The 144179-nt window shown below is 39.5% G+C and overlaps 1 protein-coding gene across 1 annotated transcript; it reads right to left on the bottom strand.

Moving 5' to 3' along the window:
• Nucleotides 1–55454: 55454 nt before the first annotated feature.
• Nucleotides 55455–119465, bottom strand: Schip1 (Schwannomin interacting protein 1). The gene is made up of 11 exons (XM_071597799.1): nucleotides 119385–119465; nucleotides 99670–99932; nucleotides 95118–95753; nucleotides 92184–92402; nucleotides 89612–89703; nucleotides 77136–77244; nucleotides 75553–75752; nucleotides 71763–72050; nucleotides 70253–70364; nucleotides 68994–69093; nucleotides 55455–66215 (listed from the first exon to the last, which is right to left on the bottom strand). Exons 1-11 carry the CDS (start codon nucleotides 119450–119452, stop codon nucleotides 66029–66031), a joined length of 2274 nt encoding a protein of 757 aa, XP_071453900.1. The 5' UTR covers nucleotides 119453–119465; the 3' UTR covers nucleotides 55455–66028.
• Nucleotides 119466–144179: the final 24714 nt, after the last annotated feature.

Here is a 144179-nt window from a genome sequence, read left to right on the forward strand (position 1 = left end):
CACTTTTCCTGTTTTCTATGGATTTCTTCAAACGACCCACTCAACTCCCCCATCATAACTAGCACTTCATTGGTATTTCTTTCCATTTACTCTACCTTATCCATCCTTCTCGTCACTTACACCTTAAAAGTCTCCAATTTACGCCTATCCTCTTGTTTTAACGATCTAGTTCCTCACCAAACCACGATCCTTTTCTAATGAGCCTTTTTTCTAACATCTTTACTCAACATCCCTGCCATCAATTCCCTCCTTGTGAAATATTCTTTGTCTGACGTAATTCTTCTTCTATTTATCTACTACTTCAACCAATTTGGTCTAAAACTCTTCCGAGACCGGTAAACTGTTCTATCTGCCCTAGATAACGCTCATCATTTTAAACATTTAACTTAGCCTTCCTCCTTGTCGAAAATCTCACAATCTTTGTCTTGTTTGTACTGATTTACAACCCATAAATGTCACGTTGATGTTATAGTTCGCTCAGTAATGAATGATCCTTTGGCTGATTGACTAAGTAAATCTCAATATTCTGAAAACCTGATTTTATGAATTCCCCGCTGACCTTCCAGTAATTCCCGAGCGTCATTTATCATTTCCTCCACATTAGGCAAAGAGGCTTTCACAAAGAGGAGGGAGTTGATGACGGGGACGTTGAGTAAGGATGTTAAGATAAGACTCGTAAAAACTTTGATATGGAGCGTAGCTATGTACGGCGCGGAAACGTGGTCATTGAAGCAGGAGGATAGACGTAGACTGGAGGCTTTTGAAATGTAGATGTGGAGAAGAATGGAGAAGGTGAAATGGACAGAGAAGAAAACAAGTGAGGAAGTTATTGGTAGGGTGGGCGAAGAGAGGGGTTTGTTGGGAGAAATCCTATAGGGACAGGAAAAGTGGATGAAGGGGTATTGACCGGCAGTAGGATGTTGAAGACTGTAATAGAGGGGAGAATGTTAGGCAAACGAGGAAAGGGAAGGAACAGGATAGGGATGTTGGACGGGATGAAGGGAGGAAGAAAGTACTCAGAGCTGAAGAGGGACCTGATGTAGAGTAGGATGTTGTGTTTTGCTAGGGGTCACAAATTATTTAATTAGTAATTATGTCCATCCAAAAACCTACCTTAACCGGTAGATTACTTAATAATAATAATAATAATAATACGTCGAAAATCAGTGTTTTTGTGGAAACCCGAGTATCTTAAGAATAGAACTATAAAATTCTGTTCTGCAAGATGGGGACATTTTTTTCAGATCACCGAAATATTTCATCATAAGGTAAATGCTCCTATTACGTACATACATACATTCACGTGATGCCTTCTTTCAACACAGCAGTGCCCAACCCTTGGGCTCCACCGGTTTTTAATGTGACCCTAGGCTGGTGATTTTTCAAAAGTTAAACGGCATTGGAAATATCACGTCGTGCTTGATTTCTTTCCCTGAAATAATAATTGGATCAATTTTTTTTATAAACTTCAATTAAATGCGTATCTTTTATTTACCTTATACATACACCTAGGTTCTGATGTAGAAGATAAAATTACTCATATGTTGGAGGTAATTTCTCTATTTGCTAAAATTATTTTAATTGATATCCGCAATAACAGGTAATTTGAATTGGGCGATTGATACGCAAAGGTTTTGCTTCATTGGTTAAGTCAATTATGAACACTAGAAGGTCGCAGCGATCAATCCGAAGGTTGGTTTTAATCGTTGGGGGGTAGACCTCACCTAGTGCATGCATAAGCACTATGGGGGGTTAGGTGGTATGAGAGACCCCATAGTCTTAATCACGCCCCAAAATAAAGACGACTATCAATCTATAGGGCGGGAAAAATTCAAATATCATGACACATATGGGGCTCCAGTTCCTTTCCCTGTGTTTCCTGTAGTCCAAAAAATCATATGGATCGGGTGGAAACTTTATTATACCTAATTTAAATAAAGTTATATATCGTATTTTCTCTCTTCACTAATTACGTAAAGGATTTTTATTACATATATATATATATATATATATATATATATATATATATATATATATATATATAAATATATATATATGCTTTCGTAGACGTAACACAGAAGTGCCGAATAGTACAATACACAGTAACACACAATATAGAAACACAAAAAAAGAAGAACACTCACACGTTATTTCTTGATATTTCGACGGAAACAATCCGTCTTCCTCTGAAGATATAGAAGTAATGACTGCTGGAGTTGTTGAGGTGAGGGGTGCGAGAGAAAGGGAAGGGGGCCAGGAGAAGGGGAGAACGGGAGGCGAAGGAGGGGTGAGGGTGGGCTTCCACAAAGTAACAATTTTAGGCCACTCCCATCAGTGAACGACATTGAGGCCCGGATGCTGATAGGCCATACAGATGTAAATGAATGCCATTTCAAGTGTTTTTAATTGTATAGGGTTATCGGATGTGGGAAGGGAGGCCAGGATGGAAACATTGTAGCACAGGTTGAAAGGGGTATTATGATGGGAAGCATGTTTAGGGATGGGGAGACCCGCGGACGGGGAGGAGGGATTGCACGAGGCGCGGTGGTTATTAATCCTAATGTTAAGTGGTGTGGAACATTGGCCTATGTAAAATGACGGGCAGAGTTTACAGGTAAGAAGATAAACTACATTCTTGGAAGTGCAAGAGGAATAGGGGAAGGGCGGGAGAGAGTTAAATGGTGGGATGGAGTGGGGTGGAGTGGTGAAAATAGGGCAAGTTTTGCATCTTGCTCGATGACATGGAGTGGGTATGGCTCTGGGGGTGTGAGGGGATTTTGAGAGCGGCCTGGTGGATTTGAGGATATTTGCTAGGTTGGCGGGACGTTTGAAAGTGACAGAGGGGCATTTGGGAAGAAGGTTGGAGGAAGTGTTGTGATTTTTGAGGATGGGGAATAGGTCTTTGAGGATGAATTTGAGAGACTGAATGCCTGGGAAGTAGGTAGTACAGATTGAGAGAGGTTGGGAGTCTGTGGTTGAGGCAGGCTTGGGGGTGTAGGAATGTTAAAGTATTTTTTTATGGAGGAGGGAATCAGGGTATCCTCGTTGGAGGAGGGAGTGGTGAAGGTTGTTGAGGTATTTCTTAAGGGATTCGGGATGGTTGCAAATGCGGTGACCGCGGATAGAGAGGGAGTAAGGGAGGGAGCGCTTGGTATGGGAGGGGTGACAACTGCTGTAATGAAGGTATTGCTGCTTATTAGTGGGTTTGGTGTGAACAGAGGTAAGGAATTTGTTATTGCTGAGGGTAATATTAACATCGAGGAAGGTAATCTGAGAGGATGAAATGGTCGAGGTGAAAGACAGGGATGAGGAATCGTTGAGTTGGGAGATGAAGGAATTGAGGGAATCTATGCTGTGTGGCCATAGTAGAAAGATGTCGTCAATGTATCGGAGCCACAGAAGGGGTTGCAGAGGATAGTTTGAAAGGAAATTCTCTTCTAGGACACCAAGGTGGAGGTTTGCATATGAAGGGCTGAATCTGCTACCCATGGCACAGCCCTTTATCTGGAGGTAATGGTTATTGTTAAAAGAAAAGGAGTTGCGGGTGAGAATGAAATCGGAAAGGTCAATGAGAAAATCGGTACTGGGGATTTGAGGGGTAGGGCGTTTGGAGAGGAAGTAACGTAGGGAAGAAAGGCCTTCTTGGTGAGGAATGGAAGTGTATAGGGAGGTGACATCGATAGTAGTCATCCATGTCATCGAGCAAGATGCAAAACCTGCCCTATTTTCACCACTCCACCCCACTCCATCCCACCATTTAACTCTCTCCCGCCCTTCCCCTATTCCTCTTGCACTTCCAAGAATGTAGTTTATCTTCTTACCTGTAAACTCTGCCCGTCATTTTACATAGGCCAATGTTCCACACCACTTAACATTAGGATTAATAACCACCGCGCCTCGTGCAATCCCTCCTCCCCGTCCGCGGGTCTCCCCATCCCTAAACATGCTTCCCATCATAATACCCCTTTCAACCTGTGCTACAATGTTTCCGTCCTGGCCTCCCTTCCCACATCCGATAACCCTATACAATTAAAAACACTTGAAATGGCATTCATTTACATCTGTATGGCCTATCAGCATCCGGGCCTCAATGTCGTTCACTGATGGGAGTGGCCTAAAATTGTTACTTTGTGGAAGCCCACCCTCACCCCTCCTTCGCCTCCCGTTCTCCCCTTCTCCTGGCCCCCTTCCCTTTCTCTCGCACCCCTCACCTCAACAACTCCAGCAGTCATTACTTCTATATCTTCAGAGGAAGACGGATTGTTTCCGTCGAAATATCAAGAAATAACGTGTGAGTGTTCTTCTTTTTTTGTGTTTCTATATTGTGTGTTACTGTGTATTGTACTATATATATATATATATATATATATATATATATATATATATATATATATATATATATACACGCACGTGTCTACCAAGAGCTACGTGAGCTAGCACTTTGAATTAGTTGTTATGAAGTAGTCACCGTAGTTTTTACTGAAGTATTCGTGGCTAAATATAATACCTAATATACACGTATCACCCTGGCTGCATGATTTCAATAGAAATGATGGTGGTTTCCTGTACATTCCTTTTGAACCCGACGAGTGGTTGCTAATTTATTTGCATGCCAGAGCAGATTTCTCTTGTTGCATCTCATTCGTCTTACGTGATGTTATTTGTTCGTGTCCTGTGCTTGCCTGGTGTGGAAACCTCACCTGCACCAAGCACCTTCCTGGTGGCATGCAGGTTATTCTGTAGACGTAGATTTCTCATGACCTCTCACAATCCCTTCACCATAAATAACCTACATAAAAGGTTCCTAATCCACCAAAACTGTAACGTAATTTAAGCAGAGCCCCTAAAATGTTGTATCAGATGCGGTGGACGTGTGAAGGTTGTGTAACTGATGGCCTATGGGCGGTGCGAATACGAGGGTTGGGGAAGACGGAAAGACGTGGGGTGGCACTACTTCGGGGGCGGAATGGAGGGTAGTAGATGAAGAACATTTGGAGGGACTTATTGCCGCTCCACTCCCTTTGGGTCTATTCGCCCGCACCGTCCCCTCTACTCTCTTACCTCCCCCCCTTCATGCCGGGTGGGCGCCCGACGTTTGCATCTTCACTCCTTCGCTCCAACTCTCTTCCCAATCTCCGGCAAAAGGCCGCGCCACTCGCTTATACCAGCCATTTTGTTTTTTCTATCACCATAGATACCGATCGCATCTCTCGATCAAATATTAATCTTCATCCCTATTTGACTTTAAAGACCAATGAATTAGAGAGTCTCGGGTAATGTAGATGGTTCAAATTAATGGAATAATCACGATTAATAACCTAGGTTTGAAATTGTTCAACAAACCATACATATATGATACGTCTCTCGTCCCTTTTAAGATTAAACTTTAACCCGTCGACCTAGGCCCTTCACAATACAAGAATAAGACTGCCTAAACTGACAAACTTGACCCATCTTAGATAAGATCGAAAGAGGATTCCATTCCCGAATTCTCCACCCTCCTTTCACCTTTAACTTTTCATTCCTCGCAGCCTATTTCCTCGTATAGAGTAAGTACATATTTGTATTTGTATAAAAAGGACGTAGAAACCGTTGTGAATTTTATTAAAAGTACGAGTGCAGTGGAAAGTGTAATCCTAAGGTATTAATGGTCTAGCCAGTGTTCGGATATCCAAGGAGAAAGGAATAATCGTTCGCGGTCAGAATCGTTCAATCACTTATGTTCCGCTTCGTTGGGAATTGTATGCTAACCAATTTAGTGTGCCGGATGTATTCCGCTCCTTCATGATGAGAGTCACCGCAATGTATACGTGTATTTCCGAGGGTTGGATGAGCGCCCTTCAAAAGATCGCTTCCGGCCTCCCTCACTCCCGAAACCACTCACTACCCAAGGGGGGGGGGGAGAAAAACCCTCGCGTAAACAACCAATCCAAGGCTACCAGGGAGAGGGGGGGGGACGTCCAAAGTCATATTTTTTAAGAAGCTTGTATTGAAGGCGGAAGGGAGGGTCATATCATTGCTTATCGTAGGAGAATTGGACGTTTTTGAGAAATCTTACTTAAATTTCATAATTGGATAATTTAACTAATTTTTTATGAAGAACCACCACAGTTATCAAGCCGAAGGTCGGTTGGATAGATGATGGTAGAGTTCACTTAGTACTAAGCCCAAGGGCGTTTAAGATTCATACCTCACAACAGGGTAGTGAGGGGGGAGGTTACTATCCCTCTGCCGCCTATAGTTTCCCAAGAAGATCTGGTATTCGAAAAATCGTTTTGTATGAGTGTGTGCGCTGCTGTGGGTGTAATTTTCCGTGTTGTTTTTTTGCATGTGGTATTTTTCCTTTTTACGGTTGGTGACCTAACACCCCCCGCCACACGCCCTTGCGGCGGCTTGCGGGGTATTATGTAGATGTAGATGTAGAATCGTACGGCTAGGGTGAAGCCGAGGCTAGAAGCGTGTCAGAGGCATGCCCGGGAATCGAACTCGGGCCCTCCGGTTTGTAGTGCAACGCTCTACTAACTGGATCTCTACACCTCTCCATTAATGAAGAAAGAATTTTAATTTTCTTTGATAACCATAGAGCACAACATTGAAGTGCTCACTAATGAAATTATCACATTTGAATTAATTAACTCCTAATCATCCTGTTAAAATGGTATCGAAATATATTTGTTTCATTTGACTCTATGTATTTTGATACCAGTAAAATAAAATAAAACAAGTCTCCATTAATGTTTCCGTACTTTTTTCAATACAAACATGTAATCTTAGTGATCAGTACATAACAGTGGTGGCAAACGATTTCGTAAGATCTAAATACGCTTTTTTTCAAAAAAAGAAGAGCTTGTTATGACATAATATTTATATCGTAGGTAATTTCATAAGATCAAGAAGGTTGTGGGGGTTCATTCATATCTTTAGGATCCTAAAAACAAGGGGTAAAATAGCTAAAAATTCTATTTTATAATATTTAATACCCTCCGTTCCCGCGCATCCCCAGCCTTTTGGACATCGGGAGGAGGATTCCGCACCACGAGGTTAAAAAGTACACCATGCACCACGTAGTCCTTTAGGTCTCACCTCCAACTTCCCTCTGACCTGTGCTCACTCCTACCCACACTCCGATATTCATTTCTATTCCGCGTAAATTCTAGAAATCTCACAATGCCAATACTACTCGCCAAAACTTGGATTCGACCTCGAATTACCGCTTAGCCAGTTAAAGCAGCAGAATCAGCCGCTCCACCGTGGGTTTCTAAGGTCTTTTGAAAGGATGGTGGATGATGAATACTGAACGCAGAACGCAATGGTACTCCTCAATAGTAGTCGCAAGCAAAGCGTCAGCCTCGGAGGAATTCAATGGAACGCTCTTCAACGGTCTTTTGTGTTTTTAACATCGCTTGGGTTCGTGACGTTGAGAGCATGACTATGATTGCCCGGTGACACCTTGTGCCAGCTTCCTTCTTCCTCTTTACCTCCAATCTTGCCTCTCGTAAATATATTCTACCGTCATCTTGAATTGCCCTCCAAACCCTTTCATTTATGACTAAGACACTGAGGCAAAATAATTCAAAAATTATTTTCACATTAAATAAAAATGTGGAAGAAGGCCATCCTGTGGAGTGATCTGGATGGAGGAAACCAATCCCTCGCCAGGGAGTAATCCACGCCCATGAGGAAAAATTAATCCCCTTCCAGGAGATAAATACAGGATATAGACTCACCGGCTGTTAGCGAGTCTCTTTAAATTCGACTGATTCATTTCATACAAGTCTATAGTCTCATTCGTCGCATTACAACCATTTAGGAGTCATCGGACGGTCCCTAATGACTATATAATCCTAAAACTTCCTCTTTCTTTACATTTGTTCTTTCATCATTTCTTCGTAACTTCTGCCTTACGTCATTTTGTCCATAGAGCTTATTCTCTCCCTATCTCTTCCTCCTCACCGCTTATCCAACGTTTTTAACGCTTTTCACGGCATTTAGCATCCCACTATCTTCAAATATGTCTTCCGCCCAGTTTATATAGTATACCGCCTTCGGATTTCCCTAGAACTCTCCTCTCTTCGCCCACCATATTCAAACCCCAGGCATTTGTTTTCCTCTCTCTCTCTCCAACTGATTTCCTTCATTCTCCGGCATAATAGCATATCAAGAGCCTCCAATGTATGCTCATCCCCTTGCGTCAAAAACTAGGCCTCACATCCATAAAACGCTACCCTACATATCCCTGGTTAGGCCTCATTTAGAAAATGCTGCAAGTATATGGGATCCTCACGAAGTTGGACTAATTGTCGAATTGGATCGTGTGCAGTGTAGAGGAGCAATAATTGTGAAACGTTGTTATGATAAACTTAGTGGTGTATCCAAAATATTATAGCAGCTAGGATGGGAATCACTCACATAGCGAAGGTTAAATTACAGATGGAAGCTATTGCATACATTGGAATGGAGTCTCTGTAGCAGTGATGTTGAAAATGTGATATTACCCCCATTGTGCTGTGGTAGGAGAGATCATGTCAATAAAATTAGAAAGATTAAGTGTAGAACAGATCATTTGTCATTTTTTCCACGAAGTGGAAATGCAAAGTGTCATTTTTTCCACGAAGGATAAGGGATCAGAATACCATTGTCTGACCGCGCTATGGGTAAAAATACTCGGGTCAAAATTAGTCTAGTATGTATTCACCCCTGCCAAACACTACACTGGTGACTTGCAGGGTAGTAAAATATCAAAATCTTATTAATTATTAATCTTATTTCCACACATATATAACCAGTTTTCCCGGAATCAATAATTTGCTTCTTGCCAGTTGTTTCTCTTGCTAACACAATTTTTCACCCACTATTCACATAACAATTCCCCTTTTCCTCTAAAATACTGCCTGCTAATAAATATCAAACACTCTATTTCTTCTAATTTATTCCCTCAGACTTTAAATTAAAGCTTGGCTCTCCTAATTCCGGAGATTCACACCTTTTTTGTTTTCTTGCGTGTTAATTATCTTCCCATGCCTTCATTTATCCATTTGAGGGTTATCACTTTGAAAAATGTCATCACAGAATTCTATCGAAAAAATATTGACCGTTGCTACGGGTATAATCTTGGAATTACACTTTTTTTAATGAATTACGAGTATTATGTCAGGTAATTACTTGCGATCCGAAAATTCCCGTGAATGTTTGTTTACTCTCATTGTGAACCTGTTTCACTCAACTTCCCCGCACTGCAGAGATTATTATGCTTGCCTCTTTCGACACCGCACAGGATAAAATGGAAATTATCAACCCACACATCTTTGAGGTGGAACTATTCTCACAACCTTCCTTCCCCTCCAGGCCCTGCCGAGACAACTCCACCTTAAACGGCCAATCCTCTGTTCAACTTCACTGTTTAGACGACACGTAATTGAGAATCATTTGATCGATCGCTCATCAAGCAGGCAATCAATATATCGTGCGAGATCGACAGGCTTCGTCATAGCTTAATTGAAATTAAAAATACCGGGCAAATAATGACTTTGTATCAATTTACTCTAATCAGCTTGTCCATTACAACACTGTGTTTCAACTCGACATCCGCGTCACACCCGATTGATGACAATGGTTTGTTGAAACCTGGCTGTGAAATTATAGATTTTGTTGCAAATGGACACAAATTCGTCTCTACTTTATAACTTTAAAAAGTCCGTAGTGATGAATTTTTGGAAAAAGAGCATTTCTTTCCCGAACGCTTACTGCATCAGGAACACCGAAATGGAATGTGTAGGCTCATTTAAATACCTAGACGTTACCCTCACTCACGATCTCACCTGGGTGAAACACATACAGGGAATATGCGGACAAGCTAACAAAAAATTAGGATTTATTGGAAGAGTACTGGGTTAATGTGATGAAAATGTGAAAGAGAAATGTTACCTATCGTTGGTTAGGCCTCATTTAGCATATACTGGTAGTATATGGGATCCTCACGAAGTTGGATTGATTGCCGAATTGAATCGCGTGCAGCGTAAAGGAGCTAGATTTGTAAAACTTTTTTATGGTAAACTAAGTAGCGTATCCAAAATATTAGAGCAGTTAGGATGGGAATCACTCTCGGAGCGAAGGTTAAATTATAGATTAAATCTATTGCATAAATTGGAAGGACGTCTCTTTAGCATTGATGTTGAAAATGTATTATTAACCCCATCGTACCGCGGTACGAGAGATCGTGGGAATAAAATTAGAGAGATTAAGTGTAGAACAGATCAATTTAAGATATCATTTTTTCCACGAACGATAGGGCATCAAAATAACATTGTTTGACCGCGTTAGGGTCATATTCAAATCAAAGATAGTCTGATAGTCGTTTGTTCATCCCCTGCCACACACCCTAGCGGTGGCTTGCAGGGTGCTAAAATATAGAAAATAAATTTAAAAATTATTGCTCGGCACAAATCGAGATAACTAATATAAAATACAAATTAGAGGGGACTCTGTCACCTAAAGTGTGATGTCAACGTTTTGCTGAAATTTGGTTGTGAAATGAAATGATATCAGTGCAAATTGATCCAGAGTTATCTTTAATGGATCATAAATATATCTTCAATTGGTTCGCGATGATAGAATTGTAAATAAAAAAATAGATTACACTCCCTCCCCCCGCAGCTTCTTTGTTTATTAGTTGTTGAACTAGGAGTTTAAACGCTTGAGCGTCATTAGAATGTCAAAAAGCGGAGGATAGAACATAAACAGATTTTTTTATGATCTCATCACCACGGTGTTCCAAGAAAACAGACCTGACAATATTAGTTCTCAATATAACATGTTATGGTTCTGAGGCCCTCCAAAGTTATCCCCGTAAAATGGTGGGTGTTAGTCTCCCTCCGCTTGAAGACCCAATTTCTTATGCAGTTGCCGGTATAAAAGGTGAAAAAAGTGAGGTATACAGTAAACTTTCTTGAAAATATTTGCGTTGAGAACGGTTTCCCAGTTTAACAGAAAAATATTTTTTATTTAGTGATATAAAAAATTGCTAAAATATCCGTTCACATCTACAGTTTTCATTCTCAGACCTGTTTATACAGTAAAATCTATCCAAGGTGGACAGTGAATAAGGCAGTAGCTATTCAAAGCCGGAAGCGTTATAATTACAACGCATGTTGAAAATTATTTTTCCGTATAATTTCCTCTGAAAGGCTTAACTCGTAAAAGGCCGATCCGTAAACTAAAAAATTAGAGTAGAGGAGCTAGATTTGTGAAACGCAGTTATGTTTAACTGAGTAGCGTATCAAAATTATGTGAGGATCTACCTATAGGTTGGGAATCACTCGCGGAGCAAAGGCTTAATCACAGAGAGAGTCTATTGCGTCCAATGGAAGGATATCTCTTTTGTTTTTTTTCGTATTTCAAAATGTCTTGCAAGCCACCGCTAGGGTGTGTGGCAGGGGGTAAATACACACTAGATTAATTTTGACCCGAATATTTTTACCCCCACCGCGGTCGAACATTGTTATTCTGATCCCATATCGTTCGTTGAAAAAATGACATCTTAAATTTATATACCCTACACTTTAAATCTCTCTAAAGTGCTTCAATCTGTAATTTAACCTTCGCTCGGTGAGTGATTCCCATCCTAGCTGCTCCAATATTTTGGATACGCTACTAAGTTTACCATAACAAAATTTTACAAATCTAGTTCCTCTACGCTACCCGCGATCTAATTCGGAAATCAATCCGACTTCGTGAGGATCTCATATAGTTAAGGACATTCTAAATGAGGCCTAACCAGCGACAGATATTTCTCTTTGACCTTTTCATAAAATTTTCTATTTTTAATTTTCTAATTAAGTGATCACGATCTACATTGTTTGAATAATTAAAAATATATTGTGACTAAACATGAAGAAAAATTTCATTCTTATTGCTGCATACCTACTGTTGAATCCCACTGCTGAACACCCTATTGGTGGCTTGGGAAGGTAAGATAAGCGGTTTAAGCCAGTATTAATGAATTCGTCATGAAAGAATATCATTTGCATCCGATTAAGATAAAAATAAATGTTCACATACGTAATTTTTTCTGAGACCCATTGCTAGCTTGAAGTTTTTAAACGTTCTAAGAGGAATGTTACTGAAAACATGACAGGATCTAAGCCAAGAATATCACTGAATTACGTCTATGAGACGTGGTAGTCAATTGAGCCACTCATCTAAGTAGGAAAACATTGCAAAAAGATTATGTGGTCCCTTGTGACTTTACCTTCGGTATTTTTCACTGCATTTTTTTCATTCAAAACTGCACTTTTAATTTTCGTGTAATTCCAAAACTGCATTGTAGTTTTGTATGGTCTAAAAACTACTCTGTAGTATCGTTTAGTTAAAACTGCATTGTATTTTTGAGTATTGTAAAAATGAAAATGTAGTCTTGTAAAATCTTAATTCTGTACTGTAGGTTTGCGCAGTCTCAAAACTACACCGTAATCTTGTGTAGTCCAAATACTGCACTGTAATTTTGTGTAGTCTCAAAACTGCAGTTTAGTATTTCTCAACGTAGCCCGTCCCGGAGCAAGATTATAGGCTTCTCAATTTATATCCTCCGATGTATCGGAAATCACAGGGGAAGGGGCGATCTTTGGGGCGTCCCCTATCGATCTCCCAGGAACCAAATTACGACGGCTGAAATCACGACGCAGAGTCATCAACCAATCCTTTTTTCTCTCTCTCTCTGCGATTCAAGGGCGTTGCGAGAATTCGCACGGCGATCACTCGTCCTCGAAATATCATTTCGCCCACAAGTCTCCGCAGCAATTATTCGGCGTGCAAATCGTCAGATCGAATGAAAAGTTGGAGCTTTTATTTGAAAATCACGACTTATCGTCGTCACTAGGATATCCAAAAAGTTGAGTTTGAAAAACCTTCGATCCGGGCGAAAGTGAATTTATGACTATGACGGTTTTTTATGCGGAACACGGATCGATTTCCTTATCACGACATGTGGACTCCAGTCGATTTGGTACATTTCAAGGACTTTTAGAATAAGAACTTAATATACGATGGATTGATGGGTTATAATTGATGTCTGAGAAAGTGATTTACGGGAATAGGGGCGTTTTAACTTGCCTAAAACGAAAAAAATGTCCATTGGGGTCCGAGGGAAGCGGAAATGACGAAAGAGAGTGGTACTCTTCGATTACCTATCTAGATTAAGGAGTTTATGATGTTGTTTCCGCATTTACTTTGTGGAAGCGATCTTCGACACAAAAGAATACACTTCGTACTTCCACATAAATTATTTATTTAGACCGAACTGCAAGATATTTATGTAGACTGGAATCATAAACAAATGATTTATGTAGAAATACAAAGTGTAATCTTTTGAGTACATTGTACAGGTTGCAACGACACCAGCCATTGTGTCACCTTAGCTTATGAATTTATCTACATCTACATCAATATTTGGGTAATTTGGAAGGGCGTCTCTTTAGCAGTGATGTTGGCAATGTATTATTACCCCCATCGTACAATGATAGGGAAGATAATGTAAATAAAATTAGAGAGATTAAGTGTACAGCAAATATATTTCAGATGTCATTTTTTCTACGAACGATAGGAGATCATGGTAACACTGTTCGACCGCGTTAAGGGTTCATCTACATCTACATCTAGATCAATACTCTGCGAGCCACCAAAAAGGTGTGTGGTAGGGGGTGCAGCACCAGGAGGAAAGAATAAGGGATGAGGGGGTTATGGTTTTTCAAATGGATGGAGAAAGGTGGGGGGAACCTGCAAAAAAAAATATAAAAGTATACTAGTGTAACCATGCGCAGTCGCTACCTTGTGGGTCAATACTTATTATGTCGAGCCGACTCCTGGGGGATTTCGATTACAAGCATTCTGGTCACTTATTGTTCTTGGAATTGATGACGAGTGAGTGTTCCATCGATTCATGTGTATTTCGTCAACATATATAATTTGAATTTACAATGTTTTGCACTTTTAGAGGTACTTATTGATTTTCGAATCGTGCTCAAAATGTTATTATGGATGAGTACTGAAGTGCCATTTTTTGAAAATATGACATTTTAATTGTTTTTCCCATAAATTAAATAGCATTTAAACAAAGTCGTGCAAGTGCTTTTATGTTAACACCATTGCCACCTTTACATAAATGCACACATGGTATCAATTTTTCGTAAGAGTATCTATTTCTGCGCCATTTATCCCTAAATCTTGTGATGGTGGGTCCTCCATTGCCATACGTAAGGGCATGCCTGAAGTCTTAGAATGTCCATGTCAATTTCTAAGAAAATTAGCACGTGAAGACTATGTATTATCATCGTCATTTGATAAGAGTGCACTGAAATGAAAGGGAATTTTATTGAAATGATATGTACGTGATATCTCAATTCAGCCTCCTTAAAGAAGCAAGGTCACACGTAGGCTTCAAAATTATAACCAACATCTCGGGCTATCGATCCGAAGAATGATTTATAGCAGCTCTATAAACTATATAGCTCAAATTGGCCCATCTCTCCTTTCCCTCATAGCTCCTTGCGCTGACATTTAAAACTACCTATTTCTCATAGTCAATCAATCTTTGGGTGCTGCTATTCTTCCTCCTTCTCTTCAATAATAGTCTTTGAGAAGCTATCTTACCTTAGGATGTGTCCAATTACATCTCCCTCTGCTCTTCTTGTAAATTTCCTCATAAGTTTCTCTCGCCTTCTCTACGATGCATTTACACGTCTTTCCTAACAACACACAACCCATCATCCGACACTAGAAAGAGTCCAACTCCGCATAATTTCTTCCTCCCTTCATTCTGTACAACATTCCTATTCTATCCTTGCCCCTTACCCAGCTTGCCCAACATCCTCCCATCTATATCACGGTGTTCAACAACCTATCGCCAATAAAAATGCTCTGCATCCATCTTCCCTGCCTCCTTTGGATTCCTCCCAACAATCCTCCCTCCTTTATCACTTCCTCGCTTGTTTTCCTTTCCGTCCATTTTCCTTTTTTTCATTCTTCACCCACACTCACGTCTCAAAAGTCTCCCATTATCTTCGTATTTTAGTAGTAGTTTAGGGATGGACAGGAAAGGATAAAGGGTGGAGAGAAACCCGGCGTGGGAATTACGTGTAGTCTGCTCTTAACGAAAGGCGCCAAGGGGTCCGCAACTTAACGTCCCATCCGACGGACGGCGTACTCACTCAAAGTGCCCTCCACAAAGCACCTCAAGTAGGGATCGAGATACCACTGAAAAATATTCGACGACGCCGGGATTCGAACCTGTGTCTCCTAGGTGGGAAGCCAGTACGGTAGCCACAGCAGAATCTCGATCCCATTATCTTCATGCGTATTAAAAAAATAACGCCCTTCACAAAGTTTAATTCTAGGGAGGGTTAAGTCAAGAAAGCGTGAGTATATCTTAGATCAGGAAACTTGATCACATTCATAAATTTCTTCCGACCTGCTCTGCGTAATGAAGGAAGGAATGGGTTCAACAGAAGTCATGGATGCAAGTATGGAGTGCGAATAAATCTACATAATGCCCCGAAAATCGCCGACTGTGTGTGTGGCGGAGGGTATTGGAGAACCATAATTTTTATAGATAAATATTCGCCAGAACCATTCTTTTTATGGATGAATATGCGCCGTACATAAATACTCACTTTATTAAAAGTAACCTACTGGATTGGGGAAGGTTTTTTGATGGACCCCGGTAGTACTAACTAGAGTACTCTTACGTCTGTACTAACATGACGCAAAAAAAGATTGACAAATTAACTCACTCAAAATAAAAATGATTCGTACCTTAGCTCTGTTTATTTCTTATGTCCCTCAATTCTGCCTGAACCCAATCCAAAATGCCAATTCCTTGCCCCCATCTATATCGCATTCCCAGCATTCACTCCTCCATTACCATTTCCAGCATCTCATTGCCTCTCAGTATCTTCTGCATCCACTTCCCCTGTCTTCTTTGCTCTTTTTCCCAACTGTTGTTCGTCTCGCTCCCCTTAGTATGGCTGGAAATTCATCGTTTGTCCTCCTTTCCTTCAATTTAACTTTCTTAATTCTTTTCCATACGAACATCTCGAAAGTCTCCAAACCTACGCTTATCCACTTGACTCAACGACCATGTTTTTGAACCATAAGAAGCCACGCACCGAGCAAAAATATTAATAAATATTCAAATGTAATGCATAAACACACGAATACTTTGGAAAGCCATAAATACTCATTTATATCCCTCAATAATTGATACTTTGTAATAAAACTTAAAACTTTGCTTTCTGGATTAAATTTGAAAGAGGGTTACGTGTTATTTTATTACGACTGCGTATCTTACGAGGAAAGAACGAGTACTTGGACCTTCTAGCAATGGTGTCCATTTGTCTCATCGCACCCTGATTGTCCAATCCAACTAATTCCTAAGAAGTAGAGTAGTTAAAGAGTTGGATAAGTGTGAGAAATGAAAACAACACCTATCACCGGACACCTATAGGCATAACCCTGACTCACGACCTCTCCTGGATGAAACACGTGCCGGGAATACGTGGAAAACCAAACAAACAATTAGGATTTATCGGAAGAGTATTGGGGAATTGTTATGAAAATGTTTCAGAGAAATGTTATCTTTCGCTGGTTAGGCCTCATTTAGAATATGCTGCAAGTATATGGGATCCTCACAAAGTTGGATTGATTGCCAAAATGGATCGCGTGCAGCGTGGAGGAGCTAGATTTTTAAAACGCTGTTATGATAAACTTAGCAGTGTATCCAATATATTAGAGGAGCTAGGCTGGGAAACACTCACGGAGCGGAAGTTAAATTACAGGTTGAAGGTCTTACCTTAATCGGAAGGAGGTCTCTTTAGGAGTGATGTTGAAAATGTATTACTACTCCATCGTAGGCGAGATCATGCCACTAAAATTAGAGAAAGTAGGTGTCGAACAGATATATTGAAAATGTCATTTTTTCCACGAACGATAAGGGATCAGAATAACAATGTTCGACCGCAGTAGGGGTAAAAATATTCGGGTCAAAATTAATCTAGTGTGTATTTACCCCCTGCCACATACCTTAGCGGAGGCTTGCAGGGTACTAAAATAAATAAATAAAAATATCCAAAATGAGTACAGAGTGGTTCCCATGGAAACTAATTAAAAGCTGAGACTAGAAAGACAAAACGACCTTGGATATACATATATATTTCACATATTTATATTCACTTTCAATCGAATCCGAATAAGTTTATCCACCAATCCAAATTACCGGGGACTGAGAAATAATATAAAGCAAGGGTTAATAGATCTACAAACGTAGGAAATAAATTGAACTTGCTGAAATAAACGAGAGTGCGAACTCGGGAGGTGACGGCGATTGCCGACTTGAGTCCGGCCCTGCTTCTTGCGCGGGGGTCGATTTGGGCGTTCCCACAAGTTAACGAAACGGTCCCGCCCACTCCCTTTCGTGTCTGTTTCCCCCCTCCCAAGTCGCCCCCGTGGCTAGCGACAGAGATGGCGGCGCGCGTGCAGTTTCCCCGTGACTTCACCCACCCCACCTCTCAAGGCGACGGACCGCGGCAACGGATCGCTAATCGGCCGTGAACTCGCGCTCCGCTGCCCGTGACTCCGCTCTGTCCTCGCCCCTCACTTTCGGGGAAGTGGCTAGGTTAGGGAGGGGAGGCGTGTGCGCGCGAGACACTTATGGCGAACGGCGGAATCGAGAGTGTCAAGGGTGGAGAGGAGGGGGAGGCAGTGCCACCCCTCCCCGGTTGCGCACCATTCGCCGTGGGGGATGAGGTTAAGGGAAGATGTGGGGGGGAGAGAGGGGTGAAGGGCGCGGGACTATGCAATCGGGTTCGATTCACCAGGGTGTGGGGAGGAGGAGGATGATATCTTCTAAACTGATGAGATAGAACACTTTCAGCACGTATTAAAACGTAGATTTCGCTGAAAGTGATAAAATTTGAGAATAAGAGATCGAAAAATTATTCCTGTTCTTGAGTAAACAAACTAATCATCATCAGTAATTTCAATCTTAATATTGGTTTGCTGGAGACCTCTCCATTATTCTCTGTTTAGCGTTAAAAATCCCTCGCGCACCCCCTGATAGCTTTACTCTTTCTGTTCTTCTTAATTTGTCCGCTGTACTTGCTTCCTGGTCTTCCTCCCGGAATCTTCCCTTCAATTTTCCCTTCTGTTATGTTTCTAACTAATCCATTATTGTCTCTCGAGGTGTGTCCAATCCTTATAGTTCTTCTTTGCTGCACAGTTCTCCTTTCTTCTTCTGCTATTCTATACATACGAGGTGTGTTTGAAAAAATAAACGGGAATTTTGCAATTTGATAAATATTTTTTTTATTTTTATTTATATAAATCCTGCAAGCCACCGCTAGTGTGTGTGGTAGGGGGTGAATACGCACCAGGATAATTTTACCCAAACATGACCCTACCACGGTCGAACAATGCTATTATGATCCCTTATCGTTCGTGGATAAAAATGACATCTTAAATCTATCTGTTCTACACTTGATCTCTCTAATTTTATTAACACGATCTCTGGTACCGTAGTACGATGGGAACAATAATACAATTTCAACATCCCTGCTAAAAACGCCTCCTTCCAATTTCTGCAAGAAGTTTAATCTGTAATTTAACCTTCGCTCAGTGAGCGATTCTCGGCCCAGCCCCTCTAATATTTTGGATACGCTAATCAATTTTTTATTGCACCTTTTTACGAATCTAGTTCCCCTGCGCTGCACGCATTCGGGTGGGAATCGCTCTTTTTCCAAAAATTTATGAATACGGCGTACTTTTTTAGCCTGATTCTAATTGTCAAGTGTCACATCAGCGCTGTATAGCATTAAGGTTATCTGATAAAGCTGCTGTGTTCTCAGGATTACGGATATAACGGTAAACCACTGCATCGTCGACAAAAAAACGTATCCTACTAGTGACCACGGAGTCCATGTCGTTAACTTAAAGTAGGAATGAAAGAGGTCCGATGACCATTCCCTGAGGAACACCTGAAGTATTACGAGGGTCATCCGGAAAGTAGTACCCGTTCGTGCCGCATGAAGTGCTGACGACGCGAGTAGCCGCTGGACGAGGTCAGATAGCTTCAGTGGCTTGTCTGCCTTCTCTGAGCCAAGTTGCGTGACGCTAGCATTGCCTGTGTTGTTTCTGTGATTGTTTACAATGTTTAAAAAAATTGAGAACGCCGCCAGTTGTGAAGTGAGGGCAGTGATTAAATTCCTCAATGCAAGAAACGTTCGCCCATGTGATATTCATCGCCAATTAAAGGAGGTGTATGGAGACAATGTAATGGACGAGTCGTCTGTTCGGCGGTGGTGTCGCAACTTCAACATGGGGAGGGGGAACACACACGACGATGAGCGTTCGGAGAGACCGTCTGTCATTACAGACCAACTGGTGAGCTCAGTTGACGAATTCGTGAGGAACGATCGGCGCGTCACAATTGATGACATCTGTGAGCATTTTCCCAATGTGTCTCGAACAATTGTTCATGAAATTGTTAAACACCATCTGCATTATGCAAAAATTTGTGCAAGATGGGTCCCTCGCGTATCTCAATGAGCTGGCGGCGAAGGACTATGCAGCAGGAATACAGAAACTTGTCACACGTTATGACAAATGCCTTAATTTGCTTGGAGATTATGTTGAGAAGTAGTTTAAAGTATCCTCTTTCAAATAAAATTTTTTATGTTTGTTAATATTTACTTTTGTGTCTGTATTTCACGAACGGGTACTACTTTCCGGATGACCCTCGTATATTGCATAATGCACCACGAGTTCTTGCAACAAGGTCAAAAGATCAATAAAAAGTAGTAATTACAAATTCAAAAGCGTTTGCGTGAAGCAACACGAAAAGAGCGCCCATAATTGTGGTGAAACAATTTATTGCTTTTGCACCACCACGATAATGCAACTGCTCACACTAATCACTGCTTTTTCGTGGATTTTTGGCCGAGAATATCACTGTAATGATGATGTTCCAGCCGCTATACTGCAACAGGAACTTTTAACGGAGTCATCCGCTAATATGCATTTCAATGAAACAATTTCAGAGAGTAAAAATCATTCTTCTTGACCGGGATTCGAACCCGGTTCTTGCTTTGTGTTTAGCCAGTTAAGCTATCGAGGCACTCGGCCGGACATCGAGGAATCCGGATTCGAATCCCGGTCAAGGAGAATGATTTTTACGCTCTGAAATCGTTGCATTGAAGGCAGTAGTTCTGCGAATTGGTCGATTGTCAGAGACATTGACAGTAGGCATTGGGATATTACGAACGTTCTTTGACCTGCATTAGAAGAGACATGTTCAGAGCAGGATTAAATTAGGATATACTTGTAATCCATATGAAGCTCTTCACTTGGTAGCAGTATTAGGAGCGTGAAAACCCTAATAGAGTAAATTAAAGTATGAAATGAAGGCATCCACAATGTTAACTCGAGGGTAAATTGCAAGTAGACTGTATACATTTTAAAGTATGTACTGTAATGATTTGCAAAATATAATGCAAAATTAAATGAATTTAACTGATTTTTACCTTCGGTAAACATTTACCGTTTATTCTAATTCTAGGGGATTGGGATTTGCCATGGCTAGTGTATTGACTTCCCACCTCGAGAGTCCAGGTTTGAAACCTGGCGACGACAGAATTTGCAAGAAGAAACCCGATATCTTGTCGGGGTGCTGTATGGAGAGAGAGCACTTTCGAGTGGATTACACCGTCCGTCGGATGGGATGTTAAATTGTGTGGCTCTTTGGCGCCTTTCGTTATTAGAGTTAGCCAATGCCGAAGTCGGGATTCCACCTTTCTTCCTTCATACCCTGCGAATCATTATTCTCCCAAATTTACCCCATATCCCGGGAGATAAGTCTCGCGAGTGTCCCAAGCTGTCGGTCGTTTCCCCCTAACAATAAATCTGCTCTTTTAATCCCATTCTTTAATAATCCCCAGCATTAAGTCGACGTTTGGCGCCAGCAACTAAACGATAGGGATGAATCGATACTGATCGTAAATACTAATCATCAATTACCGTTTCCAACTGCTGACCAAGTCTGCCTGGAACGTAAACCTGTTGAATTTTATCCATTCTCCCTTTTTAACAATGCACCATTTAAATTAAAAGAAATTGAATTATGAGAGTTTTTAATATTAGTAGGGAATGATATAATGACTGCTCCCGTCATTCTGTCTCTCGTGTAGTCCAAGTTTGACCTAAATACTCGACGAAATCAAAGTGGAGCTCGAAAAATGGGAGTGTAAACAAAAATGAATATGTTGTTGCCCCAGTGACCAGAAGAACGAAGATAACGAATTTTGGCCAGCTTTCTTTTCTCTCGAGATCAGCTCGCGGTGCGTCGCGGACGTGCGAATGATGTTGGGAAATGATAGAGGGATAGATAGGGCGATAATCCTTTAATTCCCGCGAGGTAAGGAGAAGAACCATCGCTGAGCGGCGGGGTTGAATGCCGCCAAAAAAGGCAGGAAGGAGGCGCGCGACGTAATGGCGTGGCCCCTTTCGTCGGTGGCGTCCATCGGAGGGGTGGTGAAGGTGAATTCGGGACGGCTACGGGTAAGCATCGCCTGGGTGGCTAAAAAAAACCATAAACACAGTAATCAACCCGAAGGTCGGTTTGGTAGGTGATGGTAGAGTTCACCCAGTTGTCGCGCCATACTCCCTTCCTTCCCGACGGACGAGGGCTCTGCCTAGGTTATGCGTGTCGTGACCGCGTCCGCCCTGCTATACTCCCTTCCTTCCCGACGGACGAGGGGTGTCCGCCCTGCCATACTCCCTCCCTTCCCGACGGACGAGGGCTCTGCCTAGGTTATGCGTGTCGTGACCGCGTCCGCCCTGCCATACTCCCTTCCTTCCCGATGGACGCGCGTTGGTTTACTGAGGGTCTAACCATCCATAAGTTGCGTATACCTTTGAAAATGGTGCATTATAACTGTATGTTGTATAATAAACGATTGTTTGGGTAAGACTCGGTGTAGTTATTATGACTTTCCCCGATACCCTTTGTGTCGCACCGTAGAACGCCCCTTGCGACACAGTATTAAGCCCGACGGCGTGCGAAATTCACACATCAGGGTAGGGAGGCCAGTTCCTTTCCCTGTGCCGGCTATGGTTTCCCAGGAAGACTTGTTACCCGAAAAATCGCATAGCTGGGGTGGAGCTGCAGGTGCTCAGACTTGCCCGGGAATCGAACCCGGGACCCTCCGGTCAGTAGTCCAACGCTCTACCCCCTGGACTACCAAGACCCGCCCGACCTACCCCATTTCGGGATATAACACTTCATTTTTTCATGGGTAGGGTGCCGTTTAGGGTAGGCTTTTCATGAACACACACACTACCCGCCAATACATATTCAGTACGCGTATTGTTCGAACTCATTGTATCCCATTTGTAAAATTCATTAGTCCTATTGCACAGTTCACGAATCAATGCAGTTACTGCAGGGATGAAATCAGGATGAGACCAATCCAACCCGCTATATGGTCTACCCTCTAACGCCCGCAACAGTAAGTCTTCACATAGACATGCGTATGGGTTTTCTAGTGGGAATACCTTCCCGCCGTTCTCGGTAATTTTTTTTTTGCCTTCCCGTTCCCGAATCCCGAGAAAAATCGGTCGGGTAAACGGGAAAATAGACTTATTGAACTGAGCAACACCCACAAAAAGAAATTAACGTACTAATTATATGGTATATCTTAGAAATTTTTCCTATTTATCGCAATCTAAAGTTATAATATTAGACTCCACCAGACTCATGCGCGACACCAGAATCAGATATCACATGACCAGTTAATTTTAAGCACTCGTAAATCGAGCACATTTGATCATCGAGAATGGAAAACAGTTGGTATTATTTACCCAGAGAAATATTTATTTTCACAACCGAGGATTTGACTACAAAGTCATCTTCAAGTGAACAACCTTAGATTTCCTTTGTCATTTCACATCAAGATGACTCTACCTCTTATTTTTTTATTACTAGCTCTCTACGGACCAGAGACAAGGAGACCAGCGAAGTATATAATAAATTTTGAAACATGATCCTGGAGGAGAATAATGAGAATTAAATCGACGCAAAAAATGAGAAAAGAGGAGGAAGTACGAGGTGCGTTCAATAAATAGTCGGGGAACTCATATACCCACGTACATAGGAGAATACTCGTAGTTCGTTTAGAAGGACGTGAACTGAATCTATGTGACGAGATGTTTAACCATTCGGTACCTTACTTACAAATCACCGGGGAAAAAAACCTTGTATCATGCCCACAAACAGTCTGCCGGTCAAGAAACTACAATTGCGAGTGTGGGAGAGAGAGGCAATCGTATGGATCAATTTACGATTTCTGAGGCGTGTGAGAGTTCTAAGGCCACGCACATTCCTTGATAAAAAGAGAAAAAAAAACCTTATAAGGGTATAATAAGTATGTGCATAATTGGAATCACCAAAATTCATTTTTGGATCACAGTCGTAAATTTAGGGGAAAATAAATAATACGAATTTCTGTAAAGTTCTAAGGTTGACCAATTTTTTTCGAGACTGGTGGTGAAAAGGGTGGTTGACCTTAATAATACGGAAAAATGATTCATTTTCGTAAATGCAAGACATAGGCGACAGCATCGCTCAGTAGACAGGGTCCGTATAGCTTTCGCTAGAGAGAGAAGAATTTTCAACACTTCAATTGGGGTCTTTAATTACATAAGAACATGCGTGCGTATAATCATCCGTTTTCTCCAATTGCGTCGTTTCACACCAATAAAAATTTATCGTCAATTGAGTGAGGCATGCGCTGATGTCATGGACGTGCACAAAAAATGTGCGTAATAGTTTGAAGAAGGTTAAGAGTCCGCAAGTAGGTAGCGACCCCAAGAAGCATCGACCACGGACCAGCTGGTTTTTCCAGTGGGAAAAAAGGACCCCCCCCCCTATTCGGAAGCGTTCTCGATGGCCATGGAATCATTATGTCAAAATTTTGAAAACGTACACGTCTACAGGGATTTTATGTTGACATGTAACATAAGCTTCAACCTAGCGGTGCGAGTATTTCGACAGAAAACCAATAGGAGGTTTCAGTACTTGAATACTTCTCGTTGTAGATAAATGACTTTTGGGGAACGTTCTCGAGCACAATAGGTTTATTCTGGTCAGTCAGTATATTTTGACAATCTTCTCGAAAGGATCTTTTCCTCTTCCGTCAGAGGGGGGAGGGAAAGGGGAGAAAGAGTCCAAGAACGTGTGAAACAGTGACGCATACAAGAGCAGCAGAATAGATTCTGGAAAGTCGACTTTCTCCAGAGAATACCAGATAATATTTCCGCTCCAAGTGGCTGACCAGCCGGAGACCACGGAGGGCGATTTTTCCTATTGAATTATCTCCTTTGGAGAGGGAACATGACTATCCTGGACGTGACTTTTACTTGTTCCTTGAAATGTACAAACATTGGTCTAAACGCTGACGTAAAGTTCTCCGTGGTGGTCATGTAGTTTTGATCGACAAGGACAATAACAGAAGGATCCCTCGACCGAATTCCACGCTCGGCAGCTACCTCTCTTTATCAAGCGTGCATATCTCATCCGTAGGAGGAGATGGGGGGGTGGGGCGAATTGGGGAAAGATTTTTCTTTCTCAGAATGTAGCAGAATCTTCACTCTTTATGGTGAGAGAAGTATCTCATGGGATATCCACAGGGTTAAGTCCTAAAGAGTCATCCTCGTGGATATTCCCAGATCTTTCCTCATTTCATGGGATATTCGTAATGAAGAATTTGTATGAAAAACGTTGTACAATAATTAATTATTGAACAAATGGATACATACATGTTCGGGGGAGTCAAATACTTCACTAGATCCCTTCCATTTTGATAAACAGAATATTCTTTATTCAGTATAATGTAGCATTTGAATGTTTCAAGAGTAAAAACCATATCAGTGTTTGTCGATTGAAATTGATCTTTCAATCATTCTCGGTCCATTTCATCCAATTTTGCAGATTCTGATAATGAAGCAAAACACCAAGAGTGAAGAGAGTTGAAGTTTGCAACAGTCCTAAGATTTTAAGTGTATACACATACAATTTTCTTTTTGCGAATGAAAAAATATTTTTTTTATTTTCCCTCGCTTTTTTCATTGCAGTCCTGTAACATCGGTCACACTTTTAATTGTCCCGATTTGACGTCAAACACTTTAGTAATTGTCACTTTAGTAATTGTCATCGTCGTATCTGGCGTAACTTTTATTGTGAGGAGATGAAATATTATTTTGCAAAATTGACAATATGTTCCCGAAAGAACCCTTTGTTTATGCTCACCGCTTGCACACTTAAAAAAATCTTAACAGGTCCTCGTAGTGGACTTTTTCAATTTTAATATGCCTCTCTTCGCTCTTTTACAACCAGAGCCAAAAGATATTTTGTCATCACCTATCATAATAATGTACATATGCACCTACGGTTCAGTACAGTTGGCATGAACTGCTCGTATTAAATCCGCTGGCATTCTCCTTGTTATGACTCCTAAGAGTGAATTACACCGGCTCTGGTAATTTACAAAAATGACTCTAACCTGGTTTTGAGATAAAATTCCCAACATTATTTTTCATTTCAGAACCGTATGTCACCTGATAATGACGAAAAAAGCATCTTGTGAAGTTAATTTTCCCGTAATTACATTTCCTACTAAAGTTCTGTTTTGGATTATTGAAAAAATTTCAGATTTCTTTTTCTTGTTTTGGGCTTAGCGACCATTTTCGCCTTCATGATCTTCACGTTTATCGTAGAATGAGAGCTAGAATGTGTTCGAAATGAAACTCATTTGTTTCACGCGCAGAAAATCCTAAATTTAATGATTCTTTTGCATTTTGCATGAAAATCGCACTTTATCCTAAAGTTCAGGAATAGCATGGTTTAAATAGATGACTTACTACAAGGATGCCTTACTTGTACTGGGTCGGTTCAAACGCGAATTTTTAATTTCCGCGGGTTTAGTATATTTGATTTTCGATTTTTTTGTGGCGATAAGTTGGTACTTATGTCTCTCACTTATGCCGAAAAGTTCGGTTATTTTGAATTTTCCGTCAATTTTTGACAGCTGTTTTTCTTGGACGTGTTTTGGCTTGTCTTCAATTTTTGCCTGTTCCAAAAAATGGATCAAAGAATCCGTATCAAATTTTGTGTGAAAAACGAAATTAAGTGCGCGGACGCATTCCGAATGTTGACTGTGATATATGGAGAAGCTCACCTTGGACCGAAACCTCGTATATACTTTTATGTATCATTGACTCTGGCCACGTAAACATAGAAATGTATGGTGCAGATTCTTAGAGCCAAATGATTTAGATACTTTTAATTTCTGGGAACTCATTACGACATGCTTATCGATGTTCACAAACAATACATGGCGACAGATGTAGTTTAATCACGATGAAAATTGAAGAATTGTTTATTTTTGAAATGGTTGGAAAAAAACTATTCGTCAGTTTACATGATTTTTTTAATACAGCTGGTCACATGGTGTGTTTATTTTTCTCCTTTTCACTTATCCCAAACACAAAGCACTTTCACATATGACCCGTAATTGTGTAGCTGTTATTAACCAATAACTCTATTTAATCATTACATGAAATCAGTACAACACTAGGGTGAACTGACCATCATTACTGATATTCCAACTGAGATCCGCGGGGAGTAAAGGGTAGACGTAAAGCAGGTCCTGGGAATAGTAATGCTACAGCAGCGCCTTATGACCACAGCTGCGATGGATGGACGAACTACGCTCGATGACGAGAGGGCGTTACGTAGGTTATTTCTCAAGCGCGAAAGTTAAAGTGCTCGTAATTAGTATATACGACGATATAAAAGACAAAAAAGAAGAGAAAGAAAAAGAGAAGAAAAAAATTGAGTTATATTAATCATTCAAATGGCATATATAATGCGTTCCAATAGTAATGAGATTGAATTTCCCGCGCCTCTCCTAATAATCTGAGTGGAATTAAACCACTTGGAGTCGGTGGGGGGGGGAACGCTAAGCTTTTCCGCAAAACCGATCTCAAGTGCTCTTCAAGTTATGGAAGCGACAGGACGTAAATTATTGTAAACCTCTGCGCGCCGACCGTGTCACGAAAAAAATGGAATCGACGATCGAGCAACGTTATGCGATTACTAAGTTTTTTTGCTGAATCTCTTGGGGAGACAGGTGTATTCACAAGTTTCTAGGTGGTTAAAGGCCTTTAAGGAGGGCCGGGAAGAGGTTCATGACGAACAACGTTCTGAGCTGCCGTCAGCCAGCAAAACCGACAACAAAGTGGCCCATGTTCGACGATTGTTGGGCTCTTACTGTCGAATGAGTATCAAAATGGCTGTCAATGAACTGAACTTGTCGTCTACTGTTGTGTTTCGCATTGTTACTGAAGAGTTAGCCTAGGGGAAAGTGTGCGCCAAGCTAGTGACCAAGGTGTTTGACACAACGCGCTACGAGTCCGCGAGTTCCTGGCCCAACACCAGGTTCCAACGCTGCCCCATTCCCCCTATAGTCCTGACATCGCCCCAGCAGACTTCTTTTTGTTCCCTCGGATTAAGGCAGCCCTGAAAGAAACCCGTTTATCGTCCATAGAAGATATCCAATCAGCCGTGACGAAGACCTTGCGAGAGGTCCCCGAAAACGCCTTCCAGGGCGCGTGCCGTTCATGGCACTGGAGACGCTGGAAAAAATGCGTAGAGGCCCAAGAATAGTGCTTTGAAGAATTTTTAGTGTTTGCGCAAATCTTTTCAATGTATTATTTTTTAAATAATTGCATTACTTTTGGAACGCACCCTGTAGACGGACAAGAATGAGACAATGACTTCTGAGTCAAAGAAAATTTGGTAGGCAGAACCACTCAGGTTCATTCGTAAATTTGACAGAGGTTTATTGTGATAGATTAAGAGAACATACAAAAGATAATTTTTTTCTCTCTCTTTTCCCATTTAACGGGCACAAAGTGCCCAGTTTAGGTGAGACATAATTAATATTTAACAGCATTAGTCGTCGTCGAAGTTTGATAAAGAATTTTTTTTAACTTCAGTATTCTCTCAACTACAGTGATGTTTGATCGCATTAAAAACGTACAAAAAATGACATATATGTGTACTTCGCCCAGCAGGAAAACTCCGCATGAGCATCATGTGTCCCGACTTTGGTCCATATCGAATGTCTTATCTTCTTTTGGGCTTCCCCAACGCTTATGCCTCCTCAACCCCCCATCCATCCCTTCCCCAGGCCCGCCCCCTCTTCGCATCACCGTCCCCCCACTCCCGGAGATGTTCACTTCCGCACTTTCATCTGATCGCCGCGATTGGCGCCCTCGTCTGCCCGCTGCGTGGAACAATCATCAACTCAGTCGGCAGCCTTGAACTACCTGACCGAGAAACTGATAACGAAGCTATAGAGACACGCGCGATGTTATGTATAATCAAATTTATTTCTTCCTTTTAGTTTCCAACAGAGAATATTAGCACAACTCTTAGACGAATTCATGCTTCGTGCAGGCATTACGTGAATCTTATTGGAATGCATGATTCGCCTCATCACTTCCTACTTCCGTGATAATGGTCCTGCGTGTCTGTCTTTCGTCCGACTCGCATCCTTCAATCCATTTGGCATGGGTGACTCTACCAGGTGTAATTATCACAAATACCGCCAGCACATATCTAATGACCCAATAATGGCACTTCCACCACGCCAAAGTAGCAATCCTTTAGAAAGGTATACTATATCTACAGAGCAAAGTACGTGATAGTGGATGGGTTAGCTTAAGATCATGCTGAAAGCCGGAAAAAGTCCCCCCCATATCCATTTTGGTCTGGAGGTTACACCGAAGGCGCAAGCAGTACAATTCCTCAGGATCCAGGATGCTCCCTTAAGCAGCTTGCTATGAACACAACACGGAGAATATCACAGTGACCACTTCTGCTTTGGAACCTCTCCGTAGTTGAGGTTCTTCTCTGGGGTGTGGCACAATGATCCTTTCGTATAAATCCATTATTCGACCCAATCTGTCCGATGAATCTCCAGTTTTGCTACACGCTTCGAAAATTCCATCTCGATAGAATCAGGAACACAAGTAACAAAATCTCGTGCCCAAGATCCTCGACAGTTCCTGGTTCCTACGTAGCGAAGACATCCTTTCAAGAATCTTCACCTGATAAATTGATACAACAGTCCGCCGAATGATGAAATGGATACTCGTGAAATTTTAAGACAAAATGAGAGAAACGGATAACATCCTCGATGAAAGATCTCTTTAACAAAGACCTCAGATGAAACCAACACTCACTTCCGCTCTTAAGTTGCGCACTGCAAATACACACTGCCTCCCTTACACGTTCCCATTCACAATACCACAATTCCATCTCCAACATTTACAGACACGTATTTTCTTGATCTCAAGCGAACAATTTTTTTCTCAGGCGATTGATTCCGGTAACGTGTCGGAGATGATCGAAGGGTCATGGACGGAAATCCCTATGCTTGAGTGATGCATTGGCATGGCAACCTTGGTATTGTCTCCACGACAGAGTTAGTACGTCTTTAATGCAGCACGTCCTAGTGTTTCACAGCACGGATCTCTAGGGTTACCATTTCTAAGGGTGACAACGGAGGACAGCAAACGTATCGGTGTGTGCTATAACCTTCCTCCATGCGGTAACGCCCCTACGATATTTTCAGATTTTCGCCGTAAACAAACGTCTTCGAGCTCGATATTAAAGAAGATGGAAAAACTACACTCTTTTATGGATGCTTCAATTAAAATAAGGAAAATCAAGACTTCGAGAAGGAGTTGTTAACATTTTCCATTTGCATCGGTAAGATGATACGCATTCTTCGATGAGAAAAAATAGTATGCAATTTCGGCAATATGGGTGCTAATTTTTTTTTTCGTTTTAAACGAATCCGCACAAAAAAATCCGCACTTTTTAAGTACCTAATCCTTTAAAAAAATCCAAAACTGCAGAATTACTCGTTGCCAAGCGGAATGCTGAACGGATAACACTGCCCGGTGAAGAAATCTAGCTGGTGTGAACGATACAAAATAAAAATAAGACCGCGAAAAATTACGCAAGAATAACTTGAGAGAATTCTCTCTCAGATATTATACACAAATGCGAGAACTGAATTCTAAGTGGAAAAATAGAATCTCCCGGTCAAGGCGAATGATTTTGACACCGTGAAATTCTCGCATTTGTCAATGGTAATAGTTAAACAAAGACACGTACACACTTCGCGTAAATTACTTAAGGTTTAAAACTGTGCACAATTTCGCCACTCGTTCCAGAGCTAGTTGCGACTGATCGTTACGCGTTCGCTGTAATAATCTGGTCTGATAGTTCCGCGTCAAGGCCTGAGAGAGCACTTCAAAGTCTACTCCGTGGGTCGCGAGATTAATCTGTGAGAAAAGGAAGACATGGCATGGAAAAAAAGGGGAAGGAATGATGAGGGAGAGAGAGGATATAGGGGAATTGTGATGGGAAGAGCCGACTCATTGTTGAGACCTGATAACGTCGACCAGCTCACGGGATTGAGTCGACTCTACAGAGTCGTTCAAATGAGCAGAATCACAACTTATTGCCTATATTTTAGGGGAGGCCCACTAAATTCTAATCAACTAAAGCGCATGGCTTTGAGAACTGAATAAATATGAATTCATCATTAAACGGTCTTGTAAGATTAGAATTTATCCTAATCCATCATCGTCCGTATTTCTTTTCTATACTATACTATATATCGTTCCTTATTGTCGTCAACGCGTCGAAGTTTCAAGCTTTCAACCAGTGTTATTTTCTCGTAAATAAAAAAATGTGTAGTTAATCATCATTCTAGGATAAGCGACATTATTATTCACACAGACAAGTTTTAATAATTATATATGTTTATATGTGTATAATAAATTGGCAGCAACAAACAATATAGAAACACATAAAAAGATCACTCACACGTTATTTCTTGATCATTTCGACGGAATTCTGCTCCGTCTTCATCGGAAGATAGAGAAGTAATCATATATACATATATATTTAAATATGTATGTATATATATATATATATATATATGTATATATATGTACCCATTCACATAGAAATAGATATAAGAAAAAGGGATAGGAACACATATAAAGGACGAACACAGTTTTGCGAATATATTCTATCGTTTCAGGCTTCACTTCATGGAAGTATTTAATATCCATACTAAAAAGAAAGACTCGTACTTTTCCACAGATTTTATTATACGGTAACGTACAATAAAATCTGTGGAAAAATACGAGTCTTCCTTTTTGGTATGGAGACGAACAGAGTATTTCGTGTTTGAATGTGTTTATATATATATATATATATATATATATATATATATATATATATATATATATATAAGCTGAATTCCGTCGAAATGATCATGAAATAACGTGTGAGTGATCTTTTTATGTGTTCTTATATTGTTTGTCGCTGTCAAAGTTTGTTATTCAACACTTCCGTGTTACTTCGACGAAATCATATATGTATATAAAAATAGATATATATATATATATATAGAAGCAAAATTTGTGTGTGTGAATAATAAGGTCCCTTAGTACTAGTTCATTTGTTCTTGTACGCAAATGAATCATGCCAAATATGTATTTTGACAAATCACCACGCTGGTACATATTTTTGTATGCCAATTGGTGATGGATTTAGCTCGACTAATTATGAAACAGCATCGAAAAATGAGGAAAAAATAAAGAAAATGAGCATGTAATTTTTTTCAAACATCAAGTCTGCAGACGGCGTGATGTTCAACTGGATTAGTAGGTGTCATATTCCGCGGTCAACTGCGTATTATAATTTCCTAATACGTACCTATACATTAACACAATCAACACAAAGTATAGCAAATATGGGTGGTAGGTACACAAATTCGGCAATCATTTCCTTATGGTGATTATAGGGGGCAATCTTTCAATTTCCTATTAGAGTGCGATCATTATTCTTGTCTTATTGTTGAAAATAATCAAAGCAGCATTAATGAACGAAATCATTGTTACGTAGCTAATAGTTTCTCGAGCCTTATCATAACATATTATGAAAATATGTTTTAAAAACCTCCTGTGACATCGTTTTGAGAATTTATGTCTTGCACAAAGGTTATCAAGTGAATTAAACCGTCAAATATACCCTCGTATTTTTTTGTACAATTTTTTTGAGATCACATCACAGATCACCGAGTTCTCACCAATACCTTAAGAAGGTAGTGAGGCGAAACCAACCACGAGGTACACTCTCGAAAACGCTTTCAATCTTGGTGAGCAACCAGCAGATTCCAGGTTTTTTTCAGCCAACCGCTATTAACAAGTTGAGGCGGATGTTCCCGCTCAGGCTTATTGTTAGACGGGAGGGAATCTGTGGAAGCCTCTCTGCCCCGGCGACACATTCCATTCTCACCACTTCTACAATTTCTCTCTCTCTCCTCCTCCAACTGTCTCTCCCTATTCCTGAATATCACTGAATTATAGCAAAACCACAGTTACCAACCTGAAGGTTGGTTTGATCGGTGAGGGTAGAGCTCACCTAATACTCGTAAGCACTGGTACGGAGTGTGAAACTCACACACAATAGTAAGGGGGCCAGTAGTTCCCTGTACTTTCGCCAATAGTTTCCCAGGAAGACCTAATACCCTTCAAATCACACAGCTTGGGTAAATCCAAGGGTTTCCAGGGGTAGAATCGAACCAGGAGCCTAAAGGTCAGTTGTCCAGCTCTATACCCACATGACCACCACGACTCACATTGAAGGATAAGTTGTTCATATTTTAACCCGGGTTTTTGCAATTCTCATAAACATGAAAGGCTAGAAAAAATCGGTAATATTTACACTTAAAGAATAGTTATTGATTTGAAAAATTTTGATACTCTCATTGTTTGCTATCACGCACCTTATTTAATTAATTTATTCGATGTTTCAATGCGGCATAGAAATGAAACAGCGCGTTTTATTGCAGATTCATTTACGTTTAACAATGCGAATGTACTGAAATGACGTCGCTGATAATTCATTTATCATTTATGGCATTTGCTCAAAAACTTACAAAATCGAACCCCGCGATGATCCTTGGATATGTTGGCCATCATACCCTAATCACCAAACTCTCTGATTTCTACGCACTCGGGAAATGGATTTCCCTTTTTTAATTAGACAAAGATTGGTAATATAACATAATAGCGTAAGACTCACTAAAGGATTCACGAAATAGAGCAAGACTCACGGAAGGAATCTTAATGCCTGAAAGGCATTATCATTACTTCAGTGAATCTTGCTCGCACTAAACGTGAAATAGTTCTGAAAAATTATCAAAATAAAAAAATATTCAGATGGAAAAATATAGAAAGCCGAGGATTGTTTAAAATAATTAATAATCGAACAAATTCGAATGTATGTTGATGAAGCCTGGAATTGAAATACCAATGATTGAATCATTTGAAGAAACTTTTGTGACTCGAAGTGTTATCCATTTCAGATCAAACGAGTGACTTTGAAGCAACATGATGGCCTATAATCCAATTCACGATTCTCGAATTCACCATTTACAAGGGCACTGCCACGCGATCGAGGCCACCGCAGCGTTTTCCCAAATCATTATTGAACGCCATATTTTTCCGTCCCTCCGATGTTATTAAACGAGAATGACGCATTGTTGCGTCGACTCGATCTCACGCTTCGCGTAAATGTCGAGGAGCGTTCACTTCCACTTTTACCGCTTTCGATAGAAAGGGAACCCCATCGGAAGAATCTCAAGAATGATGTAGGACTCTTTCAAAAGCCTTCAAGTCGACGTTCTCCGCCTTCTCGGTTTTGTTTCCGGTGATGGAGATCATTTCATCTCGCCACGAGTTTCCTTTTTTTCCCCCCGTTGGGCTGTCCTCAAATTCACATGAGTGACTTCTCACTTTCGAAAACAACTGAATTCCTATGTGTGTGAAGGTGTAGCATTGATGGTTGAACAGGAAAAAATCTTTTTTCCAGCAATTGAGCAAATGCCCATCAACAACAAAACGTCACCCATTGTTGGGTGCTATTCAAATGTTTGCTCGGTGAATCAAAAATTCGTTTCAATTTTTTCTATCGACCAAAAGTTTTTCTTCGTTGTTTTGAAAAAATTAATCACAAGGAAAAATGTTCTCGGCAAACGATCTTTAGTAAATTGAGTTTATCTTCGCACGAAAGACAGTAGTTCCTTGATAATTACTGGAACAAATTGCTCTTGGTATTTCACAACACTTTACTAGAATCATGTAGGTCTCAATCTTTATTTAGCGTCTGTTTTCGGAGATGCAACTACGCTGGTCATTTCGCCATCCTCCCTCTAATAAGAACTGGAAATTTAGCTAACATTGATACATTTCATTTATGTATTAATTATATTAAATTATACTTCCAACTCAACAGATATTTCTCCATTATTATTATGGAGACCATAGAGTAAACTGTACTCAAAATGTTACATTGACTCTTTTCATGACAATTTTTATTCTACTCTATTATTTCAAACATTATTGATTTAATTGTGTAATATTTAGGCATTTATATTAATCTGTATTGTATTTAATACTCAATTATTTTAATAATGTGCAAAAAATTATGTTCTTTTGTTACACTATGTAATTGTATTATGCGCGTTATTTTATCTAAATTAAAAGCCTTTTAAACATGGTTCTGTAAGAGAATACTGAAGATGAAACGGACAGACAATATGAGGAACGAGGATGTGTATAGGAGGGCAGAAGAGGAAGGGGCCATGTGTAGATTTACACGCCGAAGAGACACTAAATGGATTGAACATATTTTGAGGCGCAATTAATTGATTAGTTAGAAACATGACAGAAGGGAAAATTGAGGAAACATCCCCCGAGGAAAACAAAGAGAATTTGAATAATTAGATATTTTAATACTATGCAAGCCACCGCTAGGGTGTGTGGCAGGGGGTGAATATACACCAGACTAATTTTTACCCGAATATAACCCGAATATTGGTCATTTTTTCCAAGAACAATAAGAGACCAGAATGCTTGTAATCGAAATCCCCCCAGGAGTCAGCTCGACACAATAAGTATCAACCTACAAAGTAGTGACTGCACATGGTTATACGAGCATGTTTATATATATTTTTTGCAGGTTCCCCATACCTTTCCCCATCCATTTGAAATACCCTAACACCCTCATCCCTTACCCTTTCCTCCTTGTGCTGCACCCCCTACCATACACCTTTTTGGTGGCTCGCAGGGTATTGATCTAGATGTAGATGTAGATGAACCCCTAGCGCGGTCGAACAGTGTTACCATGATCTCCTATCGTTCGTGGAAAAATGACATCTTCAATATATTTGCTGTACACTTAATCTCTCTAATTTTATTTACATTATCTCTCCTACCGTAGTACGATGGGGGTAATAATACATTTTCAACATCACTGCTAAAGAGACCTCCTAATTTATGCAAGAGCTTCAATCTGTAATTTAACCTTCGCTCCATGAGTGTTTCCCAGCATAGCTGCTCGAGTTATAGTAGTATTTAGGGGGAGCGACCGACAGCTGAGGTCATTTGCGCCATAGGGGATGGACAGGAAAGGATGAAGGGTGGAGAGAAACCCGGCGTTGGCATTAGCTTACTCCTTTACGAAAGGCACCAAGGGGTCCGCAGCTTAACGTCCCATCCGACGGACGGCGTGCTCACTCAAAATGCCCTCCACAAAGCACCTCAAGTTGGGATCGAGATACCTCTGACAAATATTCAAAACCGCCGGGATTTGAACCCGGGCCCTCTGGGTGGGAAGCCAGTACGTTAGACCCCGCACTATCTCGATCCCAAGCTGCTCGAATATTTTGGATACGCTACTAAGTTTATCATAACAACGTTTTACAAATATAGCTCCTCTACGCTGTACGCGATTCAATTCGGCCATCAATCCAACTTCGTGAGGAACCCATGTACATGCGGCATATTCTATAAATGAGGCCTAACCAGCGAAAAATAACATTTCCTTTTAACCTTTTCTTTCATTTACCCAGTACAGGTACAAGTACACAGACAACAAATTGGCAAGGCAACAAAGGCAAAAAATCAATGCAGTAAACCAATTTTAAGATATAAATACTAATGATAACGATATTTGGTTTCAGCCTCATTAATTTCAACAACCATCTCATAAGTGAACAATTGTGTCCGACGGCTTTCTCTTCCGGTGCGGTCATCGCGTACTTGGGAATTGCGAAAGGCCGGCGACTCATTATTACGCACACTTATTGCGGTGGGGATTGGATACAATTAACACCTCGCGATAAAGCGACTGCCTCTCCTCATCCGATTATCGGCTTGATCTGGAGTCATTCATCACGCCCCGGTATGGAAATGGACGGGCGGCGGCCAGCGGAGAGCCGGCGGCGGTGGCCGAGTCGAACACGAAGCGAATCAAAAGAAACAGGATCGTGTCTGTTTGTGTAGAGTGGGGAGTGAGTGGAGAGTAAGAGGTGCGCGGAGGCGGCGTGAGGACAAGGTCGCCGCGGAGGTTTGGCGGTGAGGAGAGAGGGAAATTACATTCCCTGCGGCAATCTCCGCGGATGAACACAACAATCACAGACGCGAGTCCGCGTATTCGGCCGGCTGGATGAGTGTTGTTGGGCGTGTTGGAAAAAAATTAAAAAGTCTCCTATGCATCCGTAGGAGTGCGTTTTAATTACGTAAGGCTTCCGTGGAAGAGGTGGAGATGGGTAATTTTATTACGTGAACTCACTGGAGTTGGTGGGGAAGTCAGGGTCTAGGAGGAGGGATCTTACGTAAGGTTTATTATCGTATTTTCTCCAGCCATTCTTCATGAAGAAACAATTCTAATTGCCCTTGACCGTCAGGAAATGTATGCACGCGCGGATGGCGTTAATTTATGAAACTTCACGATGAGTAGTATATTATTCCTCACTCGTAGTACTACTACTACTACTACGAGTGAGGAATAATATACTTTGTTTTTCCACAAAATGTGAGATATCAATGTATATGGGATTGAGCGAAATTAAGTGGGCTGGGGCGAACGACTTCCGGAGCGGCGGCTACAGGGTCATACTATATACTCGGGAGACGACCAGAAAATTGCAGGAGCAGGCATCATACTCCGGAAGAAATGGGCAAAGAAAATAATATTGTGCCGGCGATATTATGAAAGGACATTGATGATAAAGTTAGAGGCAGAACCTACGGATGCAGTGATAGCACAAGTGTATATGCCGGCGTACAGCCATCCAAATGAGGAAATAGAGGAAGTATACGGACAACTGGAAGAGTTTCTAGGAACAGTAAAAGGGAAGGAAAACCTTATAGTAATGGGAGATTGGAACGCTGTGGTCGGCGAGGGGCGAGAGGGAAGTAGCGTGGGATACTTCCGATTGGGAAAACGATTGAATGGTAGAGAGACTGATAGAATTCTGCAAAGATTGGTAATGGCAAATACCATCTTCGATCAACATTCGAGAAGAAGATACACATGGAAGATGCCTGGAGACGAAGCACGATACCAAGTGGACTATATCCTTTTCAGGAAGAGAACCAAGAACCAAGTTAAGAAGTGTAAGAGCTACCCCGGCGCAGATATATAGCGATCACAACCTTGTGATCATGGACAGCAGGCTGCCATACAAGATGCTGAAGAAAGAGAAACAACAACCCAGATGGAACACAAAGATAGTACAAGAAAAGAGCACCATAAAAAAGTTCAACACGACCATTGAAAGGGAAGTAGAAGGAAATAATGGAAATACCAGCCCTGACGGTTGATGTAAAGAAATGAAGAATATAATTACCAAAGCTGCAGATGAGTTCCTTGGGATTAAAGACGTAATAAATAAGAAGCCATGAATAACAGCTCAAATAAGAGGTCTCATAGACGAAAAAATAAAATACAAGAATCCAAGAAATGAGAGTGAAGGAGAAGACCTCTGTAAACAGTCGCGGAACCAGGTCATACGAGAGTTCAAGAAGGCAAAGGAATAATGGATAGAAAGCTGCTGCGAGGAAATTTATGACAACATGAAAAAGGGAAATAGTGAGATGGCTTATAAACTAGTGAAGAGGCAATTCTGGGAAAGAAAAACAAAATCGCAAAACACCCGAGCCGCTAATGGGAAAATACTAATACATGATGAAGACATTGGGAATGGATGGAAAGAATACATTGAAGTATTCTTTCTCTATCAATCTTCCAAATCACTAGAAAATGGCTTAATTAAAGATGAAAGCATGATAGGTAAATACGGCAGGGTTTCGCAGATATTAAGGAGCGAATTCGAGAGAGCCGTGGCATGAGAAACAAGGCACCAGGAGTTGACATAATAAACGGAGAAATAATCAAGGCACTCGGGGTCAAAGCAAAGGATTTCCTCTATGAAATAATCGAATATAGCTACGACAGCGGTAAGATACGAGAACACTTCGAGAAAATTACAATATTTGTATAAAAGTATAATGATGCCTGAAGAAACCGGAAACAGATAAAGGCGAAGAACATGGAACATTGAGCCTGGTCACTCAAGCAGTAAAAATCCTTTCTATGACAATTAGCCGAAGAATAGAAGGAAACCCCTCAGAAAACAAATTTGGATTCAGGAAAAACCGAGCAGCAAGAGGGGCAATTCTCAGCTTCAGAGTTGAATCAGCCATGTGGCATTCGTGGACTTGGAGAAGGCCTTCGACAACATTGAATAGAACAAGATATTGAAGATACTACAGACGCTTGGATTGGACTACAACGACTGAAGAATTATCCATAACCTCTACAAGAATCATGTTACAACAATGCAAACGAAAAATAGAAGAAAAATAGAAGTCAAAAGGAGTAAGACAAGGATGCAACCTCTCGCCAACAATATTCAACGTATACTTGGAAGAGGCAATGAAAGAAACACAAGAATTGGGATCAAAGGAGTCAAGGTAAATGGAGAAATCAACATGCTCCGGTATGACATCGCAGTAGTGGTGGAAACGCGAAAGGACCTGCAAGCAACTATAAGTCTATGGACCAAGTACTGAGGGAATATAATATAAACATCAATAAGGAGAAAATTATAATTCTTGTGTGCGGAAGAGAGAAGCTGAATGCAGATCTCACAATTCGAGGGGTGAAACTAGAGCAAATGGAATCCTTCATCTAATCCTGGGCAGCAGCATAACATGGGATGGAAGAAGTTCGACCGGCATCAAGTGAAGAATAGCCCAAGCTAAGAACGCATTCATGAAGAGGAGGCATTCACAATGTTCAAGGAACCTAAGGCTGGAAACAAGGAAACAATGCGTCAAGACTTTCGTGTGGAGCACGGCGCTCTATGGTTCTGAGATTTGGAACCCTGGAAAAGTGGACCAGCGAAGAAGAGAAGCCTTGGAAACATGGTACTGGAATAGAATGATGAAGAGTAAATGGACAGACAAATTAAGGAACGAGGAAGTATATAGAAGAGCAGAAGAGGATAGAACCACATGGTGAACTCTACGGCAAAGAAGAAATAGATGGATTGGACACACATTGAGGAAAATTGGATTGACTAGGAATGTAATAGAAGGAAATATAGAAGAGAAGATTCCGCGAGGAAGACCAAGAGACATGTGCATAGGACAAATTAAGAAGGACGTAAAAAATAGAAGGTATCAGGGATTGAGGGAATTGGCATTAAATAGAGTATAATGGAGGGCTGCAGTAAACCAATCCTAGGATTAAAATGTTGATGATGATGATCCCGTGGAAAAGCAAAGCGTTTTCTTCCAAACTCAACATCGTCCGAACGCTTGAAAATGAAAATACCGTTTGTGAATCATGTAAGCATTTATCAAGTTGGTGGAGAGTTTCGAAAGTTTAATCTCCTTTCTCTTAATGCTTTCAAATGCCACTTAAATGTCTCTTTCAAGGTAGAGCACTATTTCATTGCAAACTGCCAACGCGTAATTGAGCTGTTCAGTAATCATTTGTGAAAAAACGCTCTCACATCCAATTTAAATGTGCCTCTTTCTTTTCTTCTAGCAAAAGAAAGAGTCGTGTTAGCGATAATTGTTTGACATTGGCATTAGCGCCGATAATTTCGTGACACAAACATGTCTTACAAATTATTACAGAAGGGTGGAGGAAAAATGTGGTTTAAAAATGTCGAAAAAGACCTTACGTAATTCAAAGAAGGCTCCCGATGACTTCAGATACACATTTCTCCAATGTGACCTCGTATTGGTCCCTGAGAACATGATTACACCGATGGTGGGGGGGGGAATGCCTTGACCCTCGGTGGTGACGCAGAGAATGGCCCTTCCGTCCGTATCATCGGCCGACTGAAGGTCCTCCTCTCCTTACCTCGCCCCCATCCCCCGCCCCCTTCCCGGCAGTGACCACCACAGTAGACAGTGGGACCCTTTAGCCCCCGGGGATGATTCACAATTCATTCCTCTCGGATCATTCCGCTCTTGAGTGGATCCATCGGACTTCCCAGCGCGCAGCCCATTGGACCTTGTCCTTCGCTGTCGCCTCAACGGGGCCTTAAATTGAAAACAACCGGCCCAGAGCTCCTCCTAACGGTGCTATGTTTTCATATCCTGAATTTGAAACTTCGTACAGTCAGGTTCCAATGGTCGATGAGCCGCGGACTTAACGAATTCACCCTCTGTCTCACTCAGACGATTAAATAGCAGGATGGGTTGGGCACTGATTAAGAGTTTAATGAAATGTCACTTATGGATCGTAATGCTTATACCAATGTGAAGCAAGGTCTTCGAGGGAAAATGCTATAAAGAGAATTTAAAATTAGAATTTTGTGAAATTTGTTTGAGATAACGTGGTCGAACAGGTTAAAGGACGAAGAGGTGACGTATCTCGTATGTCGTCATAAACAAGAAGGAGAACTGACTAGGACACTCACTGAGAAGGGGCTGCTTGATGAAGGATGTCTTGGAAGGAACGGTTGAGAGAGCTGCGAGAAGGGGGGAAAGAGAGTACTAAGGTTTTGGAGGTTGTTGAGGAGTTTGCAACAAGACGTCAAGTATGTTTAAATAAGATAAAATTTAACCTATATCTGTAGCCAAAATCATCACTCAATCAAATGACGATTATGAAGCACGAGTCTTACAATTTAAGTTTCCTTGTGTATTGACTTCGAAAATCCAAACTTTCATGCATTCTTATGCTCTTATGGTAATGGAGGACTAACACCAAATGAATTATGTATTAATGGTGGAGATAAATACATGTCGTTCCCAGGGTAAACAGATATCCAATGCGCAATGACAGAAGAGTTGTAAAAGTGTTAACATAACAAAACGTATCCGCCTTTGTTAAAGTAATATTAACTATGGGAAAAATCGGTAATACTGTAGCTTCAAAAACAGACGCTGCAAAACCAATGTAAAATAAATTTTAGAGACTTTTTCTACAAATAAATGAGAAACTATTAAAGCACTTGTAAATTATTTATTCCCTTCATGTCTGTTTACGTAATTGGGAGCTGGAATACTAACAAAGGCTATGCTCCGTTGCGGCTTATTTATTTATTATTTACTTACGTAGTACCCTGCAAGCCACCGCTAGTATGTATGGCAGGGGGTGAATACATCCCAGACTAATTTTGACCCTAATATGACCCTACCGCGTTCGGGCAATTTTATTGATAAATGATTTTATTGATTTTATTTACAATGATATCTTACATCTATCTGTTCTACGCCTGATCTCTCTATTTTTATTGACATCATCCCGCCTAACGCAGTACGATGGAGGTGATAATACATTTTCAACGTCACTGCTAAAGAGATTTCCTTCCAATTTATACTGGAGATTTAATCTTTGATTTAACCATCGCTCCGTGAATGATTCCCAACCTAGCTCCCTTAGTTGATACTTTTGATACGATACTCAGTTTATCATAAAAACATTTTACAAATATAGCCCGTCTATATTGCACGCGTTCCAATTCGGCAATTAATTCAACTTTGTGAGAATCCCATATATTTGCAGCATATTCTAAATGAAGCCTAACTAGCAAAATACAATATTGAATTTTTAACATTTTCGTCAAATTTCCCCAACACTCTTCAAATAAATTTTAATTTTTTATTAGCTTGCCCACGTATTTTCCACGTTTATATGTTTCAGCCATGAGAGGTGGTGAGTGAGGGTAACGCCTAAGCACCCAATTGAATCTATACTCTCTATTTCGGTATTCCTGATGCATTAGGCTCTTGGGAGGCATTTACTCTTATTCCAAAAAATCATGGTTACCTTTATTAAATGCTTACAACCCATGCCACCCACCTTTTTGGTGGATCGTGAGGTATTTGTGTATATGTAAATGTGACGTATCCTCGTTCCTTCTCTTTGTGGGTGTTTTCCTGCGTGGGTTTTTTAATAGGTGGTCAACGCCACGCTCTCCCTTGCTTTTCCCACAAACCTCATTCCTTGCTTAGACACTCCCTATTTCATTGTTTTCTTTCTTCACTTTAATTAACTTTGTGTTTGTTTAGGTGTATACTTTATTTGTGTATGTATATGAATGTATATATATATATATATATATATATATATATATATATATATATATATATATATATATATATAACGATTGTACGGAAAAACTCATACGAGCGACACAATAATGGGCTGACACAATATAACACAAATAGAAAAGAATAGACACATTTAAAAGAACACTCACACGGTAAATTGTTCGAGCTTTCGGCCCTCTCAGAGGCCTTCTTCAAGAGAGACTCTCTCTTGAAGAAGGCCTCTGAGAGGGCCGAAAGCTCGAACAATTTACCGTGTGAGTGTTCTTTTAAATGTGTCTATTCTTTTCTATTTGTGTTATATTGTGTCAGCCCATTATATATATGTGTATAATTATAATATCTTATATATATATTTAGTAATAATAATGCATGTCAGTCTGTCTACATGTTTTCATGTTTATGCATGTAATTATAAATTTTATGGCTAAAATGATATGTGTATGACGATGGGTTAAATGGAAGAATGTCACAGTTTTGTCTCAATTTCGCTCAAATAAAGACCTCTATCTATCTATCCCTTCCCCTTCATTCCCCACCACCCTCTCCTCATCTCACTTTCTCATTCCTCCACTGATTCACTCGACCATTCCCTCCTGGGGTCCCCGGGGTCATTTAAAGGAAATGGAACATATTTGTGGGGGCAATAGGAGAGAAATTGTGAATTAGCGAAATTATAATTAGACCGGGTACACTAAGTAAAGATATGAGGAAAATTTCTGCAAAGACTATAATCTGGAGCTTAGAGCTTTGCGAAAGAGAGGTAAGAGAGCTGGTCTTCGAGGCAAGAGGTTAAGGAGTACATCGGAGGCTTTAGAGATATGGTTGTGGTGGAGAATGGAGAAAAAATTCATGTACGAGTATGTAAACTGAACAGAGAGGAAGGCAAAGCCCGACGTTTTGAATATGTTGGGTCAACAGAGGAAGTTTCTGGAAGGGAGGACAAGACCGACAAAGTAGATGGAGGAAATGTTGATGGGAGGTGGGATACTAAAGGTGGAGGGGATAATGTTAATTTACAGCAGAGAGAAAGAAAGAGTGTGTGCCATTCAGGCACCATGAAGGCACGAAGAACTGAACCATGTAATAACGCGAAGCAAACAAGGGGAAGTCCAAGTGGTACGTAGCGAATATCTGTTGGGAAACGCCCGAAACTTAACTTCAAAAGATATATTGCCTTCAATGATATTCGAAGCTAGATCTTTCATCGAAGAGAAATATTCTGTGAGTACTTATTCAGCTCTTTAAGTTCAAGAATATACATCACACAAACGTCTACGACTCATACGATTAGCGACGCGTCATAATTCTTACCATGTTGAGCGTTTTTCTCAAACTCACAGTAATTGCTTTACTTTGTATTCCTTATCGTCTGTTGAACCTGTTTTCGGAATGAATAATATTGTGCGTCAAGATAAGGAATGCGGACTCTTCCTTAATTCCTCCGTAAGCACTCATTTGCCTCTCTTCCTTTTCCTTCAGATATTCCTTGAGTCTTAAAGTGCCGGATAAAGTCTTAATGGTTATGAATTTTTTAGTAATTTTCAAAAAAGTTTACAACTTTATAATCAACATAAGATTTTCATGTGATTTTCTAATTAAACATGAGCTTTTCTTTCAAATCACTCCGCCTTAGAATTCAGGGGTCTTTCTGGATTTTATAATGATCAATGCGTCCTTAAATTCACGATAAAATTTGTTGTCATAATTTAGCGAAGTTAAAGATGGGCGAGGGGATAGCTACGCTTCATGAGGGAGGCTTTGGGGTTTCGTAGATGTAGGAAGGTCGAGTTACTAGTGAGAAATTTAAAGGGCTACGATCGCATTTGTTTCATCAGAGTGAATATGGAAAGCCGTGCTGGCAGCTGTTGAAATGGAGATACGGTCGATGAATTGGTATATTCGATATGCCCTGAGATGAAAAATTTGTTGTTGATAAGAGAGATTTCGGTATCGAAAAAGGCAAAACTGGTTCTGGAGGTCAAGGAGGTAAATAAATGAGACGAAGAAAGAAGATTTGAGTTGGGAAATGGAATCGGAGAGGGAATCGAGCCCTTGGATCCAGATTAAATAAATGTATATCGTCAATGAAGTAGACCACCCAAAAAAATTGTTTCATTGCCTGTGATGAGAGGTAATCTTCCATAAGAAGGCCCATAAAAAAATTTATGTCGGTGGGAGCCATTCTCGTGCTCAAAAATAAGTACCATTTATCAGTGGGAATAATTTATCTTGGAGGGAACATTTTTTTCCAAGCACAAAATGGGTTAAACGGGGGAGGAAATGGGAGAAGGCGCATTAGGGCGAGGTGTTGAGAAAGGAAATGCCTTTGGACGACATTTTTACTGAGGAGAATTGAAGTTTACATGAAGGATACATCCATACACTAATTACGGATTATATGATTAGGGAGATAGGCGAGAAAATCATCCGATTAAAAAAGATAAAATTGGGAAAACGGCTGAGTAAATGGCGAGCACGAGGAACACGAGGTCCCAACCGGAAGTGCCCGTTTTCTCGGCTACGTTGTAATTGCTTAAGTCGATAATTTTAACGATTGTTCCTTGAATTCTTAATGCACATATTGCGTGACTTTCTTTATATGACGCTGAACATTGTAAGCGATACTTTCATTGAAAATTGACAACCAACTCTCCCCAACTTTCGCGCATAGGTAACGTATTTAGTACTGTGACACCGTTCGCCGCATAGTTGGTAAAGAGAAAATCAGTTCATTAAAGAAAGGTGAAATTAAGGATGAAATTAAAAATCTCCCAACTTTGTTTTGGATATTAATGGACACAAATCAGAGGACGTTAGGTAAACTAGGATCCAATGAGAACCATATCAGAAATAATGATAACTTAATTAGGGGAATTTTTAGAGAGGAATTAGATTCATGCCTCCATAAATTAGTAGGATCCCAGTCATTTGCCAGTATTATAGCCACCCAGAAAAGAGAGAAAAACAATAAGGCAACACTAACAGGCGGGAAAAAATCACCACACAGCGCCGCACAGCAGTTATCATCTACCCACCCGAAGACAACTTAGCCTTAGAAACCAGTGAGGACACTAAGAAGGAGGTCATGAAGTTAATAGACCCCATTATTTCAGGAATATAAATTACAAAAATCTGTAGGATTAAAGATAAAGGGATAAGACTTGAATCTGAGAATCCTGACCTAGAAAAAAGTTACAAGAGTAACCTTTCATTAGGAAAAACAAACTAAAAATACAGACGGAGGAAAAGAACAAACCGAGAATGCGTGTAACGGGCGTCAAAACAACTGCTACCAATGAAGTCAACTGCAACAAAAAACCAAATGACCTCACCGAGAGTGCCCATGTTAAAACTTGTTTTAAGTTTGGAAAACGAGAAAGTGATAGAATAAACTGTATCATAGAAGTTGATCACATTTCTATAAAAATTCTAAACCACCTTAAACTAATATGTATCGCTACAACTCACATAATGTCAGTGATTATATTAGTCTCACACAGTGTTATAAATGCCAAAAGTTTGATCATATTTCCTAAGCTTGCAATGCCTCTAGCTCGTATTTTGTGTAAAATGTAGCAATGTATTCTCCTATTTGTCTATTGAGTGATTTTTTTTCTTGAATTGTTTATCATTAGTTTAACTCCTAACATATATATAAGCACCTGTGGATGTTAAAATTTTAGAATAACTTATGTTGCTTCCTTATGTCTGGTTATTGTTTGTAAAAAGAGGAACTAAGATTCAAAGGAATCCCCAACTAACTGAAGTAAAATAAAAGTGGACCCAGGACCCCATTGGTCAAATGGGTCCAAAAATTTAAATTTCAAAATGTAATGCCTCTAGCTCAGTATGTCAACACTGCTCTGGAGACCATAGTTCTAAGGACTGCACAAATTTAGATAACACTCCCACTTATGCCAATTGCCAACTGGCAAAAATTGAAGATACATCCCACAAAGCAAATGACTATGCATGCCGTATCTAACAGAGACGACTGCGGAATCTAATTGAGACCATCAACTATGGAACCGACTAAAAATTGCTTGAATATAGAAATCTAATAAATCTTAAACGGGTTATAGCTGCAACTGATGAAATCAGAATGATAAGGGAGCAACTAGCCGTTGCCATATTCCTGGTCCAAGAACCGTACATGTGCAAGCCAACCAAGAACTACTGGATCCTTCCGGGACAAGGACTGAAGACGAGGACCATCCCTACAAGACTCGTATCTTTTGCCACAGCAATTGTGTACAACGAAGACTTGAATCTTTAAGAAATAAGTAGCTTCACGGACGAGTACATAGCGGTAGCAGAATAAGATCAACCGCAGAATCCTTTATCCTAGTAAGTGCCTACTTCCCACCAAGCCAAGGTACCCTACCATTCCTAAGCCAACTCCAATCTATTGTTGAAAATTTTAAACACAAACAAATCATTGTATCCATGGACTCAAATGAGAAGAGTGAAACCTGGTTCAAAAACGGTCACTCATGTATCAATATGCATTCATTCATTGCTTGTAGGACAGCATATAAGCTCTTGTTGCTCTCTACTATCTATTTCTGACATCGCACTTAGCTACGCGTATTCCTTTATCTTACTTTGCTCATCCTGAAAAGACTTACCCAGGCCAGCACTTCCCTTAACCGCGAGTTAGTTTCAGCATTCGTTCCGTCCGAGTCGTTGGATGTCGCCTCTACGGGGTCCCATCATCTCGGGAAGATTTCACGTCGGCGTCACAGGGATCACAATCGCATGACATATGGGAAGCTCCTGGAAACTTTGGATCTGCTACCGACACCACAGTGCAGTTAAGACGGTATACGTCTCGGCATACTCCAAAATATACGATACGCATTTTCACATGCTGGAGCACACTTCACTTAGATGAGAAAGAACTCCATACTCGCCACAGAGAGCGACGGATCGTAAATCACTCGACGGTGTGTTTCCCGAAAAGGATAACTCACGAATGCGATCGTAAGTTTCCATACAAACTTCATGGAACGAAAGAAAACGAATAGCCATTCGACGGATGCTTTTACGAAGAACTGTCCATTTGGCCATAGTATTCAAGATACGCATATGAAATTGGGAAGGTAAAATTTAACACCCCCACGTAATTCAACTCTCAAGGCACATTCAACTTTAACCTTGTTAATTCATCTGCTTATTTGGCCGTTGACGGTACCGCTCTAGGGACGTTTTACAATCAAATTGGACTCGTATATTTGGCTATATAGGAGGTCATATTAGTCCTTCATTCGACATTGACGACGTGATTTTTCACACCAAATTTGGGATTTCAATCTTTCCTGAGTCCCCGTACTCATCTGAACTACCCCATGCTGACTTTTTTCCATTTCCCAGACTCAAGTCTACATTTGAGGGACGAAGATCTGACATGACTTCGGGAGCAAGATTACCACAAGGTTTATAATTATTACGTCAGCCAATTGTGGACGCCATTGTGGAATACTTGGGTGACCTTCGATTGCACAGAAGAAAAATTGCTTGAAGAACTAAGTAAGATTCCAGTAAATTCGTTTTCAACATATTTTTCACAAGTAGAAGTCCAATTAGGAGAATTTTGAGATTATTCAGGTTATTATAAAGAAGATAATATTATATTAATTTCTTCATTTTTTATTAAAGCTATAAAACAAATCTGTCGTTACACTTATTTATCAGACCTATTTTGTTCGATGACAACTTGGGAATGCTTGTCCATTGTGTAGATAGTATTATAATACGCTGAGATCATTAGGCAGACTGGTGTTTACTTTCATTCGAGTAAAGGTCTAAAAATATGTTATCATTGCAGAGATAAAACAGCGCGGATAGGCACCAAGTTTTCTTACTCCGATGGTACCTTAAAGAAGAAAATTATTTTAAAACCTGCCAAAATAAGAACCCAGCAGCGTTGAGAATTATAAACAGATCTCAATGTTATCAAAACTGTAGTATCCAAAATCCAACCACGTTAAAATTTCAAAATAATTCTCGCTACACGCTTTGGTCTGGCGATAGCGAAATGAAAAATCAGCCTTTAAATGTGAATATTAATCCTTTGTTTCCTCGAGATTTCGTCAAGAGAAGCATTCTTTGGTTTCATGAAATCCAATACAGATTGGTAAATGCTATAGACAGAAATCGCAGTCGCTGATTTAGCAATATAAATGCTCTGAAACCTAAATGCATTTAGAAACCAGCAGGAAAACTATCCTTCGATGTATTTTGTCGAAAAATCTACCTTGCGTTCAATATTCATGTGATTTTTTAAATGATTTCCCCTTAACATGGGTACAAGTACGTCAAAATCATAATACGAGAGGTTATGGATGAACACCATGGTAACCAAAGGAACTGATACTTGTTGAAGATTGCTCGAGCAGCACGCTGAACCTTCCGATACGATCATTGATTCTTTTTAGAGTAGTCTGCATGTTAAAAGTAAGTTTTGGATGGTCCATAATGACTATTATTTTTATACGCATCACGAAAACTTCCTGAAGTATGTCCTACATTACAATGTGCGTCCAAGTTATAAATTCCCCTAGTTATTTTCTCGAAACTGGGAGTAGATAGTATGATTTAATTAAGCTTAAAACACGCAGGGACTCTTTATTTATGTAGACATAACATAATTTGCTGCGCTGTAGAGTGAACAGAATTTTTTTAATAACAACTAGAGTATGAAGCATTTTCGAGACTCAAAATGGCGTCGCTTGGTGTTCAAGAACAGCGTATGTCCATCAGTTTTATCCACTTGAGTGGTTTAACACATTCATCGAAATTAATCGTCAGTTGGTGATGGTGTAATTTATGAATATACTGAACTTAAAATTAAACCACTTGGCTTTTCCACATAAAAGGCAAAACACTTGGCATTTCCACTTTTATATGGAAAGCCAAGTGGTTTAATTTTAATTTCAATATGAAGAATTTCCACCAAGTGACGCCAGAAACTGTTTTATTTATGAGTATACATTGTGTTCTTGGGTGTGTGATAGTTCGAAGAGATCCAAACGTTGTAACGTGACAGCCAGCGCATTAAACCTCGACAACGGACCAGTAGCGTTTCCCAGGGGGTGGTGATAGCGGCCACTACAAAAGCGTTCTCAGCGGCCGAGGAATTATGGCGTTGAAGTTGTAAAAAGAGTGTACGTCTACAGGAAGATTTTGTTGAAAAGTGACTACAGTTTCAACTGTATAGTGTGAGTAATTCGTCAGAAAAATGAAGAGACTTTAAAACTTGAAAATATTTTGTATTTCTATCTGCATTTTTTCGTACTTTGTAATGATAATATCCTTAATTTGACCGGCTCATAAGTAATCCTTACCAATCTCTTACAAATTGAATGCCATAACGTCATCTATCGAATGAGGGTTTTATATTCTTCAGGAGAATTTTTGTCAAATCACTTTTTGCGTTTGAGAGTCACACACAGCGGATGTGCGGTGGCTAACGTGCAGGCTTTCCACCGAGAGGGCCCGGGTTCAAATCCTGGAGACAATAAATATTTTCAGCGGTATCCCGATCCCTACTTGAGGTGCTTTGTGGAGAGCACTTTGAGTGAGTACGACGTCCGTCGGATGGGGCGTTAAACTGCGGACCTTTTGGCGCCTTTCGACAAGAGTAGGCTAATGCCGACGCCGGGTTTCTCTCCACCCTTCCTTTCCGATCCATCCCTAATGGCGCAAATGACCTTAGCTGTCGGTCGTCTCCTATTAAAAAAACTAACTAAAACTGAAAGTCACACAGACGTGGAATGGCGGCTCTATGTATCCACCCACTGTTATTCGAGAGAAGGCATGACATCATACGCGACCAGCCAATGTGGTCGGTATGTTGTCGTGGGCGAGTGAAAATTCATATGGTCATATGAGGAGACTTTCGACGAAAATAGCGTAAATTGCATTAAGGACGCGCGTGTTGCGTGAAAACTTGAAGCGAAGCCAATTGTAGGCTTCTGTGGGCAGAATAATTTCTATAAGATGGAAGTTCCATCGATCTTGTACTCAATCAGCTTATTATCAAGTGAAATGTTAAAATTAGAGAATGTTTGCTGAAACTATAATGCTTATTTTTAGTCAGCTTTAAGCCCACCTTTCTGTCAAATAATTTTGATGCAGCGCTATTGAGGTTCTATCATCATGGACCACACATAAAGGAGAACAGTGGTTCAGTAACTATTGACCTTCAGTATCGAGTGATTCCACCACACACCCCCGTCTAAATCATATACTGAAATCTTTTTCCTTTCGAATTCCATCGCGTCCGTTGATCAGGGTAGCTGATGCAATCTCAAATCCCAATCCGCTTGTGAAGCTAATTGTTTTTTAAGAGCTACGTACAGTGAGTCCCGCTCTACATTCTTAGCGCAAACGGCGAAATTGAAAGAGTAAATCATTGAAATTTCCCGCGCTAACTTGCGCCTAATTTTATATTGGCAATCAATAACAGACGGATCCCGTAAAGAGCAGGTCCGACAATAATATAGTATACCTGTCAACGCTCAACTCGACCCCTTAACCCTCACGTTAGGATTTCATCCCAATACCTTGGGATGAAATCCCAAGGGCTCCTCGATTACCTGTTCTCAGCAGCGTGCCCACACCAATATAAGGGCAAAGCACAATATATTCCAGGGCATTTCCAAAACTTTTCCAATCAAAATTTGCAATTTTTCAGGTTGTTTTTCCGCAATCTATAGCACAGATAAACTCATGAAACCGTAATAAACATGTCATTTACAAAATATAGTTTAGATTCTTCAGTTTAATGCAAGTATCAGCAATTTTATTACAAGCAACGTTATAATCTAAATTCGAGACTTCATTGCAAGTACTAAAGAAATTATAAAGTTATCAAAATATTTTCTCGCTAATTCAGCCTTCGAATAAAATCATAAACATTATCGTCTTCAATAAGGTGCCAACTTCATGTGTTTCCAAGGTTGCTGGATACTGCTGGCGTTATGGGAACTCTTATTGAAAGAATGATGCAAATACAATCACGACTAATTAAAAAAAACATTAAATTCTTCCGTGATTGGTCACAACGAGGTAAACTCAACCCTCGATCACACGAATGGATTTTACTTTCCCCTCTTCTAATGGTTGCGCGCGCATATTACATAACGACTGGTCGACCGAAGAGAAACACCGCTCACTGACACGACTGGCTGACATCTTCTCCTTCACTCAGGTTCTGCAGTTGCTGGATGCTCCAGAACTACAAATTCTGCTTCACGGTTTTACGTGTGAACGAGCGTTCACCTCAGCCCGTGAACAAGCTTTTTCATAGGACTACAGATAGTTGATTGGTCAACCATAAAAACTATCTCAACTCATAGGTTCTTTCACCGACAACATGAATTAACTATCGAAAGACTTACCCATTCGACCAATAGCGCCCACCCGACCCTTCTCTATGTCTCGCAGGATGGCAAGATTTACAGAAGCGGTTGCATAGACTTCCCTCTTCTTGGAATGTGGTGGGCGTCCTGGTTTCTTGAGTTTCGTGAACAGACCTCTTACACAATCAATCCGCTTTGAGCCCTAAATCACCTCATTCAAAAGTGTAAGATATCCTGAGGCTCAACCATATAGTACTGCTTCCATCTGGAGCACTGTCGTCCCATACTCCCTCTGGTTCCTAGATTACGTCACAGTAGCAGACGCCATCTCCGTCTTCCGCAGGCCTCTGTTTACACTGCTACCATCCAACGGAAATTAATACCGCCTATGAAGAGAATAGAGTTGGAAAATTACAAATTGAGCTTTCCCACCGCAATAACGCATCTCTCATTTTTCATATACTCGCGAATGGTTGAATTTCTCGCACAAGAGGGCCGCCATCTTCGTCCTGCAGCTGCGTTACGACACGCAAGCCTTCGACTAACGCAATTACACTCGGATCGAGCTTCGTGTTTTATCACGTTATCGCAATTTTTCTCCGCGAAATAATTAAAAATACAATTGTTTCCGAAATCCAGACTGGCCGGGCGCCAAGCTTCTCGTCGTTTACGATTAAATGGCCAATTAGAACACTATCTTAGGGATATCTAACTACAGCCACTTCAATATAAGACGTCCTGCAGATACTTATGTAGAAACATGATCAAGACGGAAAATGCTTGACCCAACATTTCATCGAACATCACCAAGTTAAGTCCCAATATTGGTCTTTGACAACTTTAATCCAGAATCTGAGTTTGCTAGTTTCCAAGAATTCTGGAAGGGGTTGGAATTTGATTTCATTCGTTGCGTAGGGCTCAAGTATGAAACGAGAGACGGAACAAGCTAGTATTCCTACCATTCCCTCATCGTGACTGACCACCATTGTAGAGCTTACCAAGGGTAACCAGAGATTCAAGGTTCTCTTCTGCCCAGCTGTAGATATTCCACTTAAGTAACAATAATCTGCACAGCACAGTGCAGATTCAAGTGTTTTTACTATCGTAAGGCATGTTGAAGATGAAAGGAGAAGCTAAGGGGAGAAATTCATCCCACAGGCTGAAGAGTCTGTCCTATGATGTGGTGGAGATTTGAAAGATTATATGAGATAAATGTGAAAATCTGGTATTCTACCCAAGACACCAAGGCCTATCAGAGAGGACTTGCCTTACACTTTCCTCCAAACTCCCATCCTTCATATCTCTCATCCACAAAATACATTACCACCCAGGTGGTCCCTCCCTCCCTATGACTGTGTTCGTTGATCACCAATAGTTTTTTTCTCACTCTCAACCTTCCTGTGTCAATGAGACTTTCCATCCATTTAACCTCATCAATGCGGCATCCATCCCATTTACATGGATGACTACAGCAGAGGTGGCATAATTGTACCTCTGCAGGTGGTCTCTTCTACCATGTACATTTAAAACACCCCAATCCACACTTTTAGAGCACTGATATGAGCCCCCTCAGAACTCCACCTTCTTCAACCTAAGCCTTTTCATTCAATTAAATTAAAATTTTCCAATTATAAGACATCACCAGTGGGACTAGCAGTGGATTTCATTTATCCTTAGTCAGTCTCCACCTGTGAACCCTAAAACTGTCCTGCCCACTTAGTCCTAGAAAAATGTTCACTGGGCAAGTATACAGATGACATCTTCATTCTCTGGAAAATATGGCATGAACTCTCACTTTGTTTCCACACTTATAATTCCTCTTCTGCCTCCTCCATCACCTCAAAAATTACTCTTTTAAATGTCTCAAGACCTCACCACTCCTGCAGTTTAAACAAATGTCTCTAAGATTCTTCTTGATAATGGATTCAGCAAGTATTACGCATCAGGCAATGCTGCCATGTTCATGGAAAATGAAATTAAGACTGCAAGCTATTCCTTTGAAAGGAATCACATGTTCAAAATCTCCCCCAAAACCTTTGAATGGCAATAACTTACACAGAAATTTAAAAACTCCACACAGTCTTATAATATGGACAAAAGGGATGCAATTTCATACAAAACTGTGAAATAGTTTTGAATAATCATGCATGTAACCAAGGTTGAAGCCCACATAACTCTCTTGCTGGTGCTAGATTTTGAGCTATTGCAGTAAATTATCAATCAATCTCTCAGGAAGCATCTTTTGTGAATGGATGGGCAATGTTTGTTGTCACATTGACACTGATAAATACAGGTGGAAATGCCATAATCTGTGAGCATTTGAAGTGGGCAAACTTGTCTCCTATAAATTGCATCCCCCAACTTTGGCACTAGATTAACAGTAGATGAAATTAAAAGCACAGATAAACATGACTCCTTTGAGTCTCTTTAAGGATCACAGGTCTTTCAGTGACAGCTGGAAATCATAAGATGGGGCAGGGTTTTTGTAATCCCTTACTGATTCAAAACATTCCAACCGAAGTAAAATTTCCAAAACTCAAGTTAGACTCATTTTGCCTGTCCCCTTTCATGCTCCATGGATCATATCTCTTCCTACAAAACACAAAAGTAATGGGGAATGGAGTAATGGGACTGACAAAGTATAAGTTATAAGAATATTTAGTCTAAAAAAAGGGAGGGGGGGAATATTTCAAACTTAGTCCATGGCAAAATGGCTATCCATTATCTAATCTCACACGTTCTTGTGTCAAAATCAATGTGTTCTCCTGCCTTCAAGTTTTGTCCTCTAGTTGTTAGATTCAACCAAATTGGTTTCCTCTTTGGTTTCTTTTATATGAAAACTATCATCACGTTTCAACTAACTTTTACTTTCAAAATAATTCTGTTCAGGAATGACAATGTACTTGAGTCACATTTATAATTTTGGTTGGCCCAATAACATGAAGCCTCTTCTTTGCAACTCCTATCAAACTGCATGGTTATTTTAATTTTGCATTTGCGGAGGTTTGTTCCCAGTTTGAATTAGCTATGTAATATTTTCATTCCTAAACATTTAAGCAGTATAATACAATGTTAATAATCCTGTCAATGGGTTGGCTATAAGCTCCATGTTGAATATTACTATGACTGGGATTCAGTGTGGTACAGTAGAAATGGATTGTTTCCTGGCTGAGCAATATTCAAAACAAGGAAAAAATGATTTAAATACTGTGAAGTTGTTTCACTGAATTTTCAGAGTGAATATTTGGAACCGATCTCCTATTCCAACCATTTTTTGTGTTTGAGAGAAGAAAAATGGACTGCCCTGCCCAGGAGAAAGGTTGCTGGGAGTATTGGATGAACTCCATCCTTCTGCCAACAGTAGAACACATTTGCCAAAATACACAGTACACCTTCCAAAAAGCACAAAAACTAAAAATTGACATCTCCAGAAGTTTCAACTCTGAGGGATGTAATAAAAGAGAAATAACTACACAAGTTACATAATCATTTAGTATAATTATTATTACAGCATTATATGTAAGCAGTTTTATGCATACACAATACAATAGGAATAAATTAGAAGGTTCTTTTCATAACAGAGCTTCAGAAGCAAATACATAAATGAAGTCTTTAAATACAATATGGTTCCACTATAGAATACATGTTTTTATATAAGATTCAAGTGAACAAAATAGCATTCAGTGGTGGGAACACCGCCCATGAAAATGGTGGAAAGATAAAAGGAAGATTCATTAATTAATGATCTCAACTCCTCTTATTAAGCGCCAATGTACTTCAGGGTTCATGTTTTGTCCTCCATATGATTTTATCCTATCTCCAACACCAATTTTTATGTTCAAGGCTCGTAAAAACCATAATATTTTAAACTTGCAACTAAATGGAAAGTAGTCCACAAAATAAAACAAAAGGTACTATTACAAGTCTACCGCATTTGCCTCCGATGTTCAGGATTATTAATGATGCTAAATTCTCATTCCCAATGACCCATTATGGTCAAGACAATATGGCCACTTTTGCAAACACAATCATTATTTCTAGTACAAACAATTCATGTAATTATTCATAGCACCTTTGGTATCTAACATTTTCAGAATCAAGAGTTCACTCCTGTTCCTATTTACTTTTCTACCAAAAAAAAAGATATAACATCGAATCTTAAATAGGTAATTCAGCATTATAAATAATCTTCAATTTGATAGTTCAATAGTTTATGAGCCATCAAAAAAATTTATTATGTACAGTTAAAATTATTTTTAAAACTATCTCATTCAATGCTTCTTTTCATGACAAAAATAAGTGATACAATGAAAATCAATTGACTACTGCAATTTTATTGTGATGTCTATTCAAATAATGCAGAGCTGACCACATTCCTTCACACAAAAACAATAATGGATGGATGAAAAGCAGCAGAACAATAAAAACATTTTATTTTACGATTGTTTTCACCATCAAAGGTCCCCATGATGGCTAAATTAATCAGTGTTTTATCAGTGGCCATTTCCCCAAGGTCCCATTAATAAACGTTTAAATCTTTGCACCACCTTCATAATGAGATTCTCCCCACAAAAGAATCCCAAAATACTGAGCAATGATAGTTTCCACAAGATTATAAAGGATGGCGGGGAAATCTTCCTAAACTTTAACTGATAGCATGAGACAAATGAATAACAGTTTAAAAATCCCATAATGCAGTCACTTGTTAACAAACACCCAGTATAATATTTCTCTAGGATTCTCTGCTACACTTTTGAGATTTCGAATAAACTCAAAAATTAGTGTTCTTATTGAGCATTTGAAAAGCTTACATTTTGCCCCTTGTACACGTTTCCCCAAGATGGAGTCTATATTTTTCGATCAGGATGGCAAGTAATTTTCTCAATTCATCTTCCAACTTTTTCCCAACAAAAATACTATCCTTGTTTCGAATTTTCCTTTCAAATGTTAGCGATCTAACTGAGACTTTTTGTGAATCTCCACACCTGCCTCTGGTATTAAGTCCAGTCCTATTCAAGCATTCCATTTTTTTACCAGGGCCTTCCTACACAATGGCCCACACCAAACCTAAAATCATCGTACAACCAAAAGTAATTTTGTTCTCATCATTAATTCTCAATTTGCATTGTATTTTCCTGAATTTAAAAACAACGTCACCCTTTTCCTAATTCTTCTCAGAATTTTCTAACAAATTGAGCAATTCCCAACTTCACAATTTTGATTTTCCTATCTTGAGTGACCACCTGGCAAATCCAAAATTCACGACAAGCAATGACTTTACTTTCATGAGATGCGATTTCCACACTCAGCTTATATTATTGTCCTTCCTATTGACGTAAATTTTAAGCCATATATATTTCAGGAGCAACCAGCTATAGAGCAACAATAATCAAATACTAGTCAATGATTAGAAACAGTCTACTGCTAACTGCAAAAAGGACTTCCCCTGCCAATAACCGAGCATGACTGAGTTCAACATTCCTTCAGAGGACCAAGTGGCTGGTTAAAACCACATTAATAGACTATAGGAAAGAACTCAAGGCAAGAAAATGGCTTCAGACTTCTCAGACATTTTCAAAATAGGGTCGATGAAGTTGGGCAAGAATTGGATCCTTTAATCCACAGCCAATTAGGTAACCATATGAAACAATTTCACCATGGAAGATTTGAGTGTTGCCCAACCTACGAGTGGAAAGATATCCGGCAGAAAGAGAGCATTATGAATTTTTATTACTGGGCACAATTGTGCAGCCAGCCATCTGAGTGAAACATTTCTTTACACAGGCTCAGAGAGAAAACAAAATTTCCAGCCAGCTACCCATGTAGCGGGCTGGAATCTCCGGAAGAGTGATTTCACTTGTCACCGAAGAAAATTTTAAAAATATACAAGAACTGACACCTACCAGGAGAAAGGGAAAACTAGTCTCTGTAAGGGAATGACAACACTGTATAATGCACTCTAAGTAAAGACTCATGACTGCCAACTTGCTTTCCTGCCATTTGTTGCTTGGCATGCTCAGGTAGCACTTTGCCCCATAGATTAAACTACCAGCATTCAGCCCACGCCCCATAGATTATGCTACTAGCATTCAGCCCACGAGCAGATTAATTTCAATCATTCCAATTCCCAATACTGGGAAATTGCTGATCCTAGAAATGAATCATCATCCAGATGTCTCCTACCCTTAAGTTACATTTCCTTAAGAGACCACAGAATCACACCATTTCAATTGAACCCCTGGCTGTGGCACTGCATACCACAAAACAAACACAGTTAGTTCTGTGTATGCACTTTAGCCGAGGAAGTGATTAAATATTCATAAAATGGAAAAATACCCATACAAAAATTTATATTGTGTACATCAATAATGACAATGATTTACAATGAAAAGATACCTTATATCATTTAAAACCTTGATATCTAACAAAGGGAGGAACTTGGGGGAAGGGGAGGGGAATGAAGTCAGTGGGGAGGCAAGAATGGTGCCTCCCCCATAAATTGGAATATTGTTCCCAACTTAGCACCATCAAGGGCAACTGAGACACTCCTCACTCTCCTCAAACTAGGCTTGCACGACATCTAACATTCAATGGGTTCGGTTTCTTAATTTTAAACTCATCAAATCCTCTCCTGCCAGTAGAATTGCAATTGTGATGTATCTCAATAACAGAGAGGAAGTTATGCATTATGAGGAAAAGCCTCCCTTCTGAACAAGGGACAAAACTTATATAAGGCGGGAAGGGAAGTAGTCAAGTCTAAAAGAATGAAGTATTAGAAAATTCTATAGATATTTGGTTTGTACAACAATTCAAAATAGGATTCCCATGGTAGGGGCCTATTTTGAGGTTGCAAGAAGGAAGACTTCAGGACTGACAGTAGTTAGAGCATGTAAAAAATATAGCACCTCTATTGATGAAAATTATGGGTTTTTACATGATAGAATAATAAAAATAATTAAAAACGACAAATATTGAACAAAACTTTTTGATATTTTTTTTGGCACATGCATTTTTTACTGGTTTCTGTCATGGAAAAATGGAAGTCATGCTTAAAAGAATTACTTGACCTCCTAAAAATCACCAGTAACTCTGGCTGAGGAATGCTTAGTGAATTGCTTACCGGTAAGGTCATCATTACACGAACTCAATGGTCTGTAAGAGTCCAGCTCTCAGTCATTCAGATCTATTTCGTAAACCACAGGCCAAAATAGTTCACATATCTGGTCGTCATTGACGTGAATGACAGAAAAGGTGCCAGGAAACATCCATAGATGTTGGAAGATTTCCTTTCCCATTTTACTCTATTAAAACCAAAAAAAGAATTATTACAGTAAAGGTAGTCTGTGAATATCCAATGCTCACTCAGTAATCAATAGAAAACTTTTGTGGAAAAATAGTAGATGGGGGCCCTAACAGCAAGCCACCAGTGATGGAAAAATGACTAAAAAAATGCAGTGCTACACTTGGTAATGAGAATTTTTCATCATGAAAGAGGTTTGTAAGTACATCCTCTCGTGACTACAATTTAAACACGTGAAAATAGACTTCATGATGATACAATACATCAAAACCTGGGCAGTATTGGAAGTTTTCATATCAGTATAAAATTGCATTTCTTCCGCTGCTTGGTACACTATCATTCTATAATATACCTTGCCTAAATCTTTCAAATTCGTCCTTAGATGGTGGTTTCTTTGTGTTTTGTGCATTTTTGACGGCTTGGAATTGTGCGATCCTTTCTTTCTTATAAAATGCCATTTGAAGGTTTATTAATATCCTTACATTATCCTCTCAATGAATAACTGTTTGTAGCACTTTTCCACTTGATAAAATATTTATTTTAAGACCGGATTTCGATGCATCACATCATCATCAGGTCATTCACCTGATGATGATGTAATACATTGCAACCCGGTCGTAAAATATAAATTTTATCATGTGGAAAAGTGCTACGATCAGTTATTCATTATGTTTGACCACATCACGCCTGAAGCTACTCAATTATCCTCTCACTTTTGAAATAAACTGATCTTGTTGAAAATATACATTTCAGTGTTTCAATCACTGAAAAAATGATTGTAACCTGACCAAGTGATTCAAATATAGCTATCCATTTTTGCAATGAGGAAAAAAAGATTGCCAAGGGGCTAAGAAGTATTATCATAATGTATTTACATTTTCACTCAGGGTGTAAACATTTGGAAATCAAATCTATGATTAAGAGTGAGCATAGCAACACTTTTTCAGCTATATAGGCAAAACCTCCCTTAAAAAATCAGCAAAAGATTACTAATATATTAATGTGTGTGCTTATGTACATTTTAAGAGATAATCCTGTGGTGAATGTTTAGAATAAGAAACTCATTGGTGAATTTTATGTAGAAGAACTGATAAGTATTTATGCAACAATGCGTACAAGTAAAAAAGTTGAGAGGTCGGAAAGGATTGAATATCAGGAGGAAATTTGCACAAAAAAGAGTAGTTTTTTAAATAAAACAAAAATGAGCATCTTTAACTTTGCCTACCCCAAAGTGAATGGTGTGAAGGGAGAATAAAGCTCGCACATGAATTCCCTGACTTAATAAATCAGCCCAAAAAAAAATTTTAAAGCTTTTTTTCTAGAACCACTCACAAGCATTACAATTGTTTGATGGGTCATCTCGGCAATGTAAATTCCAAACATGATAACATTTAATCCAATCACAGATTTTCACCTAGCTTTCGTTCATCTGATTCCTTGCTGTTGTAAAAAATAACGCACATCTTCCACTAAATAGTATATGATTAGAGGAGTGCTTAATATGATTAGGAATCAAAGAAATTAGTGGCATTTTTACACCTATGATGGTTGTATGTGAAGTCCACTCTTCAACAAACAGTAACCCAAAAATGGCAAGATAGGTGGGATGCTGATCAAATGCTTCTCTTTACCCCCAAACATGCAAGGCATGAAGGTAAGGAATCAAGCTTCTAACGCAGACTGAAAGTAACACTTCAAAACCGGCCACAACCAATTCGATGACAGTAATAACTCACGAGTAGTTTAGCATAAATAGAATGAGACCAACGGATATGTTCCTCACCACCAATTCAGCATTTTGTCCACATGAAACTCATTTTGTCCACAAGGCAAGAAAGGTTCTTTCATCACACAATAATTCCTCATATAACATAAAATTTTCTTAAGTCCCAAATGCAGACGTGGAAGTATGTACATGATCGGGAAATCAACCTTGAGGTCACAAGCATACTCACCAACACAGCTTGCATTTTTTTTTTCTGCTTGGAAATGAAATATCTGATTACAAACAGTCTTCAAGCATCAAAGAATCCAGAGAATGATTCTTTCCCATCAATACACTACAAACATACACATGAGGAAAAAGGAGACAAGCTCTATTGGAATCAACAGCATCACATGTTCTTGATAATGGCCATCATTTACATATGGAGAGATATACAAGCAGCATTTCTGAACTGAGATACAAACACAATCATTACTAGTCAAGGCCAATCTTTTGGTTGACTTCCACATAACATCATCAGTAACATAATGGCACCAAACACAAATCAGCATCCAGTACAATTAGTGTAACCATTTAAAAAGGTTAGCGGTATATTTGGATTAATAAATGTTGGAAACAAAGTTGTCGCAAGTTAATGACTAAAAGATGATTAGAATGAACAACATGACCACACCTAATATGCAATACTATGGTTCTGAAATGTGAGAAATATTAAAAGTTATGTCCATAATTGGCTGCATGTCCTGCAGCTCACTTTTTTTTTTACATATGCACTTACAGTTAGCCCTCAAGAATCTACAGCATTCCAAGTTGATCTCATGACATGTCTTTCACCTCCCCAGGCCGCATCGTTCTGTTTCCACAACTTGACCCCCCCCAGGGACCAATTCACCAACGCAGGCATTCATCCTGCCTGCAATGCACACAGCAACAACCACTGCAGTTCAAACTGAGGTGAAGAGACAAACCTCGAATCGTAAATATCTGCTTCAAAAGCGTGCCCCAAGTGAGAAAGTACAGACGTGCTAAGCACACAATTCATTCAAGGGCTGGATTACCAGCAAACCATCCGCACTGCATGTGCCAAATACATCAACGGTTGATATGTAGGCCTAACTCGTAAATGTGAATAGTTTTTAATCTTTTATAATGTATTTAATATAACAGTTGAATAGAATATTTTTTTCTTCATTTTGGTAATTCTCCATACATGACGATGAAAAAAAAATTAAAGAGTAAAAAATTTTAAGATTGCATTAACCTCATCACTCGCAGGTGCCAAAAAAAAAACAACCAGCCTCTCTCATACAAGCAGCATTTACTCTGGTGTATAATCACAAAAAGTGTGAAATGATATTTTTTTCTACGGACCCCAACATCTCTCAACTGTCGTGGATCTTTGCCGGGTAACCTAACGTTATTACAAACCAGCCAACATCGACAAAAGCTTTCAAGAGGTCAACAGGGCAATCGACCAAGGGACATCACCATGTGCACCCTGCTCACAGGCACATGTAATAACAATGAGTGCGACGTTTCAGTCTCGGTCGTCTTTAATGGAGGTTAATGCAATGTTTTCTCAAAAGTGAGAATTTTCTTCCTCGGATATGCCATGTCACTTGAGCCAAGGCAGATGTGTGGTCAAAGGAGGGGAAATGACCTCGGAGGGGAGTAAGAGTGGAGTCCATGAATGGTACGGAGGATGGGTGCACATGGAATGCGCACATAGCTTCGCAAGAACAACTCCACCATCTCCCTCACATCCCCAAAACAGGAAGCCGTTTCATATATTCCTATGAAGCCATGTGATTTCAAATCATAGTGGAATTGTCAGTCGAAAATATGTCACCTACGTTATTGGTGAAAGCTTTGCAAATATTCCACATAATAAAGATACAAAAAAATTCAAACAAGAGCCAATATGTTGTGGAAACATCATGAGTGGCAAATCAAGATTTTGGTGAATCAGCTGCCGCCCTAAGGGTTGAAGCAACACTTCTCGAACCAACAATTTGTTTAGAAATATGAAACCAAAATTATAATAACTAAAACGATGACATGGTTGCATATCTCTGCATAGCCATCCAATCATGAATATTGAAGGATAATGCAGCTGATGAACTTGACTAAGACACGACCATCAATATATATATATCCATTTGAGCAACCAAGCTTAAAGACAAATTTTAAATCACTTGGCAAAACTTGAATGTACATAGTGAAAATGGTAACAATGATTGCGTTGACGCTTCTATAGATAATGGCTCAGCTCATGTCCTTCAGAGAGTATAAATATCCTGTTGAGTAGAGTCAATGCATGTGGAAGGTAGGGTTGTACGATTGGGTTGGGGAGCAGATGAATCTGTGTGTGGCACTGTCTCTGAGCAGAACACACAGCACAATATTGTAAGGTAAGGCTCGATAAAAAAGTACACGACTTTCTATTCCATCAGACCCTCTTCGTAAACCCACCACCACCATGCCATGGTTCACCCGGGAGTATGCAGCAAAAGAGACAGCCTCACTCACCGAACCCTTGCATCCAAACAGATAACTCTTCAACTCCAGAGGTGACAGTTTGATGGTACATACCTCACCTCGTGCCAAGAGCTCTATAACAAGTGAGGGTCACATACTAGCAGTTCCTATCCATGGCCTACCCCTTCAGTTCCCCTGGGGGATTTCAGGTAGGGAGTAAATCATACAACTTGAGTTCAGCTATTGATGTTGACATAGGATTATTGGATTTGAACCCATGACCTTCTGGTTAGCAACTGTATCACACGAGTGTATTCCAATCGACGATAAATGCCCACCGAGATGCAGAAATTTTTAATGACATATAAAATCATTCATGTTGAGTGGGATGGTCAGGTCAAGGTGAACGATTTTAATACCATTAAATTCATGCATTTTGGTGCACATTCATTGATGTCTCCATTAAAGTAAAATGCCACAGCACCTCCCGTAGTTTTGAATTTATTTCCACAGGTCGACATACCAGAATTTTAATGTGTCCCATGTGGAAAGTAAACAGTGGGCTGCACGGTCGCAAGCATTACTCGGTAAAACATATTGCTGCCCCAAGTCTATTCCATGTCTATTCTGATCAAGTCAAACATATGAATGAGCAAAAGTAAACTGAACTCAACTGAACTGAATCTTTGGAATTCACAATTCTTGAGGAAGAAAATAAAACTTCAAATAACTTTCCCCTTCTTATTATTATGGAACGGTGATTAAGAATCATGTGGGGTAAAATAAGGAATAACTTTCTGTATTTCTCCACACAGGCTGTATCTCTATGCACACAACTTGACCTTAATGACCTCTACACAGCACTGCTAGCATGAACATCCACATTTAACCAGGGACAACATTTTTCTACTGTCACTCTTGACTTTGAGCAACTGTGAGCTTTAGTTCAAGGAAATGGGATTATATCTGTTCACGATACACCTACCGCATCGGAGAGAGGCTTCAAATTTGCTCCTCCAGGTGATTATGCACTGGGTAAGGATTCAATAGCTATTTGTTATGATGCTATTGTTTTATCTTTTGATCCATAAAAATTGAAACATGGAAAAGATTCCATGTTGAGGGAAATTTTTATGCCAAATTTATGATGCTAACCAATTGCAAAGTTTCAGGCGTGACATTACGCAATTGAAACATGATGAATGACCAATAATTATGATTTTCCATTGTTTGAACTGATTCTGAAGATGGTGCAAAACCATGGAAACCTAGGAAATAAGCAAGAGTTTCAAACGGGATGAAAATACATGAAAACGGTCCAATCGTCAAGGTGGTTGTTCAGTAATTTTCACTAGAATCCCAATCGAATTAATTGGCTAGCATTCATGGTTAGGAACTTTAAGACCAACCTAAGGGAAAGGAGAAACTTCTTGGTAAAAGGTTTGTGAGGCTCAAAGCCTTCCTAGATTTTATTGTTGGATACATTGGGACATCAGTCCATAAGAGTACCCCTTGCTGCCAAACAATGAGCGACAGAGGGAGGGGGCAGGGACAATGCACAATCATTTTTTTTTAAGGGAACTGGAGCAGACAAACAACACTTTGCTGGGAAAAGGTCCAGTTTCACAGACCTCTCATATACAAATACTACACTCAAGGAAAAAGTTTGTTGAACGAAACAAATGGAAATTATGAGAAAGACGTGTAGACGACATTGCTTCCAAACAGAATTCATAAAAACCTGTAATGATCTGTATAATACGGTGAAGAACATTTTAAAGTAATCCCTTCTCTTATATGTACAACTTCTTCAAAATAAATTAACGCTTTCTGATATCAATTTTCACTCAATACATTTTTTAACTATTTGATATTTTTCCAGACTCTCATATAGGTGAGATATACAGACCCATTTTAAAGTGGCAACTCTGTATGCGTATGTTTATATGCATATGTATGTATCATATACGTGAGAGCATGTATGCATGTATAAATAAGAGACAAGCGGTATATGCTCAGGGTGAAACTATGTCATGGGTGGGGAGGAGGAAGTCTATGGGCACCAGAGAGTACCATTCACACTCATATCATAGTCACACACACGTGTACGCAGAAAATGTATTACAAGTGGAATTTCATTCAAAAGGAGAGCCTTTGCTTCAGCTACAAATCCGTGGACTCTTCACAGCCACCAACAAAATAACCTTCCCCCCCCCCCTTTAGGGCCCAAGTAGCTCCAGTATTCCCAGACAATGCGAGCCGGTAGAATCCACGGCACTGGGGATGTACTGGAGCAACAGTAAAGATCTGGGTGGCGTGCCAGACTCCAGCAAAAATGAGCCGGGGACACAAAATCAACCTCACCACGCTCTCTCCTACAACAGCCATTCCATTCCATACAAGCATACATGCACACACACACCAATGCTCTCCCTCTCTCTCTCTCTCCCACAGAGGCACACAGGAGCACAAACGCACACATGAATGGATACAGACACCGCAAATGCTAATTTAATGATTGGGAAGGAGCCCCACACTGGCGCACTACTTCCTTGAGAGCAGCCCTATCCTCGGTCGGACACTCTGGTTCAACTTGTTGTTCCCGCCACCATGCCGGAATATGAGGGGGAGGGAGGGGAGGCTGCCAATGGCACCCGCATCCCCACCCCTTCCCGAGCCGCCAGAGCCAGGATCGCGGCCTGACTCCTTCAGAGCCTTCTCCTTGGCACCCCTGAAAAAGGATTGCCAATAGGGGAATAAGAATAAGTAATTTAAATTCACATCACAGCACACCCAAATAAAAATGCTAGCTTGGGTGAGAAAATTCCATTCCTTCTTATATCCCCAAACGTTCACATCAATTTCAATCCAAGCACCCCCAATTCCATCTGTCCCCTCAGTGTCATCTCTCATCCCCTCAAGGTTAATCCTACCCCCACACCAGGGTACTTTTTGCATCCCTTCAAGTTATGGCATCATATGAGTATCATTCAGGTTTTTAGATATGCTCCATGGACTACATGTCTGCACACCAATACAGCAATTGTTATCAGCCAGCCATGAGTAGATGGCCACTTCCTAATGCACTAGGCAGACATTTAAGAATGCCCCTCCCTTTACTTTCATATATTTTATCTGCTTCCATGAGCATTCATAATAAGAAATCCCCAGCAACAATTTCAGAGCATAAAGATCATTCACCTTGACCGGGATTCGAACCCGGATCCCTCGATGTCTGGCCAAGTTCTTTAGCCAGTTGAGCTATCGAGGCACCCTCTAAAATTGAAATTAACAGATGACTCCATTAGAAGTTACTGTTGCGGCATCTCCCACAGTTATACCTCGTGGACTGTGGCGCATCAAGCATGACTACGAATACCTGTGACATTGTATGTACAGTATTCCGCCACAACACCTTGTTCCTTTAAAGCCCCCAAAATTTCAGAGTGTAAGAGGACACCTCAATAGCTTAACTGGTTAAAGCACTCAGCCGGATATTGAGAGATTCAGGTTTGAATCCTGGTCAAGGCAAAAGATTTTTAAACTTTGAAATTGTTGCATTGAAATGCATATTAGCGGATGACTCCGTTAAAAGTTACTGTCGTGGCATCTCCCAAAGTTTCTTGGAATTTTTTAAGAAATCCCCTACTTGCATCCCTTCATGGTGCAGTTTTATCCACTAAAACCGAAGGGTAGAAGCCATTTCACCTGGTTTTGGATCTCTAAAAAATGTTCCCTAAATAAAACAGCATACCAATGGGATCTGGAACAAATTACAAAGACGTACACCAAATGCTTTTTGGCAAATGGCTCCTAATTGGTCCCATTGCTTGGCTCAGGCTTTTGCAGAACTGGTAATTAACAATGGACATTGAAATGGCTGTTCTAGCCACAAGTTGATATATCAACAAACTTCCCTCTTTGCTGATGTAGAGGTGCTTTTAAAATAAGCAGAACTATTTAATTGACATGCATAAACACAAGGAATAGAATGTGATGTAGGTCACAGTTTTCCAAAAAAAATCCATGTATTTTATTCCTATAATTATTCTGAAGGCTCATTTTTTCAAGGTATCCCTTTATTGTTACTAATGGCCATGACTTCCAAAATAATAATGCCGCATCTAGCCTAAGATTCTGTACCTTTTATTTTTAGTCCTTACCCTACATGATCCCCAACCCACCATTGGCACACCATAGACTGAGGTGGTCTATTTTGGGATAATAGTTCATGCATGAAAAGGGTAGTTTGAAAAAGTCAGAGACACAGCACCATTGATACATATTGACATTATTTTCAGTAAGTAGTAACTCTGAAAGGAAACCACATAAAGTTTCAGCCAGACCCATCCATTACTCAGCATTTAACATTCATTTGAATAGAACAAGCGGAATGGTTTCCGAAAAATGGATGAAAGAGAATTTTGTCTCTCCATTAAACTTATATTATGAAGTCCGAATTGCCTAAGGAGACTAAAGAGAAACATTATAAATATCATGGTTAAACTGAGCCTTTGATTAGCATGGTTTATTAGTGGTTCCAAAATTTTGCAGGCGGCCATCAGTAATTCCCATTAAATTCAAGAGTTTTCATTTTCTTCATGGAATTTACAAACCACCTTGTACAATAAGAAGTCCCGAAGCTATTTCAAAAGCCGTTTTGTTATTAATTTTCAAACATCCCTCACACAATCAACTATTTACACTGCAAGTAATCCCTTTTGTTTGTTTTCAGTTGAGTTTGAGTTTGCAATGTAAATCAAACAGTAAGAGAACAAGTCTCTACATTTATGGCATTGGAATGTAAAGAATTCAGCACTGAAATATATCATCAAATTATGAGAAACAACTTTTTAACTAACAAAACAAGTAGTAATAAAAGCTGGGGTTTAGATAGAAAAATATAAACAATGGTAATAGAAATTTTAAAATATTTAAAAATGGACAAAATAAAATTAATAGGAACATTTTGAATAAAATGAAAAAGAATTCTAACGATTATTCTACATTATGCTTATGAAATTGAAAGATTTCTTTCTGAGGCTCGACATTAAGCTCATGGGGGCAGTATTCATTACAATTAGCGACAAAAATCAAGTACTTATAATCAAGCCAACACGGTAATCAGATACCACTTCCTAATAATATCAATACCATCTTAAAAATAAAGAATTATATTTGGTTTTCTACATTAATTCTCATATGGTACCCAATAGCTCTCGTCCACTACGAAATAAGAGGATGTTAACAGAGATGGTGATGACTATGCTACTCTGGAATGGAAGTGCAAATGAATATTGTTAGTGTTAGGCTGAAGAGGTCAAGGGAGTGGAGGCAGATCACAATGCAACAAAGATTCCCTTCCCATTCCCTTTGAATTCTTTCCCTCACCCCCACATGGCTATCCAATCACCTCCACCTATGTCACCTCTACAGGAAAATAACACATTTTCCATGCAGCAGCATGCTTGAAGGATAAACACAATATGTGGATTCTGAAGGAACTTACAGGTATCGGGTGAGGTCTTCTATGTCGACTAGCATGGAGTCCTGTTCCATGTGAAGGTCATCCCGCTCCATTAGCAGTCTCACCAAATCCTCATTGAGGACTGAAAGTAGAGGAATGAAGAGCATGGTGTGTCAGAATTAGGATGAGCCTTGAATTAAGGACAGTTCTTTGATATGTGCAGTGATCACTCTTTACAGTAACCTTTATGCTGAAATAGTTATTGTATAACACACCATAGCAATAACAGGGTGGCTAGCAAGAGATGGTATCTCAGGTCACAATTTTCCTAGGTTTTCAAGGATGAAAAACAGGAAAATTTTTAAATAGTTTTGTGAAACCACTTTAACTACTCTCATTTCCTTCATGAAATCCCACTGACACTACTAAATTTATTTGCACGAATATTTCAGTATTTTCTCCTGTATCACATAGATTCATGCATAGATAATGAATTGATCAAAACACTTCTCCAAGTATTTACAGCTCAGCTATATAAAAACATTAATTAAGATAGAGTTTTAGGAGACCTAGATTGTATTTTTTTTAATTTTTTACACAACTATATGAAAGTTAACCATACCATGACAACTTTTTTGCATTTTTTATTGCTATCATTAAGAAAATACACAAAATTACAGAACTATCAATGCAATAAAGTCATTTTGAACATTAAGTAACGATGACCCTGTCAAGAATATTTCCTTTGAGATTAACTTTTTATAAAGAGACTAATGCAAGAGTTTGAAATGCTTTTTATTAATCGGGAAGTATCCTACACCTATTTCATAATAGATAAGAATATCAGAAGGCAAATATTGTTATTGTACAAAATTTTTCTTTACAGAGTATTCATCTACAACGGAATTATCATCCACACAGATAACTAATGATTTTAATCAATTACAGTGCATAAGTAATCAGGCAGTTGTTTCATAGCATGACACTCGTTTAGACCAATTAACTAAATTAATGCTCCTTCAATGTAAATAGGTGTTATCCACAATTCTTTAACTTGTTACAGAATATATAACATTCAAAGCCACTAGTTTAATTCCTAATTTATATTAAATTCAAATTAAGAAAATAAAGCTGTTATACTTCCTTTTACTCTTTACTCTCTATTTTCTGGTGAAATAACATTTTTTCTCTAATTTAAAACTGACTTTGCTGCTCAATCATTGATTTTTCCTGTTTTCTTTAAGGTTTTTCCCCTTCCAGTTTCTTTCCTGGTTTTCAAGGATCCAAGGAACAGAACATACCTTCAATTTGAGTGTGGAGGTCATTCACAATCACTTGAAGCTGAGCAACGTTCATCTCAGTCAACATCTGTCGACTAACACGCCTCCTGTCCACTGGGAACACAAGCCCCACCTGCAGATACATGCATACATATATACATATATTTGAGCACCACATCCACAAGCAAAGCCACATAATAAAAAGCAAACACCCAACCAAAGTATTAGAGGGAATTGATTGAAAAAAGGCTTGCAATTGAGGACAGTCTCTTTCGCAAACAAGAACTATGAAGCATGCATTTCAGGGACATTACATAACACCAAGATTGTTCTAGCAACTAATACTTATCCAGCTCCTGCATTCTTAATCAGAATATTGAAGGTAAAAGTATTAAAAATGCCTTTTATTCCCTGCAGTTTCCAACACCGTAATTCTTGCAATGTTTTAAACTTACTCGTATTCAAGGAATAAACGTTCAAACATACTTCTAAATCCATACTCCTAAACTGGAATAATTCATTACTGACGTGTACAATGCTGTTGGCTTAGATAGCAATAAAAAATTACTCATAATACATAATTACAAGTTGATATAAAAACAAACATAGATTCAATGATAACCATGAAAATGCACTTTACAAACAAGTGGTGAGGAAGAGGCATTTGCCCAAAATTTATTTATTTCCCACTAACAACACAAAGTCACCTATCTGAGGCAGATGAGAGGTGACAGATCCACACCAGACCAAACAGAGGAATGAGCAAAGGGATAGCAGGGGGTGATGAAAACAAATAGCAAAGAGTGGTTGTCAATGAGAGCAAGGAGCACTCCAAAATCTGTCTTTCTCAATGAACATGTGATATCAACAATAATACAAAGACAATACCACAAAAACAAATATTACTGTATTTCCAAGGCTACATGATGCATCAGCCCACAATATGCATAATATTTCTTCAGGTTATATTTTACAAAAAAATAATAATCATATTTCAATGCATATCACACTGCAATGCAATAACACTTTATGCATAGGAGGAAAACGGAATTTAATATACGTAGAAAAATGTAGCATCAATGATAAGGTTTATCTAGGATACTCTTCTGGGATTCCATCACCACTAGTGTGGCAGGACATGACATACTAGAAAAAATTCTTACCCTAAGTGAATTTTTGATCACATTTAATTCACAAAAACGTAGTCCTATATAGGCTAGAAAATATGGTATATATTAGTAAGTATTTAAATTTATCACAAATGTGCACAGATATATAACACTACCCATAAAGTTCTACACGGCAAAGTCTCCGATATAACTCCTGTTAAATTGATGTCCGCCCAAAAAATCATTAAAGCAGAAGTAAAAATTAATAGCTCTCAAAATAACCTTTGAATCATTGGCAACTTGTTCTGGAGTCACTATAAATGTGTAAAACTTGGTATTATTAATTGCAAGACAGTCTTTAATGTCCATCCCTCAAGAATGGAAGTGACGAGAAGATACGTGAGTGGAGAAAAGCGACCAACCTTGAGCAGGCTGGCGCGCACCATCTGCGTGATAGGGCTGTTGGCTTTCAGCCTCTGGCGCTCCACCTCCATCTGCATATGTGCCATCTCCTTGGCCTGGGCCAGTGCAACTCTCGCCTCTGCCTGAAGCCTTGCTTGTCGGCCAAAGAAGTCCTCACCATCCCACTTGGCCATGAGAGGTTGATATGGTGGCTGACCCTCTGACCCCAGGATATCCCAACGCCCCACAACGCCACCTGCAGGCAGCGAGTGGCTTGTGGCACCACCCCGTGCTGACAGCACATTTGACTGGAACAATGCAGACAGAACAATGGCAACTGTCACCCCACTCAGTCAGAAAAAATCCCACACCATTGGAGTGCATTGACTGCTGGAAAAACATTACAGCAATTGTCATTTGATGCGGCACTGTCCAACTAATAATTAATTTTCTGTGAGGAAGTGAGCAGATGTGCCTGCATACCCAGGCCAATCAAACTTTCAAAGGAGAATAGATACTGCATTGACATCATGGCGAAATAATGGAAGGGCTCAGAACACAATGGTTTCTCTAATTCTCCTGTCACATTTGCCACCAAGTAGTTAACTAACTGCCCAGTGTTCATCAAAGCCAACTGCAAACGGGTATCAATGTTTTTTAAGGCCTCACATTAATTACCCGGAGACTGCTCAGTAGAAAAGTCCCCACCCCCCACACATACACTCCCATTACACTCCAAATCCCACAACAAATTTGAAAATCTAAATACACCACATTTGAAGGGAAATAAGATGCACTTATTTTTTCCAAACTCATGGTTTAAAAAAATCACCCGAGTCTAATATGTACATTTCATTTCACCCTCTTAGTGCGGCGGGCCGATATATCGGCTCTTGTGTAGGCTATTGTTTAAATCGTTGTAACTTATGGCTTTTTCTTTAATAATTTATGGTTTTTGGTGCTATCGATAGGTTGAATTCCATAGAATTATATAACTAATTTTTTATTAGCAATTTTAAATGCTTTTCAAAAAGTATAATTCTTATTATAATTTTTTGTTCAGTTTTGTACATGTCGGGTAGCTCAGCCTAATTGTTTGCTCGTTTTTATTCTGAGTGGCCTCTCCACTATGAAAAGCAACTGAAAGGCTACTAATCTGTTTTCATCTGTAATCTCTTGAATGTGTAATGGTGTGGTGGTATTGATATATAGCTGCTTATTTAGACTTTGTTGGTACGATGGAAATGAGAGCACTGCTTTGTAATCATTTTGGTTTCTCATGCCCGATCCGATCTAATCAATTGCGCCCTGTGCATTGGTTTACATTGTCAGCAGTTCTCTGTGAGTTAGAACTTGGTTTTTTTCTGCCTTTAGATTGTAAGCACATTGCCGCAGTCTGAAGGAAAGGGGAAAAGTCCCAATATGACTCAGTGAGATCAGCCTTTTCAACAAAATCGAACTATGCAGAGGCTGTCAAAAAAATTTGCAATTCCCTGGTTTTTTTATATTTATTTATAATATTTTCTACATGTCTTTTTGATTCTTTATTATATTTAACCATCGTAGTTTTATTGAAAATTTTTTTTTTTTAAATCTTAGTATTGTGTCTAAAAATCGAAATATTATTGCTAAAAAAATATTCTTCAAATTTTTAATACTGTAATGATTACATTTATTTTTCAGATGATGTACATGATACATTTTCTTAAATTACCCTTCGCACTTCTCACTAGTACCCCTGGAATCCCCGCCGCACTAAGAGGGTTAAGCTAGCTGTTTGTGATTCAATTTTAAATTGTTGCGACCTTTGGAGTCACATATATCCTATCATTTTAGACAGCAGAGCTCATTGTTGTTACAATAAAATTAGATCCTCCCATCAGACCATGCAAATACAGCATTACCTTGAGCATATATGCAAAGGATTTGGTAGGTTAGAATGCACTGCACAACAGGACTGTAGCCTTTATGTAAGAAACAATAAGTTTAGTATCTGGTAATGGAAACAATAATCTATAGTCACAAGGTCCGTAAAAAAACAGATGAGACCGGTCTTTCTACGTGCCAAACTGCTAGATGGATCACACTCAGTGAGGTATTGCCTTCTAGCGGCATCTGTGAGAAGTAAAACACCACCTTGCTCATAGCCCTACCTCAACTAGTCCCGGCACAACAGCAATTCTTGTCTGAGCTTGCACATGCTTGCAGTACAAATTCTTGTGCTAGTGAGAATGAAGGTGTTAGAGAAGCAGCACCTATGCAATGAATTTTGTTTTAACCTCAGGAAAAGTGCAACTGAATATTGTGCTATGATTCAAGAGGCATTTTGCAATGAATCTAAGAGTTGGGCACAGTGTTTTTGTTGGTACAATGGCTTCCAGTCTGGACAAACCTCGGCCGATGAAGAACCGAGAAGTGGACGACCATCGACGTCAACAAACAATACCCACGTCAACAGTGTGAATGATTCAGTGCATGTAACCATTGGTTAACTGATAGGGAGATTGCCAATGAAGTTGACATTAGTGTAGGATATTGTTTCACCATTTTGTTGGGCTTGCAGAGCATCACGCCCAATTTTGTGATGCGAGTGTTAACGAATGAACAGAGAGCCAAAAATGTCTTGACATCAGCCAGCAACTCCTTGATTGTTCGAACGATGACCGAAACTTCTTAACAGGCAACAAAACCTGGGTTCATGGTTATGATATAGAAACCAAAACCCAGTTTTCACAGTGGAAGAGACCATCTTCCCCACGATCCAAAAAACCTCAGATGTCACAATCGAACGCATAGGTGATTTTGATTGTTTTCTGTGATTGGGAAGGGATTATTCATCATGAATATGTCCCCTAAGGACAAACAGTGAATGGGCAGCACTATATTCAGGTTATGAGAAGGTTAAGACAAGCCATGTTGCGGAAGAGAGCACAAATGTGAAAAAACAAGTCAAAGAGCTTTAATCACAGCAATGCATCGGCATCATTGATTGTTACTGAGTTTTTGGCAAAAATAACCGCACTGGTGATCCCCCTGCCACGCTACTCTCCGGATCTTGCTCCAGTAGGCTTTTCCCTATTTCCTAAGTTGAAAACCACCTTGAAAGGACACCGATTTGAAACTATTGAAGACATCAAACAAAACTGTACCACAGACTTAATGGCTATCTCAAAAGAAGCGTTCCAGGTGGCATTCAAAAACTGGAAAAAAATGTTGAGAGCATTGTATTGTATAGGCAGCCAAGGGCTGCATTGATAAGCATGATTAAATGGTAACAAATAAAATCAAGTATATATTCAAACAGTCACATCTTTTTTTGAGCATACCTTGTATTATAAGGCTGTTCCATATTTAAACAATCAATTGCTTTGAAACTGGTACTAGTGCTCTGCTGAAATCTCTTCAGCACAGAAATAACCTCTTTTGGGCGTAGAAGACCAGAAGTTTAGGAAAAAATTGTGTTTAAACTGCACATAAATGGGATTAAATGACTGGCTGCAGCAACAGAAATATTATTATTGCTCCTTGGACCCAGGAATTCAGTGATTGCTTCGTTAAAATGAAATCCACTCCCAACTGAACTGGACCTCTCCTTGCAAATTCTGATAACAGTTTTCCCTTTTCAAACAGAAGCTGGTGAATCCAATGAAGATAAAAAATTTAGAAAGTATGAAGGGATAGGTGGCACTTGGTGACCTTCCACCTTTTTGGAATGTTGATCTTTTCTGATGGTGATGTTGAGGCCTTGTGTGGTATGGTATCTGCAACCTTATGATGCATGCTACCCGAGACAACTCCCCACGAGCTTACCTTGAGCGAGAGGGTCCGCGGAGGTGTGTGATGACTGAGGGCAGTCGCTGGTGATGGATCACTGTTGTGAGCTTGAGAAGGTGGGGGGTGGGGAAGAGAGGGGAGGGAAGAGGAGAGGGGCGGTGATGAATCATCTGACCCACTTGGTGACTCCCCATCCGAGAGCGTCTCGTTCATGAAGCAGATCTGCAGATTCATGCCTGCAACACACAAAGAGAAGGAGATATTCACCAATGCAGTGGCTGTCCTTTTTAATCTAAACTCACATAACTGATAACACTCAATCATGTGTCACAACAGGCATATTAATGTGGTGGTCTGAAAGGACTCCATCATAATATGTCTTCAGTGGAAGCTCTGTGCGATCAAAACACTCTTGGCCACGAGAGCAGGGCTGTTCTCACACTGGCACTCTAGAAAAGAACACCTATTTTGGCCCAGAAAGGAAATGGTTACAGCACCACCCCCGTCAAAGAGGAAGTAAAAAAGAGAACATAATATTTGAAAGGCTGAAACCTCAGCTGAGCATATTAAAATAAATTTTATACAAAGCTTCAACTATTTTCAGAGTGCGTATATAATTTCATACTCAGTTGACTCAGAATGTTATCACAATGTTTATGGGAAGGATAACAACTCTGGCTACAGGAAGCAAATCGCTAACATCACCCTTGACCTAATTATGAACTTAACGCATCTTTATCAAGAAATTATCTGTATTTTTATGAAAAACAGCACACATTTCACTAATTCACCAAATGAGACTTCCACTGAAGCTATTATTAAGGGTCAATCTATGAGAGTCACATTCATCTTCCTTCCAAGACTCTTCAAATGTTTCAATCTAAAGTTTCTTTGGAAGCAATGCATATATAGAATCAGGAACCAAATATCAATCAAAATATTATCACTCTCATTATCGCTCAAATGTTCACTTTTCTTTTGTATTTAACAAAATTAAGTATTTTTTCCTAAAATAGAATATAAAATCTGCAGATGTAGTTATTTCACTACAAAACTTTTGTATACTTAAGTTACCTTAGTAGGTAATCAAACTCCTTAAAAATTATGCATCGAAATGGAGAAACATATTATCCAAACTGACATTTGATACAAGGACACCATTTTGTTGTCAACCAGATATTATAACTCTTATGACAAGCATTCTTACAAGATACATTAAATCCCAACTAGTAAAAAATAAATATATAATCATTAGATAGCAATAAGTTATCTGTGGTTGTTGCGCTTATTAACATTTACAGGATAGCCACAAAATTTACCAACTTGTTTGTCTTTCCATTCAAGTAGAGAAAAAATTGCACAACGTTAACTCCATAAAATATAATTCCAAAATAACTTGTATGAATCATTGGACCAGTTTCCCAGGACATTTAAGATTGAAAAATGTGGAACAAAGTGGTTATTTGAGTACAAATTTCCCAGTAGCAGAAAAAGAACTTTAACCTAGGTTGTTTCCAACGGCTAGGGATGAAATACAACCTTTTGGGTCAGAATGGGTTAATATTATATACACAAGCATAAATGTTGATACTATGATTGTTGCTACCAAAATTACTCACCACTCTGGAGACGTGACTGGAGGCTGGGCTTTCGACCGGTTGCATAGCCATCATCTGCCTCCGGTCCCATAGCCAACCGGCGTCGTATCTCCTCACGATCATTCCGGCGCTGAAAAATAAACCATACCATACACAAATTAAATCAACCCAATTTCCTTGAAACCAATTTCCTCCACCAACTCTAATAGTGACATCAGTTAAATCTTTAATGTGCAATTGTGATCATAGCTTTACATTATTTTTCAGGATTTACTTTGTGGAAAATACTTAATACTAAAATAAAACTGATGCTTTTTACTTTTTTCCATGTTTATATATAAATATCTGATTTAAAATTTTAACTATTTGCCATTATATTTGTCAACAGATGAGCGTTATGCACACCCCGATAATCATAATTAGTAGGAGTGATGGAGGGTGTACAAGGCAAAAAGTATCTCTCCCCCACGATGAAAGCATGGAAGTGTCCAAGGGCGACACCATAACATTTTAAGTAGGAGAGGGCAGGGTAAAGGAAATATCTACACAGAGTGGAAGGCAGCTGAAAGGTATACAGACAGAACAGTTGGGACTGTTAACTCTTTCCTATCGCTTGAAAATGCTTACGCAATTATCTGTGGTACATGCATTGCATTCAACATCACTCTTGTCATGATACTAAAGCGGAGGATGGGCAAATTAGAAAATGCATGATAGTTATCAAAGCAAATGCTATGTATTCTTGCCCTACTAAGTTCTCTTTAATTGGTCTTTGACCCTTTCCAGGCAAAACAATCCATCGACACCCTGCGAGCCCCCACCCCTCGCAAATCCTTCCAACCCTCCCCGCCCCCACTCTGTCCTGAGGGTATATATGCTTGCTCTGTCTATTTTGCAAATTTGTACCTGATGATGCCGCAAGTCAGTGAAACGCGTTGTACCGTATAATAAATCTGTGGAAAAGTACGAGTCTTTCTTTCTTTTTAGTATGGATATTAAATACTTCCACGAAGTGAAGCCTGAAACAATAGAATATATTTAAAGAACTTATTTAAGTATGGAATATACTCTTCCTAAAAGGTTATCGAATTCATCCAAAGGCATAATTCAATGCAAACTGGGGGTCGAGATGGTGCGGGGGCCTAACGTACTGGCTTCCCACTCAGAGGGCCCGGGTTCAAATCCCAGCGATATTGAATATTTTTCAGAGGTACCTCGATCCCTACTTAAGGTGCTTTGTGGAGGGCACTTTGAGTGAGTAAGCCATCTGTCGGATGGGACGTTAAGCTGCTAACCCCTTGGTGCCTTTCGTAAAGAGAAGGCTTATGCCTATGCCAGGTTTCTCTCAACCCTTCATCCTTTCCTGTCCATCCCCTATGGCGCAAATGACCTCAGCTGTTGGTAGCATCCCCTAAATACTACTACTACCCTATGCAAACTGGAAGTAACTAAATATTTTCAATTGTTTCCCTAAATATTATTGAATTTCTCAATATACTCCACTTTTCCCTGGCAAAATCAGGATTAGCATTGCTTTCAATTTAGCTATACTACAATCTATTTTTGCCTTCGATTGCTTTCAAGTAATGAACAATTTGTTTCAAGCACAGCATCAAATGAACAAAGACAAAAGGTGGATCTCTGTTAACTCTCGGAAAATACCTGAAATGACATTCAACTTATGCAAGCAATTTAATTATTTTAAACATAATAGATTTAAATAACCCACTCATATGTCTCATATGCTCCCTTCATCAATGGAGCATTCTGCACTGAATAGAAACGTTCAGATTTATCTATGTAAGCAACAAATTATGATCAAGTTAATTTGTGTACTCTTAAAAGTACTCTTTAATGTAAATCTCCCACAATTTCTTGGAATTTATTTACTCCTCCTTAATAATGAGAGGGAAAATAATTTCTGAAAAGGACCTAGTGACTACTAAAATAATCGGGCAATTGACCATTTATAATATCAGTACTACTATAAAAACAACTAGGATTCTCATGATTGATTTTTCACATTTATAAAAATGTGATTTATCTACGCCTAAATATTTTAAAGAAATTTATTTGCGTTTCTATTTTAAATGATATTATCGTTTTATGGAAAATGCCCCACATTAGCCAATGAGTAATAAATTTACGTTTCCCTAATAAATCACTAATATGGCTTCAAAACTCGCATCCGAACGTGAATTACACAGCTGGACTTTCCTGACCTCCGAGGTCAAGGGTACATTTTTGAAATCGATCCAATAAATGTCATATACCTGTAGACAACCTAAAGAAGTTAAACATTTAGATTTTGCACAGGCATGCTGTGAGAAATATTTACCCACCGGGTCCTATGGTTAGCCAAAATTAGCAAAACCCAATAACCCGTGGCGCAAGTTAAGGACGTGATACAAAGTCTATTTACTTCTAGTAAAATGTTCATTCAAATAAATATGATTACGCTGTTGCAAGGGTATTTTAAGAGCCGACAACTTTCAGTCAACTTTAAACTTTTAAGTATTTGGCATAATTATAATTTGAAAAATAACTGAATGACGTTATTTTAGGAGGATGTGATTCCTTCATGAGCATTCCAATGCCCACAATCAATTCTGCCTAATCTGATACACACAATGACATTGACAAACTGACTTATTATATTATTACAGACTCACGCTAAGCGGCTCAACTGTAGGGACAGATTAATCGGAAGATATATAAATGTAGGTTTTTCTGCGGCAACGTGCACTAGAAAAATGAATAATATCGTAGAGCCATAACACTCGGGCATCACGCTTACTTTTCCCTACTTTTCCATTGGTAATACCATAATAAAGACTGATCTGGAATCGAAAATTTTCAACATAGCATTTTTAAGATGAGAGTGAAGCTTTTAAAAGAGCGCATGGGGGCTGTCATGAAATTGATTTGATACAATTTGCGGTGAAAGGGTTGAAATACACTACCAATCTTTGATACAAGAATAATATCCACGTTGATAGAATGATAAATGTAAGGCCTATGAATGAGGTAGGCAATAATAACAATTACTCATGAGCATAATACTGACAACTGCCACCATGAATATAATGATATCTCAATAAATCAACATTTAGATTAAAAAAAATACCACTATAGCAAATTAGGAACTATTTTCCCGAATTATTCTAAAATTTAAGAGTATCTTTTTTCAAAACCAAATAAGATTCTTTACAGCAGAATCGTCATACAAAACACAATTGAATCATTTTACTACGACAATGCTTAACCTTACGTTTTCAACGGATATTTCCTCCGGCGTTATATCGTTCAAGTACTCTTCTAGTACATGATCACCATCTTCATCGTCGGCGTTGGAGGTATACGAGGAATTATTTGACTGAATTGTAAACCATGAAATTTGGTTATCCACAAGAACTGGCCATTTTAAAATCCGCTTTTTTTGCTCATGAGGGTTACTTTCAATGATAATTTTATCAGTACCTCCCATTGTCACTTTTTCTGAATTTAGGTTTTCCTGATTACGAGGCGAAAGTAAATTAGAAACTCGAGAGGAACGGTTTTTGAATGTTGAACGAACATTTTCAGACACCTTTGAAGTCTGACTTTTTATGCTGAATACTAAATTTTCGAACATAGCCACACTCGAAGCACATAAACACAGAAACTAGATTCGCACGCTTCATTGAATCGTACTCCACTAAACTAACGTAGTGAATGGTAAATAACACAGAGCATAGATAAATACACTGTAACTAACTGTATAATACAGATTCCACGAATAAAAATCTAAAAACATTCCATATATTTTACACACGATATCACAGATAACCACCCATTATTTACATACGACCGTATTCTCATACGGGAAACAAAAGCAAAGCGGAAAATAACTACGACGCCTTTGAATTTTCCACTCCCCACAAATGAAGGCACGGTGGATTTTCGACTTACCTTATTTTCTCCGTAGTTTTGTATTTGAGCTACAGCTTCAAGTGATTCGTGTGAGTCATAGGTTAGAGTGTATAAATCCAAAAGAAATCGCGTGTCTTTCTTGTAGTGACGAGAACGCTTTCTTAACGTTCCCATCATTGACATAAGGGTTCTACCGAAATGTACTCCTTACCACGCATGTACTTTTCCACACCGGGGCTAAAACTTTCGATCACTGATGGAAACCAATTTTTGCATCAACGTGTATAAAGACTCAGAAGACAACTGATGGTTGCACGTTCGATGATCATTCCAAATGGAAAGTTTCTCCAAAGGCGCATGGAAGCGTAACGGCCTGTTTTCGCTCACGGGTCGTTGCGTCGTAAGATCTTATCGATATTTCATACTTAACTAGTCCTCAAGGTTTTGTACATAAAGGAAGTTCTGTGGATTTCTTTAATTCATATAATAAAAGTGTTGCAAGGGCGTCATTGTCACTCAAGTGCTGGCTGCTGCAGAGTTGTAAAATCTTTAACAGATTGCTACCCTTGAAAAATTATGATTTTCCCTTACATTTTCAGGTATGAATTCCAGTTTTCATTCGAATAAGTCCAGTTAGAGCCGTATATCAGGATTCAAAATGATCTCTCCAATCGTAATTAGTTATAATATTATTATGAAATTAATACCACTACTACTATGCACCAAACTGGAAAATATATAAAATAGTGAGTAATATGCGTACAACTTTAAGATACTTTATCATTCCAAAACTATTCAAAACATTTATCATCGTCATTGGTCACTTGCTTCTTAAGCAGGTTCTGTAGACATTAGCCACTTTTCACTCCATTTCCATTTTCCCAGTCATTCTATTCATTTCGCCATTGTGCATTCCCTTTCACAAGTCGTCCTGAGTCAACTTCTTTCACCCACAGTCTAAAAATTGTTCTTTTACAAATCATCTCCTTTTAACATATATTCTAAATAGTTCAATTTTCTCTTCCCTATTGTCCCAAAATTTGCTCCCTTTCCAAAACAATCCTCGTTTCCTACCCTAACTTCCCAAATCATCTTCAACATTCGCCTTCACAACCACATTTCATCATCTTCACATTATTCCACTATTTTTCTCATTTATCCATAACATTCACAACTCTGCACCATACAATAATACAACCCACTCATACTTTCCCTATTCTTTTCCTTAAATCTTAGTCTACTGGTCCACATGGTAACCATCTCATTTTCAAAAAGGTTTGCTTTGTCTTCCCCTTAAAACAAATAGTGGAAAACTACTACTGATAAGTACGAAGTGGAGACAAGAGTACGCAAAAAAATGTAAGTAGCATGCACACACGTGACTGTAATCCTTTTTTTACAACAAGCGAAACACTTACGTCATTAGCGCATTTCATTCGACTGTTTTATTTTGCACACCCTGGTGACCTATTATTTGAATAATTTTGCATTGCACATTTACTCAAAATTTTTATTATAGTGTGTATGAGGAATTCAAAGTCTTTCAGTCTTGTTGCCATCAACAGGTCATAGATATTTTAAATAGGAGTGGTATGAGTAGTCCTACCAGGGCTAACAGGAATGAATTAAAATAAACTGGACCAACTAAAAAATAGATTTTTCAGTTAATCTTTAATTTTTATAAATAGTAATATTTTGGCATAAGATAGCACACCTGCTCATCAGCTTCACCCCAGCTTTTGTACCGACCAGATTTTCCTAGGAAACCGCAGGAAATGTCGTAGGAAAAGGAACCTGCCCCTCCACCACCCCAATAACTCTGTTGCATGAATTTTACACACCATTTGGCTTAGTGTCACATCTATTGACCTGAGAAATCAGTTAATTTTTGTTATCTTACATCAAAATTGCAGGTAAAAAGAAACAAAAGACTGGACCCAGAATATGTAGAAACATTATTATTTCTAAATAAATTGTGGAGTGAAACTGAATTTATGCCCTGTGAACTTAAAAGCAGAAGTTGATAAAAATTAAAATTCACTTATTGTCTTGTAAATCCTATGTACTCTTTAATATTTAAAAAATTATGCCAGAACACAGGCTGCTGCATGCTGATGGATGGATGTTCTGTTCTAGGTTCATTAGTAAAATTTTCTATAATCATATTTCTTGCTCATTAAGTGTGTGTCTAATTATTCCAAGGTAGTTAAAGTTAGTACATACCAAGTTAATCAATAGTATAGTCCTTAATTATCTAAAACATTGCTTGCAGATCAATTCCTGTGTTTAAATATCAACTTTATCAATATTTAAAAAGAAATATCTCCTGCTCTGTACATGAATTCATATAGTAAATATTTCATACGCATTGATAAATATTTTCTTGATGTTTCTTATATTTTACGAACAAATAAATCACTGGACAATTAATAACAATTATTAATGAATACAAACTCTATGACCTTCCCTCACCCTACAACTTATTCAGACAACAGCTATAAACAAATCAATTAATTCATAATCTTTTATATACCCATGTTTTATTTTTTTAGATTTATATTTATTTAACAATATGTAACAATCTTCATATTTTTCAATACTACATTGATGGTAGACCCTTGGCCATGGCCAAATAACAACTTTTGGTCTATGAACAGGCTCTAAATTGGATTGTAACACTCGTGTACAGAAAGTTATTTTATCAATAAAATCATCAGGCTTTATTAGCCGACATTTTTCTGATTTTCAAGTATATGTTTCATCACTTCTTTATTGTACATACTCGAGCTCTGTTAGAATGTTATATGATCATGCATACAGAAAAATATTGATCATTTTGAGTGAGTCCAAAACAAATTCTTACACACGGTATCTAGCTTCAAAACTACAAATCTGTAAGTTTGAAAACAGTTCCTTGGGCGAGCAGAAGAAATTGACATTCACAAATCTACTTGGCAGGAAAATTAAGCATGACCTTATTTTAATCTTAAGCAATTTAAATCATTCTTCTATCTACCTTAAATATTCCTTATTCTATAAACCAATTTGTATCTTTAAGCCCTCTCACCATAATAATAGTTATGGTATTTTCCAATTAATGTGCATATTTCAATTGCAAATTAGTTTAATAATATTGATTTTTTCCTTCAACTTTATCGAAGTTTAAAAAGTTAATCAGCCATCTTATAATGTAGTTTGCTGCTCAGTATTGCTACTTTTTGATGTGTATTTCATTTATTATTTTGTTCCTATATTTGACATTATATTCTTTGTCAGTATTTCCGAATTTAGTGTTTTTAATTTCCTCCTTTCTTTTCTCTATAGATTATGTATTTTCCACATAAAAATCCTTTTAATGTTAATGCTTACATTTTTGAACCTGGAACTTAATCTATACATAAATCATGTTGTATAAGTTTGTATCGGTTTACCTGTGCTATTGTAATATCATTCATTAACTTTGTGTATTTAGCATTAGAAAAAACGTTTTCCTCCTCCCTGGTAGAACTTGTGCCATGAGCTATTGCATTACTTAGATTGGGTGGATTGTGCTTCATTACAATGCTCTCAGATAATCTTTTACAATACAACAAAAACAGTTGATTCTGAAATTATTCATTGATTAAAATGAGGCTTGGCCATACTTTCTTGCCAGCATGTGGAAAAAGGCATGGGTTTGAAAACTTTCACCCTCATGGAGCACACTACAAAGTTGCTCACACTTAATCACTCTCATGGCATTCCAAGTCAAACTCACTGCCCATTAAGAGTAATAGGTGAAAATACTGAGGACACTTTTTTAGATCTATGTCTGCCTTTCCCTAACAGTATTTGCACATTTGAATTCCATAAGAGGATATAACAGTGAATTACTATTGCCCAGTGCATTTCTGTTACATACTGCAATGAGTCCTTGGTTAATCCAATTGAATATATCAATGGATATTATGGGGAAGAAGTGAAATACATTATACAAAGATAAGGAAGGGCTTCAAGGGGAAATTATTAAATCAAATCTTGCCCGAGTCTTAAGAAGGCCAAGCCGAAGAGAATTGAGAGCTCCCGCAGAGAGTTCAATGACAAATATGAAGATGGAATACACCAAAAATACCAGAAAAGAATACAAGGTGGTAATAAGTCATTCCAAATATAGGAAGTCAAAATGCTGTAACATCAGGAGCACAAATGTTAATGGGTTTATGCAAATGTGGCAATATCACAGATGAGGGTAAAAAAGAAACTTTACACTTCCACAAAAAAGATGTAATATTTCACGACCATTGTTTTGATGATGCACGTCAGGTGGAACCTGATGATGATGCGATCAGCATAGAAACCATGGTCGTGAAATATTAAATCTTTCTTGCGGAAGTGTAAAGTTTCTTTTTCCCCTCATCATGAAGGAATTCCACAAAGTTAAACCTGAAACTGTTATGTTTATCACAATATCCTAAGGTAAAAATCATTTGACTTGGCTGTGATCCCTATTAAAAAGAATGATGATTCAAATTGTTGAAATTCTGAATTTATGTGCCAACCAGCAGATGCCTTGCTCAAATTAATGTTGCAGCATTTCCCACAGTTTCTTTGAAATGTTTATGGAAGATGATATCATTGGAAATAGATAAAATGAGAACATCAAATAACTCGGATCATGGACCAAAAATTCTGAAAGGTAAAACTGAGGTGGATTTACATTACCAGATCCCTTGATATAGGTACATATTGAGAAACGGATTGAGTGAGAGATCCAAAGAACCACAAAGCAGCCAGAGCTGAAAAAATCAGCAAATCAATTAATTTTGGACGTGTAGGTAAATGCCTGTTGGAAAGAATCAAATAACAGCTATGAAAGTGGAAAATTGGCACGTGGACTTCAAGGAGAGTGAAATCACTGAATTTCAGAAGAAAACAATGCCAAAGAAATTTGGGGAACACCAAATATACTTCCCAGGATCACATGAACATCTACTGATAGAAATAATCAGCCAAAGGATATTTTTTAAAACTTGATGACACCCCTCAAACAAATTTGATTAATGAAGAATGAGGTAGGTCATATCCCACCTAAGGATACTGACAGACGAAATTACAAATATCAACAAGTCATTGCAATGATACTCTTAATTTTACCTGTATAATATATTCACTCTAAAAAAACAGCAATGAGGATATAAATGAAAAAAAAGAGATGAAAATGTCAACAAAGAAGTTAGACAAAGGTACAACCTCTTACCAGCTCCATCAAGAAGAGGAATTAAGGGAAGAGGGAATAAAAGAGGCAAAAGAATGGGAATCAAACGAATTAGGTAAGGTGAATATAGATTAAATTAACATGCATCATTTTGCAGATAATGGTAAATGTAGCATGTAGTAGAGAACTTCAAAGACCTTCATCCATTCTTCAGCACAATAAGCCATGTACTTGGGGGATAAAAGCATAATGTGAGTATATAAAAATATCAGTTAACTCCTGTTGGCAGGATTGAAAACGTGGAGATATATCTTGGGCTAAGAATAGAGAAATTAAAACAAGTGAAATCAATCTCTTACCTTGGAAGCTCAATGGATAGGGGGATGCCAATGGAAACCAAGTAGAAAAGAGCTCAAGAAGGGATTTGGGATTTATAAAGGAGTAACTACTGCACTCAGAGGAGATGTAGTCACAAACAGGTAGGAACAGAAGATTACAAATTTGCATGAGTGTGTCACTCTATGGATCAGAGAAGTATGGGCCATTGAAGTCAAGCAGACCAGAGGAGAATAGTTGGCCCTTAAAACTCAAAGCTGGAGGCAATGGCATGAGACCAAATGGATGGAAATTGAAGGCAAAACTGATTTATTGAGGGACACAAGGCTATATAAGAGTGAACCAAGGATAAATACTTATTCCAAATGAAGGAGGATGTAGGATAGAGAAATAGAAAGAACCAACAAATTAGGCAGTGACAACATCAGATGAAAGAAGTAAGGAAAGAATATTTAAGTATTAAAGTATGCTTTTAGATGCTCCTGTGCAGTGAGATATAGTGTACATTAATTATCTCTCAATAAAGTGGAACATTAATGTATCCATTCCTAATGTCTTTTACCAGTATGTACTTCTACAACGTCTTGGCTTCAACCATTGACTAAATAGCTATAAATTTAGGTTTCAACAATTAACTTTGGTAGATTCATTTTTGGTACCTATCAAATCATGTTTGTAAATTGTTCTCAACCATCACATTCCTCCAAGTCTAAGTTATTTGTATTCAGAAAATCTATCCAACTTCCTTTGGCTCTCCTGACTTAAAGCAATATTCTTAAAACAACATCAATGAAATGCTAAAATATCAGCAAGAGGGATTACTAACCCAAAAGGTCTAAATGGCTTCCAACATAGCTTTTAATGATTTAATTACAACGTCGTAAAACAGACTCTAACATGTTCAAGTATATGAAAATATTTTATTGATTACTAGATGGAGTTAAAGGTGATAATCTCACCTTCACTCTCCATTCCTCTGTTATTTTCCTATTCAGGATTAGGTATAAAATTGACATGGTAAAGCAGGCACTTGTAAAGTATAAACCAGGACCTCACAATTATCTGACAAAGAAATCATAGGTTAGTGACCATCTGAGAGTAGCAGAGAAAGACCTTCAGACTCAATGCGATTTGCATTAGAACCATAGCGCCTTGTACAATAGTTATGTCTACTGGGAGAGGGCCGACAAACATCATACGTGAAAACCATTAATGGTAATTGCACACTTTGCAAATTTGCGCAGAGTTTTTATTTTTGTAATTGAAAATCATCAAAACAATCAAACTTACCTTGACAATAATGTTAGGATTCTGAAATCCTAAATATTCCACCAGAAAAATAAAAACCATATGGAAAATTAGGAGTTTCATAATTACCAATGTTGTATATCTAGAGATTCCACAAAGTTAATCCTGAGAGAAATATTCACAGCCATGTGTGAACTTACCAAATGAGTACATTGCAATCATACATACATGTACTTAACTGGATATCTTAAATTTCAAAAGGTAAAAAATTTACCAGTAAAAAAATTAAGTAATTACATATCAGCATGGATACATGGTAAATGGTAGCCATAACAGTTACTCATTTAGCATACAAAGTTTTAAAGGACATGTATAGGTCAACATAATGTGAGTAAACTATTAAGAATGATCTCCTTCATGGAGTACACTACTGATTGTAATTGGTAATATGAAGTATGTTCATTTTCCCATAGTGATATTGCAAATTATATGCAGATTTAAGTGATCAAATTTAATATTTTAAGAGGTTAATATTGTGTAATAACATTAGTAATAACCACAAGCATTACTTTTCATCAAACTATGTATTTCCATATTCATGCTGGGCACCTACACTCAGTTCTCAGTTGTGACTCCACATACATGCGAAAAATACTGAACATAAAAGTATAAGAATGAAATCAAGCATTGGGTTTATGCATAGCTTAACAGTGATCTTAATAGCAGGGTATTTCCCTTGCAAGACAATCTGACTGCATATTCACTAAAGACACAAGGAATACCACAGAGCATTGGTTACTATTCATTATTATTTAGAAGCAGAAGTTCTCAAAACTTGCTACAAATGGGAATGTCAATCAACTACTAATCTACTCAATGTCCATTATTTTCAATGAAAGCATATGCATGAATGTTCAACAAAAAATCTATATTTTTGGATCAAGGAACATTAAATTTTAATCTTGCCAAATATACGACAAGATTATTAATAGAACCTACAAAATAAGTTTAATTTTTTTTAAATTGAATGACACCAAATTTCTATATTTTGTTCTTCAACTGCATGACATACTATATTTTCAAATAAAATACACATTATTTAATCTTGGCCATAAATTTTTTGATGAAACTTATAAAAATGGACATTTCATTTTGCGTGAACAGCCATATTTTAAATTTTGAAATACAAGGAACTGGCACACTAAGACTTCTTGCCGAAGTCATTCAAACTTGAGCCATGAAATCTAACAGCATGGAGGGATGCAAGTTACAAAACACAGAATCCTGCACAAGGGAAGAGGCAGAGAAACTGAAACTGACTCTTCCAAGGTCTAAGATAGAATAAATTGTGATGACTAAAGTGTGAATTCACAGTTTGCAATCAAGCTGCTGATATCACAATGTCTTAATTAAAAATGTGTAGTATTACATTATTAGACTGATAAGAATAGATGAGGAGATCTCAAGAAATATAAAAATGAAACATGAACTTAAACATAAGAAGGGAAAATCCCCACAGAATAGTAATGACAAAAAAACGTGAACTTAATAGCCTAGAGCATAACAGAGTCACAGCAGTAATACTTGTAATAAGCTCTGGGTAATAAGCATTAAAGGTTTGGCTGGACAATCAGTTAATAGTTTACATTAGTAATCCTGAGTAAATTAGATTAGAGGTAAATTACCATATCTTTTTTTCTGTGAAACAGTGACAGGGTTACATATATGTGCATGCATGAATGGGTAATGGGCAATATTTCAATTGCTTTGTGCATAATTGCTATGTGAAATAACAGATGAGACTCACCCTACGCTCCTCGGCTGCCCGCAGGTGAGTCTCAATGGCATCCAGGTCAATTGTTGGCATGGCTGTCTCAATGTTGTACACATCAAAGCCACCTTTTGGGAAAGAAATGCAACTCTCATTATCACTCCGACCATTTTTGAGGTTACCACTTTGAATGGAAAGAGGTAATTTTAGAATCCACATCTGTCCTGCAATATCACCTTTGAATGAATAACAATACTCACCCTGGAGCAGTTGGACTGTCCCCAGAATACGAGTTACAAATATCTCGTAAAATTTTCTGGGTTTCTGAATGTTCAGTATAAGTTGTACTACATAAAAAGATTGGAACAAAAGTAGTGAACATAGAGTAGGTGAATGAATGAATGACGGAGTATTATTGGAAAAGAAAAAAGCAGAGCCAACAAAATTGGTTCCTATTCAGGTGTGCATGTGATGATAAGTATTCATAAGGATGAACATGCAGACAGAGTATTTATATGTAATTCCCTCATACTTGATGATTGTTTTTAAAGTTTCCATGGGGAGAAAAGAGTAAGAGTTTTTCAGGAGAAAAAGCATTATTATATTAAGAACTTGGATTAAGTAGGATAACATCTGTATAGTAATGATAGGAAACTCTTGGAGATATCAGTTAGCTTATATTTTGTTGATTCACGGATTTTGCAAAAGGGCCGTTTGTTTGCACAGTTTCCCAGACTCTGATCATAATTAGTGCTAATGAAGTCTTAAATCAAAGTTTATAGAGAATATAGAACGGAAGACTGGTGAGAAAATGGAATGTAGAGGCGAGGAAACCAGGAAAAAACGAAATAGTCCCAATGCATATTTGAGAATATTCTGAGTGAGTAAAAGAAAATTCAGTGGAAGAAAAGAGGGAAAATCTCAAAGAAAAATGAAAGTCATAAAAGTAATGCAAATAAAACTAAATAGGAAAATAATTAGGCAGGTACACATTACAGAAGAGATGATTGGAAAGTTGATAAGGAATTGGAAGAATATGAACAGAATAATAATAATTTTGTCACAGGAACCTCACAAGAACTTGTCAAGATAAACAGAGAAAAGCTTTGCAAGCATAAAGAAATTCTAGTTTTAAGTTATATCAATGGATTTTATTCCCAAGTCTATTTTGATTTGATTCTAGTCCATAGTTTTCTTGTGCCTAAAAATTGCAAGTCAATTTGATGACTCTTCCTCGTTGTAATTGTGGATGTCATGCCTGTTCCAGTTAACAGTGTTTGTATTTGTGTGGACTTATGATTACAGAATGTAGATAATTACATTTATTTTTGTTCTATAATGAATAAGAGATTGACATTGTCATCTGATTTGGAATCAGCTTTATTCCATACAATTTTTTCTATAATCACAAAGAATACAATCAGGACATATTTTACCTGTTTTGTAGACTTTGGAAAGGCTAATGATAGAGTGAATTGGGAAAAACTAATCAATAAATTGTGGAAAATAGGAATAGATAGAAGGGATAGGAGACTAATCCGCAATATGTATGTGGCTCAGGTGAGAGTGGCAGATGGAGAGTCCAGATGGGCAGTGTTAGGAAGAGGTGTAAGGCAGGATTGTCCACTGTCACCTGTTCTGTTCAATGTACATGTGGAGTAAATGATTAAAGAGGCATGGGAAAAACTGGAACTAAGAATGAAAGTTGGTGGGGAATACGTAAAATCAGTTAGGTTTGCTGATGACCAAGCTCTAGTTTGTCAGTCAGCCAAGCGGTTGCAAGCATTGCTGATTAAAATTAGAAATTAAGTGCAATAGATATGTGATGAAAATCAAAATAAATACATGTAAAAGAAACGTTATGTGGTTTTCCAGGGAGAGAAAGGCTAAGTTAGACGTTAAAATAGGAGGGCAAAAACTAGATTAGGTGGAACAGTTTACATCCCTCGGAAGTGTTTTGGGCCAATATGGTCAAAGTAGTACGGAAGAATCACATTAGGCAAGGAGGCTTTCACCAAGAGGAGGGAGTTGATTACAGTGACGTTGAGTGAGGATGCTATGAAAAGGCTCGTCAAAACTTTGATTAGGAGCGTAGCTATGTACGGTGTGGAAACTTGGTCACTGAAGCAGGATGCTAGACGTAGACTGGAGGCTTTTTAAATGTAGTTGTAGAGAAGTATGGAGAAGGTTAAGTGGACAGAAAGGAAAACAAAGGAAAAATGGATGAAAAGCATATTGATTGGCAATGGGATGCTGAAGGCAGTGATGGAAGGGAGAATTATGGGCGAACAAAGAAAGAGCAGGAATAGGGTAGGAATGTTGGACAAAATGATAGGATAAAGGAAATATGTGAAGACAGGTTTAACGTAGAGTACAATGTTGGGTTGTGTTTTGATAGAAGAGACAAGATATTTATTTGATAGCTGTGCCCATTCAAAACCTACCTTAACCGGTAGATTAGCTATAATAATAATCACAAAACAGTTTCCATATAATGGCCATTATCCCCACACATGAGTACCACAGAACTGCTCCGGAAAAAAATAAATAAAGCGAAGGGAACCTTTTTGCAATAAAACGCTGCATTGTGGGAGGAACGAATACTCACCCCTGACCTCGGGGGAAGTCTTCCTTGGCCCGTCCTTGCCGGACTCCGGTGCCGCCCTCCGCAGGGCCGCCTGCTGCGCCCACGCCGGCGCTATGGCCTTCAGGGGCGGAGTAGCGGTGGTGGTGTCTGCCACCCTCACCGTGCTACGGATGCCGCGGTTCGCCTCCGTCTTGTCCCTCTTGCACATCCCCGTCTCCGTCGAAGGCCTCCTCCTCCGGCCTGGAATCACGGCAAAAAGACGTCGTCCCTCGTCAAATTAACCGGTTCAACGACACGTCCTTTAATTCACCAAAAGCACCATTGCATTGGGCAATATATATTCAAAAATAGGAAAATAATCGGAAGTAACTCTTGCAAAAAAGAATCTGCGCGACAATTTCGTGCACCTGATCCATGTAGGGGTGGTTCTTAACCCACTGTCGCCTCACCCCCCTCCCTGCCCCACCAACACTAGGACTATCTCAATAATGTTACCAGCTTTTGCTCTCCCTTGTCGAATATTAAGCCATGTTCCCAATGAAGGGTAACGGTGCACTAGACTCAATTTTGAACTTTTGTACCCTTAGAAGGAAGGCATAAGGCCCTCAAAATCTACAAAAAATGTCGGCTATGTTCTTTATTGAACAAAAAAGAACAACGATTCTAACTGTTTTTCTGAAATTGTTCAATAGGTGATTTTTGGAGTTCCAAGTTTTCATTTACACCGGCTGGTTTGGTTTGTACTAGTTTATTCAAAAATTTAGGAATTCGTTCAAGCAGATTACCTTTTTCCTATTTGGCAAATCATATATTTTGCAAACTGGGGATATATAGTTTCGAACAAAATGTTTTTTTAGCATAATTAGGTAACAGTTTACTAAATTTTAAATTTGTCATTTTAGTTTTTTCCTTTTAAGTTGATTTTTCTTTGAGCGATGTTACTTAAATGTTTACCTTTTCATACCTGTGCGTAGGTTATTCCAAATGTATTGCCATGAATTACCACTTCAGGATGGCTCCGAGCAATACGAGAAGTGCATCAAAGCGAGTATCGCTCTCACCTTTTCAAGCTGTACATCCCTTTGCTCGGGACCTAACGTTTGGGGAACACTTCATAGGATGTGCGAGATGCCTTCGTAAGATCTACGAAGGAGCCTCCATCCATTTATGCTCCGAAAGGGAGCATAAACGCCGTTTGGGACACGGCTTTAGCATTAGTTATTGAAGAAATTGATCGACAGCTGAGGCAATTTGTACCGTCGTGGATAAGTGAGTAATTTATTTGAGCTTGAATCTTCAGGTAATGAGCGGAGACAGACACGGTGTAACATCCAGCCCACTCTTATAATTGGAGACACCGATGGGCCACACAATTTGACGGACGGTACACTCCACTCGGAGTCTCTCTCCAAATAGCACCCAAATAGGGATACCCTGACCCTGAAAATCTGCCACCGCCTTGATTCGAACCCTGACCCATGGAAAGAGAAGCCAATACACAAGCCACCGCAACTACACGATATTTATGCCCTCTCGATCTTAATGTTAGAATTTGACTTTTGCGTCTGTTTCCTGAGATTCTGTATAAAAAAATCCAAATTTTTCACTCAATTCAGGAATATTTATCTACTTAAATGAATTTTTTTTGTAACAATCATGTACCAGCAGGCATAAAGGATAGCAACTCATACCAGATGTTTTAAATTAAGGTTAAAACTTTTTTATCGAGAGTTTTTTAATGACATACGAGGACACGTGTGCTCAGTAAGTTCTAAAGAGAATTAAAATAATCTTCGCGCCAACCAGATCAAAGAGAGACAATAATTACTGGCGTCACTGATTATTAAAAATTCACTGCTAAGGACAATTCGTACCGTCAAAACAGTGATAACAGATGTACAAGAAGTGAGAATATATGTAAGTGGTTCCTAATTATTGTTTACTAGAAGCTCGAAGTTTACTTCAATTTGATTTCGTATAATTTTACGTTAAATAGGGAAATATTTCATGAAAAGTATTTTTTTATGAACTAAATTTGCTGGCATCGGATTGGTTACTGATCTTATCCCTTATCTTATATTTTAACATTATAAAATAACGAGATTAAATAATAAATACATATCAATAAAACATAAAGCTGTATTATTTGGCTAATTGATTTTTTGCGCCAATCCTTGAAATTCATTATATCTATACATATTCTGGATCTTTGGGCAGATAAAATATCATTATAACTGGTAGTTTAGGTTTTCTTCGTACGTGGAGAAAATATTTTACCACTCATAATAATAATGCCCTTGAATTCGGGACGTAGGGAAACCTCGCCTAGCTCCGCCCACTTGTAGCTAAAATGTCCCTTTCGTTGTGGAAGGTCAGCAATTACATACATACACTCAATGGTTACATTAGTATGATATGAAAACAATTTTACGTCATCTTAAGACACTCAAACTAAATATTAATATGCAATTTCTTTTTCGTATTCATGACAATTTTGCCAATAATCTCGCCGTCAGTTTGTTCTCTTTTGAAACTCTCCTTGCATGTCATCAACCTTGTATGTCTGCTGGCGATAAAATAAAATCATGAAACAAGTAAATGATAATGGTAAAACCATCGCAAAAAAACGAAAATATGCCAAAGTGAGATGCAGATGGTGGAGATTATTTTTTATTTGCAGACGAAATCAAACTTAACTCAAGTAAGCCAAAAACTTATCAAAAAAACATGGCCATTTGACAAAATAAACGGCTGATTAAAGCTGAACCAGAAATAATAGGTTTGGACCTGTGATTTACCTACATCGGAAATGTTTTGGGCCAAAACAGTCTAGAACAATATTATCATTATTACATTGTACCCTGCAAGCCACCGCTAGGGTGTGTGGCAGGGGGTGATATTACACAAGACTACTTTTGAATTCACGAAGGTAAACAAAATGGTATTGGTATTTACCGTAATTATCTCCGGTCGTCACCAGGATCATCTCGTCCCCAGTCCTGGACAGGTGGGCGTCTGCCATTTTGGATTGTCCCCAGCGTCCATCGTCGATGCCGCCCCCTGTCGCCGCCTCCAGGGGGCAGTCCACAGGGACGGCAGCCGGGGGGATGTTTAGGGACTCGACGGGGGACAGCGACTTGTCGAATCTCTTCACCACCCCGTCCAGCTGGTTCATCGCCTCCCCACCATTGTTGTTGTTATTGTTGTTGTCATTGTTGTCGGTCTGCATGTTGTTTATGTTTCTTGAGACCGCTTGTCGCTCAGTCTCCGCGCCTTCTTCCCCCTCAACCAGCTCCTCCTCCTCCTCTTCTTCTTCTTCTTCCTCGTAGTCCTGGGTGGCCAGTTGTAGCCTGTCAGCGTAGCGCTGAAACCCCGGGTAGTTGGGGTTTAGAATGCCGGGCCTGGGCCGACGGGGCGCCCGGCGCTGTCGCTGCTGGCGCCGCTGTCCGCCTAGAGACGCCGAGTCGGACGAGCTAGAGGTGGAGCAAGTGGAGGCGGCGGACGAGGAGTCCTCGCCGCCGCTGCTGCTGCCTCCGCCCTCCTCTTCCTCTTCCTCCTCGCCCTGTGACGGAGGCGGCGGACGGACGGCGGCTGTGACCGCACCAACAGAAGCAGCAACAAGGGAACAGAACGATAGGTGGTGAGTGAGATGGTCATTCCTCGCCCTATCCAAATAACCTTATAGAAAACTAAAGTTTCTGGCAATTGATTCTCTGCGGGACATCTGAGAAACCCACGTCCTGACCGAGCTTACCACCAACGACGATTAAAAATCTTAAATTTTCATTCATCTGGATTAGAGGCTTCGTGATCTTTGTTTCCAAACCTCAGGCAGCTCCGGTAAGAAACAAAATACTACGATGACCCGCGTATTTTCTGTTGGGACATGAACAAATGAGAGAGAGCAGAATTTACTCATCTCTCGACCTTCATCAAAAAGAGAACGAGAACCGGCGCACACTGTCTGTTGCTTGTTCATATCCCATCAAAATATACCGCATACGGGTCTTCGCCATCTTTTGTTGTCTTCCAGAGCTGCTGGAGGCATGACAACAAGGTATGGCGCCCACGCAAAAACTGAACACCAAAGTGGAGACACGAAAGCGTAGCTAATGTCCGACAGTCGATTTTAACAGTGGATATCAAGTGGGAAAGGTAAGAAAGTTTTCATAACACGAGAACTAGTCAATAGATAACTCGCAAAACTGGGTAGAAGCAATAATAATCAAAGTAATTTCCCGAAAATTATGTCACTTTTCTCATGCATATTCACCCTGTACATTCAGAGACAACCATTCCATCTCATCCCGGCATCAGAGACGTCTTTTGTTTGCAGTGGCAGCCAACCCAAGAGTTACCTCTACGGCCTAAAACGGCATCATCACTTTCAAAACGTAGTCCCTCAAAATGGTTTTTTAAGGGGCCCGAACAGTTGGCAGTCACTGGGGGCTCCTAGTCGGGACTCTGGATGTTCCAAGCAAATCCCCGTGAAGTGTTCCCAACAGCTCATGAGTTTGTTTCGATGGCGTTTGCGACTTATTTATTGGCTTACCCTCGCATAAACATTGGAAATACTTCTTTAGTCCATGATATATATAATACAAGTACAATCTATACGAGGGGATCGAGATGGTGCGGGGGCTAACATGCTGCCTTCCCACCCTGAGGGCGCGGGTTCAAATCCCGGCGGTGTTGAATATTTTTCAGAGGTATCTCGATCCCTACTTGAGGTGCTTTGTGGAGGGCACTTTGAGTGAGTACGCCGTCCGTCGGATGGGACGTTAAGGTGCGGACCCCTTGGCGCCTTTCGTAAACAGTAGGCTAATGCCGACGCCGGGTTTCTCTCCACCCTTCATCCTTTCCTGTCCATCCCCTATGGCGCAAATGACCTTAGCTGTCGGTCGCCTCCCCTCAAAACTACTACTACTATCTATACGAAAGATTGAATGTTCTCCGTGTTTTACATTAAATTTATAATGAGTTTATCAGAGTGGTTTTATCGAGTCCCGCAGTTTCCCTTTCTCCCTTCCTTCCGTCCATCGTGTCCAAACTTATCCTACCTCTATTTCGCCTGCTCAACATTCTCCCCTTTATTATTGTCTAACACAATCTATTAGCACTGAAAATGCACCCTATCAACTTTTTTTCCCCTGAATCAATTTTTCAAAAAAACCTCGTCTCTTCTAACACCATGCAGCACTCCTCCTTTTGCTTTCCTTTCAGTTAATTTTATTTTTTCTTTCTTCTCCACACAACCACATCTCAGGCGCCTCGTAATTATGTCTATTTTCTCTCCCCAACGACCAAATCTTAGAGATATCCGAAACTACTCTGCACATCGAAGTTTTCACTAATCATTACATTCGGTATTTGCTTATCTTCCCAGCCATAAATTTCTAAATAAACAAAAACTTGAGGATCAGAAAAGCAGCAAAGGAATCAAGACGACAACACCAAATGTTTATTATCCCCGGGAGACTGACAGGTCTCATTCGTTGGCCAAATTTTCATTTACATTACATCGCAAGGGCCATAATCCCACATTCGCAAAATCTCACCCATATATACTGAATGAAATGCATGAATCCGGAAGTTTTTAACGATTAAGTCTGTTGGGTCAGCATATTGATCAAACAAGAGGGAATCAGACACCCAAAGGATAGCAATTCTTATTGAGAGCTTTTCAGGAACAATGTGAGAGGTATGCGCTCAGAATTGCGCACAAAAAGAAAAAAGTAACGACATTCTTGAGAAGCAGAAAAGTTGAGTTAAACATGAAGGTAAAAACTACAGCAGGTGGAGCATTTGTCTATTCAAACAGTATTTTAGAGGAAAATAGGCATAGTAGTTAGTACATGAAAAAAGAATTTTAAATAAGCGAAAGACGCATTTGCTAGAAGAAGGAACTGACCAGTACACTGAGTAAAGATGTGAAGAAAACATTAGTAAAGACTTTAACTTGGAGCGTAGTGCTTTATGGATGACTGTGAGAGCTGCTCATTGAGACAAAAGGATGAGCGTAGCTCAGGAGCTTTTGAGATTCTGGTTTGGCGGAGAAATGTCAAAAGAAATAAGTGGAGGTACCGAAACGGTCAAGTTTTTTTTATTGGGTGGGAGAAGAGAGAAATGTTGCTAGGAGAAATAACGAATAAGGCAGAAAAAACGGAGGGAACATTGAAAGGTGAAAGGGGATGTTCAAGGACGTAATTGAAGAGAAAAGAGCGTTTGGTAATTTCGGTAGAGAAAGGCATAGCTTTTGCACGAAGTAAGGTAGAAGTGACAGAGAAATGAAGAAATATGCATAAGAGAAAATGGAAATATAGGGAAAAAAAGGAAGTTCTCATATTACGTAGGAGTATACAGCCGTAATGGACCTTACAAAACCTATTTTGAAATAGTTCTAACATCCACAAAGATTCCTAAACATCTCATTCCCCAATATCGACGTCATAGGTAATTCACAAATATTTGACTTCCTCCTCCTGACATTTTCTCTTACGTATGGCTCCAACATCACGTGATTTATGAAACGGACAACCACATCCGAGTGCGGGATAACCAGGATACTAACTCGAACGAATCAAAACGAGAGTGAGCCTCGCTTACCCATGGTCAGTACAAAGGGAAAATAGTGAGCCGTGCGTCCACATTATGTTCCATGCAAAGGACAACACACTTCTCGCTTCGAACTCCAAAACGGTTCCAGAAATTTTACGTATATGCGCTGAGCTCCTCTCGTGATCTCCACCGACCTAAATCCAATATAGCTGCCGAAGTTTTAAGATACGACTTGTGTATCATCTTCACGAGTGAATGGTAAGACTGGGTTATTCAGCCCCGAAGATGGTTAACAAGAAGTCTCTCGAAACATCGGCGACAGTGCAGGATTTAAAGAATCCGAGATGAGTCGGCCGCACAAGTGTACGAGGAGAAAAACCAGACCTTGCTTCAAGTTTTTGTCGGTTTTTTTCGTCTCAACAGCGGTGATTCATATGGTGGCAGCATCATAAAGCCATATGTCTTCTGTTGAAATGGGAATCCCAAAGCAGTAACTACGAAAGTAAGATGGCGTAGGAGCTCAGGGTACATTATGTTGTCGGTCCCTGGGTTGAGGACATATCTTAGAATGTGTTAAGATATGAGGAAGAAAGTTAAATTGAGTAACTAGGAGTTGAAACTGAAGTAAGTCTCCCACCCAACAAGGACGTACCACGACGCAACGGAATAGCTGTTAGGTGACAACGCTAACAAAACTACTCCTTTAAAGGGTGGACTACTTATAATATTGTCGATGATCGTATTCCCGCATAATCCCTGATAACTACAACTGGACACCTATGCCACTTTTTTCCACATTATCGTTTCCAAAACTGCACCAAATACACGGACAAAATAGTAATTTATGAAAACGTATTACAGATTTTTATCGACAGAAGAAACTTTCGAGAAACGGAATTACACTTCCATCTCGATGAGACTATGGAACGTCCACGGAAAAAATAATCACCTTCACCCGTGATGAGGAGGCCGTCACCCGGCGAACACCCTAGTGGCACCAGCACCACGTTCAGGGGTGCCACTTGGTCCCTGGAGGCGATCACCCGGCCTGTCCTCAGCACCGCCTCCACCTGGCCGCCCACGTTGCTGTTCCCGTCGGCTGAGATGGCGCCGGCGTTGTCCAGCGTGCCTTGGGTCGTGGTGTATTCCGGAGGGCGGGTGGACACGACCACGTTGTTGTCCGTCGCCTCGTAGCTGGTCAGCCATTGCGCCCTGCGGACAAGGGAAACAAGGATTATCGGAATAGCGCACTTGGCGATACCACCGACGCCGTATGCATGCCGATATACCTTTGCGCCTCGCACTTCCGGCGGCGTCACCGTTCAGCGCGCGGCATCAACGCAAAGGGGAGCAGGGCGAACGCCACGCCATTTTACACACGAGGCTGCGAAGACAAACGATAAGGACGATAGTCGTCACAATAAACCAATTTCAAACATACATGCAAACACACATATGTGTCTGTGGGTGTATGTGTGTGTTTATGTACGCACGCATCTATACATTCATATACATATATTTAGCACCAGCGAGCAAAAACACAGAAACCTACGGAAAATAAACTAACTTGTACTCAAAATTTTCGGTGGCGATACCACCTTTCTCAAGGGAGAGAAGGAACTAGGTGGTATCGCCACCAAAAAGCAGGAATACGTGTGGATTTCTTTTTTGTATATTTCTGTGCTTTTGTTCGCTATTGCTATTTGCTATTTAGGTGTACATTATAATATATATATATATATATATATAATATTTATATATTATATATATATTTTATATACACCCACAGATATACGGACATTTCGAGACCTGGAAGATACCCCTTTGCCATCACCATACACTTATTTCTTCTGCTGACAAAGAAGTGGCACTCAGGCCTCGAGCCGTCCTTGAGTTTCACGTTTTTTTTTCAATTTTATTTTTTTCCACCATCTTTTTAAAAAAGTCTTCGTACACCTTAGCGGCGAGGTATGTCACATGCGCATGTATATTTGAGTGTAAATATAAATGTATGAATGTACGTATGCATACATGCAAAAATGTATATTGTGACCAAGAGGACCATAATAATGTTTGAAAATCACTGATGTCAGTGATGTTGTGGTGTGAATAATATTTCAAGGTAGAGACGCGATGGAGACGCACGAGGTCATTTAAGTTCGTGTCATAATGTGGCGTATGTATGGGAGGAGCTAGTGTAGCGAACTCTGAAAAATTAGAGAGTTTAATGAAGTAAATGATGTCTCTGCTCACGAAGGGTGCGCATTTTTCTAACTGGGTGTCCTCCAACGTGTTCTCTCACGGAATGTCTCTGTAAGGAGTCGTCGCCTTCCCCAGGAGATCACCTAAGGAGAAATCTCACCCCTGACACCAATTATGTATTAATATTGTCGAGGTCGCTACAGAGAACATCATGGTTCAAAATATCTCACACTTAGGCTACATGTAAGGTTCATCGATCGTGCCAGTGTCAAATAGTATGGTATCACTGGTTTTTAGTATTCATAAAATTGAATAAATAAGGACCGTGTGGTGAGGAATCACACTTCTCTGGGAGTTTCGACAAGGTTATTCCATCAAATTAGGACTATGACCAAGAATTCCTATTTCATTGTCAATTCATAAGAAATTCACGTACTTAATACGCTCTTAATACTTAATAATTAATAAGATTCTTGATGCAAATGACGAGAGGAAAAAAATAAGGCGCTATTTTTTCAACACGTAGCTTTTGTAATGGAAGTCATCGAATCACAAGCGAGGATGGGTTATAAGTGCCATTCAAATTCACACTGACCCATAGGGAGTACACGCGTACACCCAGAACGAGCGTGTGAAGTCTGGCTTTCCACATCCAACTGATTTTATATTGAGGTCTCTTCCTGTAACGCCTAGAAAATATAAATAATATTTTGTTAATTTTCTAAAATATTAGGCGTTTCCAACCTTTAAAAATATATTATGCTGCTCAAATAGTAAAATATCCATTGATTAACTTAACACCGCGGATGATTTCTAAGATGTTTTCAGTTGCCAATGTTGGAATATTAAACACAAAAAACACAGCCATAACCAAAATTTACAACATGAATTTGATACAGACATAAAAGAGTTATGAATAGAAAAAAATAATCTAGTCCAAAACAACCATTTCTCGAATTTCCGAATAAAATATATTAAACATCCTTTTTTTCCATCTTCAACCTCGATAATCAGGAGTTATTGATGAAAAATTAGCACGGTTTCCGAAGAGGTAAATCCTGAAATACACAACTTGGGTGTTTTGTTTATGATATTCTTACTTCGGGAGAGAGCAATGTACCAGTGGACGCGGTTTTTCTAGAGTTTAAGATAACCTTCAAAGTGCAAAGTACCTCATAGTAAACTGGTCACAAAGCCAGAAGCATATGGCATAGATAAAAATATCCGTGGTTGGATTAAAGACTTTTTGAATGATTGGATTATATGAGTAGTCATAGATAGAGTTAGCTCAAATTCAGTGGAAGTTACTTCAGATGCTCCCAATGAAAGTGTTACCGGACCTCTTTCAAGCCTACTTTACGTTAACGACATTGACTCCGTAGTCACTAGTAAGATACGTTCATTTGCCGACGATGCAGTGGTTTACCGTGATAACCGTGATCTTGATGACAGTGCAGCTTTATCAGATGACCTTAACATACAACACTGGTGCGACACTTGCCATTAGAATTAAACTTAAAAAAGTGCGTAGCCATAAATGTTTGGAAAAAGAGCTATTCCCACCCGAAAACCTACTGCATTGGGAACACGTAAAAGAGAATGTGTAGACTCAATTAAATACCTAGGTGTTACCCTCACTCGCGATCTTTCCTGGATGAAATACATACAGGGAATATGTGGACAAGCTAACAAAAATTAGGATTTATTGGAAGAGTACTGGGTAAATGTGATGAAAAGGTCAAAGAGAAATGTTATATTTCCCTGGTTAGTCCTCATTTAGAATATGCTGCAAGAATATGGGATCCTCACGAAGTTGGATTGATTGCCAAATTGGATCGCGTGCAGTGTAGAGGAGCTAGATTTGTACAATGTTATGATAAACTTATTAACGTATCCAAAATATTAGAGTTACGGAGTGAAGGTTGAATTATAAATTAAAATCTCTTGCATATATTGGAAGAACGTCTCTTTAGCATTGATGAGGAAAATGTACTATTAACCCCATTGTACGGCGGCGTGAGAGATCATGTTAACAAAATTAGAGAGATCAAGTCCAGAACATATAGATTTAAGATGCCATTTTTTCCAAAAACGATAAGGGCTCAGAATAACATTGTCCGACCGCGGTAGGGTCATATTCGGGTATATATTAGTCTTGTGTGTATTCATCCCCTGCCACACACCCTGCTTGGTACTAAAAGACTGAAAAAAAACTCCTTGGTTTATTTCGACCCCTACGAACGCATTTTTAACTGCGATTCCAAAATACGATGTTCAGACCGCCTCGAACCCATTATCTCATCTTTCTTCAGATTATTCTGAAGAATTAAACCAATTCTTAACTCCCCCCCTTTTTCCCAATCAGCCTTACTTCACCGCCAATTTTTGTCCATCGGGAATCACTCTCTGCCTGATGAAGATAGCCTTACCATCGAAATGACGTTGCGCATGCCACCACCTTTTTACTCTCCTTCAGATATTTCTTTCGATCCTTCCTTTAAAATCATTTGTACCTCACAAAACTAATGTAGGAGGGGTCATTGAAATTCCTCCTAGATATCAATTCCCCCCTGACCAAAATTCAAGTTCCTTTAAACAATTAACACTATGTCAAAAGTAGCCAAATTTTTCGTGCAATTTTACTTACGAGTAATGAGTTATGATGTAGATTTCCACATAAATATGCATGGCCGAAATATATCGCCTGACACCAAAAGCATGTGAATAACGGATCTACGTCTCAAACGAAGTCAGATTTGAATATATCAGACTTCCATTTCCTGCAAAATTTGGGGGAAGGATACGAATTTCATTTCCTTTCCTTAAGAGGCTAGCCTAAAATACGAGAATGCGCTTTGGGGCTGGGAGGAACTCATCGAGGCTCCAATTATCAGTTGTCTACCGGTTTAGGGTAAGTTTTTGATGGGTTAAGCCCAGGACAAACAATTGTGCTCTTAAGCCCTGAATAACATCACACCAAATATCTTTATTCTACATATTACAGTTACTCATTCTAAAGTTCGGCATACTTTCTCCCTCCTTTTATTCCACCCAAAATGCCTATTCTCCTCCTCCCAATCTCGCGCTTTCCTGGCATTTTCCCCTCTATTACCGTCTCCAGCATCCTATTGCCTCTCTAAGTATCTACTGCATTCACTTTTCCTGCCTTCTTCGTATCTCTCCCGACGCCCATGTCTTGTCCCCAGTCATGACTAGCACTTCTTGGAAATGAAAAATAGTAACTTTGTGATTCCAAAGAAAATTTATTACGATACGACCCGGATTTCAACGTTCAACGTCATCTTCAGGTCATGAGCGTCGAAATCCGGGTCGTACCCTAATAATTGTTTTGCGGGATCACAGAGTTACTATTTTTCATTTCCAATATGAATCGATCCCATAAAGTTACGCCGGAAATCATCAATTACAGCATCTCTTCGTTTGTTTTCCTTTCCATCCATTCCACTACCTCCATTCCTTCTGCACATTGTCATCTCAAAAGCCTCCAATATACTCTTATCCTCTTGTCTCGACGACTAAGTTTCTGAGCCATGCAACACTTTACTCCACATTAAAGTTTTCACCAGTGCTTTCTTAAGGCGCTTATCTTTACTAATGGCTCATATAATCAGCTCCTTTCTCACCTCTAAGTAAAAGCTTCTCCACCAAAAGTAATTCTTCTTTGTGTCCCAAATAAACTCCCCACCCTCGTCCAAAACACTTTACAAATAGGTTAATCGTTTTAACTGTTTCAGTTAAGGTCCGTTGATTTTCAATTTCACCTTCGATTTCCTTATACTTGAGAATATCTTTACATTTGTTTTCTTACAATTAATCCTAATATCTATTATTTTAATTCTGTAAAGCGCTGAAGTAATTACTGTGACCCTTTTGATGACTGGGTCTCATGATCTCTCCCTTTCTCTTTTAATTCTTGATCATCTGCATGTGTAACTGATTGGAAGTACACTCCACCTACGTATTTTCACTCCAGCCCTACCCACTCCTATCTTATCATATATTGAAAAGAACAGGTGATATTGTATATCCTCGTCTTACTCTCCTGCGTATCACTGCCCAGCTTGACTTCCCATTCCTTATCCGCACCCGTGTAGTCTGAGACATGAATAGGTTCCAAATAAGTTGTCCATCCCTCCAATCTGCTTCTATCTTCTGCAAATTGTTCGTTAATTGTGCGGTTTTCTCTGTGAAAATTTTTCACAAAAATCGCGAAGCATAAAAATATATCCTGGTTGTAGTCAACGAGTATTTTTCTTTCTACTAGTGATCTCATTACTGCTATGGCGACCCGTGTGCCTCTGCTCTTCCTAAAACTAAAGTCATCATCCCATTTGGTACTCATTTTCCCTTCTCTTCTTTTTTTGGATAGTAAATAAATCCGATTTGACGATATCTTCCGGCAAAATTTCTCCCTGATACATGTAGCGGAATAGCACATCAATACTGTTCCGTCGATGTTTTTTCTAAATTCCTGATTAGTTCTGCAGGGATGTTACATATTCTCATTATCTCCCCCGATGGCATGCCCCTTAATGCAATTTTTAGTACGCAGTTATGTATTCCTTGATACAAAGCCATGCTTATCGACATATTTCCTTTATGTTCCCAAAATGGCTGGCCTATAATCTTTAGCATATAATGATTTATATATTCGTTCAATCTTCCAAAAGAACTGCGGGAGATGCCGCGACAGTCACTTATAACGGAGTCATCCGATAAGTACGCATTACAGTGCAACAATTTCAGAGTGTAAAAATCATTCGCCTTGACCGGGATTCGAACCCGGATCCTTACATGTCCGGCCGAGGGCTTAACTTTGGCCAGTTAAGCTACCGAGACGTCCTCTTACACACGTGTATATCCGGCATTCTGTTACAATATCTTGTTCCTTTAAAGCCCCCAATATTTCAAATAGAAAGCGGACGCCTCAGTAGCTTAACTGGCTAAAGCACTCGGCCGGATATCGAGGGATCCGGGTTCGCATTCCGGTCAAGGAGGATGATTTTTTACACTCTGAAATTTCTGCAATTTTCTTTCAATCTTGTCAGAACGTTTTCCTCTTATATTGATATTTTTCCTGTTGCATCTCCAATTTCATTATTTACCAATTTACTGGTATATTTTTTCTTGGCATAACGGTATATAAGGATATATTTTTGAAGCGGATGTATTCATATGAAAGGGTTTATTTTCCAAAAACTTAACCAAATTTACAATCCAACATTAAACATTTTTATAATTACGTAAATAGGAAAATGATTAGGCAATCACGGATTACAGAAGAGATGATTGGGAAGTTGACAAGGAAATGGAAAAATGTAAACAGAATATTATTAATTTTGTCACAAAAGTTTTAAATCTAGTCGAGATGTACAGAGGGAAGATTTGAAAATATATAATTTCTAGTTTAAACTTAAGCCAAAGGATTTTAATTACAAGTCTCTTTTAGTGTGATGCTAGTCTAGTTTTCTCGTGCATACAACACGAAAAATCAATATCTTAGTCATTTGCGCTTTGCTAAGTGCAGTGCACCGTCCGTCGGATCGGACGCTGAATTGTGTTACCTCTTGGCGCCTGTATGTCTATTGCCGATGCTCGGTTTTCCGCCACCCTAGCTCGTCTCATTTAATCCTACCTCAACCAAATTAACTACCTATCCTTAATGGCGCAAATGACCTTAGCTGTCGGTTGCCTCCCCTGTTAATTATGACTGCCGTAAAAAGTTAGCAACTACCGACAAAAACTACACTTCAATGAACATTACAATGAAAATTTGAATATTTACTGGTAAATTAAAAAATAGTTACGTAATAACGTCAATTATGGCAGCACAATGAATAGTACAGATGAAATTATTTAAAAACTATTTCGATAATCAAACAGATACAAAGCAAATACCGTCATAGATTGCAGTACAAAGAAAATTAAAATAATATAACGGTATATTAAAAAATATTTAGCTTGTTCTATCAAATATGGCAGGCCAATTAAAAGTCCAAATGAAACGAAAATACAAATAGACAGATACGAGTATATTGGTATCTCGGTGCATATACGCATTCTAAAATTAAATTTCGGTATATTTTAAATATATGGACGTACGATACACCGGTATAATTTTATACCTACGTCCCATTCCTACAGCGTCAGTGCCCGCAATAGGGCACTAACTATGAGGAGGGCATAGCCCTCCTATTGCCCTTAGTCCTCCTGCCCATGTTAATATTATGATGTCTTATTATCCTGGCGGGTCATTGCCGAGGGAAGACATTCTCTTTAAAAGAAACTCTTGTACGAGCAAGAGTTTTTTGTATATTAGTATTATACATTATGTTTATCATAATGAATGCATGAACTAATACTCATGTATGCGTGGCCAGCGCCCTGATAAACCCCGTCATGCATTCATGCGGCGGCTTGCAGGTTGTTGTGTACATGTAGTACGTGTATGTATTTTTAGTATTGGATAGGCAGTAGTAAGCGTTATTCATAATGCACTTAACTTTCACGAGGGGTTGAAACTGATTTACCGATTAAGGTACTTTTTCATGGTTCAATGAGGACTATTTGATATACGCTAAATTAATTACTACAACCATAATGGTTTGCAAACAGGCATCAAGTACCCTTAGTTACACCATTGTGTCCTTTCTCAATCACGCCCTGTTTTTCTTCCATATTCATTCTTTACCCACAGACATTGAATTTTGTAATATTCTGACTCCCTTGACAAATTTCTTCTTACTCTACGCAATATTTTCATGAACTGTGGTTACCCAAATATCTTCCAGGACAAATATAAATCCTCAGAAACTTCAACACTTGACAAACTCCCAAAAGTGCATACCCTTGCATACTTGCTCTAGCATACTTGCGCGTAACTTGCATACCCTCTCCACCTCTCTACTTTACCGGGAATCGGCCTTCAAATCTATCCAAAAACTCATATTACCCATCATGACCAGCCAAGAAAACCACAGTTAATCTCTAATCTAAATATTCTTCCGTCAAATATCCTGAAAACCAAAAACTCCCTTTCTAAATCTTTCTATACCCCCGTATCCACATTGATGTATTACAATCGAGCAAACTTGTCCCATATCTTAACCACTTCATTCATTCTCTTCAGAGCCCTCCCACTCCAATCTATGTTCTTCTTCACATCTAGCATTGTAATCAATGTGCAAATGCAAAAAGTGACCTCTTCTTACTTTGGTCAATGGATCAAACTCCTAAATATTCGTATCAACAATCGTAGCGCCATCAGCAACTCTTCCTCCACGTCACCCTGCCTTCTAAGCTGCCTCCTAAACACGCTCCTCGTCATAGTTTTTATTGTAACGATAAGACAGTTTCATTTATCACCTGTATTTTATTTTCGCATATATCTCCAAATTAGAAACATCACTGCAGATTTATACCAGAAGCGTCTTGCATTTGGCTCCTACGTAGAGGCGGTATTTCGCTTTAGTTAGGTTCAAATTGGAATACACCGCAAGTATTAGAGATAGATGGGGGATATTGCAGATAAAATCATAACCATTTTAACAGAGATTAAGGACAGAGATTCGGCACGATAGAACAAAATGGGAACATATGGAAAAAGGGTTATCGAAAGCAGCTAACGGAACTATAGAAGCAGTACATCGGACGAGATGATTAGAAAGAGAGATTAGAGAAGGAAATGGAAGAATATAAATACAGACTTAGGTAAGCTAAAGTAAAAAGAGTTTAATAAAATGAAGATGATTATAAAAAGAGCAAAAAAACCGTGGTGGAAGACGCAGTGTGAGGATATGGAAAGTTTACAGAAAGAGGATGAAATTGGTACGCTATACAGCCGGATTAAAAACCTGCCAGGAAATAAGGAGGGAAAATCGTCAGAAAAGATAAGTCAGGGATAGAAGCATATTAGCTACAGTATTAAGTATTAGGTACAGGTATATTAGCTGAACCAGAAAAGAACTCATAGAGGTAGAAGACATGTATCGTAAAACATTAGACCACCAAAGTTAGACATAGAAAAAAAATATGACGTCGATGAGAATAGCTTAGGCCTAGGTTTAGTCGACGTTGAGATAGAAAGGACATTCATCACCATCAGTATTCCAATCCTAGGATTGGTTTACAGCAACCCCTTTCTTTCCATTCTACTGTATTAGAATTCAAGGCAAGGCTGCTAATTCTAGGGAGAATAATGTGGTGGCTACCCGTTGCCTTCCATATCGCAGTACAGCGGCCGATACCGTGAGCTTCACTCTCGCCCGCAGCTGTGGCAGTTGATGCCGGGCCGACCCATTCGGTCTACACCACCAGGGCCTAATGGTGAAACTGCCATGCCATGGTGTCTTTCACCATAGGTTTCAGAATAGATTTTTTATTAGAAGTCTTTATTTTTCTCGTTGCCTTGTCCCGAAATACCATTATTATTTTTCTATTAATGTGTGGTTTTCTCGTTCCGAAAAACCATTAGAAAGTTTTTTCTAAGTTGAAAAGTTTTCGTCGGTCACGGGAATCGAACCAGGGAAGAAAGGACATTAAGGGAATGAAAATCAAATAAGGCCGTAGGGTAAAACAACATTCCCGCAGAACTACTGAAAGGCTTAGGAAAATGTGGTAGGAGGAAATCTTTATAGACTGATTCGTAGGATTTAAGAGGAAAGAATCTGGCCGGATAACTTTGTGAGATCAGTGTCAGTTCCTATCCCAAAAAGGGAAAGGCTACAACATGTGAGGACTACACATATAAATATAATTTCTCACCTAGCTAAAGTGGTTCTTAGGATAATCAAAAAATGGATGATGGAGAGTAGGGCAAATGATTACTTATGGGATGATTAGTTTGGGTTCAGAAAGGAGAGAGGCACGCGTGATGCCACTGCAGTAATTATGTCACTACGAGTCAAGATGTACTTGTCAGTTTCGTATGTTTTTAAATATTCTTACTGTTTCCCATATTCTTTCAAGTAATCTGAAGGCATCGGGAGGGTTAAAACGACGCTCGCGATTTGTAGTCTTGCTCCGAGGATTGATCTAGACCTCTGGTTTGGGGCCGAGTGGAAGGCATACATCAGAGGTTGCGTCATTTCTGAAGGGATATGAAGGTTTCCTTCGCAGACCATCAGCTGGAAATCCAATCGTGTGTAAACCCACAGAACCGCTAAAGGGTTCATTACGCGTTTGAAGCCGCTGGGTGTGGAGCGGGTAGAATATTGGAGCACTCAGGCGCTTTTTTAGATTAAAGTGTGGAACTGCATATAGGTCGAATAGTAGGTCTATATAACCCTCGTTGCCAAATAATTCACCTTTGAATGAAGTGAGGGTCAATGCATGCATATGCATACGGTCATTTAACGTAAATCAGATTACATGAGACGGATATTGTCACAAGGGAGTCGATAATAATAAGAAAATAATCCACATAAAATATTACAGCAAACTTAATGACAAGAAAATATTATCTGTGTTAATAGTTTACTTAAAGTAACTCCGAAGTTAAAAAATAAAGTCGCTGAATATCAACACCTTACTCAAAACACAGGCTCAGATTTACGAAATATTTGGAAGCTGGTGAGCCACTGTATTATCAGCCTGCTGAAACCAGAAAAATATGTCACTTCAACAAATAGAGGCAATAATATTCTTGATTTGTTGGTAGCGAAATTACCAGAAAGGATCTTACATATAGGTACTATTACAGGAATTTGCGACCACAGAGCAGTAAATTGTTTGTTGTCCCAGGCGTAACTTTATGGAATTTGCATAACATATTGAAATGTAATGAAATAATTGACTTTGTAATTCCACACACTTTATTTAAAAAAAACACGACCCAGGTTTCGACGTTGAACGTCATCATCAACCTGATGATGACGTTCAACGTCGAAACATGGGTCGTGTTTTTTTTAAATAAAGTGTGTGGAATTACAAAATCAATTATTTCATTACATTTCAAGAGTAAATGGTGTTTTCCGAAGGTCATAAATGAGAATCTCGAAATTAAAATTTACTTGTTTCGACACTGGGACTAAAATGGCTTAACTGCGTGTTACAGAGTTCATTTTTAGAGTTTAAGAAATATGGCAAAGATGGGGGATCACTTCCTTGACTTCACATAGTCAGCAGTCAACAGGTTCACTCCTGGTATAACACGGTTGTTAGAATATCGTTAAGCCGTCAAAGACTATGTCACGCCAAGATGCAAAATATACGAACCGATATCTCTAGCGACAAAAGGAATGAGTTATGATTATATGATACCTAGAGCAAATGCCTGGAAGGAATTTCGTAAAGCGTGACGGGAATTCAAAGGGAAGAGTAAGCTGAAAATTCAAACTAGAATCTAAAAGCATTTTGTTTCTTTGTCAGTCTAAGGAAAATAATTTCACAATAAATTTACTCAAAAAAGGTTGAAGCGAAAGAGTAACCAGCGGTTTGGAAAACGCCAACTTATCAAATTCCTTCACTCAAAGCGTCTTCATCAATGTCTCCGATATCATACCAAATCGTTCCTGCCAACCGATTCCCAAAATTGAAATTCATATACTGGAATAGAACGTTTGCTGAAAAATATTAAGTGCAATAAATCCTCCGCGCCCGATCAAATACCCGCTCTTAGTGTATTTACAGAACTAGCGTCGAAAATGCGCCGTTTCTAGAAATCATATTTAAGAAGTCCCTTATCCCTGTAGTACAAAAGGCTCCCAGTGTCTGGAAAACGGCAAACGTAACACATATGTTTAAAAGTGGAAAGAGGGAAGAACTGAGTAATTATATACTTAGTTCCCTCAAATTCATGTATTACATGACCATGGAACACATAATTGTTAAATTCCAAAGAAACTGCGGGAGGTGCCGCGACAGTGACTTTTTTAACGTAGTCATCCGCTAAAATGAACTTCAATGCAACAATTTCAGAGTGTAAATATCTTACGCCTTGACTGGGATTCGAACCCGGATCACTCGATGCCCGACCAAGGGCTTTAGCCAGTAAAACTATCGAGGCGCCCTATTAAACTCTCAAATTTTCGAGGACATCGAGGGATCCGGGTTCGAATCCTGATCAAGGCGAATGATTTTTACACTCTGAAGTTGTTGCATTGAAATGCATAATTGTTAGTTTGATTATGAGGTATGTAGATAGCCCGTAGTTATTAATGAAAAACCATCACGGTTTCCAAAATGGTATACCCTGCGAGATACGGCTTGGACTTTTAGTTCACGATATTTTGATTTCGGGAGAAAATAATGTTTCAGTTGACCTGCTTTTTCTAAATTTTAAATCCCTGTTTCCTTAATCCCTTCTCAGAAAATTCCTTTAATTAGCATCTCCTCTCCTGCACGTAAAGAAGTACAGGGTGGGCGCTTAAATTCGGACAAGCGCGCGTTTCCTCGAATGAGATGTCCTCGCTGGGTTAACGAAACCTTTCCCAGACTTCTTAGTCACAATATCGTTAACAGTTGATCTGGGGTATCAGAAGAATCGAACCTTTTTTGAAATTTAACACCCAACGCGAACACTTTCGATGATAGAGGCTCTTCTTCGATTGTACTCCGCTCTTGTACGTAACACCTCGACCATTTTGGGGTTATGACTGTTTACTAGATGCCTATATCTTTCAAGAACGCCATTGGAGACCTCCAGTAGAACTAATATATGGCGGGAAATTCAATTTGAAATTTGTCCGAATTTAAGCGTCGCACCCTATATATGTGTATATATATATATATATATATATATATATATATATATATATATATATATATATATATATATATATCTTAGATACTATTGTTCACGAACCTTGAGGAATCATGATCCACATGAAATGAATTATTTAGCAATTTAGTATCGTAACTAAAAATTAAGAAAAGTTTGATTTTCAATGTTGCATGCATGGCGTGTAATCACCCCATCGCACACACACTAGCCCGGGTGCAATATAGATTAATACGCACATACGTAGACATGCATGAATGAATTAAAATTTGCGTATGCATGCCTGTTGCTTTAACACACACTATTACAGGTTCTTTCCAGGCATTGTGTGTAGATGTGGATTCGCGTGTATATCAGCAATCTAGATTGGCTTTAAAAGGAACACGAGGTCGGCTAATTCGGGGATTGGGGCTCGAGCTTATCTCTTGGCATCCGTCCAAGGGATTAAACAAAAAGCACGTGGCTAATAGTGACACGTTGGCAATCGTCCAGAAGACTAAACAGAGGAGCACATGGCGAATGGGTGGCACATTGGCAATCGGCCATCTTTGTATACCAAACCACGTGGCGAGGAGTGACGGAAGAGTCCAATCGCATATCCAACAATTACGCGAATATGCGGACATTTTGGAAGTTCATCCCAAGGAAGGATGAAGAATAGAACGTGGACCTCTCAAAATAGATATGAGCTAGTGTGCTTGGAAATTCGAGGAGTTTCGCTCGTTTAAAAGTTTAGCAATATTTTTCTCCACACGGCATACCATGGATGACGTGGTACCGTGCATGGGACATGACTGCAGAAAACAATTTTGACAAACAAATCCATTTGCCACCACTAAACGGATTCAAGAGGTAGAGGGTATTACCACCGTATATAGTAAAATCATGTAATCTGGGTTATATGTAAATTACTAAATTTAGCCTCGACTAATTTAGCACTCACTACGGTCACCACTTCAAAAATAGTTTTTTTGGTGGATCGCGAGATATTTGTGTAGATGTAGATGATGAATACAATCTCGATGTGTCACGGCGAAAATAGATGCAACCTTGGCCCTAGGAGGTTGCCATTTACGAGTCAGAATAGATCAGGAGTCTTCAAAGTCGATCAACACCAACAATGATTTCGACACTCCAGGAGTGAGAGCAGTAACTCTTCATATTAAACCAATGCAACTATCGTCAAAAGAATTTATCGAAGCCTTCAGGAAGCGGGGACGTTGCCAGTCGCGCGGAAGAAACAGAAATCGATGAAAAAATCAGGAGAAAAAAAGAGAAAACATCTTTAGCTCACAACGGTAATCTATAGAAAAAGTGGATTCGTCTGCAGCCGCATTCATTCCGTCAATGGGAGACAAAAATACATTGAGACGCCGTCGACGGGGAAATGGATTAGTAAATTAAAGAACCGTTCCTCACATGGAATTCATCCAACAAAAGATATCCGTGCTATTGTGCTTAAATCCGAGACTCAAGCTCAACTTTGTGAGGAATTTGTAACTTCAGCACACGGTGAGGAAAATTAAGAGTCATTATAATAGCAGGGAGTACGTTTATGCATTGTATCCAAATACTGCATATTTCGAAACATAGCCAAGGAGCTTAGGGTGGAAAAAGTATACATAAAAAGTCAAATTGTCGAAAAAGAACAAAAGAATAAGGAAATACTCGGCATTGTAGAGGAGGAGAGAGGATTTTTAAGAGAAATTGAAAGGAAACATGTTGTTCGAAGGGCATTTTGATCAGCAGGGACATGTTAAAGACTGCGAGGCGTGTTATTCCAGTTGGTAGAGCGATGGTCTAGTGATCGGAGGGATCGGGTTCGATTGCCGGGTAGGCCTCTGCTTAACCTCAGATTCATACAAGCTGTGTGATTTTTCTGGTGTAAGATCGTCCTGGGAAACCACGGGCGGAACAGGGAAAGGAGAAGGAATGGAAATGTGTGAAATTCACGTGCCGCTGAGTTTGGTATTAAGTGGGCTCTACTCTCACCTATCAAAACGGCCTTCGGATTTATAACTGTGGTTAATAGAAGAATGGTGAAGGGGAGAATATCATAGGCATACGTAGGATTGGAAATAGGATAGCATGTCAGGCGGAATGAAGGGAGGTAGACTGTATGTGCGGAGTCGAACAAGTGTTTATTGTAAAAATTCCAAGAAACTGCGGGAAATATCGCGACGCTGTAACATTTAACGGAGTCATCCTAGTAGTAGTAGTATTTAGGGGAGGCGACCGACAACTGAGGTCATTTGCGCCATAGGGGACGGACAGGAAAGGATGAAGGGTGGAGAGAAACCCGGCGTCGGCATTAGCCTACTCTTTACGAAAGGCGCCAAGGGGTCCGCAGTTTAACGTCCCATCCGACGGACGGCGTACTCACTCAAAGTGCCCTCCACAAAGCACCTCAAGTAGGGATCGAGATACCTCTGAAAAATATTCAACACCGCCGGGATTTGAACCCGCGCCCTCAGGGTGGGAAGCCAGTACGTTAGCCCCCGCACCATCTCGATCCCCCGGAGTCATCCTGCTAAATGTGTATTACAATGTAACAATTTCAGATTTTAAAAATCATTCGCCTTAACTAGAATCGGAACCCGGATCCAGCAGATGGCTTTAGCCAGTTAAGATATCTATGCGTCCTCTTACACCCCGAAACTTTGGGGACTTTAAAGGAACAAGATGTTGTGACGAAATACCGTATAAAAAAATTGTCACAAGCATTTGTATTCGTACGCAAAGCGCCACAGTCCGCAAGGTTAAAGCCAAATTGAAACACTACGGGTGTTTAACCTTTGACATATCCTTGAAACTGCGGAAGATGCCTTGACACTAACTGTCAACGAAGTCACATCGAGGGATCGGACATCGAGGGATCCGGGTTCGACTCCCGGTGAAGGCGAATGATTTTGTACACTCTGAAATAGTTGCATTGTATTTATTGTCGCATACGTTGTAGCATTGTGTTGCGTTAGAGGGGAGGCTTATAAATGTAGCGGCGGTTTGTTTATTTGTTCAACAAAAACCTGCATTAAAAGATATACCATGATAATAGAAACCCAAGGTATGGTGTAAGAGATACCCCTTACACCAGGAAACAGTGGATCAATTGATTTCATTTCGACATTTTATCATAGCAGAAAATCAATGAAAGACTAAGTAATTGTGAACGAAGAAGGAATAATGGTGCCAAGGAAAAGAAGTGTAATTTTGGGGAACTCCTGTGATTTTTCCAAGGGAAGGTAGTCCAGGGGGTAGAGAGTTGGACTACTGACCGGAGGTCATTTGACAATATTCACACTAATTTGGCCGTGATATCAGAATGCCTTAAATACATAAGATCAAAAGCTTACTTATTTCAGGAAAACCTTATCGACTCCCTGAAAGAAATAGGTCCTAGGACTCAAACATTTCATCTAGTTATAAATGTCATGATGGCAGTCAACTGCACAATATTAAAGTAAGTGCAATCTCCTCAACTTGCACCTGCTCAGTGGTCTTCAGGGAAATCGTCAGGGGACGGGTTAGAGAGAAAGGAAAAAGAAAGACGAAGAAACAGCACTCTACCATAGTGAAACACAAGCTTAGACACACACACATGTGAGTAGCATTAGCCGATAAAAGATGACACTAGCGCCGAATACCCAAAGCATAGAAAAGACGCTATTCACACTTAAAAAGCGCTATGGGAAAAGTTTACGAAAAACTGTTTAGAAAGCACATATAGTCGAACAAAAAGTAATGTCTACTCCATTTGCTTTGTCAACAAGCTACTGGTTTCTCAGACGTCTGTGCATCTCCAATCAAAAACTCAAAGTTGGGCGCGATATTATTGAATCGACTCGTCATATTGATGAGTATATTTAATTTACTGAGTTATAATTAAACATTTTAAAAAATAACTGTTTGGTTGTCTCAGGATTAACATATTGGAGGGTATATTGAATTTACTGGGTTAAAATTAAATATTTAAAAAAACTGTTTGAGTGTCTCAGTGGTAACATGAAAATAAAATAATTCTAGGAAATTTGTATAGCCAATAATATCACCACAAAGATTATAGGCACATTACGTTAACGTATCAATGAATTTTTACATTATAAATCACGGGCTCATTTAAGAACACTGGAGCAAAATCAATATTAATTAAAAAGTATACAACAATGTTAAACTCTTATTTAGTGATAAGTAAAAAGTTTAATTAGTCGAAAAATAAGAAATATTTACAAAGACTCTGCTAATCTGGTACATTTATTACTAGTCGACTCGCTCCTCGGAAAGCGACAAAAGTGAGTCACTTTCTGCAGACCAAAGAGAGTTCAGTATTTTGGCTTCGATGCTGAGGTCCTGTCTGGTAATGCCGCAAGCGTTAGGACCAACCTGAAGGATTGCAATCAAATTACAGATATTCGTGTCTACCGACGAGATCGCCTTGTACAGTGCCCATAAGCAGGATTGATTTGAATATTCTCTCTACGCTTGGTCTAATGAAAACTTCACACGCCGATGAGATAAAATCTGATCATTTAGCATACTTTTGAGAGTGCAAGAACGGCACTAAATTAAGCTATAGGTACATGCCATAAATTATATGCGCAGCAGTCGTCAGGGTTTTTTATCCACACTTTGACGGAATAGTATGCCAGTGTGAATCACTCATGATCGACCGAAGTCGGCGGTTTTGTTTTTGCAAATATCTTGGGTGCTGGCCCTTCGGGCGTGATCAGAATTGATAGCACCACTCCGCTGCTGACAGATTTTGGGCGCGACTCGAGAGATTGAAAGCTTAATACATATGGGATGAACTTCTAAGGTACATATTTCCATCTATCACATACTCTGCAACATTCCACGGGTATCTCATAAGGAAATAACCTCTTGGTCTATACATAGTCCCTCCTGTACCCGTCAGGCCCACGACGAAACGATAGAGATTGCCCTTAGTGGCAACCCTTTTCCCTCAGGGGGATTTATCTTATGTATTATTATGGGACTTCGTGAGCGTGAGGGTTGCCTGGAGAAGTTTTTTCGATGATCCAAATGTGGAACTTTTCAAGCTACAGTTATTATTTTCCGAATTAAAAAAGATCTTAACCAATTGTTGTAATAATTATCTTTGTGATTACCTGATTGTTTTGTCTGTAAACGTTTCACAAATCCGTCAATTTTTACCCAAATTACAAATCATAATGTGTGAATCCACGTGAAAATCAATCACGGTAGCAGACATTTCACAACAATGAATTCAGGTTCACGAGGTATACAAAGTGGATGCCTGGGAGTGACTGAACTTCCGATAGGAGGCTACACACATCCAACTTCGTCCCAGCTAAACCCTGTAAAGCCCAGGAGCGTATTTACCAGTACGTCAACTACGCAATGGCGTAAGGCGGCAGCTCCCAGGGGGCGGCACAAGTCCCGGAATTTTTATTTCATCAGTTTTTTCAATTTTTTTTTATGCGAACATATTGATTCAAAATCCCGCGCGTTTTCTTTTTTAGAAAAAAGGTTCCACCATAGGCCGCCAGGAGCGCGAATCCTGTGTTTACATTAGTCATTGTCTTGCGAATGATCACGCTATTCCTTTTTTCGCTAGTTCCTGTTGTTAAGCGCGAGGACCTAGTGGACACATTGAATTTGGTTCGCATTATATTGGATACATTCTTTATATTAACGTGAAAATGTAGAAAATTAATTCCTTAAGGGGCGGCAGACATTGACTATAGCGTAGGGTGGCAAATGGGGTCAATACGCCCCTGGCAAAGTCACGTGCTGTGAATATTTCTTATTTCCCACCGCCCTGCCACGAATAACTTAGGTCATTCCACGTTCCTCAGGATATCTTAAAAGCATAGCAGGGACTCTGCTCCACTACGCACGCGCGACCACCGTAAGTAGTGTCTACCCTATCAAGAGTACCAAAGGGGAGATTAATCTACTAACAAGGGAACAACTGGAGAAATTTCAGTTCTCGGGCTGTTGAAAAACCAGGGTCGTAGTCGGCCTAGAAATATCGCAAATCCCCGCGTTAGAATTGCATTATATCTGGTGTACGTTTGCGCCAAGAAAATATCAATGCATCCAGTGTAAGATAAGGCGTTCAAACCCCTTTTTTGTTCAAGGTATCCTGCGCTATCAAGGTCAAATTTTCAGAAGCTCATGTTGAAAGAACGTTATAAAACTTCGTATATTTTAATTCAGGTACGACTGGGTTTTGCAGAACATGGGACAAAATACGGTCCATGTTTACAGAGTGCTGTGACTAAATACGATCTGTAACTAGCAGAGCCCAAACGTTCAATAAGTGTGTACATGATGAGGTGTAGGCTATTCGATGAAACTTTGTCGAACCTAAATACATTATCTGCGGAACATACAAAGTATTTTGTCATGCTTTTGCATCCCTTGTGTGCTTATGAGTCATCTGACATCGTTGAAAATTCAGTACGGCTAGAAATAGCCATAAACCCTGGTTAACTGTAGGGATTATCCCAGTCCAGACCTGATTACAGCAATGGGAAAGTGGTTGCCTAGTAAGTAACTGAGTTCACGACTAAAGTAGCCAATTATGGTGTCAATGCATTGAGAAAGATGTTGTGCGATACCAGAGACATATTTGTATTCTTATGGATCATGTATACATAGTGCGTGTTTGTGATTGGCAAGGGTGGCGCTCGTGGAGAGGGTGGCGAGGGGGTAAAGGTGATAGTGAAGTCACTCACGTGTGGCCAATGGGCCTGCCGACCGGTGAGGCACGTGTCACCACCGCAGTTTCCTCCTTCAGCCGCATGGCGCCGCTGATTCTCTCCTGATGGAAAATAGAGAAAAGAACCCGGTTCACCTCCACGTTATCACCATGATAACCTTCGCAACTAGACGAAGGGGACGATAAGGGATAGAGGAACTTGCAGGTTTGGAATCGACAGGGTTCATGCCACACTAAAGCCATTAATCGAGGAAGGCTCAATCAAGAATCAAAGGAAACACTGAGGACACGGACATTGCTCGGTATTTCTATAATCAAATAGACAACTTTGTCAATGAATTATTACAGCAAGCAACAAGAAATGACAACAGTAACTACCTTTAAGTTTTAAGTTTTTTTATAAACAAAATTTGAGGTGCTTAATCAGGCTAGTCGTGGAAATTCGATACAATCCATAAAAAGGAAGTTTTTGCAGGATGTTGAGAACAACGGTGGCACATTTGAAAAACCGTTATCACTTCATTACCAGCCTCCGTCAATCTGCCAAAGCGTTTGCGACCAGGCAATCTTTTGTTACTTTGGAAAGGTAGCAGAGTTATGTAAGAGCATGTAGAAGTTAAGAGCAGGAGAAGAGAGAGCACCCGAAAGAACCACATTCTCAACGGCCATCGATTCTATCACGCCCCTGAGGACCCGACGAATTGCTTGGCCCACAAATAAAAGTCTGCGCCCAACAGGGATCGGATCGGCGGAATATCCCGAAGTGTTTTTCATAGCATGCACTCAAGCAGTCACTGTTGACTACCTGGGGTTAATTGTGTGCGTTAATTTCACATTTGTACCAGACACGACTTGACGATTTTGCTCGGAGAGATGAATGTGGTAGAGGAAAAGTAAACTTCAGTCACTGAACCACTCCCATCCACCAGTATCGAGGTTACTTCGCGGTCAGTGCGTGAGTTTACAATAAATTCCGTCGAATATCGTTCAGATTCTTCCAATGTAAATTGAGTTACTCCCTATATTTCGCTAATTACGCTACGCAAAACTCGTATACGTGTCCGGCAACCTTCCATAGGCACCTGCGGCCTGGGTGCTTGATTGGTCAAGTCATCGACGACGACCCCACCTTTGTGGGCATCGCTCTCTCCGACCTGTGACCATTTTTGCATTCGGAAGCAAACGCACAGGGATTAGGTCTACGGGAATCAATTCAGTCCCTGTTGAACTACGTATTTATGGTGCGTGGACTTTCAAACATTATAACGAACAGTAAACTGGGATATCAACGGGTTGGTGAGGTGGCCAGCGTACTGGTGGATTCCCCTCTTTCCCACACGAGGACACGGGATCGAATCCCAAGGCAGTCAGAATTATCTAGAAGTGTCCTGATTCCTAATTCAGGTGCCATAATAAGAACGGACGGCGCACTTTTAAGTGAAGTCAATCTGCGTAAAGTGTGTCGTCCGTTGAATGAGACTTTTAATTGTGTGACCCCTTGGCGTCATGCAGGGAAGCGGGGAAATGAAAGAACTTAGGCATGTTCACGGGAGATATGGTTCGAGGATGCCTATTTCATTCATGGTCACAAAAAACAAAGTATTCTTACAAAGATCTAGCCCGTAGGTAAATCAAGGTACTTCTTCCATGAATGAGTAAAAACTCTCTTTCCCTTTGAGGTGTGCAATCTGTTCCTAAGGATTCGCAAAAAGGGAACTTTACATTACAACGAAGACATCCTCATACCAACGGCTATATGCGAAACAATTAGTATCGAACTGTAAACCTTATGGTTGAAAAGAGACGTTTTTCGCAAATATTACATATATACGAGGTCTGTTCAAAAAGGATTGCGAATTTTGAATTTTCGCGGATTACGTACATTTGACTTCCGAATTTTTGTGGCGTTATGTTGGTACTTATGCCTCTCACTTATGCCGGAAAGTTCAGCCGTTTTGAATGTTCAGTTAAGTGTTGAAAGCTGTTTTGCTTGGACGTGTTTCGGCTTGTCTTCGATCTTGTCTTCTAATTTTGCCAGTTCCAAAAAATGGATCAAAGAATCTGTATCAAATTTTGTGTGAAAAACGAAATTAGTTTGCGGACGCATTCCTAATGTTGACTGTGGCATAAGGAGACACTACCTTGGACCGAAAAACGTTTATCGGTGGTAAACAAATGTTCTCAGAGGACCGAGAAGATGTGAACGACGAAGAGTGTGCCGGACGCCCGAGCACGTCAACAACTGACGAAAACATTGATGAAGTGAAGAAAACAGTACTGGCCAATCGTCGAATCACCGTTAGAGAAATTGCTGAGGACCTAAACATATCGACTGGCTCGTGCCATTCGATTTATACCAATTATTTGGGCATGACAGGGGTCGCCGCGAAATTCGTGACAAAATTACTCATTTTGGACCGAAAAGAGCAAAGCATTAGCATTGCTAATGATGTGTTACTCTGTCCGCGACGACCCAAATTTGCTCCAGAGGACCACAACTGTTGACAAATCATGGGTTTATGGTTATGACGAGGAAACTAAAGCTCAATCATCCCAATGCAAGCCGCAGTACGAGCCAAGACCGAAAAAAGCGCGACAATTTCGGTCGAACGTGAGTCTTGCTTACAGTTTTCTTCGATTGTAGGGGCGTGGTACACCATGAGTTCTTGCCACAGGGTAGAACGAACGGTAAATAAGGAATATTACCTTCAAGTCAAGTTGTGCTCAATTTGCGCGACGATATATATATATATATATATATATATATATATATATATATATATATATATATATATATATATATATATATTCGATTTTTAACGTTTGGAATAAAATGCAATGGGATCACCCTTTTACCTGCTGCTGGCCAAAATTCAGGTGACCCAAGTAGAGAATGAATTATTCTCGTACGTGAACAATTCGCCGAAGAATATTTTTCTCTGATAAATTCCATCATTAATCTCTAATGAATCCTGGCCAAGGCGAATTATTTTTACACCCTGATATTGTTGCATTATATTTTTCTCTAAATTAACCCCTGTATTTTCGTTTCCCTAAAGCCGGAAATACGAGTTCCATAGAATAACGTTGGAAACCACCTCATAAACTTGAATCATATTTAGAATTTATGCCCGCACTGACGAATAAATCTCTGAAAATATCCGAGGTGAGCTTCATATTTCGTCACTGAATGCAAGAACAAAGAGTAACTGGAGTAATCCCAAAGGAGATACGCTATAAATGCGCGGGTGTGAAGAATTTCCACGAAAATAGAGCAAGCGTAACGGGGTTGCCATGGAGAAATGAGGATGTGCAGTGTGGTCCCAATGGTTAGAGAAGGTGCTGAGGTGACACTAGGAAAGTGGATGAGAGGCGCTCGAGATCGCATAGTTTTTGCTTGGTTTTATACACACACACACATATATATATATATATATATATATATATATATATATATATATATATATATATATATATATATACACACATATATATTATATACATACATATATATTATATATTTATTTAATGTATGTATCAATAGACAGAACAATCGGAAACAGGTGAGCAATAAACTCCACCGATGACACAGAATTAGATGTTGTCACTAGCGAATGATAAGGAAGGACCAGGGCTGGAGGTACTCCGAAAACTGTTGAGTCAATATTGCTGATTCCAATACGCCATTTAAAAAAACCCGCGATTATAATGATCAATGAAGCATTTCTTCTCGCAAGTCCATGAGGCTGGTTTTTATGACGACGATACTCCCCTCGCTAGTCAGGGCTAATTTAGAATATGCTGCAAGCACATGGGGTCCTCGTGAAGTTGGATTCATTGTCGAATTAGATTGCGTGCAGTGTATAGGAGCTAGATACTCGTATGTAAAAACACATTCCATCCCTGTAGAAAGAATAGGTCAATGGCACAACTAACTTCCTCGATTTGTCAATAAGGGAAAAGAGATAAAGTTCTCTTTAATCTCTTTTTTTCAATTTATAGAAAGTCCACCTATTCAGATCACATAACTCCCGATGAGTCCGCCCAACAATTTTCTCGCAAAAATGCAGGCCCGCCTCTCAATGATTCACCGCTTCCTAAACACCCCTCTCTCCACCAAAAAATCCCAATACACAAATTATGACAGCTATTAATATGGCCACAAGCGATGGGTAAAACCCTAATCTAGTTGAGAAAAAAGGAAAAAGCAATGGCCATAAATAGAATTTCCTCCACGCGGTATGCACAATCGAAAGACTCGATCCCATTCCTGGGAGATGTCTCCAATAATATTTCCAATCACCTACTTACCTCACCCAAAGCGGCCTTTTACCTGAACCACTTACTCTCTCAAAACGCATAGCCAATGGCAAAAACTAACAGGAATTAACATGTATGAATTTAAATGCGATAGTTGCAACATTTATGTACGTCAGACAGGGATAAATTTCAAGGCACGAGCCAAAGAACACGCTAGGTGACACAAAACGTAGAACTCAAATTCCCTCTTGGCAAAACAGCTCATAGAATTTAACCACAATAGCAATATATCCCGCGAAATACTTTATATCTTCCACAAAGGATTAAAAATGGGCGCTCTATAGCAAATCGAGATGAGAAGACACTTGGCAGGCCCAAACACGAAACTATGTAATGGGAAGTTGTGCCCGAAACCCTCAAGCAAAAACCAACTTTTCAATGCATCTGATAGCCTCAACCCTTCCCTTACAATTCCAATCCACACCCATGCCCTGACATTGACACGGCACAATCACCTCTTCCATTACTCAAATAACTCCAACCAATACCTTCAATGCTCCACCTTTCCTCACCACCGATCCATAACCACCCCCTACCCACAGTTCTAAGCGTACATATTCCAGTAGTGTTTTCAAATGAAATTGGCACCTAATGATGCCGCAAGTCGGTGAAACGCGTTGTACCTCATAAAAAATTATGTAGAAAAACTATTTGAAATGCATTCTAGTTACTTCCACGAAATGAACCCTTAAACTTTAGAGAATTTACAGACGTTGTCAAGCACAGACAAAATCGCGTGCAGCGTAGAGGAATTATATTTTTAAAACGATGTTGCGATAAACTTAGTAGCGTATCAAAATTATTACAGGAATTAGACTGGGAATCACTCACAGAGAGAAGGATGAATCACAAATTATATCTCTTGCATACATTGCACAGCCTGTTTAGCGATGATGTTGAAAATGTGTTATTAACCCAATCGTAGTAGTAGTAGTTTTGAGGGGAGGCGACCGACAGCTGAGGTCATTTGCGCCTTTAGGGATGGACAGGAAAGGATGAAGGGTGTAGAGAAACCCGGCGTCGACATTAGCCTACTCTTTACGAAAGGCGCCAAGGGGTCCACAGTTTAACGTCCCATCCGACGGACGGCGTACTCACTCAAAGTGCCCTCCACAAAGCACCTCAAGTAGGGATCGAGATACCACGGTAGGAAGATCTGAAGTCCATAAAATTAGAGAGATAAAGTGTAGAACGGATGGATTTAAGATGTCGTTTTTCCCATGAGCGGTGAGGGATTGGATTTATCGTATCCGATCGCCCTAGAGGGGAAATTTTTTTCTTTTTTCATTGAAAGTAGTTTAGTACGTTGTTATTATGCCATCAGATCTGATTCATTGTCCCTCTTGTCCCTAACAGCTCCTGTAGTAAGCGTAAAGAAGTATATCCCACCTAAATACCGTAGTGCATGTACCCTCAGTCATCATGATCTACACAATTTGTATCATTGTGATTACAATTCAGAAAAATTTAGTTTTTTCAGTCACATCCCTGGTGCTGAATCAATCCCTGCCACATACAATAGCGGTGTCTTGTAGGGTACCAAGTAGAAGTGGAAAGGGTTGGGAAGTTCCTTCAGAGAAATTAATGCGGTTAGGTGTTAGCTATTATTTTCCTACAGCAATTTACACACAGAATGATGGGATTGCCGTGTCCACCACAGAGTCATCGCGTCGATATTATTAAAAATACGAACGTCCGCAGGAGATTGAAGTACAATTGATATTGAGAAGTGACAGAAGTTTCTGGTACCAGTTATTTTGTCAGGAAAAATTAAGTAGCCTTAGAACTTGAACACACCTCGTAAACTATCAATTAATCCTTTGTACTTTTACACCATAGCGAATGTCTTTCCCATGGCGATGATCCAGTCTTCACGAGTTAGTGGCAGTGTTTAGGTGGCTTCTTTCCTTTCCGTTCTGCTTTTACCTCTACTAATAATATTCTACTCGTTGCTTGTTCTATGCTGACTACGCTTCTCCCTACCTTTTCGTTTAATATTATGGCAACCCCTCGCTGGCTCTCGTCCCCTCCGCTGTGTATTACTCTATGACCATCACTCCAGTAATCCTTGCTATCCTTCTATCTCACCTTGCATAAACCTAAAATACGAGGGTCATCCGGAAAGTAGTACCCGTTCGTGAAATAAAGACACAAAAGTAAATATTAACAAACATAAAAAATTTTATTTGAAAGAGGATACTTTAAACTACTTCTCAACATAATCTCCAAGCAAATTAAGGCATTTGTCATAACGTGTGACAAGTTTCTGTATTCCTGCTGCATAGTCCTTCGCCGCCAGCTCATTGAGATACGCGAGGGACCCATCTTGCACAAATTTTTGCATAATGCAGATGGTGTTTAACAATTTCATGAACAATTGTTCGAGAAACATTGGGAAAATGCTCACAGATGTCATCAATTGTGACGCGCCGATCGTTCCTCACGAATTCGTCAACTGAGCTCACCAGTTGGTCTGTAATGACAGACGGTCTCCCCGAACGCTCATCGTCGTGTGTGTTCCCCCTCCCCATGTTGAAGTTGCGACACCACCGCCGAACAGACGACTCGTCCATTACATTGTCTCCATACACCTCCTTTAATTGGCGATGAATATCACATGGGCGAACGTTTCTTGCATTGAGGAATTTAATCACTGCCCTCACTTCACAACTGGCGGCGTTCTCAATTTTTTTAAACATTGTAAACAATCACAGAAACAACACAGGCAATGCTAGCGTCACGCAACTTGGCTCAGAGAAGGCAGACAAGCCACTGAAGCTATCTGACCTCGTCCAGCGGCTACTCGCGTCGTCAGCACTTCATGCGGCACGAACGGGTACTACTTTCCGGATGACCCTCGTATGTATATTTCCTCTTTAAATCTTTCACTTTATATTCCCTCATTTTCCTGTCCTCAACATTTTCCTAACATTCCAAGTTCCTATTTTAACTATTTCGGTCTTCTTATTCTGCGTCTTCTGTCCTACTGCTGTCGGTTTTGCTTTGCACGGCCCTCGTGAGATGACAACCACGGAAGAGAACCTCTCCCACTGCCGGGCACAACACACGGTCGATTAGGCCGAGTCCCGTAGTTGCCAGGACTGTTATTCTCTATGCTGTCCATCATAAAAGTCTTGGGATTAATAGCTGAGGTGATTTCCCGTTGCCTTCGTCGATTTTGTTTTTAACGTGAGAGCATCACTTACTGGCCGCCCCACTGGGGTCAAACTCCATTGCAGCCGCCTCACTGAGGAACAGACGCTGCGTGGACGACCTTTGGTCTGGCTACTAACTTTCGACGTATCTGGCATGGGTGACCCTACCAGGAGCAATTATTATTACTCCCGCCAGCACAGCTCTAGGGGTAATCGGAACGCACAAGCCCTTCCACCACGCCAAGGTTGTAGTCCATGGGAGGGATGTGTATTTATTTAAAATTATCTCAATAATTCGAATTATTTTACGGATCTATCGGTAACTAACAATAAAGAAAAGGCTTAATTTTTGATGTCGCATGCCTGGTATTTATTCACCCCCTGCCACACACCGTAGTGGTGATCTGCAGTGTTCCATGTACATAAATATAGCGTAGTTGAATTGTATTCTCATATTTTTATTATTATTAAAAATCCACATGTCCTGATAGACAATGTCAGGTGGCACAAAACGTACATTCGGGCCCTCGTGCGCCGAACATGGCGCGCGAAAGTGGAATATCACTGGCATTTGTCTCCCTCCAAAGGGATACAACCCAAAGTGCTGGTCAGGGCCAACTAATCGGGTTCAAATGGGCAACCTTTGCCCTTGTCAACTCGCATTCATACATACATGATACCCTGCAAGTCACCACCAGGGTGTGTTGCAGGGGATGATTACACACCAGACTACTCTTGACATACAATACTTTATCACCCTATAGCGGTCGGAGAATGCTATTCTTATCCCTTATCGTTCGTGTGAAAAATGAGACATCTTAAATCTATCTGTTCTACACTTAAGCTCTTTAATTTTATTGACACATGATTTCTCCCACCGAAGTACGATGGGGTTAATAATAAATTTTCAACATCAACGCTAAAAAGACATCCTTCCAATTGATGCAATAAATTTAATCTGCAATTCACTTCGATTCTCTCTTTAATCGGAGGATAACCCTAGGCCATGCACGTGTGACGGCTCCGAGAGAGAGGGAGAGAGATCCCAGTGTACACCCCCCCCCTCCCTGTTGGGCAGGTAAACCTAGCCGCCCTTTCCCGAAAGCGAGCTGCCTCTTTAGAGACGCTATTAATATCATCGCGCGCGTTCCCCCGACAACGGCGAAGGTGGAGTAGGGTTCTCGATGGCGTCTTGGCCGAGTGAAAACGTAAACTTTGTCTTAAATGCACGCCTAGAAATAAGATTAGTATCAAGGGGAAACATTTATTGGCGGCTTTTGTCGGGATCCGAAACGCCAAGAGCTCTTTTATCTCCAGGAAGAGGCTAGAGGGGGAAGCGAAGTGCGTCGCCCCGGTCGCGTGCGGATTTGAACGCCCTCCTCCGGATGTCAAACGGCAAGAGTGGTACCGCACCTCACACTATGGGTGCAGGAGAACAGAGAAACTTGAGGAAATTCAAACCGGCAGGAAACGGGGAATTGTGGCGATCAGGTGGTGTAACGGAGTCGCCGAATAGTCTCCAGGGTGAGCGGGGATCGTGTTAGTGTGGTGCCACAAGTGTACTGGTGGCTTCCCATCCCGATGGTCAGGGTTCGAATACCAACCATGGTAGTTCATGTAAGAGGGCGGCGAACTAAGGATCTTAATCCCTATTCGGTTGCTATGCGAAGATAAAATAAGAATTAGATACATAGTTAAATGAAATTGGAGAGTTACAATGCTACAATTTCGGAGTGTAAAAAAATCATTCGCCTTAACCGGGATTCGAACCCGGATTCCTCAATGTCTGGCCGAGTAATTTAGCTAGTTAAGCTACCGAGGCTAAAGCACTCGGCCGGACATTAAGGGATCAGGTTTCGAATCCCGTTCAAGGCGATTTTTTGCACTCTGAAATTGTTTCATCGTAATACACACTTTGCGATTGGCTCCGTTAAATAAGACTGCCGCGGCATCTCCCGCAGTTTCGTGGAAAATTAGAGAGATTGATTGTAGAAAAGATAGATTTAAGAAGTCATTTTTTTCCACAAACAATACGGGATAAGAATAACGATGTCCGACCGCGCCAGGAGGGAAAAATATTGTGTCAAAGTAGTCTGGAGTGTTCTAGCCTCCCTCGCCACACACCCCAGCGGTGCCTAGGAGGATACTATGTTAGCTTTCCATGATAAATAGCACTGAAAGACCGTCTTTTATCATTGTCATCAGAGAGAAAGCACTGATGGACGACAAATGCAGAAAATGTTATCAAAATGACATGTACGAGTACTTAATATCTCGATGTATCCCCCTTAATGTTTTCCAGACTGGTGAACACTGTGACTTAATTTATCCAATCTGTAGGCGATTTCCGGAATTGCTGGCATCGATGACGATGTCCTGGATTGAGGGCCAGCGCTATCGATGCCGACAAATCAAAGCGATAAACGGGAAAAACAAACCAGATATTCGACAAAGCAGATTTCTTATTTATGCAGGCATGGGGAAAGGCGTATTTAATTAAAAAGTAGCACAGAGAATTTAAAAACAAGAAGATAAAAGTAAATTCTTGGGTCGAGATAAGAGGTCTTTTTTGTACTTGATGATAAGTTGATGAGCGATAAATCCGTTTCTTTACAATTTCTTTATTTGTCTTAATTGCGGCATTAACCGAATGTTCCAACTCCCCACATTTTTTCAAGAATTATCTGTTTTATTTACCTCATTTGGTTTTAGTTAATATCCTTCTGTTAATAACAGCTCTTCTCGTATGGGGAGAGAAGCATACTTATATATCGAAGACCAAGTACACTAAAAATTAGAAAAAACTTCATCTTTGAAGCAGTACACCTTGTGAGTAATCACGCCCTGCCACACACCCTAGCGGTGCTTTTCATGGTACCATGTAGATAGATAGATTTCTTGATTAAATTTGAAATAAAACATGGTGTGGTTGGTAAAATCAAAAAAATTGAGGGTATCTAATTGCATGAACTTCACAAACATACACCATTGTGGACTGTTGGTGATACTGTATTGCATTGAAGGCCGTCCATCACGAGCGCAAACGGCTAGGAAAGCACGGAGAGCTTTTAGGAGTTACACGGCCTTAATGGAAAAACGACATCATTTCATCGATTCCAGTCGCGTAAATCCACTTCTAAGGCGTTTCTGTAGGAAATCACTTAACAATTACCCCCTTCAATATTGGCTCTCGTGTGAGCCATAGCAACAAAAACACTATTTATTTATTTATTTGGGATACATTGCTGTTAGGCGATAAGCCGGGTGGCAATGACATGATATAACAAACAGTAGTCATTCTTAAAACATATCACAGTGTCATTAAATAGTCGCCATTAAATAGTGTCATTTAACAATCCCATCATGTATACCTTTTGCATTCACGCCTAAATGATTTAATGCTTTTGGGTAAGGGCTTAAAGAGTTCATCAGGCAGCTGGTTCCACTCTTTGATTCCCATATTTAGGAACGAAAACTTGGCGGTGTTTGTCCTTTGGGGCATGTATTTGATTTTAAGCGGGTGATCATTCCTGCCGAGATAACATGGCTTATTTACACTCTCGTTCAGTTCTTTCCAGCCTCCGTCAGCTTTCAATATTTTAAAAATGGCACACAGTCTATTCAGCTTCCGTCTGTTCTTTAGTGACCCCCATCCTAGTGAGCCTAGCATGTCACTTACACTGTCGGTCTGCCTATGTCGCCCTAAAACGTACCTGGCAGCCTTCCTTTGCACTGCTTCTAATTTTTTCACATGCCCTATTTCAAAGGGATCCCATACTGTGGTCGCATATTCGACAATAGGCCTTACAATTGTTTTGTAGGCCAATTCTTTAGTTGATTTAGTGCTTCCTTTGAGGCTCCGCATGACCCAGTGGAGCGATTTAAAGGCCTTGCCTACCACATAATCTGTGTGAAGTCCCCACCCTAAGTCTTTACTTAGGTGTACCCCTAGATATTTACAATTATCTTTTGTTACAATCGTTTCTCCCATTATTTTATATACCCTTCCCTCACCTGCCTTCCTTTTGGAGAATGAGATGTGGATAGTTTTTGCAATGTTTATCTCCATTTTGTTGATTTTGATCCAATTAGCCACGTTATCAATGTCACCCTGCAGAACGTCGCGATCACTGCTGCTGCTGATTTCCCTATAGAGTATACAGTCATCAGCGAACAATCGTATTTTGGAATTGACACATTCCGCAAGGTCATTCACGTAACAAAGAAACAGAGGAGGACCAAGCACGCTACCCTGAGGTACTCCGGATGAAAGACTATCTTCCAAGGAATTCACAGGACTTGAGAAAATATATTTGTGTGCCTTCCCAAGAGAGCACATGCATGGTGCACTTCCTTTCAAATGTAATCTTTCGCTGGTTAGACCTCGTTTAGAATATGCTGCAAGCATATGGGATCCTCACGAAGTTGGATTAATTGCCAAATTGGATCGGGTGCAGTGTAGAGGACCTAGATTTGCAAACCGTTCTTATGATAAACTTTGCAGCGTATCCAAAATATCCGAGCAGCTAGGCTGGGAATCACTCACGGAGCGAAGGTTAAATTACAGATTGAAGCTCTTGCATAAATTGGAAGAAGGTCTCTTTAGCATTGATGCTGAAAATGTATTATTACCCCCATCGTACTACGATAGGGGAGATAATGTAAATAAAATTAGAGAGATCAAGTATAGAACAGATAGATTTAAGATGTCATTTTTTCCACGAGCGATAAGGGATCAAAATGACATTGCCCAACCGCAGTAGGGTCATATTCAGGTCAAAATCAGTCTGGTGTGTATTCACCCCCTGCCACACACCCTAGAGCAGGCTGCAGGGTACTGGAATAAATAAAATGGGAGGTACTCTAGAGGAATGCCCCGGATGTATGCTACGAAGGAATAATGATGACAGACGTCAAAGGGATTGAATAATCGGTAGATGACTAGCCAATAGACGGATCTTCCTCCGCGTCCATTCCAAACTAGGAAAGAGTAATGATTACTGAGTGATGAGATTTCAAAGGGATAAAGTAAGCGGACTGTGAAAAGTTTAGCGAGCTTCCTTCGCGCTTTTACTCATATCATTTTTTGGTGCATATCAAGCTACGGTCACCACTTTTCGAATTGCAATTTTCAAACGAGCCAAACGCAAAACAGGTTAAACTAAATTGTATTTTCTTGCATGAATCTTAGCCCTCTCACGCAGAATACATCGTAGATCCACACTGCCGCGTACACAAATGTCGTACTGTGAACAAAATTCCAAAAATATTCCGTCGATTTGAATTTGCCGTTTTCCAATACAAATAAATACACACGCAACGAACAATCACACGTTTGTTACATGATCTGGCATGGGAACCTAATAGCTATGCAAACACTCGAGAGCAGGATTTAACCTATTGCAAAGGTAACGATCGTGTGATTTTGCATCCGATGCAGTAAATATAATTCAACTCCCCCAATTACAACGAGAGGGACAGACAATTGCTACAAAATAAGGCAGATGTACTGCCCTTTTTGATGGTTGGTGGGGGTGTTATGTAAATAAACTTATAGCTTTATTCAATTTAAGAATTGTCAGTCTTGCATGGGTGGAATGCTATTTGATAATTAGTGACTTCGTTGAATGAGAGTCCGCCCTATTTAATGGGATTCCTTATTTATGATCTTAGTGCAGTCAGTGGAGTGTTTACTGATAGTGTAATAATTGCGATGTGTATAACGGATGCAGCATGAATGTGCCCATTCAATGTGACCTCTCAGTGGATCGCGGAATGCCATGTGTTTCTGGAAATATTGGAGTAGTTTAAGTATGACCTAACACCCCCTGCCACACGTCCTTGCGAAATCTCGAGGGGTAGTGAATAGATGTAGCTGTAGATAGATGAATGGACTTCAATGAGTCTCGCAATTAGAACATTCCAGCTACCAATTGTCCATGTAACAATGCAATGCTAGTATCATAAAGGGTCAATCTCATGCGATCTAAGTTGCCCTTCATGACTTCGGCCATTCGTGGTTTTTGTTTAAATTTAAAAGTAATGGATATCATGTTGTGCCAAGTTTACAGCCTTTGCTACATCCGTACAGGTGTGTATCATTCCCTACTAACGATTATAGTGTACGGCTAAATTTTGCCACAAATTCACCGTTATACCACTAGCGAAACAAAAGCCTTTTAATGACTTAATAGATATACCCTTTTGTCCAATTATTTTCTTATTATAATATGCTTTATTTTTAAAAGGCTGAATTGCCTGAAATTTCGGCAACCGGATTATCCCTGCAGTGCTAGTAATTCGTGCTCGCTGTGAGCGAAGGGAGTAGTGAGAATAGTATATTAACACCACTGGTTGACATAAAACCTTAAAATTGTTTCGGTTCACGGCTTGCCAACAAGATTCTCCTTCCCTCAGCCAATCTCTTTACGCCCACTAATTCTTCTCTATGAAATTTTACATTACTCGTGTAACCCTTTTCCTTTCGAGAGAATTTTCTTCCGTCTTTCCCCTTCCACTCTGCGAAGAACCCCTTCATTGGTTTTTCCATCCATCCATATTATCTTCATAATTCCCAAGTGAACTGCACCTCATTTCCAATGGTTCCAGCATCCATCTCATTCCCGGTGCTGCAATTGTCCGCATGCTCTACTATTCCTCGGAGAGAGAAGTAAACTCTCAAGATAAAAGTTTTAGTTACGGCACCACATTACTTTACTGCACCTCTTCTATACCTCCATAGTATGAGTGGCAGGGGGCTTGAAGGAAGTTTTCTGCGGAGTTCCTGGCCAACTCATCCCCTACCGCCCGTCAGTGATGCCGTCTCTCTTCCCGTGAGTATTACGTCCAATCTTGTATTCTCGAACCAGTTGGTGCAGTCCCTGCTTCAGAAGTCACCTTCGATTCGCCCCCCCGTTTCTCGACATAAGAGCATACTTGTATGTAGGTATATCTGTGGGCATTCCTCACATTATCCAGGTTCATCGGTCTTCCGCAGTTCAGAGGCGATCTCATATCCCGTGGTTCCAAACCTTAATCATTTACAACATGGAATGAATGGTGAAATTCATTCATTCTTTCTTCCGGGTTAAAATTCCCCGAGATCAAGATGAACTACTAAGATCGGATGAAAGATGATAGAACTGTGGTCTTCGAAAATATGTTACTCCGATGACGTAAGTCGTAGATGAAAGTATTTTACACATTCTAAAATCTTCATTTTTGCACTAAATACATGTTACAAATTTATGGGCATATATTTAGATTTAATGGCATTTAATACGCGTTCTATCCATCTTTCGGGGACCGCGCACGGAAAGTTAGAGTAAAGGTAAGTATAGAGTTAGAGAAAACAAGAAGATTCACCTTAAACAAAAGATAACTATCATAACACTTCCAGCACTTAAAAAGAAAAATAAACATAGAATCCTAGCAGAAATACGAGCGCATCCGGAAAATCTGAATCACAATTCACAAGATCATTCATTTTTGATGTGAAACGTCATATACTCATATTAAAACGTACACATTATTATTCTCGTAAATTTTTTTATTGCAGAAGCAAAATTTCATTTAAGCGTTTAAAAGACTTCATTCCATGAGTTGTTTCGGGCCATGCGCATCCCGCCAAAATGGCAGACGCCTCCAAGTGGGGCAAGAGAATTGGAGCATTTAACTGTGACTGACAGAAAGTTCCGACGACTGTCGCCGTGACTCAGCGCTGTCAGTAGTTCAACTGAGGAATATTTTTCTTGAGAGGGAGCCGTTGTCTTTCTACGGTGACAGTTCATTAAAGGCCGAGTAACACGGAAAATGTTCTGTGTAACAACTAGACCGAGGAAACGTCCGAATCAATTAGCATGGAACTTATTTCGTGGGATCCTTAGACACGACACAACTCGGAAGAAAATATCCCATAGGTCGGTTAGGTTGAGAGAAGTTTTTTTAAAAATAGTTACCGCCTACCTGCTATGAAGAGGGGGTTTATTAAGATTCATGAGATTAAAATTTCGTATCGTCCATAGAAAATGGAAAACGGAAAATTTCTCTATTATATAGTATATCTCTCTGTGAGGGGACGTGGTTGTCCGATGGGTAGAGGGGGGCTACTGACCGGAGGGTCTGAGTCGATTCCCGGTGGCGCTTCTAGGCCCCATCAGCTTAAACTAAGGTGTGTGGTTTTTCGGGTACCAAAATTTTCCGTGAAACCACAGGCGACACAGGGATTGGAACACGCCTATTCATGCCCTGGAATTGGTCCCATAACACCAATGCAGGTGCACTCTATCCCCACCAATTAAACCCACCTCTGAGTTGATCACTGTGGTTACATCCCTGTCGGAAAATGGCTTATGTCGGCTAAATAAATGACACAGTTTCAGGGGTAACATGGTGGAAATCCTTCATGACGAAAGATGACACTTTGCTTTTCCGCAAAATTTTTTTTATTACGACCCAAGTTTGTTACAGCGAAACACATTCAGACCTGAAGATGTCACATAGTAACGAAACGTAAGTCGCAATAAAACAATCTATGTGGAAAAGCTAAGTGCCTTCTTCCATCAGCGTGCGCCAGCATTAATCAGAGCTACATTATATGTTAGATATAATATAAGTAGTTAATGAAGTGTCATTCTGTCCATAGTCGACACACAGTATTTTTTTAATGTGGCTTTAAAATGGCATTGCCTCTAACCTTCGCTAGGATGGTCCGTCATTTTATCATAATGAGCAGTTGTATTGATTTTTTGGAGCGTTTCGTTTTTAGTTAAACGTAATGGTAGGTAGGAAACGATTGAATGAAGACAAATAGATAAGGTAAAAAGGAAGACAAAGGAAAGCGAAATGCTGCCTCAAGAACCAAAAGTACACTCGTTATCCACAAATACGTAAATGAAGCTGAGGAAACTTCTTCTCATTTAATCAAAGAAAATTATGTGGAAAAACCCTGAATGCACGTGTTCATTTGGTGATGTTTCGTATGGTTCCGAAAAATGTTGGAAGTTCAAACCTGTGAAGTTTCAACAGAATACGAAATATTTGAATCAAGCGATAACTCTTTTCTTCGGATGATAAACTGTGCCACGATGGACAGTCTTCACAAAAATGGGTTTGATAAAAATATGAAAAACTTTCTATACACTTAATGCGATTAATCTAAAAAAATTGATTCCAGATGAAATCAAAATGTATACGTAAACTTTTCGAAGGATATTAAAAACTTGACTACTTGTTGCATTCCTGCAGTCATGGCTTTGTTATTTTGTGTCCATTTTCTGGAGGGATTCAAGGTTTCGAGAGTGGATTCCGGATCTTTCATTCTTCTCATTCCATTCATTTCCTCTTTTCAACCACCACACAATATGACCATCTTGCAACCACCATGAGTGAATGCTCTTCAAAAATTTCCTTAAAAAATAATAATGGTGACATTTAGATTGGTGGTACGTCATCACGACAAAACAAGGTTCACCTCCTTGTATGAATTCATATGTATTTACTGAAAGAAGAGAAGTTGTGTGAGCATTAATATAAATATGATATTCGGACGCAGGACATTAAAAAATAACAGTAACATTAAAAAGAGGGAAGTTTGAAGTAAAAACATTATTTTCTCGATTAAACATACTTCCGTAAATATCACATTACTATTATGAAAAAAGAGGTCATATTTGAAAATAGCAGTAACCTAATACCCAATGTCATATGCTTCGCAAAAGATTTAAATTCGCACTGGAGAGACTATAAGGAGATGAAGAAAGTTATATAATCAAGTTTTCCCTTTCGTCGAGCTTTCGAGGTATGATTACTTTTTGACTAAAAATTAAATACGTAAAATAAATACATGCACACATTGCCCCACATTTCTGACTGACGTTCAGGGAATTCTATGTTTTATTTCCCACTATTTCAGATTATGATATTCTTTTGGTTGGAATCCTAAGAATGTTACGAAATTGAGAGTATTTTACATTTTTTTTCCTGGAGGTTTCTCGGAACTGGAAAAAGTGGACGGTAAAAAAAATAAATTAAATGAAATTTTGAATGAAAAATCATGGTAGAAAACTTAATAGGCTCGTTTAGATAGTTCCGAGATCCGGGAAGTTGTGAAAAAAGGCAAAGAATGGGTTGTCACCTGAAAGTTTGGATGTTGGCACCACTGAGCAAGCGACGAGAAGTGTGTGCGCTCGTTAGCAACATGGCGCTCGCCGCACTTCAATTAATTCAACGATCCTCGAGCGATCGAAAGAGCAGACGTCGTCGGAAGGAATGAGGGGCCAGGAGGGCCACCGCTGCTCCTCGACAATCGCAGAAATAATTGGGTCCGCGCCGGGATGAATTGCTCGAAAGCCTGACAGATGGAAATGGCGCACCCAGCACCCCACGTCGCAACAGTGTACACCCGAATGTAGGGACGGACAACATTAAATTAAACCTCGAAAATCAATATGACAGCAGCGGGTAGAGTTTTCTCAACGCACTAAGACATGAAAAACTAATTTACGTACGTACCTAATGCAACGATAAAGATGATTCTCATTAACAAATTCCTAGTCAGAGACATCAAGACAACGTATCGCATATGACTCCCCTTGAAGTTATCTATAAACACATGCATACTTACATAAAAAAGTCAACACAACTCACACACCTATGCAGGTATTAGAACTCTAGACCATACTGATACAGTAGTTTCCGGAATTAAAATAGCTGGCATTTCCGCGTCGAAGAGGAAACTGAAATGTGACTTATTTGCCTCTGGACACGTTTATTTAGACTTATATTACATATTTCTCCCATTAAAAATTCAATTATTTAAACGAAAGGTGAATTAATCCCATGGATTCCTTAATTCACTAATATGTTTAAATTTTAGAAACTGGCCAACATAATTTGTAATAGAAGTCATAGGCGACCTACAGCTGATTCATTTACGCCATTAGGGATGGACCGGAAAGGATGCAGGGTGGGAGCCTACTATTGACGAAAGGCTCCAAGGGGTCCCCAACGTAAGGTCCCATTCGTCGGACGGCGTGCTCACTCCACAAAGCACCTCTAAGCAGTGATCGGAATAACCCTGAAAAATATCTGCCGCCTACGGGATTCGAATCCGGGCCCGCAGGTTGGGAAGCCAGCATGTTGGCTACCGCAGCATCCCGATTCCCCAATTGAAATGGTAGCAGAAAACCAGGAGGATTTTCAAAGGTCACTAAACGTATTGGATCAAGTTCTACCAAGATACAACATGAATATAAACAAGACGAAGACTAAAATCCTAGTATCTGGAAGAGAGAGCGGAATAGAATTGTCACACTGAAAGGACAAAAATTAGAGCAAGTGGATTCCTTCACTTATCTCGGAAGTTCCATCACATAGGACGGATGACGTAATACAAACATCAAGCGAAGAATAGCTCAAGCTAAAAGAGCATTCACTATGAAAAGACAACTGTTGTGTTCAAAAAAATATAGCACTACAGACGAGGAAACAATACGTGAAAAAATTCGTATGGAGCGTGGCACTCTATGGATCAGAAGCGTGGACCATAGTAGAAAAGTAGACAAGAAAAGACTAGAAGCCTTCGAAACATGGTGCTGGGGATGATGATGCTTAAGATCAAATGGACGGATAAAATGATAAATGAAGAAGTTTACAGAAGAATACACTAAGAACGGACCTTATGGAACACCATAGAGAAAATAAGAACCAGATGGAATGACCAAACCCTGAGGCACAATGGTTTCGTAAAGAATGTAATAGAAGGAAAAATAGAGGGAAAAGTCTCAAGAGGGCGGCCAAGGGATTAATACATGGGACAAATAAAGAACAAAGTACATTGGAAAAATACCAGGAAGTAAGCCATTTAGCATCAAATAGGATAGGATGGAGGGCTGTAGTCAACCAATCTTAGCATTGAACGACCAATGATGATTCACTTTCACTTTTACTTATGACATTATTCTTTGGGGCTCATCCCCTAAAGCAGAAATAAGGTTCAAGCTACAAAGAGAGTATCCATATAATGGCTGCTAAACCTTGCACAGCAACATACCTACCAATATTTAAGCACTTTTATATGCATAATTATTAATTAGGAATGATGATCTTACGTTAAAAGCCTATATATTTATGTATACATAATCTTCCCACTTTCATACATTAGCTAGCACATATCAGAATATCAAAAAAATTCACAATACAACAATCCCCGAACAAGAGCCGATTCGGACCGCCACATTCAATAAACCAGGACAATAGCAGTAGGACTCAAGGAGGACCAGTGCTATACTGTAAACCACCATAGGTTTACAAATCAGAAAATTACGTACATTTAAATACGCTCTTAAAGAAATTACACACTAAGAAAAATTAATACCGCATTTCAGTGTTTGTTAATGACAAATTATGTTACCAAAAGACAAATATTTCATCATATCCATACTGCCTGCCTTGGTATCGATTCCTATGTCGTAAATAATGAGTAACTTGTAATCTTACTCATATTATGTACTGTTTTCTATTACTACTATCTTGTGTAATCGCTCATCACTTTATCTGCTGTGAGCAATTGTAATCTATATTTATTACGCGTACCATACTGGATCTACGTACCAATCCCTGGATTAAAATATATATTATCACTATCATACTTATGAAAAATGATAAAAACCTATGTTTAATATGCAACCAATAATTGTAGCGTATAACATTTCTAAATGCATGCCAAAAATGAATAATTCTCCCTCTCCCTCAGGCGTACACCTCGCACAGAAACATTATTCGTTTCGAACAAATGGGATATTCTGTAGGAACAGCACTGCCGCCTCTCCTCTTACTCTTGTCTGGCTGATGCACATACATATCACATATTCAATCTGGCCGACGTGTCACACACACACAACCACACGTGGCAAGAGCTTTCCACGAAGAGCGGAAAAAATGACCTCACATATAAACTCCATCAAACGTTTCGCTTATCGAAATAATTAAAATCTACCACGCATGCAACCTTTCTTTCCGTTTCTCGATGAATGACTCCCTCTACTAAGGGCTATCATCTGCAGGCGTGTCACAGGGCTCGCTTCCGAGCCCCGCCCTCTTTAATATCTACGTCGAAATGACACGCCGCCATACTGCACGTGGAAGACTCAAAACGACGGACTGCGATCGCGGCTATCTCTGGATACGAACATTCATAAATTAAGGGCGCCCAATAGGGCAAACTACGGCACACCTGGTCGCGAAAGTCGAAGCTCTTTAAGTTCATCCATTCATATCGCTGTCGTGCACTACTCGTTAAAACCTAAACATACAACAGTTATACCTTTAAAATTTGCAAAGTCATAGATATTTCATGTATATTTATTTATCCTGAGAATCGGAGAGCATACGGTCCTCGGAATTATCTTAGATATTTAACCTACATAAGAATCAAAACGTCATCACGATCATTTACGCACATAAGGACAGGAGATACAGATTAGCACAAGAAGCCTTAGGTTCTACCGGTCCTGGCGTAGGCGAAGAAACAGCGCCAGCGTTGACGGTCACAGTTTGGTATCTTCACGGCAATGTTATGAGATGGACCAATAGATAATCGTATTGTTATGGCGATTTCATTTTCTTAAATTCGGTAATTACAGCCCATTGGTCCTTATGCGTAATAATCAGCCCACTAATTTTGCATTTTTTTTGCAGATCGGCGTCGTGTTATGTCTACACACAGTGATGTGATGTCCGATGCAAGACCATGTAAACTTGACACTATTTTTAAACAATTCGCCTTTGGAAAAAGTTTCACCATTCCGTTGCAGTTCGCCAGAATGTTAACAACATTCTGTTCTAAGTTCCGATATATTAACACCCAAGAAAAACCGTATGGGCCTTACAAGAGAAAAGAATACTGCATTACGAAAGTGTGTAAAAAGAAACATAAAATTCTATTGAAATTTTACAAAAGCTGCGTAATACGACAGCTCATTACGCGATACACTGCCGCACTCGGAACATAGCAAAGCGAGCAAAAAAGACGAGTTTGGGCTTGTTCTAGTATCGTAGGCTTAAGGCATTATTCTTGGAACATGGAACTATTTCGTTAGATAAAGCGAAACATTTAAGAATGGAAATGATGGATACGAAGGAAGTGCTGACATGCTGAGTGTTAAACAGGCCACAGTTTTGTACACTTTAAAGTTGAACTTCGTAAAACACATAAACGAAAATACCGAGCGTACAGATTGAAAACAAAAACAGGGAAGACGCAAAGAGAAAAATGCAGGCAGGCCTGAGAGTGTGCTGCGCTTAAAAGCAGGCGGAATGGGGTCAATAATTTGCAAACAAATTTTGAGCGATGGTCGGCAAGATCCATAAGAAATGATTATTGAATGCGCTCAATGAATGTGGAAAAGGTGTGTCGGCGTGAATCAAAGGCAATACCCTTATTATTATTATTATTATTAATATCGACTTATTTTTTGGGCGAGATTGGGACTATTAGTCCCTTCTTCCACCTAACCCTACATTACAGACTTTTAACGACAATCACATACAACCAAGCCCTAGATGGAGGGAAATCCACCTAGGTGAGAATCGAACCCACGACCTCTGGGTTGGTAGGCGAGGACGTTACCCCGCCGCCACCGAGGCCGGGGATACCCTGGGATACCCTTGGGAATGAACAAAGTGAAAGATTCAATAAAAGCAAAGAAAAATAAACTCAAGGAGGCGATTTCAACTAAAGACGCGATAGCACGGAAGTTAGCATATTATGTTCATGAAAATACAAATAATTAATGAAAAAATGCAGAAGGACTTTGAAGGTAATAAAAAGTTCTCTTGGAAAGGGTACTAAAGGCCAAGAAACGCGAGAGTAAAGTAATGAATGCAATAAAGAATACGATTGGCAATATTACCTAGCATGACTCAGGGGTTAGTAAGGGATTTGTATATGATTTTCATAGAATTAATGAGAATTATGAATACGAGCCCAATGCATAAGCAGGTTACAATGATTTCAAGGTAGTTGATAAAACGGAATTGTAAGTGCTATGAGGATTTTGAAATTCTGAAACCAATATTTGGCAAAAATTTGAAATGCGGGGCTAATTACCGACTGCTCGTTAACGTGAATCATTTAATTTATACCATGGCACTTCATCTCCACCAAATGATGCGGAGGATCAAAATGATTGCACCACCGTGCCAAGAAAATATTAGCAAGTTGTAAAGCAAGAATTATATAGCAATAATTATTTCGAGCATGCCGAATAAACGAAAGGGTAGGTGTTTATTGAAAGAGCTGGTAACGCTGGGCGATATCTGAAATTTTCAAAGTGATTTTATACCTGGTACCATATCAAAAGGAGCAGCCATTTACACTACGGAAAAGACTAAGACATTGCTTGTATGTTTCAAAGAAAGTACGGCGTGTGTATATTAAATTTCAAAGGGCATACGAAATTAGAACCCAGGCGATACATTTTTCCCTCATACGTGTAATAATTATTTGCAGATTACTCTAAAGGTATTCACCAAACTCCTTACAGGTCCCCCTTATGAAAATTATCGCTGATATGTAGATTATGAATTATCGATGTTCGTGGTCCAGTAAAAACTATTCGGTCACTGATTCCTTCACTCACTTCTAGGTGCGTGATTTTACTCGTGTGGAATTTCATTAGGAGATCTGGATCGTTACTGCCACTGCCTGGTACCATCACTTGTCGACGGAACAAGTGGTTGGGTGAGCATGCTGGAAGGTGGCCCCGCTGGACCCGACATCATTCAGCCCTACTACAAGCCAAAGTAATCATCCCGAGGTGGGTTGCTGAGCGAGCAGAGTGCAGTGACCTCGTGTACTAAGGCTTATCTAGCGTTTGAGGCACCAGTTGCACTTACCAAACATTCCGTATTATACTGGACTTCCAGAGTTCCCGGAGGGAAAATTTGTGAACTGTCTAATAATCATAGAAGATATCAAAGTTGCCGTTCTTCAACTTCTGACTGGATCACTTATTTTGGTATTATACGTAACGAAATAGCAGTATATCTACACAGTAAATCATTTAAAGAAACAGGGTCAATATTTTTCGAGTTGTTTTCAGAATTTACTAGAGAGCCCTGGTTTTTCAATCCGTTTTCCTTGAAAGAAAGTGGGTCGAAAGAGAAGGTAAACGTATCTCATTTATATCGAGAGGATAATAACAGCAACACGTATCATTTTTGGTAGTCTACTGTTTAAGGTAAGTTATGGATTGACAAAATGCTCTGCATCCTCCTTTCCTGCTTCCTTTGAATTTCTCCCAACAACCCCTCTCCTACGCCTAGCACTTTCTCGTTTGTTTTCCTGTCAGTCCACTTCACCTTTCCCATCTGTTTCCACACCCACATTATCTCAAAAGCCTTCAAAATCTACGCTTATTACCTTGCTTCCACGACAAATTTTCCGCGCCGTACAAAACCGAGCTCTATATCAATGTTTTCATAAAAAAAATAGAGGACGTGGAGCTATTGGCTGTTGAAGAAATTGTCACAAGAAGAGAATCCTATAGCCAATAGCTTATTGGCTATAGGATTCTCTTCTTGTGACAATGTTTTCATAGATATTTTCTTGACATCTTTACATCCCTGTCATAAAACCCCCTTCTTGGTAAAAGATACTTTTCCTTAAGTAATTTTTCTTCCAACGTCCCCACTACTCTGAACATCTTGGCACAAATTACTTCAAAGATAAGTAATCTTGCCATAGATTTTGACATCCAATTTTATCGTTTAACTTAGCCTTTCTTTTTCTCAAAACTCTCATGCCCTTTGTTTTGTTTAAATTTTTGCTCATCGCATACCCACCGCACTGACTTTTATCTACATCTATACCTACATAATACCCCGCAAGCCTCCGCAAGGGCGTGTGGCGGGAGTGTTAGGTCACCACCCGTAAAAAAGGAACAAAACGACATGCAAAATCAACACACACATACTCGTATATGCAAAACTATGACCACAGTGGCGTATACATTAATGCAAAAATCCTTTAATTCTACACACATGCAAATACATATACTATCATCTAACAAATAATTTCACCTTAGGATGCATTAAACAAAATTTATCCAATAACGTGCAAGCTAGGATTTGAAAAGTAGAAAGGCGAAGACTTTCCGATGCGTTCAATAATGATTTCAACCCCTTGGCTGCTAAGCAAACTAAATCTTGATCCTTCGCAAATCTAACTGATTTTATATGTTTACCATTAACTTTCATTTCTATCCCAAGTTCTTTAAATCATTTCCTGCAAATATACCTTGGGCAGCGCAGGTGATAATGGAAACCCCTGCCTT

This window comes from Hetaerina americana, unplaced genomic scaffold (genome assembly GCF_022747635.1).
Source record: "Hetaerina americana unplaced genomic scaffold, ioHetAmer1.1.p SCAF_9, whole genome shotgun sequence".
Taxonomy (NCBI): Eukaryota; Metazoa; Arthropoda; class Insecta; order Odonata; family Calopterygidae; genus Hetaerina; species Hetaerina americana.

Bases quoted from the DNA above. Each gene is read 5' to 3' on its own strand.
- Schip1 (XM_071597799.1), bottom strand. From the start codon at position 119,452: ATGCGGCTGAAGGAGGAAACTGCGGTGGTGACACGTGCCTCACCGGTC. The intron at 92,403-95,117 runs GTAAATACCAAT...CCGTGATTCCAG, and splicing joins GACGACCGGAGATAATTACG to GCCGGAGGAGGAGGCCTTCG. The intron at 69,094-70,252 runs GTATGTTCTGTT...CTCTACTTTCAG, and splicing joins CCTCCACACTCAAATTGAAG to TCCTCAATGAGGATTTGGTG.